The sequence below is a fragment of the Chiroxiphia lanceolata genome, chromosome 3 (assembly GCF_009829145.1).
Source record: "Chiroxiphia lanceolata isolate bChiLan1 chromosome 3, bChiLan1.pri, whole genome shotgun sequence".
NCBI lineage: Eukaryota > Metazoa > Chordata > Aves > Passeriformes > Pipridae > Chiroxiphia > Chiroxiphia lanceolata.
Window position 1 is genome coordinate 101,933,998 of NC_045639.1, and position 143,744 is coordinate 102,077,741.

The 143,744-nt window shown below is 43.8% G+C and overlaps 2 protein-coding genes across 4 annotated transcripts; one reads left to right on the top strand and one right to left on the bottom strand.

The window, feature by feature from the left end:
• The first annotated feature begins 17,494 nt into the window (after positions 1-17,494).
• Positions 17,495-98,733, top strand: HPCAL1 (hippocalcin like 1). 2 transcript variants are annotated; one of them, XM_032683708.1, is made up of 5 exons: positions 17,495-17,595; positions 49,016-49,062; positions 93,056-93,458; positions 94,619-94,724; positions 97,533-98,733. In XM_032683708.1, the coding sequence occupies exons 3-5, from the start codon at positions 93,081-93,083 to the stop codon at positions 97,628-97,630; spliced, it is 582 nt and encodes a 193-aa protein (XP_032539599.1). In that variant the 5' UTR covers positions 17,495-17,595; positions 49,016-49,062; positions 93,056-93,080; the 3' UTR covers positions 97,631-98,733. The 2 variants fall into 2 exon arrangements, with proteins under 2 accessions (XP_032539599.1, XP_032539598.1); XM_032683707.1 differs by lacking the exon at positions 17,495-17,595 and adding an exon at positions 33,548-33,733.
• A 17,648-nt stretch (positions 98,734-116,381) lies between these two features.
• On the bottom strand, positions 116,382-126,890 carry ODC1 (ornithine decarboxylase 1). 2 transcript variants are annotated; one of them, XM_032683809.1, is made up of 11 exons: positions 126,722-126,890; positions 123,596-123,741; positions 123,256-123,429; positions 122,915-123,087; positions 122,491-122,625; positions 122,260-122,341; positions 121,844-121,927; positions 120,429-120,591; positions 120,230-120,342; positions 119,731-119,945; positions 116,382-116,859 (listed from the first exon to the last, which is right to left on the bottom strand). In XM_032683809.1, the coding sequence occupies exons 2-11, from the start codon at positions 123,695-123,697 to the stop codon at positions 116,718-116,720; spliced, it is 1,383 nt and encodes a 460-aa protein (XP_032539700.1). In that variant the 5' UTR covers positions 123,698-123,741; positions 126,722-126,890; the 3' UTR covers positions 116,382-116,717. The 2 variants fall into 2 exon arrangements, with proteins under 2 accessions (XP_032539700.1, XP_032539701.1); XM_032683810.1 differs by having other exon boundaries at positions 123,596-123,744; positions 126,722-126,867.
• Positions 126,891-143,744: the final 16,854 nt, after the last annotated feature.

The following is a 143,744-nucleotide window of genomic DNA, read 5'->3' on the forward strand; positions in this document are numbered from 1 at the left end:
AGTGGCATTATGGAGAAACTTTTCCCCCTAGATCCTTCCACATTATTTCTCCATGCCAAGCACAATACACGCTCAAGCATCTCAACTTCTCCTTCACCCTAAGGGTGTCCTTTGGACTCCTGACCAGATGCATGTGCTGGGTCACTAAGCAGAGCGACAGTGATTATCTGTTGAAGGTGCAGGTCGTCAATTCAGTGGACAAGACTCTACCTGGGTCTGCAAGAAAGGTATTTTCTGAAAAACCTGTGGAGGGTCTTCCCTGAGCTATTTGATAATGAGGAAAGAGGGAAACAAAACCCAGGAAAAATCTCCGAATGAAACACCACATTTTAGGCTTTCTCCACTGCTTTTGCTGAATATCCATTTCCATGCAGTTACTAAAACCTTCTGGGACCACATCCTGTTCAATAAACCTCCTCTTTCCAACATCTTCAGCAGGATTTCAGCCCTTAAATGTACTGCACTTAATATAAGTTGGCATTCCTGTACAAATCTGAGCTGACATTCCTGCATATGAATGGTTACTGTAGTCATCTGGGCTCCTTTTGAAAACATTGTTCTTAAAGAACAGAGCAACTGAAGCCTTGGAAATATGGAAAAGAGATACAGAAGAATAATTAAAATGATAATTGGAAATCATACTAACCCAGTTCATGGCTTGAGGTGACTCCTGTTCTGATTTTGACAGTTCGATTCTGTTATAAATGTTCGTTTTTTCTTTCACATTGGTATGATGTTACAGTCTGGTGATGATCCAAGCTGGCAGGGTTGAAATGCCAGCCATTTCTACTCTCCCTATATGCAATATTGCATCAAAGATGATGAAAAGTCTTCTGAATATGTATATATAGCTGTGACTGCGGGGTGAGCAGTTAGCGTTCCACTAAAGGCCTGATAATGCTAAGCCAATTAAAGATAATTCAGGATACTTAGGTTCTGATTCAGTAACTGCAGGCTGAAAACTGTTTTTGTAGAAAACGAATAAATTTTCTTCCTCAACTATTTGGAGTTGTCAGGGAATTTTAAATTATTTTTTAAACAACTCTTTAAAGCATTGATCATTTTTTTCCATCATGTCAGGTGAATCTGATAACTGCAGATTTGTTTGTGTAAGGCAATTTCTTGCTTCCTTACACCGAAGTTCTTGTAACATGTTCTATCGGTCTCTTGGATATTCCGAGGTTTTTTGTGACCAGCCTAAACTTGAAGAACTGATAAAGACAACAAATTTAAATTTTCTTAGAGAAGAATGCGGTCAAAAGTTTTGGCCTAAAATGTGCTGCTCCTTTTTTTAGCTCATTTTCCCTTTGTTAAATTGTCTAAAACAATTTAGAATGGAAATCTTCAGACTTTCAGAATGACATTTTAAATGCATAATGCTGTCTTAATGTCAACAGTTGTTTGTGGGTGTAGCTCACAGTTTTTGGAAAAGTAGCTCCCTCTCTTCCACAAAAAAATGTCTTTATTTTACTCATGTAATGAAATGTGAGGCAAATATTGGAGAGGAAACTCTTGCACAAGGAGATGAAGTGAGTCACTTGTGGCTGTGCTATCAGTCAGTTGCAGGGCTGGGATGAGTGCTCGCCTCTGGAGGGTCTCACCAATGCAGCTCAGTCCTGCTCCCAGCTTGAATTGATGGATTTTAACTATAACTTGAAGATGGAAGAAAGTGGTTTGTTATATCCTGTTCTGCTTCTGAGGATGGTGGCAGCTTGGCGGGGCTGAGGGCAGTGTCATTCTAATGCAAAAGTTCGGGGGTGTCATCCTTTGGTGGCTTACAGTCATTTTCCTGTTACGGGGTGTGCTGTGCCATCCATGCATTTCTGGCTGAATGTAGTCAGAGACCCATCTTATTAGCATTTCTATCCACCAACGTTTACTCAGAAGTAGGAACTATTTTAAAAACAGGCTGAGAATACAGATTCAATGATGTTGGTGTAATTACAGTACCAGACAAGATGGCTCATTTCAGGAAGGGGAAAGTAGTTACAAATACAGCATCTCATAAAAGAGACTTTAATTAAGTTGAGAGGCAAAATATAATAACAGTCTTTTTAACACAGACATGCTCTATCAAAGATCCCCAGACTGACAGGAAGATGAAGCTGGTTATGGTTTCTACATCAGCATAACTGTTGAATTCAGCATTTGCCAAAATAAAGCCTGGATCATAAAATAAGCAAGTTCCCATATAGCAAACTATGAAAGGTTTTCAAGATTTTATTTTTTATTTTTCATTTGAATTAAATAAGTTTTATTCAGAATGAATGTTTTACTACTATGTGCATTTGTATAACAAGAGGTAGAATATCCTTAATCTAATGAAAATTATCCAGATTTGACCTCAGTTCTTCCCAATACAGCTAAATCCTGGGCATATCTATTCATATATACACTGCTATTCATACGTGCAGCACTCCCACTAAAGCACTGTCGGTCATCATAGCAACTTCAATGGCTTTTCCCATGCCCTGTAGGAGTCCTTCAGTGGTGGTCCTGTGATGCTCCCCACTAAAACTCTCACTGACCTTCTCAGAGTTCTCCAGCCCTTGGGCCTCCCTGGAGGTGTTTTTACTTCCTACCCCAGCTTGTCCATGCTGGGGTATGGAGAGGCACTCCTCTCTGTTACTCTCTCTGTTGCTATTTATTCTCCATCCCTTCAAAGTGACAGGGTTTCTCTTTAGGTTGGACCTGGCATACAAGAATAATCTCAGTGCAAGTAAATCAGACTTTTCCCATATCCTTATTCTCTGGATAAGTAACAGCTTCCTTGTGTTATTTAGAAAGTCAGGCTATGTTGGCTTGATCCTTAGCACTGCCTTTGGAGTGAATGGCCAAGCTGGGATGGCTCCTGGACATCCCATCTTCTTATATGATGTGGTTAAAGCTCCTGGGCTTGGCTGCTCTAGCAGCAGGTGGGACCATCAGGGAGTAACACTGAGGCTTCTAACCCAGAAACAAAAGGGTGAGTTTGTCTGATCAAATAAGAATTAAGTGCCTCTTGCACTGTGGATTTGTGCTGTCAGGTCCTTACAACCTTGGACTGAAATCAGAGGAATCAGTTTGGACCTTTGCCATAGGCTTTTTTTTTTTCTTAGTCAGGTCACTAAAGATAACTTTATAAGCCTGACTCCACTTGGAATGTTATTTATTTCTGGTTAACTTCATAGATTTTCTCTATTTAAGAGATGTGGATCCTTTGCTTCTCATTTGCCAAAGCTGGTAAGTCTGTTCCTCCCTGAATGTGAAATAGTTTGTACAATAGGACGCTGCTACAGTAATACTATTAATTGCTAGTGAAATTTTGGCACAGAAGTAGTAAATGAGAGTTGAGAATCACTATCTGCTTCAACAACTTCATCGGAGCTTTAAAGTGGGGAGCAAAACAAGACTGCAGTGCTATAGGCTAGACTGTCACTTCATGGTAATTTTAATTATAATGGTCCTTTTGGATGAAAGATACTTTGTGAATGTTATTTGTAATCATTCAATACTTCAGAGCTACCCTGCTATTGCTGACTCTCATTACCAGGAAGAAGCAGGCTTTTGGAATTCAAATGAGATGCAGAGAACATCGTTTTCTGGGCTGACTCCACTTCTGTTGTCAATCTATCAAATATGTTGTCAGTGGGAGTCAGATTCTGCAAGATGAAGAACAGTCAAATCCACTGGCTCTGCAACACCCCACACTGCTTTTCAGCCAGGTTTGAAGCTGGGTCACTAAACATCCATTCTCATCCATGGCTGGTGATAAGGTTGATCTTGGCTGCTTGAAATTCTTTCAAAGGTGGGAATGTTTCACTGGCAACACTAAAGATGCTGAAGGCTTATGGACCAGGGTGTTGTTACTACAGCATCAGCGTTTTCATCAAAAAGATCCCCAGAAAAACATTGCCTCTACCTGTAATATTTTAGTCGCTTGGGGTTTTTTGCTCATCAAGTTTGTTGATAGTTTTTAATAATGATGTAAACAGCATCTGTTTTCACTAGTAGTATGTGCACAGCACCCTTGGGACACAAGTGACTTTTATCTGATTAGGGGTTTGGTTTGATGTATTCTTCCATCCAACTCAGCTTTCATTTAACTAAGAAATTATAGTGGGTATTGTCTTGGTCTGGAGCCAGGAAGCAGTTTCCCTGGTCTGTGGTTATCTGTCTGTGTGTTTGGATCAGCTCTCCTGGCATGGTCCCATGGATGGGGACTCTCTAGGGCCATCTGGTTTCATGCAAATGTTTCTCTAAATGACTCTTTCCTGGGCTACATGGGAAATCCCCTCTCATTTTGGCTACTCTGCCACTTTCAGGGGTATCCTTCAGCTGCTTGACTTCTGCTCTGGGACTGGGCATGCCATGAACATCCCTTCCCTGCCTTCCTTGGGGGGCCACATAGTCCAGCTCACTCACATCCCAACTGTTCCAGGCCCCCTTTCAGCCTGTGCTTCATCGCAAACACAATTCCTATCAACAACTGAAAATTTCAACCCAGAAGAGGAAAAGAACAGGTTAGAAGGTAGCTCTACAGTTAAGAGCTTATCCTTACTTTCACTTTTAAGATAAAGCAATGTGAGGACCATGATGAATGGATGAGGTATTTGGAGGTCCAGGAGCATGCAGGTGTACTGGAGAGAAAGTGAGAGAAAAGACACACAAATGAGTCAGCTGAAGGTACCACCTTCCTACATGAAAGCAGGTGAAACAATGGTCTGTTGGACAGCACCTGGAACAACCAAGTGAGACAGGTATCAGCAAATACAAACCAGCCTCTCAAATTCCCACTCATTTTCTCTTTCAAGTTAGATAAAAGCCAATGTGCTCAAGGGAGAAACAGGTATCAGAAATTGTGTCCTCAGACTTTGGAGGTTACATGTGAATGGCCCATCTGACAAGAAAGGGGAACATAGTCTGACTGAACCTACTGCAACATATGTGGGTGATTAGTTGATAACTGTGTATGAAATGTGGAATGGTTAATTTCAAACAAGATTTGGTTGCCCTTGGGCATTGTTGCATCTGTCCTGGATGCACTTTTGCTCTGTGTTTGTCAAGGATTACCTAGATGATGGACCAAGGCAGTCTAAGCATGTTAATCTGCAGACAACATGCAACCAGGAGCATCTGCAAGTGCACTGGTGGGCAGAGTGAGAACTCAAAATAACCTTAAAGAAATGTAGGAGGTGAGCCAGTGATAGCAAACACAAGGTGCTGACATGTTGGGGGAAAAGATAGAGAAGATGAGGGTGGGTGGCAGACCCTCTCTGTGGGAGGGATGACAGAGGTGGCAAGCTCATGGTGACCCCCACATGGGGCTACTGGGTGAGACAGAGAGGAAAGCAGAAGTAAGTTCTTTTTGCCTTTGGTAGATAGGATAAGAAATGAGAAGCAGGAGAAAAAAAAATCAGAAAAATGGTTTTATGGTATCCAGGAATTCCCATACCACCAGGAAAGCAAGGTCATGGCAAAGAAGGGGGAGGAAATGCTTTATTTTGTTATGTCTCCTGTCTATCAACTGCCACATTGCTAACAGCTGAACTGTGTCTAGTGGTGAACAGTCTAGTTAATCTGAATTGGTTTCAGGCAAGCGCTTCTTAATTTTCAGACCAAGGTATTTCCATGATGGCAAAACACTAATTTTGTGGGGAGGGGTACACTTGGGCAGATTTAAACCAGGAACATTTTGGCTCTGGAAACCTGATGGATAAACTCTGTTTTTTTCCTGGCAGATGTAATTAGCACAACTCTTGAAGAAAGTGAGATGTGAAGTTGGGCTTCCAGATACTTGGGTGGTGCTGGGTGGTGCAGTGCACTGGCAAAAAATGGGCTGGAGGAGAGGCAGCTCTGCCTCTCTTCACCAAGTGCTTGAGAATTGCTGAAATGAAGGGCTAAATATGAGCTTGGTGATGATAAAATTATGAATGAGATTCTAAGCCAGAAAAATGGAGAGACCAAAGCACTGCTTTTTGTCCCTTATCCTCTCTATTTGCCATCTTTAGCTTGCCTCTGCTCATCATGCCTTCATCTCACAGGCAGCAATCAGCTGCAGGCTTTAGCAGGTTTCCCAACCCTCCTCCACAATCCGGCCACCACAGCTGGAGACAGCAAGTTCTGTTGCCAGCCACGCTATCCCAAGAGGCTGAGTGAAGACGCTTTCATCAATCAAGGATAAGGTCATAACAATCTTTGAGAATAATGGGATTTTGCAAAGATCTTATTATGTCTCCAGCTGCACTTATATCCCTACAAATCCTTAAGCAGCAAAGTGTCCCAGTGCTTGCTGTGGTAAGGTGTAGAAGTAGTTCACTAATTTGAAGATGCAAACCAGTGATAACCTTGCTGGGTTATACTCCTGTGTCTGAACACTCTTCTTATGCACCATTGCCCATTCGGTTTCTATGAATGCCTGGGTAGGTGAAAGGTAGTCTTGGATTTCTGCTGTTTTATGTTCCTTCTAAGTTGCTGTCAATTTGGAAACTTAAATAACATATGTGAGTAGAGTTCCAGTCAAGCTGTAGAGGTCACATTTGGGTGCTGAGCGTCACAATTATATTCTGATTCGTACAGATGTTAAAATGCATTTTGTGCAATGGAAGCAGGTAGTGGTCAAGAACACTTGAATCTTTTATGATTTGTTTGATAACTGAATCCTTTTTTCCTATTGCAGCAATCAGCCTAATAGATTGAGTTTTCTGATTGCTTTCTGATATCATTCAGCAATTCTGAATGCTCAAGCACCTTCATAAGTTTTGTTACCTGCAATACCAGAATTAAATGTATTAAATAGAAATGAAAGTAAACATTGTTTCCTTCTCCACTGGAAGTATTTCCTATTTAATTTCTGAGATGTTAATAGTATCTGCATGGTATCATACTTAGAGAATGAATTTACCTGGTAAAGCATGACAACTATCAGCACATTTTAGGTATGGTTTTAGACACAAGGAATTGCTCAAGTGCATAATCCTGTCTAGATGGTGATGGTGATCCAGTCCTTCCCAGAAACATGGTGATTTTCAAAGTTGCAGAAGAGTGAAGGAACAGAGTGAGCATGTGGCAACATGTTCACACTTTCTTTCCACCTGCATCTCCCATCTGTTTGGGAGGCACAGGTGGTATTTCACCAGGTTGATACTCTTCAGATTTGTGTAGCTCCATTTTGCACCCACAAGCTTTTTGTAACTCTGGAGATATTTCATAATCAGGTATTTTCTGAATGGTCTCAATTTTGTCCAGTTGGAAAGCATTAAAAAAACCTGATACGAGCCAGGTTGAGTAATTAGTGTCCTGCTTGCCCTCACTTGGTCTTTGGAGCTCTCTGTGGTGCCTCTGATCTATTGTTTCTCCTTATTTTTATGCTCCCTGCTTCTAACAGTGTCTGTGTTGAATTTTTCAAAAGCTATCCTATCCATTAACCATATGGAAAAAATTAATTCAAAATTCATCTTTGGCAGGATTAGAATATTTTACCATGTGTGTCACTTGGTATTTATCCATAAATTACCTACCAGCTTGCTGCTCAAGTGTTGCCCAGTGAGGTCCTTCTGAAATTCTTTGGGATTTTTTTGTTCTAAATAACTCTGTATCATCAGCAACATTTTTTGGTATCATTATTCAAGCTCTTTACAGCTCATTACATCTATTCTAACTTCAGCATCCTTTTCCTGAGTGGTAAGGGTTTCCATTATAGAAACCACTATAATGGAAGTAAAGCAAGAACTGTTTTTCTCTTGTTTATTTATCCAGAGTGAATTTAATTTGCCATTATAGAAAATTATGTTGCTTTAAAAACCAGAAGATATTTATTTAAACCAGATTTCAGTAAGAAGCAAATAATGAAACAGATGATCTGGTTTTAGACATGAAATTATGACAAGTGTATTCTACAATATCTGAGAATCTAAGCTGATATAAATGAAATAGGCTATTTAAGAATGACATTGCTTATTTCTAAAGCTAGAAAAAGAAAGAGCATAAAGCTCATAAAAGTCACCACACAAACATCTTAAACAAGGGGTTTTTTGTCAAAATAATAAGACAGTTTTACAGCTATTTCATCTCAGTATGAATTCAGTGGGGTTTTTGTTTCAGTATGTTTATCTAGTTCAGCTTAGACATGAGTTAATTGAACGCTGAAAACTGTTTCAAAATAGGAAAAGTCAAGTGTGATTTTTCTGCACTATCATAGAAGAAGAAGTGGGATGTGAGGAGACCAGTTCTAATGTTTTCAATGTCTTGAAAGACCTTGTGGTCACTAGTGGGCAGTTCAATTCATTTGCCATAGAAAATGTGTGTTTATAAATAAGAAACTTTTTCAATAGCAACCATATTTTGTTAAGAATTTAAAAACTATACAACCAAAGTAATTGTTTCTGTTTTTTTAAAGTTGCTATTGTGCTTTGTACCTGTATTTTTAGACAAACAAATCTTGACACCAATTAACTAGTGAAAAAAGTCACACGCAAATAACAAATCTTTAACATTTATTTTAAAATAGGAAATTATGAACTACAACAAAAATTTATGAGCCAGATGTACAGATACAGTTTATCTCCCTATCCTCATATAGTACCTCATGTCTCTCAATCTTTTACTAAGTTTTAAAATGTTGCATCCTTGTGGATGCCAGGAAATAATGATTTTTTTTTTTTTTAGTTAAAGTATACAAGGTATGAATAAAATTGATTTACTTCTATCTGCAGTTGGCAGAACTTGCTGAAACTGGTGAATATTGCAAGTGGTCAGAGTCCACTTTTTAGGTGAGAGCTGCTACTCTATATGTCCTTCAGCATCCTCTGATCACCTCAGCGACCAATGGCACAAAAACAACCTTGTAATCTTGTTTCCAAGTCTGTAAGCAAGATACCACTAGAGCTAGAGAGTCACACATGATATTGATGTATGGCAATAGGTTAAAATAAAGGTGAATGTCTGGATTATCTGAGTAACATATTCTGGCTTAATCTTAATGCAATTTAGTGGTATTTCAGCTAAACCTTGACATTCATAACAGAGGCCTCCTGATTTGGAACAAACCGTGTATTCCCTTCTTGGTAATACCTCTGACACCCTGAACTTCGGTGAGTTTTTATTTTCAGAGACCTTGGTAGTGACACAGGAGTGGCCATAGAATGCTGCAGCTTCCTCTGGGTGAGATCTGGCACTAAGAGCTTCCTTAATTTCCATAGGCTGCTCCCAGATTCTTTCAGCACTGACCTGAGTCCCAACCAGCACAAACCCATGAAGCCCCATTGACTGAAAAGGAGGTCCATTGACAGAAACCATGGACTGAGCCTGGTATATGCATATGTGTGTGTATTACATCTAATATAAAAGAAATATGGTAATTGTTTGGTAATGACTGCCCTTCTTCATCTACCCACTCTGAGGTATGAATTAGCTCTCTTGCTTCTTCTCTGATGAGCTAAACAGGGTGGCCTTCTCAGAGGAGGTTTCAATTAACATGCAAATATCAGATTGTATGGAGAATAGCTGACACCTCTGTCTCGACCTTCATGAACTTAATTCATAAAGCATTGTAAGCAAAATAAATTGCTTCTCTTCTGAGGCTGTAATTGCCAAGTACATTATACTCGGTATTCAGGAAGAAATTATCACTGTGCTATCAGATAAAGATCTGGAACTAATAGAAACACACAATTTCTTGTCAGGGAAATACAAAACAAGGTCATGTAATTTCTGCACATAATCGTGATAATGTAAGGCCTAATTCTGCAAGACCATGAAATTCACGCACTGAACAGGAGTCCTGTTCACACCGGTAATTCAGGGGTGGGTTCCTATTAAAATAACAATTGTGAATAACATTCCTAACTAGATTTGTTAGGGTAACAAGGCACTATGGCACAGAAAAGCACTTATCTTTGGATAAGACATATTAGATTTGATCATAGGATGCACATATAAATAATCACATTTAAAAGTTTCAGGGAGTCAGCTGACTTGTTTTTATCACATGTAGCTTTTGAAAGCAAATTGTAACAGTCCACCTGATTGGGGAGATAGTATCTCAGTTTTGAGGCAGTATCTCTGATTTGAGCCAGAAATGGAGCATGGATACTCTCACTCCAAATTAGTATTCTAGTTCGATCAGGCACATTTCTTTTGACTGTGGTATTTTTGTAGATGGACCAGATTAAGGAGATGCAGCTTCTCTTAAAAAGCAGATTAAATATGTATAAAGAGGAAAAAAACACTTTTTAGCAAAGAAAATATGAATACAACTATAATGGGAAGGGAGGGCATTAAATGCTGAAATCTCATGTACTAAACTTGCCTAAGCAAAATACCTGTAATGGGGTTACCAGCTTCAAAACAAGGCTCATATTGGTAACTTTGCTCCCTGAGCTAATGTAGGGCTCTTGGCACAGCTCAGGCAGCTAGAACACTGACAAAGCTGATTTTTTAAAACTCAAAATGAGGAGGAGAAAGAAAATATCTCTTAATTTAGAGCAGGAACAAGTAATGGTATTGGGTAAAATAAGAGGAAAGGACTAGACTTCTGCCTAGGTTCTGCCAGCCTAGGGTGACTTGGAACAGTTCAGAAAGGACCATACCTTCCCTGGGAAACAACCCCCACCAGACACTAGGAAAGGATAATTGCAGATGCATGAGGGCGTGTAAATGCAGGTGAGGATGGGTGGAATCCCAGCTGCAGTGGGGAGACTGCTGGAAACACCTCCCGTGCCCAGCTCCCCCAGCCCTGGCAGTTGGTGGCAGGAAGGGGATGACTGCCAGCACAGGGGCTGGGCTGGCCAGATTGCACTTGGTCCTTGGTGATGACAAGGTGAAGTGCTTCACAAGGGTGGATAAAGCCCTCAGGTGTCCCTGTCCACACCAAAGAAGACAATCTGCCACAGCAGCTGGGAGCCAGTAACTAAGACAACTTGGTGCCCAGTACTGAACTCACCTGTCTTAGTGCAAAAACATGCTCTGTCTTTCCAGGTACAATGCCTTGATGTGCCATAGTTGCACTCATTTTGAAAGAAGACAGTAACTCCTCTTTTACTATGCTTTTATTGCCACTCGATACAGTTCATGGAAGTGTGCGTCGTCTTGCCTTGGATTAGGCAAGGGAGTAAGCAAGCTCTGACAAAACTGTTGCATATTGAGAGTAAGACTATCCCTTGGAGACAGATTTTCATTGCCACTAGATAAATCTGGTTAGGCTTCCTCATGCCTGCATTTATGAGTATGTTTGAATGGAGAAAACACATGCTCCTTTTTCAGGGTTCGCTTGCTGCCTGGGAACTGGGTGCCTCTCCCTGCCCTTCACCCACAGCAGGAGCAGCCACAGCCTTTGCCAGCTGAAACTGCAGCTTCCCACACAACAAGACCCCAAGTCAGGGCATCTGGATGCTACTGTAAGGTCAACAGCAGCTTATGAGGGGAGGTGCATTACATGAAATTTGGGAAAAAGAGATGCTCACATGATTATGAGACATTTACCATTGCACTCCTGAATTTCAGAAATTGATACCTTCTTCATACACAAACCACTCTGTAATTGGGATTATTGACTGAACTGACAATGCACTCATAGTATTGGGAGTGACATTGCAGCAATCTTTGTCTCTTTCAATACCAGCTCCAGAAATAAAGAATTTCTTATGCTGGTATCTGCATTATTTGTAAGATGTTCTGCCTATTCATCACAATAATTCTACTTGTTCTCTCCTTCTGTGTGTATATGCAACATATTACCAAGACTCCACCATTTTCTTTCTTTATTTTCAAGATTAAATTTCTCAGAATTGTATTTTCTCTTCCAAGTAAGACTGACCATGCAGTCTGATATTGTTTCCTTTCTGACAGTATTAGATTTCTCAACAGATGAAATATGGACACTATTAGATGGCATTGACTTTTTTAAAGCTGTAAGTACTGACTGATAAAATCAGTAACACAGATCATTTTAAGTGACCTTTCATCCTAATAATTCTTTGGCTTTGTCTGATACGGAAATTAATTTTACATAATGTGAGAAGATATATTTTTGGAGTCTTGAAAGGGCATATCTTCTTCTGAGTTACTGAGACTAGCAGTTGTATTTTCTTTTTGAAGTTTGTGTCATTCTTTGTGGTAAATGACTGAAGATGTTTTTTGGCTCACTGTGTTAAAATTTTGTGCAGCGGAGGGTCTGTCTAATCTGCCATATAGTTATTACAGTCACGCTGTGTGAGTTTTATAACACTATGAGGGTCTGCAAGAGGCAATCTGTAGCTGAGCCTGCTTGGCTGTTTGAAGGTGGGTGTTTGCAGGGGTTTATTCTCAGAGAGAGTAACACCCTGACTTGCCACAGTGAGGTCGGTAAAGATGAAGTCTTGGAGGTGGAGTGGCAAAGGGGTCTCTGCAGTGCTGGAGTCCTCTCCTAGGGCTGTGACAGTATCTGGAGAAAGTGCATGTGGCTCAGGATGTGGGGGGTGGGATAAAGTCGCCTTGCCTAGGGGCTGTGTTGTGCAGAAAGGTTCAGAGCTAGCTTAGGCACATGCATTTAGGGATGCAACTTGTGATCTGCAAGGAGAAAGGTTTGCATGAAAAGCTGAAACAAAGTCTAATAGATCCCTAACCCAGAGGCATTGGTTTTTTTTCTCATTTTACCATAGATGGGTGGGGGAGATTCCCAAATACAGAAAAACTAGTGTCCCAGGCCCCTCTGAAAAGGAGCTGCAGGTACTCACTAAGTGGAAGACAGAGCTCCCACTCTTGTCCATAGACCAGTACCTCTGTTCAAACAGAAAGAGGACTGGTGTGGAAGGGCAGCCTGTGGCATTGGGGTTGGGATGGGAACGGAGCCAGAGACTGCAGCTATTGCTGCTACTGAAGTGAGACTAATGGCACCTGCTTCTGTGAACCGTGGAGATTGAAAGAAAGAGCTGGGTAAAAGTTGTGCTGGTAATAGAGCAGTAATATTGTTTATTCATATTGTTGTAACACTCAGAGGGCAAATTTTGGGTATCTGCTGCATTGAGTGCTGGGTAAACGTAATTGCCATCAACAAATGAGAACAAAATTTGTCTTCGATTTGGGGTGAGAACCCCCTTCTAATTGAGGGTAAACTAAAGACATGACAGGCCTAAATTACTTAGAAATGTCATGTTTTGAAGCATGGTGCAAGATAACACAGAGAACTACTTTTTTGGGGTAACTGAGCATAGGATTTTGGAGCTATAATACATGACCATGAAAGGTCTTCCATCAGCTTCTAATTCAATCTTGTATTTTTTGTCTTTCAGAAGCTTAAACTGGGTGTTTAGGAGGGGCTTAAAATGACTGCTGGCAACAAAACTTGACTTTTTCCTGGCACTTAATGAGATAAACCTTGTTTTGTTTCTAATTTTTTATGGTACTAAATATGAAGATTATTAGTGGTAACTTGGATTTTGTTACCTTTTCTCTGTGTTTCCAGACTCTTGGAGGAGCAGAACATTTAAAGTTGCACAGCATTGTAGACTTAGAATTACTAAACAATTTCCATTCTCAAGTCCTGTTCTCAGTTGATTCTGACTTGTCAAGCAAGATTGGATACAAGTGGATTACATATTATACTGCCTTTCCCAGGGCTGGTGTCTTTGCAAGCTTCAGCAAATCTGATCTGGCAAATTTGGAAAAAGTCTGACACAAAGCAATTTAATTTCCTTATGTCAGGATTCTTGGAGCTCTTTAACCTGAACTGCAGTGCCTCAGTTTGGAGCAGGAAATGAAGCTCAGTTGGAGGGTTTGATTTGCCATTGGGTCAGTTTTCAGTTTTCCCTCTCACCTAAATCTAGCCAAGACATAAACCTCTGAAAAAAAAAAAATACCACTATTTCACATATTCTTTAGACATATGATGCTGAGGGTAAGTTCTTGGATGATTTCATCTCCAGACCTAAGGCTCCAGCCCAGCATAGTCTCAGGAGCTCTCGCTTTGTAATTGGGCATTGGAGCCAAGGATGAAGAAATGCTACAGTTGCAGTTTAAGCATATGGATGCATAAGGCAAAGCTGCGAAAAACAGATGAAGATGCTGCAGACTAGTGAGTGAGGAACAGATGTAAAGATAGACAGGGTTATCTGGATAGTAGGAATAGGAGCAGGGTAAAAAGCACAGTGAAGAGCTGAGATATGAAGCAAGAGAAGATGGTGGGGAGGAAGGTGGATCTGTAATGAACAGAACATATGATCTTCTAAGATCAAATTCAGGATGGGGGACTTTCTTTAGCATCTTTCCCAGCAAATGGGCTAGAAATAATGTCAAGTAAAATGTAAAAGTCTTCCTACACAGAAGGTAAGGGTTTGCTCTCTGCTCCACTAGCTGAGTTTGAAGGGATTAATAGATCGAAGCAGCCTAGTTGGGGTAAGGACTGTTTTGGAGCGGAGCATAGAGGCAAGTGAGGTGCCCCATACACACAAGAGACAATGGGCCAGTGCATCAGAGGGAAGCAGAAAAGTGCTTTTCCCTTTCAGTGGAAAGCCTCCTCAATCACTGTGTGGGACAAGCCACCCCTGAGGAACACTGCTGTGACATTTAGCAGAAAAGTCTCTACTGATAATGTTTGAACAATACTCTCAAAATACTGGCAGACATGTTTCAGAACACTTTAATATCTTATATAATATCAGCCAAGGATTGAATTGCTTTGCCAAGCTTCATCAAGAAAACTGGGACAGATTAGCAGAGCACATCATACCGCAGGATGCATGACACTTCAAGGGACAGAAGTACAAGAGAGAGGAGATACTGAGCTTAATATGTTTTGTATTAACATCAATAGCAGAAAATAGAGCTCTGTGTGTTTCTATGACAAACCTGGAGTGATCCATTCACCTTTGTATGGTGAACTCTTGCATTTATTGACATCTGGGTTAAGGGACTGCTAATCTCCTCAAGGAAAGGACTGCGAAGGGTTGACAGCATTTGAGCAGGATCGAGGTAGAGATGCAATGAAAGGACCAAGCAGGTAACAAACTTAGCAGGTAGCCAAGGGCATTGATCACAGCAAAGTGACAGTCCTGCAGCTGGAGCACAGACTGAGTGTGATACCTTGGCTGGGAGCAGAAAAAGGGAAAGGTTGTTGAAAAGTGAGGGATGCAGCCAAGTTATGAAGGAAGGAGGCTCTGTGTATGTGTGTGTGTGTGTGTGTGTGTGTGTGTGTTGCCTTGAGCTTCCATTCAGTGCCAGGGAGATGTGAGCAGCAGTATTTCAGTTGTGAATGACTGATGCAGGCTTGGTTTGAACAAGCAGCCTTGAATTTCCACAAAATATTTGTTGGAGGTAACGTTTGCAAGAGGAATGCATTTCCAATATGAGATCAGTGCTTTTGAATCCAACTGAGGAGGCTGTTGCAAAAGATGATTTGTCTTACAGGGAGATCAGGTGCACCCTTGTTGGGGCACAGGGGCCAGGAGACCACTCAGCAGTCTCAATAGGCCCCCTGAGCAGGGGGCTGCTGGCTCCCAGAGATCTCTTGAGTGCAGTCATGACGTTAGTACAGGGAAGGGACCTTCCCCTGTGCTTCCTATTACATCCCAAGTTTGATCACCTTGATGGGATCCAATATGAACCATCCTGTGGTCACTGAATGCTTGTTTGTAGAGTTGCTAGAAAAAAATTAATGAATTTGCAAGAGCAAACTCAATTAATTGAATTTACTCATTTGGAAATTTTTCCCGAAGCTTTGTTTGAGATCTGCATCCCTTTAGCATATGTATATCCTGTAAGTGCCAGGAAAAAATCAATATGCAGGTCATGAAGCAGACCTTTGGGTGGCCTCTCAGGGAAATGCAGGGATATGTCAAACAAGACTGAAAAGCGCTGCTCTAGGGCAATGGTTTTCTGGCAGAGATGGCCTAAGATGCCCTTTTTGATCACAACATCAACATAAAGAAATGTGTTAGGGTTTTACTTTTAAAACTGGGTAGGTTTCAAAACTCTCAAATACTGGATTTAGCAGAAACATGTAATATAACAATCCAATGTTAACAATATATAATCGTAAATTTCATATTGAGTGCTGCTTCACCTGCACTTGGACTGATACTAAAATGAGGCACATGTCTTTGGCCCTGTTCCCTGCAGCCTCAGTCCTCAGGCTGGGACCAAGCTAAGGGTTTCCTTCCTGCAGAGTAAATGGAGGAACTGGCTTGTACCCGGGTCCTAACATGAGCTTGGGCAATGTCTTGGTCCCTCGACATCCAGCAGAGCCTAACAGATATTGTGTGTAGCACAGCAGGCTTTTTCTTGTCTTGCAAAGGTCTGCACAAGAGAAATTAGCTTTGAAACATACTTTCAGTGCTTAACATAGCCAAAGAACTTAGAATTCATGCCTAAGTAACACTTTCCTGAAGACACAGTTTCCATGGGACAGACTTTTCTGCAACTATTAATGATCTACCTTGAAAATATGATTCTATAACTCAGCTCAGGTTCTTCATATAAGTGAAAGAACATAAGTTATGAGCTTCAAAGTCTGAGTTAGGGCAGATAGGTAATACTTGAGAGGGTTTGCAAACTGGTTCTGCTGGTGGCTGCATCATATTTCTATAAATACAGGTTTCAGTGCTGATAGCATCAACATAGGCCTATGAAGCAGCACTGTGTCTCCAGAAGGGAAAAAAAGAAGAAAAAAAAAACACTTCAGTTTGGAGTTGAAATTTACTTTTCTCTCTTCTTTTAGGTTCATGGTTTTTGTATTACTCATTTAATTCTGTGGTCATTTTTCAGGAGCTCCTGCAGGGGATTTTGCCTCCTCCTCTTCCCTGGGAAGAAGGTTATACAGGGATTTTCCAGTTCTGTTCAAGCACTGAGCAAATATGAACTTTAAAAATTAAAAATCTTGTCTTTTTAAAAGGTAAGAGCCCAACATCTCTGCACAGAGTTGCAGGAAATGATGGATGAAGTTTGAAAGCTTGTTATGAACATGAGTGGTGCTGCTGCCTGATCTATTTGTTTTGTACTTAATTGTGGTTTAGCTTTAAATGAAGCTTAATGCCAGAGCTGTCAATCTAGCTCAGAAATGGTACAAAATCTGGAAATCTGGCTGCAAAGCTCATGTTGCTCAAGGCAACCTGCATTCACAGTCAAAGATAAAGGTAGCCCATCTTGCTTTTCCTACAACACACAGTCAGCCATTTGGGTGATGTATACGCTGATTTCTACTGTAAGTGTTGATGATACTTTCCATGTAGAAAATGCCATTAGTGTGACAGATATTCACTGCCAACACGTTGAAATGGAAAGCCAGCTACAATTCAAATAGAAATATCCTGGGAGATTCTCAGCTGTGTTGAATTAAGGAGGGAAGAATAGATCAAATGTTTTTCCTAAGCCCTGTTAACTCCATGAGAACAGAACACAGCTGTGAGTCCCTTAGAGGCAATACACATTCTTTGCCAAGTAAGAAGGCAATTATTCTTCATAAATCTGTCTTTTTAAATCCAAGCAGATCGATTGTCTCGTCTATCCTTTCCCTATGCAAGCACCCAGAAAGGCTCTTTTAGCACCACCTACAACTAAGTACCCCTCTTATCGGGAGAGTCACACTATGGAAGGGATGGAAGCCCTGTCAGCCTTGCATATCCCTTTATAATGGTGGATGTAAAGGTATGTTCAGATTTTTAATATTTTAACCAAGAAGTTTCTGTGCTGATTTTAAACATTGTCTTGGCTTTAGATATCTGAAATAGAACACTCCTGAAAATTTATTTTCTAGCTAATAAGTGGAGAATTGTTGCAAGAATATAGGATAGTTTCCTTATGTATACTGTCATGGTTGCATCAGCATAGAGCTTCCAGAGCTGTATTAAAATTGGCTTGGTTACAAGACAGTCATCTCTCAATAGCCCTGTTTTGCCAAATCACCCTGGCTCTGAAAGTCAAAACGGCTTCTGTCCTTCCTGGTGACCTGTAATCACAGCTAGACATCCAGCAGATACAGAGAAGACAAATACTGTTTGGTGCAGTTGTGAGCAAAGCCTGTGTAAAAATATGTGTGAGACGGGAAGAGCAGTTACCTTCAGGTCTTTAAGATATTCATTGTGATCTGAGTAACACATTAGTCTTGATGATTTTCACTTTTTTTTTTCTTCTCCAGATAGCGAGAATGCTTTGCAGTACTTGTAAAGTGCATTTTGAGATTGTGCTGATTATAGCCATTACTGCTATGGTGTGTCTTCTCTGGCTGACATTTAGTGGATTTACTAAGGCCCTAAAAACCCAACAAATGCCAGGAGAAAGGGAAAAGAGTTAGCATAAATTGTTGTTTCCGATGTTGCTGTGGCACAGCAATGAAAGAAAGGGTGTTCATTTTTCTTTTTTTTTAATTTTATTTTAAAGACCATATTGGTGTATTTACCTATTCTGTTATAATGAAACAAAGCGAGCAAATGAGGTGTTTGTCCTTATCAACCAGTCTCCAGACAGAGTCCACCAGGAGAAATGATCCAAGGAGAGATGAGAGGTGAGATGTGGTGTGGAACAGACTCAGCAGCAAGTCCTGGGTCAGCTGGCTGGTGGCACTAGGCATGACTGGGGCAGTGTGGAGACACACCTTCATCACTGACAAATATAGGTGAAAAGTGTGTTCTAGGTATGAAGAAGAATGGGAAATTCTACTGTCACTTAGGAAATTTCTGGTTTACCTCTGTGGGTATCATGGGACAGCCCTCTGGGATCTTAGTCTCACTTCTGATCACAGTATGGTCAACTTCAAAATTAGGTGAGATTGTCTGTGGCCTCATTCCATTGAGTTTTGAAACTCCAAGATGGAGAAACCACCGCTTCCTTGGGCAACTTTTCCTCTGCTTGACTATCTACCCTCACAATGGAAATGTCTTCCATAATTCCCTTGCTGCATCTCTGAACACTGTCCCTTGTTCTTTTCTGGTGTCTATTGGTGAAGAGTCAGGCTTTGTCCTCTCTGTAACTCACCATTCTATTAGTCAGTGGGCAGCATTACTGATTCCCTCAAAAACAGCAAATGAAGAAACCAGAACTGAGCCAACACTTTCATAGTAGCTTCTGGGTGCCTGAAAGGCCATGTGAATTTCAATTTGTGAATAATTTCTGCTACAAAAGCAGAAGGAATTGAGAAAAGTCAACAGCTTGGCATTGGATCGACAAGGGATGATGGGAGAGAAAAAGGTTAAACAACCTGGAAGCTGGACTGAAACACTGCTGTTATTTTGACCCATCTGTAATTTGTTGCTGATGTTTTAGCTCCACAAAAACAGAGAGGAAAGCTATGAGCATTACTTTCTCAGCTCCAGAGGAGACCAGAGCACAGCTTGTTGGAGACTTCACAAGTGCTCTGCTCCAAAACTGGTGAGGTGTCACTGGGCTTAGACAAGAGGGCTTCCACTTTCGCCCATCTCCTCCTCTGTGGTGTTAGCCAGTAGAGCTACATTTTTAAACACTGAAAACGTGGGAAACTGCAGCTGTGAATCCTCTGATAAATCACAGAAAACCAGGGCTAGAAAGATTCACAACGGCTCATTTAATTTTTTCTCCAGCCTCAAGGCAGGTTTTACCACTTTATCATCTCTAACCTGTCTGATCTGTTTTGACAGAAATTTCAATCCCCCTAACTGCTACCCTTACCTGCAGGACTTTTTTCTCCCATGCATACTCTGACTTTCACTTGCTTTAATTTAAGCTCATTGCTCCTGTTTACTGTGGACATCCCCATCCATTTATGACAACATTTTACATAGATGGAGGATTATGTTTCTCTTCAGGCTGCACATATTTAGGCTAAATCCCAATTTAGTCAGCCTCTGCTCTCAGGATGTTTTCCACCCCTGCTTGGCAGCTAGGCTCCCTGCAAGCTCCACTCCTTGAGCCAGAGCACATTATTCTGGTTAGTGTGGAAGGGTAATTTCCCATTGTATGGACTCTGTTCCTCCTATATTCAGACTAAAAACGTCTATCTTCTCCACAACAACATGACACTGTAGATTCATGTTCACTCTGCAATCCGCAACCACCCTCTCAGCTCTTTTTTTGGCAGAGCTGCTGCAGCTGAACCCAGTCTGTTTGCACAGCTGATTGTTCCTGCCTACCTCACACGTGTCTCTACTGAACCACATCCTTTTCCCAGGCCTATTCCCCAGCTTGTCATCATTGCTTTGAATTATCATCCTGCCCTGGTCCAGCCTGCAGCTCCCACTTGCTTCGCTTTGTCTGTAGGCTAATAGGCATACACTCCATCACCTGCACCCTTACCAGATGCTCTTCTCTTCAATTGACCCTAATATTTCTGGACACAAGAGAAATATGTGATCCTTTACTTGCCACCCACTTAAGAGCTTTAAAGAACTGAGTCTTGGAGAAATGGTCTTTTGTTCCCCTTGCAGCAAAGAACCCTCCCAGCAGACTGGATGCGTTTTCAACCGATACAGTAATGATTGCTTCCTCTCTCCAATTGCTTCCTTTCATGTCAAACAGCTCCTGCACTTGCAAATGAAGGAGAGGATATCTGCTTGTAACACATACTTCCTTTCACACACATTTTAAGTTCAGGGAATGGCAATGGCATATAGGAGAGCCTTTTGCTTTGAAGGATGCCAATGCTCTTAATAAATGAAGTCTGTAGAAAATCATAGCTCACTATTATAAAAAGAGCACTTGTTTGATAGCATGCTATGGTTGTACCCAGTAATTTCATATTGGTAATGAATGATTCCATAACAGGGAGCTTGTGCAAACATAAGCTGATACAAGACAGATCCCTCTGCCATTTCACATGTGCTTTTGGGCAGCAAAAATGTCTGGAAGTGCCTGGTCCCGTGCCACTGAGAGTCACACTGAAACGGGATATCGGACATTAAAACAGCTCCTCTGAAGTAGTGATAATCTCCCTGTTGGTCTGTGAGTAACCTGCCACTTGTGACTTGCATAAAACTGAATTCTCAGGTGATCTGTTATTGTTACTAAAAAAAGGTAATGAACTTCTGCCTCTCCATAGGTATGTTCTTTCACCAGAAAGACACAAGTAAAGGCAGAGTCTGTGTGTGGGAGTCCTGTGCTGAGCGTTGTGGAGCCCACTGAGATGCCAAGGGCACTAGGATTGCCTGATGTTTTCCATAAACCAGCAACAACATTGGCTCCTCTAGCACTCAATTAAAACATGCCCAGTATACAGCCTGACTACATGTGTTAATAGGCAAACTATAAAAATCTCACACCTCCCTATCTGAGAGCGGCAAGTTAAATGGGCAGTCCCAAGGATTCAATATCTTACTGGACACAGTAACGACTGGCTTAAAACTTGGGAAAATGGAATAAAACTTCTCTGTTTGCTTGCTGGTGACTCAGGGCTCAGGGTATATGTTTTCAAACCTGCCATGAAAAATATGGACTAGAACTACAATTGATTAGGAAAATGAAGGTCTCTCTCTGCAACCAACACGTGAATTGCAACATCTGGAACTTTGAAAAAAGCCTGAATGTGATAAGGTCTGCAAACAAACTGGAATTTTATAGAACCAGTGGTAACACAGTAGACATGGCAGTGGAGGCAGAGTGTGAGGAAAGCACGTTAAACCAGCATTATAACAAAACATTTCAGAAAATATCACTCTCTATTTACACCTGGGGCACTGTCAGAGACTGAAATGGTTAATGATTTATGTATTCTATGAGACTTTTGCAGGCTTTTGACTTGCATTATACCTCGGATGGACAGTTGGGCCCATCCCTCCCTCCAGTAAAGAGCCAAGTTTGCAGGCTTTTGACTTGCATTATACCTCTGATGAGCAATTGGGCCCCTCCCTCCCTCTGCTAATCTTGAAAGGTGGGAACCAGGCCAGACACAAAAAACTCTGCGCAGGCCCAAGAAGAGGTTGGAGGCTCGAGGCATGGCCCGTGACACTGACCATGGATATAATAACTCATAACTTCTTGGAGTGTGGGGGTTTTCCCAGCAGATCAAGGCCACCACTTCAACTGACAGACATGGAAGCTGCAACTACTAAGTTTCATTGCTGGACCCCGTGGGCGGTGACTATACACATCTGTCCACTCTCAGCTTTTCTTTCCCTTACTCTCCCTTACTCTTATCCTGCCTTTCTCTCCCCTATGCATTTTCTTCCCCCCCCCCCCAAAGGTTATCTCTATGTCACGTTGTTATATGACAGCACCCAGAATGCTAGCATACCTGTTGATACAGAATTGTTAAAATAAACCTTATCCATATATGTTTTCAGACACCGATTACTCAGTGCCGTTTCGCTCTAATCCACCCCAAGGGAATTATTGATAAAAACCTGGGTTACCCCCCTCCCTTTTTCTGGGGCGAGTCGTAACAGGCATGAATGCTAACCTGAAACAATTTTACTTCTTTCCTTTTTGTTTTCTCTACTAAGAAGTGCTATTTTAGATTTCTACTCACTTCATCAAATTATCTGCACGGGCTGCTTTCTCTCCCTGGGCTGAATCCACCTTGAGAGGAGCTCTTTAGAAGACTATGCAGTTCTGTCGAGTCTGAATTTGATCCACTATGCTCAATTGTCCTACTAATGCATCTGTCTTGGGTCCAAGTGTTCTCCTGATTTGACCTATAATTATCCTAAAACTAGATTTTTCTAAATTTCATTCCCTTGTAGCTTTTTATAGTTCTGTGAATTAATTATTCAGAGCTGTGGAAGTTCTCGGCAGTGCTTTTCCACAGCTTTTATGGACACGGATGCATTTCGCTCATATAGGGCAGAGCGTGCACTAGAACTCTAGTTCTAGTGGGGGACAAGGGAAAGACTTAGTCTAAATGTTAAACACGCTGAGTTCAGCGTGTCCTCCTCTGACACCATCTTGAATCTTTTGAGACAGACAATTTCTGAGACTAATAGTGTCTCTATTCCCTCCCTGGCATTCATAGGCTTTAAAGTCTCCCTTTACAGGTTGATGCCACCTGCAACATTGTGGAGCAGCTGGGGCTGCTGGGAGCACAGGGACCAGTGTGGCTGCAGAGCTGAGCACTGCCAAAAACACCTCCACGTTTTGGCTGGAGTAGGGGTGAAGTGTAGCAAGTGTGCAGTGGGGAGACTGAAAAGGACGGACTTCTAGCCTGGAATCAGAAGCTGGGGAGAAGTCAGCAATCTCATTTTGTTGCTGAGAGCAAGTGGATGTGCATTTGGGAATGGCCGGGCGCTGTGGGACATGTGAGAGGGGTGTCTCTCTGGGATGCAGGCTGGGGAAGATGTGTTCAAATAAAGCTGTAAGGCTTTGTTTGAATTTCACTTGAGTTGGAGGCATATGTGGAAGGCATGGAGGCACCAAAACACAGACCTGTGAGGCTGCTGCTGGCACAGCTCCTCTGGCTTCCTCAGCTGGAGCCTGAGCAGTCTCCAGAGCAGGTGTGTAGGGAGAAGCACTCACATTGGGGTGTCACTCCTGCCCTCACTATTCTCAGCCCATCTGCTCAGGGAGTCACAGCCCCTTCTTTCTCTGAACCCTTTCCCATGGAGGCTGCCATTCACATACTGGGGATTTTCCTTCACCACAGAGGAGGAAAAGGTCTGTGCTGCAGCCACCAGGCTCTGAGCAGGACCCCCGTTCCCCCGTGTTTGGCTCTGCAGAGTCAATACAGCAGCAGAAGATGAGATTGAGCCTCTTCTGCCTCCCACATCCTCCTTTGGGTAAGTGCAGAGTGTGTACTTTAATTAGTGATGATACATGAAGGAGACAGGAGACGAAGCAACATTCAAATTAAGTATCTGCAGGGCTGGTGAGAAGGTAAATATGAGCTCCCAGACTTCAGGGTTTTTTTTCAGTCCCTTCTGCAGCAATAGTTTGAGATTTAATTTAAAAAGCAAAGAAATCATTGTTGCAGATTTTTTTTTCACAAAACCCACCTTTGAGGTCCACTTTCACAGGCCTCTGAGCTTTATGACGCTGCAAAGCCCAGGGTGGGTTAGCTGGGCTCCCGTTACAGCTGGGGCCCAGGTCCTTCCCAAGCATGGTATTTCATCAGGCAAAAGGCTATTGCTTCCTAGCTGGAAACCCACGAAGAGTGGTGGACTGATGCCTTCATGACCCTCCTGCAGCGGATCACCCACAATAGAAACTACAAACCTGATTCCACAGGTTTGGAATCTTTCCTCAAGAGCAGAGGCTTCAGTGACCTGCTAGCCAGCCTCTCTCCCATCATGTTGCACTGTTGGGGGACTGTGGGGGCATCTCTGCCCCCACCCCTGCATACATTTCTGCTCCCATGATCTGGAATCAAAGCTCACAGCCATGTGCTTTGTACCACTGCTCATCCTGGGACATCTGAACAACTCATACTTCACAATGAGCATCCTCCTTCCTGCTGGCATGGACAGGGTCTTCAGACTGAAAGTGGGTGGGATGCTGAACACAAATATTACATGTCTCAGAAGGATAAATGAAAGTTTATTGAACAATAAATTAACCTTATATTTAAAATGTGCTGTTTCTTCTGAGCTTAACTTCCTCTATGCCCTATATGACAGATTTTTGGTTTGCTTTTGTAAATAATACTGTATTTAATTATTGGACAAAGCATGCTTCATAGCAAAATATGGTTTTTAAAGCATTTTGAACTGATAAATAACATGTATTCACACCCCCTTTGCTATGATTCCACTTAATTAATGATTTTGGTGTTTCAGTATGAGTCAGGCAACAACAGAGGAATTGCTGAAAAATTTTTGCTAAAAACCTCTCTGAAAAACCAGTTATGAGTCAGAGGAAACACAGCTGAATTTTACTGGTTCAGGTCTGGCTTGGGTGAGTCTGTAATTTTAGAAACCAAATTCCACATCTGGAATTGTCTACAGTTTGGCTATTAATAGGATGTCTGTGTTTTTATTTCAATGCCACCACCAGGAGATAGGACCTGCCTTGGAGAAGGCGTGGCTGCCAGTGGCCACTGCTGCCTGGCAGATAGAGCCCCACTACAGAAGATTCCCTGCAGAGATGACTCAAAAGAAACAGCCTTTTTTCCAGTGGAAAAATGCATTGCTGATATGAAAGAAAAACATAATGAGGAGGAGCCAGGAGATAAAGACATTGGAAGATCCGAAATGCTCCCGAGTCCCTACTTTTGCTTTCCACCCCTACTACTGTAACTTGTTTACCTACCTTTTTGTTACCAAAAATTAAATTCTATATGCCAATAAAGGGTGGTTGCTCCTGACAGAAACCCAAAGCAAAGCAGCAGTTGTGTCACTCTGGGGAGTTCATGTGTACAAGGGCAGAAACATGCTCTTCGCATGGTTGAAGCCAACCTGTACATTAATTATTAAGTGCTGAAAACTCTTACATAAAAGGTGACCCAATCTAGTGGTTTTTTAGGAATTCATCTGGTTTAGGGAATCATCGTGTGCCCTTTATTATTTCTCAGTCTCTGTCAGTGTGAAGGGATGCCTCTAAAGTCTCTGTCAGGTACAGTAAATGTTGTTCAGATACCCTCAGCTTGAAGTAAATAACTCGGTTTCTCTTACTCGCCTGGATATCATTTTGTATAGAACAGGATACTTGGTATCATGATAATACCAAGAATCTGGTGGTATTTACATGGCAATCTGAGCTCAGAGGAGCTTCTGTGGCTTCACTAAGCTGTGCCTTTGGATGCTGTCAGGCAGAACAGCTGGGTGCAGCCACACTGGTGGGTCCTTCCAGCACCAGGTACCTCACCAGAACACCCGCGGGATGCTGATGAGAACACAGTGTCACATGTTGTCCAGGATCCTGCTAGTGGGCTCTTTTATTGGACTACTGTCTGTTTGGAGGGAAAAATCCTCTGCTTGAAGCAAAATGCCTCATGGTTTGTGTTGTGAAAACTGTGAGACTTTTTAGTTGCAGAGTTGCTGCCCCTCTCTCCATTGATTTTATAAAAATAATGCATGTTTTGATAGTGCTGTAGCAAAGATAGCACAGGATGCTTAGCAAAGCTAGAAAGTAGCCTGCCCACGGAATAAGTCATGCCATTTCAGCTGATGGGGAATACACATGGATTTTCCAGGCCAGTGAGTGAAATGTAGTTGTCTGAATGCTTGGAATTAAGTGTGGTTTTCACTACTTGAAATCAAAGCTTGAGGCAGGAGAACTGGGACATTCCTGCAACAGCATGGATGATCTGGTGATTATTTAAATGTGTAATCAATATCCCCATTTACTTATTAGTGTGCATCTGTCAAATGCTCAACAACGTGATTACCCTATTTAAGTATTTTCTTCAGGCATAAACCAACATTTTCAAAATTACTAATTTTTTTCTCATTGAAAGTGTTGTTAATTAATACTTTCAGTGTCCTCCCCCAAGATTTGCTTTCTCTTAATTACTAACAGGAGCAATATAAGAGTGCTCCACCACCAGTGCCAAAATTAAACTGACTTTCTCCAAATTGCACTGAATGATCCACATGGCTGTGCCTTCAGGTACTAAGAGGGAGACCTTGATCCCACGAGAAATGCTGCTTTATGAGGCCGTCTGTTTTCACAGAAGCACAGAATGGTTTGGATTTGAAGGGACCTTTGAAAGTCACGTAGTCAAACCCCCTGCAATGAGCAGGGACATCTTCAACTAGATCAGGTTGCTCAGAGCCCCATTCAACCTGATCTTGAAAGTTTCCAGGGATGGGGCATCCACCACCTCCCTGAGAAACCTGTTCCAGTGTCTCACCACCCTCACTATAAAACATTTCTTCCTTATATCTAGTCTGGATATGCCCTCTTTTAGTTTAAAATCATTACCCCATGTCCTATCACAACAGGCTCTGCTAAAAAGTCTGTCCCCATCTTTCTATAAGTTCACTTTAAGTATGGAAATGAATTTCAGTATTAAGTATTTCAGGGTGGATTTATGCAGATGGGAGCAGCATGAAGACATGGATGTCCCAGCAGGAAGGTTTGAGCCCTGGATGAGAAGTGCAAATATGATGCAAGGACCATTAACCCCAGTGTGCTGGGGTAGTGGCATCCTGATGCTTGTGTGTGGAATCCTCTGGCTTTTGCAGGGCTCTGGAAGGCATCCCAGAGCATGCAGGCTAGAAGAGCACTACATTAGCATCTTGTTGGCTCCAACATCCCAGAAAGCATTGTCAAGTTTCTTTTTTTTCCTCTTTTGTTTAGCCATATGAAAAAAAGCAGTCTCAGCTGATGCCTTAGCTGATGCCTCAGCTGATGCCTCATGCAAAACTGAAAGTTGCTGTGGGGAAATACCAGGTTTAGTGTATTATTTTTCATTACCCTGATTGAACAAAAATACTTTGTTTTGTTTTGCCTTTTAAAGCTTTTGTAATACCAAGCTCAAACATTGATTTTCATTTAGACACACCAGTATGTTTTCATACTTAATTTCTGACTTTTCCATTCTCCTGTTGTGGTTCAGAATAGCAACAAGTAACAGCATTGATATTTTCTGCTCCATAGAAACACTTGAGTTTTCTTACTCTATTCCAGCTCTCTCAGCATAAATTTGCCATGTTGGACCACAAAACCAGAGTTCACTCTGTTAGATCTCATAGATATGACAGTTTTTCAATGGCTACTTTACTCTGTGGGACCTCATCCATTTCAAGAGCTCCCCGTTATTTTCTGCTCAGACAAATTAAACATGTCATTTTCTGTTTTGAAATTGCTGAGGCTGCCAGCATGAGGAAATAGCCTGAGTGGGAATGCCAAGCCCAGGTGGGAATGCCACAGGATCACTGGCAGACACTCAAGGCCCTGCTGCTCTACCCTGTAGGTGGGTATCCTTGTGTGGAGACCCTGCGGGAGAACAGGATTGTTGGTAAATGCAACTGGAAATAAGCGTGTGCAGGCTATGGAGTGTAGGAAATTCCATTTTTTTTTGTTACTAGATACAGCTAAAATGCCCTGGCACCAAACTTTGTTTGATAATAAATCTCAGCAAACACTGTGGCAAATCTCAGAGCGAAAAACTGCAGTAAAGCACCATAGAGAGAAATGAGGCTTTTAAATTTTCCCTATTTGGCAAGATTTTTCCCTTTTTGTGTAAGAAACTTCCATATAAAAATCTTATCTAAACAATCTAACTTTAGCATCTGATACAGCAACTGCAGCCTGGGAGGTCCTTTTTAAATTTCCATGTAATAAACTGGTACTCAACAGCAAATGAAATGAAAATGTGCCAGTTTAATTCATAAATTCTTCACCTCTGTCAAACCTAATTTTTTTAAATATTTCCACCCTCAGTCTTTCTATTACAGGAGAGAAAAACCACGCAGCCAATTTTCCTTTATGTTACTCTAATTGTTGCTCTCTTTGACTTTGAAAAGAACACCAAGTGTTCTCATATATGTAAATATGCCTGATGGCTTTGACTGTTCATATGCTAAGGTCCCCTAGGCACTGGGGCGTCCCTGGGGCAACCTTAATAAAAATGTAGGTAGAAAGTGCATTTTTTATTTGTCCAGCTGTGCAGGCTCACATCTGCTGTTCTCAGGCTTGCTGCCAATCATCACAGCTCTTACCATTTATTTTTCCTCTCAGGGGAAGAAAGCACCCAAGACAATCTCCCGCTAAGAGAAAGAAGAGCAATCATGCAAAGATGGATTATTGACACAATTTTTGTTACTTTTTTTTTAATCTATCTGATGTTACTGGCACAGTAGCAGGCATAGCATGTAGGTTGGAGATGAAAAAGCATGCAAAAAGTTACAGTATTATTGTGTTGTAGCTAAATTCTCTGAGCACTCATTTGCCCTTGCTCCACATTATATTATTCAAACTAGACAAAGATACTTCGGAGGTAACTAGCAGATTTTCCCCCTCCCATTTCTCCCCATCCTACAAGGTCATTTAAAACAGGCCAGGGAATTACACTAGAAAAGACTGCAGGGAACAATCCTGCTTTGGCAGGAAAATGCATTGTAAAAACCTATCTGCTCTTTTCCACTTCCAGTCTCTGTGATCCGGATGACTGGCAAAACTACTTGGCACATTTGTTTTGGTACTACATTCCATACTAGGTCTGTCTGTTCAGGCCATGCTGCTTGTCCACACTGCAGGCAAGAGCCATGTGTGTAGCTGGCATTTCCCAAGTTATGTTTGCCTGTTAAGTGCAACCTGGAAATGCAAAGGAGCACAAAGAGGGGTTAAACTGATGCAGGCAAAGATTCAAGGCCCAGCAAGTGGTAGCAAAAAATAGGAGGCTTTATAGATGAGCATCTAGAGGTTTATTACTGGAATACAAAATTTATCAAAGAAAATAGAAACAATTTTCCCTCTTATTTCCCCAAGCACCTGTCAACCAGTTTTATCACAGGTAAATAACACTGGCTCATTTCTCCATTACTGTTCTCATTCGAATTTCTCTAAAGTGATTCCTGACACTTGAAGGATTTCCAAAAGCAAGATTAAAAGAGGATTTAAAAAGTATAATTACATTGTCTTTCAAAAAATTGCTTTCTTCTGTCAAATGTACATTGTGAGGAAGCTCAATGGTGGAACAGGGCTGTTCCTCCAACCCCTCCTTCAAGGTTGTTCTGCAAATGGCCCAGCCAGGCCAGGCCAGAGCTCTTTTCCAGGCTAAACTGCTGACCAGCAGCTTCCCCTGGGGAAGTGTGTGCCTTCCACCTCCAGGATGACAGTGTGACCAGGATGACCATGTCCCCAGCTCAAAGACAGAAGACATGCTTTTGCTGTCACTGTTTGCAGTGGAGGCAAGTCCTGGTTCTTCTGGGAGAGGCAGATAGGAACCTGTCTGACCCACACAGTCTTTCTGCCAGACTCCCAGTCTGAACACATCTGGAGCAATTGGCTGCTGTCAAGGACACCACCAGCATTTCCATCTCAGCAATCATGACAGACATCAGAAGACCAACAGGGAAAAATTGGGCTGAATCCTTAATCCTTGCCAGCAGTATCTTCCTTTGCTTTTTGGTGCTGGGCTGCCCAGGTCAAGTTGATAAGCTTCTCAAAAAAGGTAAATATTGCTTTAATCTCTTCCTCAAGTTAATCATGGCAAACCACAGGAAGGCAGATAATAATTCAAGATTAGCAATAGCCTTATGAAGCTTACATTATTATGGAAGAAATTTTAAAACTAGCAGCATGCCACATACCTCAAACACTTTAGTTTCTGTCTAATCCTTTGATGATTAAACCTCAGACAGCCAAAGGAATTTCACACATTATCTTCAAATTCAGCATAGTTGGAATGATGCAGATGAATCTAATTTAATCCATCTTTGTTTCTCACTCCTGACTGTGGAAACAGAATGAAAGGCACAAAGAAAAATCAAACAAAAGGTGAGATGCCAGAGCAGCTATGGATTTAAGTTTGTGAAAGTCCACACTAGGTCAGCATGGGATTATTACAGATGGACTTAACAAACACGTCATCAAAAGAAGAACTTCAAAAAAGCCAGACACACCCAGAGGGACCAGTTTTGCAAATGCCTTCATAGAATCATAGAATCATTTAGGTTGGAAAAGACCTCTAAGATCATTGAATCAAACAATTAATCTAACAGTGCCAAGTCCACCACTAATTCATGTCCCTAAGTGCCACATTTACATGTCTTTTAATACCTCCAGGGACAGTGACTCCACCACTTCCCATGGCAGCCTGTTCCAATGCTTGACAAAGCTTTTCGTGAAGAAATTTTTCCTAATATCCAATCTAAACCTTCCCTAGCACAACTTGAAGCCATTTCTTCTTGCCCACTTGTTACCTGTGTGAAGAGACTGAGCCCCACCTAGCTACAACCTCCTTTCAGGTAGTTGTAGAAAGCAAAAAGGTCCCCTGCAAGCCTCCTTTTCTCCAGGCTAAACAACATCACCTCCTTCAACTGCTCCTCATAAGACATATTTTCCAGATTGTTTGCCAGCTCTGTTGCCCTTCTGGGAGGGGAGCAGCAGTCCTCACAAACTCATTGCAGGAATGAATCTGCAGCTTCTTTTCATCTCAGATTTTTTGTGAGCAGTTGACAACTTTCTAAAGCTGTTCTTCCTCATTTCCTAAGGGATTTCTGTAACTCAAGAATTGTTCATAATCAAGCATTAGGACTCTAAATCATCTGAAATCTTGGTGGCATTTCTCTGGTTGGCTACCTGGATTGCACCATCCTGTATGTAGTTGCAGCTGGAAGGGTGCAATTCTTGACAAAAGAAGTTGGGTATAAATGATAGCAACACTTCATTTGGTTCTTGTTGTGTGTTCCCAATAATTGTTGAATCCAGAATTATTTTCAGTATTTATTCAATTTCTTATGGGACAATACACAGAATACTAGAGAGATCAAAGAACGCAGTAGCCATGGGCACTTCTCAGGGAAGTACCCACTGACATAAAATGTCACTGACTCTCCCAAAATAGGCAGCTCCTGACGGACATGTTTGAGTGCTATGCTGAGCAGGGTGCAGAGCAGCAAAAAGAAACCTGCCAGAGGATCATCCCAAACCAAGCAGGGCACTTGCAGCCGCCAATCCCCATCAAACCAGGGCATCCTGGAGAGGAGCCATTGCAGCCTCAGAAATGGCTGCAGGTCTCATCTCACAGCCTGCCCATCACAGGACGTGGGGCAGCGCCATGCAGAGGAAAACCTGCTGCTGTTAGGGCTATGGAGTGACAACCGTGTCAAAAATGAAAGTGGGGTTGAGTGCCATAAACTGTTTTCTCTCATCAGACATCAGCCCTGAGGGTTGTAAATCTTGGAGGAGGCCTCAAATAGGTACTTGCTCTGTTGCCACATATTCCTGGGCAGAGTGGTGTATGCCACTACCCTCCCTGGCAGAGCAACAGGAGAGGTGTGGCAGGAGCCACAGCCCCATCCTTGCATCCAGCCATGCTTACGTTTGCAAAATGCTTGCACAGGGAAGGGTTTGCCCGGAAATCAAGGGGATTACTCACATGTAATCATGTTGTGCGAGGAAAACTCAACTTCAAGCAGGTGAAGTCGGCAGCAATGGTGGTTGCACAGAGTTTCCCATTATATGTTTCTGGTCAAGTTGCTTCTAGTTTTAACTGTTCAGGTTCTTTATTTTCCAAGCTTGTTCTTTGCCTTGGGCTAATGTTTCTATTTTTGTCTTTTTAAGGTGGTAAAACTGTTCACCTATTTTTGAAAGGTCTTGGAGAAAGTGGCTATTGTTGAGAAACATTTTAATCTCTGTAATATTTTCTTCTCTTTGCATCGATGTATCCAGTTTCAATGTATTCAAGCCTTGGAGTACATGTATTCAAGGTTTGGGTGGTTTGGTTTTTTTCTTTTTTTTTTTAATGTAGTTTTGGTTTAGTTTTTTGTTTGTTGTTCTGGGTTTGTTTGTTTTATGTTTGTTTGGGGGGTTTTGTGTGGGTTTTTTTTCCCTGTCACATGAAAATCTGTTCGACTTAGTGCAGAGATAAGCTTTGAAAAACTGCTGCTTTGGTGGTGGTGGAGTTTTTCTGTTTGTTCACCCCTACCACCACACTCCCTTGCTTCCCAGGTTTTGTCGCTAAAATCTTTTAGTATCTTTTTCCTGGTGTGTCCTTGATTTCAGCTCTATTCAGTTCTTATCTCACGACAGCACTGAATGTGCTCACAGGAGTCTCCTATAAGGGGAGGCAGAGTGAAAGCTACCGATAAGGCACAGTGGCAACTACATTGAATTCTCCATATATTTTTGACTTGAAAATGTTCTGGGCAGGAGCTGGGGGATGGGGAGGAATACCCTAAGAGGAAGATTCACTTCTTTGTGCTGCAGGCCATATTTCTGAGCAATGCTTACAATTACCTCCCTCAGGAAGCAGAATAACATCAATCCCTAAATACCCTCCATTTTGTGGTGGGGTATGCGGAGAGGCTCTGCAAGTTCACGTCTTGCACAGAACGGTGAGCGAACGGTGAGAACCTGTCTCCAGCCAGTGGGACGGCACCCGTCCACAAACTCAGCCGACGGCACCTGTACCGCGACTTTCGGCGGAGGATGGGGGCACTGTGGGTGGCAGGGGTCTTGTCCCACCGCCCCGCTGAGAAGGAAGGGCGGGGTGGAGGTGCCGGGAGGCGGCTGCGCTCGCTTCCAGCGGCCGCTCCAAGCGATCTCCGCTGCCGCCGTCCCCCCTTCCACCCCGCGCACCCGGCACTGGGCACCTCCAGCCGCGCTGGGGCTGCGCGCAGAGCCCGGGGCGAACTGGTACCGCGGAAGGGTGTTCTGCCCCCGCGTTTCCTTCTTTGTTTTGGGGTAAAAATACAAAAAGGAAAAAAACCACCGCAAGATCAAAAACCAGAACTTTTCTGCCCCTTTGCCCATGCCCACCGTGTCGGGCGGGGCGGGCGCAGCCCCCCGCGGGCGCGCAGCCCCGCGGAGCCGCCTCTCCGCGCTGCCCCCGCCAGCCCTGCACTTCCTGCCCGCGGCGGCGGCGGCGGCGGCGGCCCGGGGGGGGCCGGGCAGGGCGATACCAAGTGTCCGGGCGCGGCGGGAGCGGCGGCGGCGGCGGCCCCTGCGCGGGGCTCGGCGCTGCGAACGCCGCGGGGCGGCCGCGGAGCGGCGGCGCGGAGCGCTCCGCCCCCCCGCCTCGCCCGCTGCCCCGCCGGGGAAGTTGCGCTCCGTCCCTCTCTTTCCCCGGTCCCTCGGCGACGGCTCCTTCCTCCCCCTCCCTCCCCTCCAATGCGCCTCCCGCTCATTTCCTCTTTTCCTCCCCGCTCGCCGCCGCTCCGCAGGCGCGCGGCTCGCCCGGGCGCCGCCGCGGAGTTGTAGCTCCCAGGAAGCCGCCGCGCCCTCGCGCAGCCGCCGCCGCCGCTCCCAGGCCGTCGCGGGACCCCACTCGCACAGCCGGGTAAGGAGCCGGGGCTGCCCCGGCGCCGCCCGCGGAGCCGCGCGGAAACTTCGGCAGGGCTGCGGGAGATCCGCGCACCCCCTCCTGCCGCGGAGACTGTCGGAGAGCGGAGCTGGAGGGAGGGGGGACCTTCCTCGCTTTTTGGGGGGTATTTTTGGGGAGCGAGGGTTGGAAATGTCCCGTCTGGATTGCGGGCGCGGGGAGCTTCGCGCATCTCTTGCAGCCCCGCGGGGTGCGGAGCGGGGCGGGTGCCCCCTTCGCCGCCAGGGGATGCGGAGCGGATCCGAATGCCGTCTTCGCGTCCGGGAGATGTGGAGCAGATCCCTTCGCTCTGCCGCCGCGGGGCTGTGGTGTCAGCGCTCGCCTCGCCCCGAGCAGAGGGGACTGCCGGCGTTCCCCCTGCCCTCAAAAAACCCCAAACATATGGGTGTATCTGTGTGTCTTCCTGTATATGTTGGTGCATGTATGGATATCTCTGCATATGTGTGTGCATGTACACATGCAGCCCGCGTGTGTGTTCGGGTGTGTGTGAACCTCCCTTATGGCGAGGGGCGTTTCGCAGCTCTGCTTTATGGTGGTTAATGGTTTACCCGGCGAAGTTCCCGCCGCATGAATGTTGCAGGGACCTTTGAGTCAACTCCTACAGACCCAGACTTCCTATTGCCACCTTCCTAAACTGCCTCTAAAAAATGCTGACGTTTGCCTCTGGTCAGTTGAATTTTTCGGCTGTCCTACGTCCCCGGGAGATATATGAGGCTGTGCTGGAGGCAGGATGGCTGCCGCCAAGGTCACCCCTGTCCCCTGAACCGGGGGCAAGGGGAGACACCCTGCTCCTGGGAGGTTGTGGCAGCAAAGGCATCTGCCAGCCGGGGTTTGCATCAGGCTGCTGGGGGACCTGCTGGAGCACAGGGCTCCAGCATGCAGTAGCTGCTGGAGTACAGGAAATTGCAAGAAATAGGGAATAAAGCAAGGCAAGTGTGTTTACACATAAGTTTCCATGCAAATAAGTTTCTGCTTAGTTTGGAAAAAGGTCATGTAATGCATCATCGGGAATGAAAGGTTTGCTGAGAAAAACAGTTCGGTGTTCAGTAGGTTTGTGTCTCCTGTTCACAGATGGGTGATTTATACCTTTGTGACAAAATCCTGAACTTTTTCACAGGAATACTTGTAGGCAGGCACTGGAGCTGAGTGTTGTCCTGTAATTCCATTCATAAGTGAAAGTCTACTTGGAAGATCAGATTTTCTCTGTGGGAGGAAGAAAGGAGGAAACAATTGCTCCCTCCCCAAAATATTCCACGTTTTTCCCAATGAGAACCATTTGTCATGGCTTCAGATTCAAAAGCTCTTCTTGCCTGAGATGAAATTTGAGCAAAGACTGGGGGGCTATTGCAGCAGCCGCTGATATCACTGGCATAATATGCTGTCCTGCATGGGGTCCACCAGCATCATCGAGTACTGGCTAGAGAGCAGAGCCAGGAGGAGCCTGTGCTGGGCACTGCCCGTTCCAGGGCCGAATATCTACCTCGCATCTGCTAATTCCTCAGCTCTTTTCATGTGCTTGGATTGGGAACCCTTTGATTCAGGCAACAGGATCTTGCAACTATGTGTGTTTGATTTCATCTAGTTTGGTGGGGCTCAGATAAGAACGCACGTTATCTCCTCACATTTCCCTTAGTTTAGGTGTGGAGATGCCGGACAGCCAGCAGGACAAGCATCACCTCATCCTGACATCTATTTTCTGCTTTTCTTTGTTTCTTGCCTTATATTTAGGGTTTCTCTGTGTAGAGTTGGAAGTATAGAAACTGGGAGGAAAAAAGTGTGTGCCGCTATAGAGTGGCTGTCTCAACGCTGGCAGCAGCTCTGCTGAGGAGTCAGCTCTGCTAGCAGAAAAAGTGCTTTTGTTGGCATAGCTTAGTACGTTCAGGGAATTGCAACGGTGAGAAGAGTTCTACCAGCTGCTGGAGTGGGGTTTGCTCTTGCTGCTGTCTGCTTGCACCGGCAGGAACTTGTGCAGACAAACCTTTTGAGTTCTCAGATGAGTCTGTCACTGTGTTGGTGCAGGCGGTGCTTTGCTCGCTGTGTGTTGCAGCTGGCAGTGTGGTGCCCCCATTCTACCACCCGAGCTCATGGGCATGGCAGTAACATGGGCCAGTTGTTGGGAGCTGGGCATAGATATTAATCTGTAGCCTAAGCAACATTAAAGTTGGATTATGACTCTACAAAAAAAAAAAAAAAAAAAGAAAAGGGAAAAAACCCCACATATTATCTGGGTTTAGAAATCGTTGCAATTAAAAATATTCATGCAACATGATTTTATTCTTTTTTATAAGCAAGACAACATTCTTTTGAGTGTTGATCACTTTGACATGGATGAGACAAGAATGCTGGTAGACTAAGGGGGCAATGTGAATTAAAATTCTTTATCACTGGGTTTTTCTCTTGCTTTTAGTGGTGTGAAACTGTGAGCAATAAGGTTGCACTGTATGCTTGTGCAAGATGCACTGATACTCATGGAAAGAGGATCTCACACTTTTCCAAAGAACTGCTGGTATTTCCTTCAAGCGTGACTTTTAGGTCAGATTCAGGAACAAATGCAATATGTTTTCCAGTTAATGGAAGAAAAACAGACCTTTTTTTTTTTTTTTGATGTGTTTTTCTTCATGTTCCTAGGATGTTTTCCATAATGTCTATATGTTGGATCAGTTTCTTTGCTCATTGACTGTATTAGAAAATTGTTTATGTCCAAATTCTGCATATTCATTGAGCTTAACTCAGACTGAAGTTAAATTTTTTTTTGGCAAGGAGTTTATCTTAGGTTGTGTTAGCTGTATTATTGTGTTGTGTGGGATCCTACCCATGGATAGTAGAAGAATTTACTCTTGCAAAATTTTTGGACTTTAGTATCAGAAAATGTTTTGAATCAATGCCTGAAATTTCCATTGTTCCAATAATCCTCTACCATCCTGAGAGTATAAAGAATGCAAACAATTATCTTCATTTCATCAGCCTTTTGCTGTATAAAAGCTTTCACAAGTCAGTTGTGTTTTGCTAATCTGCAAATTAACCCATTGATTTCTGCATTTCTTGACTTCCCCAGATAAATATCCTCTGTCTATTGTCATGCTCTGATAGCAAAGTAGATGTGAATCCATGAACAATGCAGACAAATACTCCATGAGGAGCTTCTTACTTAACCTCTCAGTCTTTCAGTGGATAGGAGAGAACCTTTAGCTGAACCTTCTGGAAATGTGACCTTTCTGGAAGTTCGGTGTTATGTTGCTTAATGACTAAGACCTGCAGGGTCGATTGCAGGACGAATTATGCATTCTCCTGCTCTGATTGTGCTGGAATTAGTAGGCAGGAGGTGGGGGGGTGGGGAGCAGATCAGTCTTGTAATGTAAGAAACACTGTGGTTCTTCTGGATTGCACTGCTTCAAATATGCCTTTATTTTTATTAAAAAATGCTGCTCATCATTTGCACAGTAGGTTTGTAGATACCCGTCAGTAACCAGTGTGAAAGACATGGCAATGGTGCTTTTGCTATTTCAGCGTTTCTTGTTCCGTAGGTGTGTATCTTTTTAAAATCAAAGAAAGCAGCAAGTAGTTTAAGGAATTCTCCTCAATGATCTGTTAGTCAAGATATTTGGAAACTCATGCCAGCAACATTCTGTTCAAAAGATGCCAGCTACAACCTGGCCAGCTTCTTTCTTCTCTTACATGCAGCATATTCCCCAGTGATTGAGCTGCCTGTCTCAAGTGGCACAATGTACTTGGAATCTGGCTGGGGAGAAAAAACAGCAAGAAAACTTAGACATAGCTGTAGTTACATACAGTTCATGCATCAGCCTTTGAGACTTTATGCCAATGTTTTTGGTGACTTCTTCAAATGTGTTTAACCTTATTTTCTTTTTCTGCCCTCTGTTTTCAAAGGAAAGCAGGCTGCCTAAAGGGGGAAGGATAAATGCTGGATAAATGCACGTTTGACAGCTGGGGAAAAAAAGAATGCTTGCTAGTATTTCAGTTACTGTTATCTTAATGTATTCAAGGAGGTGTTTGAGCTGATGATATCCCTTTAAATATCCGCTTGCGTTGGAAAACACTGGATTTGGGTGACGGGGACACTTGGAGACTTGAAAGGCAGAAGGCATGGCTTGCACCTACAGAGATGTTTGCTGAAAACCAGTCGTACTGAGATCCTGACAGGTTTGCCAAGAGCAACAGCTAAACTTGGGCAGCTGGTTTAGCGATTAAATTATGTTTTTGTTTTGGACAATGGGTTTATCGTAATGAATTAACCGGTGGACTAGTCAGAGTGGCAAAGGGGTTTGTTTTTGATTTCCCAACCATGCAGCACACCAGGATCAAGAACCTCTGGGCAATGGAAGTGCAAGAGCATTTCACACTGAGTACCGTGGGGAATGGGACCATGTATGCTTGTGTGTCCTTTAGTGTGCAAGCCCCAGTTTCTTGTAATCTCTTGAAAATACCAATGTGATAGATGGTATAGCTTGGGCACAGGGTAAGGAAATACATGGTGCTGGTGCTAGGAAATTGGCACGTGGCTCATTTTAGAATAGTCAGGGGCGGTGGTAGGAGGAGGGAGGAAAAGAAATGCCTTCAGGGGGCTGGGAGCCAGCGTGTGGGCGTGCTGCAAGTCTTCCTCACCAGCCTTCCATGCCGTGCTTTTCATTCACCTCTGCTCCGCACAGAATAGCCTGTCTCTGCAGAAGGAAGCTTTTCCTTGTTTGGAGGTAGCAGGAATTTTTTTCATGTTTCTTTTTTTCTTTCTAAAGGGCATTGTGCGCAGGATGCTCTATTCTTGGCAGCTTGCCCACCATGTAAAGGGAGAAAGCTCGTTGATTTTGGTCACGATGCAGATAGCCACCGTCAAAGCCAGTTAGCATTTGCAGGGCATCCTTTCCATTTTCTCTTTAATGAAGCTTTTTTTTTAGTAGGTAAATTTTGTTTCTCCAGACATATCACTTTCTCTTTCTTAAAACTTACCTAGAGAGAAACAGATTTTCCTTTGGAGAGCAGTTTGGGGCTTGTTGATGAGAGCGGCTTATGCGTGAGAGGGGAGTGGGAGTTACAAGGGAGGACATTGTGGATGCATAACCTTTTGCACCAACTTCAATTATGAAATGTGTGTTCAAAAAAAAAAAGCAAGTGTACTTTGCAGTACTTAGGAAAGGGCCTAAGAACAACATCTGTTCAGTAGAAGGCGCTTGAAAGCCCTGTATCCCCTTCGCCAGAGCTGAAGGGAAGGCAGCAGCTTGAAACTTAGGCTTGGGACCATGGGCCTGGCAGGAGCCGTCTGGCAGGTGGGTATTGCAGGCAGCTACCTTTTGTCATCCTCTGCAGAGTGATCAAAGCATCGTCCTGGAACAAGCCAGGGTTTCTGCTCTTCCTTCCGGTTTCCTATTCAAGTTTCTTCTTCAACCATCAGTACACCTGTGTCTTGAGTCACCTCTCTCATCTCCTCTCCCTGGTGTCCATCCTCCTAAAGCTCTTGTACCGAGAGAGCTGGAGTTGCTGTACAGAGGAGGGGGGAGAAAAAAACAGGCTCAGCATAAAAGGCCCTCTTTGGTTAGACACCATGATTTTTGCCACGCTGAGTTTTATTGCTCTCGAGCTCAAGCATGTCAGCTTTGCTTCAGAGAGATGCTGGGGGGCTTTCCAGAAAGTGGGTACTCCTGTGTAAAGGAGGCACTTTAATAAAATAAAACAGGGGTTGGAAATGCAGATATTTGACAGTCATGGAATCATATGTGTCTCTGAAAGCCAGAACCATTTAAGTGGGAATGAGCATATGCCTGTGTCCAGCCTCTCTTGTGGCTTTGTGCAATGAAGCCTGGATGGTTGCATCTGGTGAATGGTGGCAAACCAAGCCTGTCCCTGGTGTAAGCAGCCTGATTCCCCCAAAGCCTATGGCAAGTGTTTTCCTTTGGCTTAGGTTTGATGTGGAGCAAACTGACTGAAATCAGTTGTGGGAGACCTTTTCAATTCAGTTGGTTCCCTTCCGCATCAGCTGGTGGTGGTTCACTGCATCCTCAGTGATGGCTGAGGCCCCTTCTCTGTCGGGACAAGGATTTGGTCACATGTGCTTGCCCTCCCTGGGGAGCACAGTGTGAACCTGGGGGTGCTGCACTCCTCTGTGCCAGGCTCATCCGAGGAGCAGCAACTCTGCCAGGACCAGTTAGCATTTCCTCCAGGGTTGTCAGAAGATGTATCAAAAGATAAATTTTTTTAGTGGAAATTAGATTTCATTCCAGCTGAAGATAATTGAAGCTGTGGTAATGGTCTGAAAGCAAATGAGATTCAGCTCTGTAGACTGCAGCCACAACTTTCTGTACTGCTCGGGTCAGGCTACTTAAAATGGCATTCATTCCTAAATCTGACCCTAAAGCACTGTTACAAAGAGCTGTGTTTTTCTCAGGAGATAGACAAAGTGAGGGAAGATCACCATTTTTAATTCATCCTCTAGCCTCCTCTCCCATCTCCTTAAGAATTCCCTTAATCTGCAGGCTGACTTGCCTAGCCAGGCTTGTCCCCATGGGAAACCTCCTGTCTTTCATCACCCCTGCTAAGGGCTGTTGGCAGGCTGTTCACGAGGTGTGTGCTGCAGCTTTCCAGAAGTCCTGTCCCTTAAGTGAGGCAAGCTGTTCTGAACTGATAGCACCAGAAACAGCTGAATTTACTGAGTGCTCATTTTTATGGGTGTAATTCAGAAGGCAGAGTTCGGAAGTGAAGGTGCACTTGCTGGCTGTTTCCAGAGCTCTGACTTGTAACAGGACACGTTCAAGGATGATCTTCCTCGGAAGTTGGCTGAGCCATTGTCTTCTGAGCACCAGGGCCTTGACAGCCAGGTGTTGGCTAGTCCCATTTGTGTTGGGACATTTTGAATTAGTTGCATCTTGGTGCCAGCCTTTGTTTTCAGATGCTTGATGCCTGTTGCTGGTGCTGAGGTCTTGTCTGCATCAGTAGTGGGTTTGATGGCTTTTTACACTTTGTAGGGAGGCATGTTTCTAACAAAAATGCTCCACATTGCTTGCTCAGTTTCAGGAAAACATTGCAACAACATTTTGGGATAAAGTTTTGATATTCTTGAGCTATATGCGTGCAAAAGGCCGGGCTGACTACTGCATGGCTGCCCGGGGGCTTGTAGCAAGGATGCCTTTTGGTGGAGCAGTCCTTAGATGGAAAGATGAACTGTCTTTGCCTTTTAAGTATCATGAGGGGTATAATGTTGTGCCTTCTGGTTTCCATGTGAGCGCACTCATTGTCCATGCCCAGTGTTTGAATGCAGTATGACCTGAGGAAGGTGTGCAGGTGCTGGGGCAGAGCAGTGCTGCAGGCTAAGCTACTTGAGGCCAGCCACCACTGGCATCTCTGTCTGTGACTGTGTGACATCCCCATGCCAGGTTCTGCCTCTCTGGCTGCAGCCTGTGGCTGATGTGACGTGCGGTTTGCAGGATGCCAATTTGCCACTGGTTGTCTCCTCTCCTCCCTCAGCTCACCCTCTTGTCCACATCAAGCTGTGGAAATGCCAGGCTCTTGCTTCCCAATATCAGCCTCTTTTAAACCCATTTCTTAATTGTTGGTCAGAAGTGGGTGGAAGGAGAGGGAACAATGCCTAACTGGAGCAATAACAGTGACAAGGCGTAGACTTAGCGGTGGTCACCCATCAGTCTTCTCCAGGTGCTTGGCTTCACATGGGTTGTGGCTCCCACCAACTACGAAGAGTAGGTGCCTTCCAGCGTTGTCACCCAAGTGTCCCTGTGGCTCCTGAGGAGGGGGTTGCCCATCTGTGTTCCAGACAGCCCTGCTGCTGGCTGAACCCATCTGCACGTCCCCTGGTTGTGCTGGGACAGCCAGTGCCAAGGTAAGCTGCGGGCTGCAGGAGGGCTGCCTGTGAGGAAGCAGCAGCCTGTCCTGGTGGAGCAGGAAAGACCTATCAGCTTGGAAAAATCTCTGTCACCTGAGCTTTATATTTTACAGCCTTGGAAGCTATGATTGATGTGTGCAGGAAGTTTTGCACTTAACATTGCTTTTCCTGCTCTCTGGAGGTTAAGAAGACACCGGTGCATCTGTTTTTTGCTTTGCTTTCAAGGTGATTTTCCCCTTATAATTATAAAGATGACAATGTGTAGATTTTTTTAAATGAATAAGTGATCTGCCTAGGAGCACTAGTTTGTGATAAACTTAGTTTAAATGCATCTGCATATTCGGTAGCTGGAGTGTGGTTTTATGTAGCATAAAAACCTCAATATACAGAGAGGGTTAAGGTTATAGGAGGCACCTTGGCTGTGCCATAACAGCATTTATCACTGTAATTTGGTTTTTGAATTAATTCAGGCTTCATTCAGTCCTTGGAAAGCTTTTGAACTATTTCAAATATTGCTCTGTTATGTCCCTCCACCTGGTAGATTAGCTAATACAAACAACAGTCTCCTTTAATAAAAGGCAGTTGACACTAGGTCCGACGTAGCTGCTTAGCAAATTTTATTTTAGCAGATACCTCCCTTCCTGTGACCTTCCTCGTTCACTCCATCCCTCCCAAATCTTTATTGTGTAACTTGAATGTAATGTTTAGTTTAGAGCATCCTGTGAAGCAGGGAAATGCAACTGAAAAGGAGGCTAAAAAGGGGAAGAGAGAAACTTCCTGGACAATGAATGTGTAATGCCACAATTTAGTTAATTGTATTGGAAAAAAGTTTTAAGAGGAAATAGAGTAAGTAACTGGCACTGTTCTATCCCCAACTGTGTAACTGTAGGCTGATTGCTTGTGTGGAAGTCAGACCAGGCAGTATGTGGCATTTGTCAGTAGTCTTTTTTGGAAAAAAATCCAGCATCTAAACAAGGCTGCAATTCAGTAAGGGAAGTCAGGAGGGAATGGAAGCCAAAACTGACATATAATGCAGAAATGCAATCTGGAACTTTGGATTGAAGTGAGCAAAACTCTTCCAAAGCCAGGGGAATTGTTTCTACCTCCACCATGCATCTGTGGTGGTGTAGCCCATGATGTATTTCATGAGAGGCCTTGTTGGCATGCAGGTTTCTCCTTTGCATTGCTTCTTTTGGTTTCTGTTGATTTCCCTCTTGTTTCCCTGAATCTGGCAGGGATGACTGCTTGTTACAATAGCATCAGTCAGAGATAAGATTCTTGTTCTGAAGACTTCAGGCTGTTCTTTTGTCAATGGTTTAACCACTAAATTGCATCCGTGTTCAGTAAATGAACCTTTGGGAATACTCAGAATGGTGTTTTTGAAGGTGTAGAACAACAGTTACTGTAGACCTAACCTACTAAAGTAGATCTTACCTTTTTGGATTGTACTCCAAGTGTTTCTGTGCTGTAAGGAGAGCTCCAACATGGCAGATGTGCAGTGAACATGTACAGGGCAGCATGGAGCATTTTCTAAAATCCCACAGGAAAAATCAAGGTGATAGATGTGTTCATTTGGTAGGATTTCTGTGAGCCCAACTCTGACGTCCCACAGCTAAGGTGGGATGTTCCTGCTTGAGCAGGACCATAAGTCACAGCCTTATAGACAGAAACACTGGTTCTGTTACTCACTTGGAGAGTTTACTTTTAAGCACCCAGGTGAATATCTTGTGCTCTCAGGACTTGTTGACTTACGTGATAGACCTGAGTGCCAAGGGAAACTGAAAGAAAACAGGGCAGGGATTATATCACCATCCCTGCAACACCCAGCAGCCCCACTCTTCTCGGGTTTTGGCTGGTTTTTTTGTAAATTTTGGTTTTTTGTTTTGTTTTTAATGGTACAATACGGAGTAATTGTTTTAAACTGAAGGAGGGTTAATTTAGATTAGATATAAGGAAGAAGTTTTTTACAGTGAGAGTGGTGAAACACTGGCAGAGGTTGCCCAGAGATGGTAGATGCCCTATCCCTGGAAACATTCGAGGTCAGATTGGACCGGGCTCTGAGCAACCTGATCTACTTGAAGATATCCCTGCTCATTGCAGAGGTCTTGGACTGTATCACCTTTAAAAGTCCCTTCCAACCCAAACTATATCCATATGATATATATGACAAACTACATGATTCTATATCCACCATTCTTTTTTCCTTCTTCTCTGCTGAGAGCTGGACCTGGCTTTGCATTTAGCACCTCAGTATTACAGGTTAAATTCACCAAGCAGTGTCAGGGTGGATTTGTGAGCAGATGTAAGTACCAGTGTTACTGCAACAGGCTTTAGGTTGCAAAAATTTATGTTGGAATGTTGTCTAAATAAACTGCAGAAGGGAAACCCTGAAGGCAGAGAGCTGGCAGGAGTTGGATGGCTTCTGAAAATGCAGGCTGCTTTACAGCATGTGAAATTAAAGTAGCCTGGGAGCCTGTTCAGTCAATAGGTGCAGGAGATGCTCCTAATAAGCATACAGAGCCTCTGAGCAATGTTTTGAACTCCTCCCTGTTGCCATTTCCTGCTACTGTCAGTGCTCGGTGTTTCCTTCATGCTCTGGCATTATTACTATTATTATAATTACTGGGGGTGTTGCAAGCATATTGCTTAGGCAAAATGATAATGGAAGAGGTGCCACTAGAGGTATTGGAGGCAAAGAAAGGAGGGGCAGCAGTTTATGCTGAGGGTACAACAAAAATCTCTCTCAGTGGTACCAGCCTCTCAGTGGACGCACAGTCTGAGATGTATTTGCACTGCAGCCACAGCAGGACATTTAGAAGAAGACTTGAATTAGCATTTACATTAGCCAGTGTCTAATTCTCTAGTTATAGCACCATGGAGCTCAGTATGGGGTGGAAAACCTGCCCAGTGGCCTCTAGGCTCTCTTGAGTCCCACTGAGTAGGGTGATTCCTGGTGAGGTTGGCAGTGTGCTTGAGTAGTGATTGTCCTTTGATTGCCAGGGTGAACTGACTGATGCCCTTTCTGGAAAGTAGGGGCCTAGAGCCCTCTAGGACTTTCCTTGCATTGTGGGTTGAATTCTATGTCCAGGTGGGCTCAGAGCATGGTGGCTTATGGGCCTGGTGGGAAAGATAAGAAGGGGTTGAGATGTGAGTGGGAAGAGATTGTGCATTGGAGGAAGGGGTTGGGTGGACACACTCCAGAGCAGTTGGACAGCCAGTATGAGTGCTGGCATGGCTGTACATGCTGTCTGGATGCATCCACAGTATATGTAGAAGTGAACAGCCAAAATTCAGGTACTGTGGTTGGTGATGAGTGGGCTGGCTAGGGGTGACTGGAGTAAAGTTAGAGTAGAATAGAATAGTTCAGTTGGAAGGGTCCTACAATGAACATTGAGCCCAACTGCAAACCAAGTGACAGGACAATTAGTTTTGTGGCTGTCCGTGGACTGTTGCTATCCACATGTGAAGAGGACTGCAAAATGTCCAACAAGCCTTCATCAGTTTGCATTTGCAAGAAAAAGAGAAACCCCCCCTCCCCCATTTTTATAAAATAGCAGTCTAGTTGAAAAAGAAATTGCGAATAAGGGAGCGCAGAGACTTCATATAGTGCTGGGAATATCTCCCCTGCTGCATATGCATTTGCAGGCAAGTAACACCATCCACACATGTGGCCAGGTTAATAACAGTATTGATTTGTCTTAATGCAGTTATTAAAGATGAACCTCGGAGGTGTGGGAGGGCCCTGTGGGTAATTAGCATCGAGATTGATCAAGGATAGTATCAACCAAAGGGGGGCAAATGGAGGCAGGGTGAAATAGTGACCATTAAAGGGAGAAAAGTGCCCAAAACACTTGAGGCTTCTTCATCAAGTAGAAAGAAATCTACTTAAAATATAATGTCTATGACTCAAAGAAAATGAATGGGGTTAAAAACACCTTGAAAAACAAAAGAAAAATAAAGGCGTCTGCAATGGTTTTGGTGCAAGCCAAGGCAGGTCTGAGGACTGTACAGGACATGGCAGAGCTGCAGTGCATTCAGGGAAGGTAGAGGTGGGTAATGTCTGACCATTGAGAGGGAGTTTTACCCCTACCAGATAGGGCAAAGCATGGTCTGAAAGAAAAATCTGTCACTTTTGTTTCTCTGGTCTGTCAATGAGGCCTTTTTTATAAGGAGGATATTTACAAATTATTATTTGGAGCAGTCTCCTCCTTAAGCTTTTTGCTAGCTGCTCTGAAAATAGTAGATTGATGCACCTCTTCCTGCCCAGCCTCCAAAAGTTTCTGACATCTCTTCCTTTAATTCTGCTTTGTAATTGAATTTCTCTCATAAGTTGCTTCTGCTAATTCAATTATACTGACCTTTTAATTGGCAGTGAATTTGAATACTGCACGGACTGTAAACATAGAAATTAACCTATGCTGTCCAGTTACCCTCTACTCCTTCAGGTTGGAACAAAGGTTTTGTATGATTATGAGAATTTATGTAGCCATTTTTCTTGCTGAAAGTCTTTTGAGATGCCAAAATCTAGCATCTGGACCGTGAAATTACATTTATTGTGAGCATATGAATATGGTCAAAAAATCTTACACTATTCTGTAAGGTTTATTGGATGGGGAAGGCACAATGATTTTGTAGCAGCAACACAGAAGAGAAATTAAAAGAGTTTGTGGGTTGTGTTTCCTATTTTGCCAGTGACCAAGTTCAGTCCTTACCTTGCCTTTCCATTGGGTTTTATTTGGTTTGCAACTTGGAGAGATAATATCCCTCCCTGTATGAGATGAGGATCCTAAGATTTCTTCATAAAAAGATATTGAATCTAAAATGATTTGCTTAAATGGTTGTGTTGCTGCCAGGTTGCCACATCTGTGAGTACCTATCCAGGCATCTCAAGAGTAATAGAAAATTTCATGGAGTCTTGGAACTTCCTTTCTGTAAGCAGAAGACTGATGTAGTTGAAATCTGCACTGATGAGGGAAGATACCAAGATAAAATAACACAGTCATTTAGAGGGCACACACTTTAAGGGTTTTCTCTTTTTCTTTATTTTTAATTCCAGGTTCTCTGGGCCTTAGGGAAGGGTTTCTTTAAAACAACCCTTCAGATGCTGGGAAGCTGCATATGGGAAGGTTGGTCTTCAGTAAAAGCTGTTCAACGAGCATCACCAGTGATCAGGGGAGAGGGCACCTTCAAGGGGTGACTGGGGACTCCACATCAGGGCAGGATACCCTGACCTCACTTCTGTGACACTTGTCTTGTTCTTGTGATTTGTAGAGGGAGCTGCATTTCAGCTGGCTGCTTGACTTCTTTTCAATTTCTTCGTAGTGCTTACTTCAGAAAAGCAAGCGGTGGAGAATTTGTGATGTTACCATAACAATCAAAAAGCAAAAGATATAGTGCTAAATTTTTTGAAAGGAGGAGACGAAATTGCAGTACAGTCACTCTGACTTACTGCAGTGTTTTTCTGGAAGTTAATAAATTATTTCCCACTTAGGCATCTTCTGGAGCAGAGTAACAGGTGGATGGAAAAAGAGCAGATGATATAATGTACTTCAATCCTAGTTAGGTTTTTGGCACTGTTTTGATATTCATAGAAGAAAACTAAGGAAAAGAAATTTTGGTGAAACTTTTGTGATTGTGCTGACCATGATCCAGACCTAGTTTCCATGTGTCATCAAGCTCAGAAGTATTGGGTGAGGATTTCCAAAGGTGGACCCTGTGGCTTGGATCATTGTAATTGATGCATTTGAGAAAATGGTGGTTCAGACTCAATAGGTAGCACTGAACTAGGGGATGTTACAAGCGCTTGGGAAAGTCATTGGATTTTCTTATAGCTTTGGACAGAATCAGATAATGATTTTGGAGGGTCCATCATTTGCACCCAAAGGCTTTAATGTGGGCTCCCAGTTCTCCCTAGTGAATGGGTTGACTGTACAGCCTACTCAGGGGTGGTTGGAGGGGCTCCACTGAAAAACATCTTTCTTGGGATTGTGGTGGGTCATACACTGCTTTGCCAGGATCATCCTGCCCCAAAGCAATAGACACGTCCTTTCATGAATAGGAGGATGGACTTTTTGTCCTGTGTTGCATGTCCTGGTGCTTTGGCATTGCTGGAGTACTAGAGCCTTCATGGGGCACTGCACTACTGCACCTGAGCAAAGCTGTAGAGAAAATGAGGAAGGCCAGCTGAAGAACAGGACTCAAGAGGAAAGATGGGAAGGAATAGGGTGTTTGGTCTGGAGAGAAGGTGAAAGATTGGCACAAGGAGTTTGCAGTGTCAGGTAGCCTGCTCTGAGGGAAGAAACAGGAAACCTCAGTGCCATGTCTGGAGGGGTTAGGGCCAGTGGAAATGAGTGTGAGGGATGTCACAAAAGGAAGGAACTCCTGGTTGTAGGGATGGTGAAGTGTTGAAGAAGATTGTTGGGAGGCTTTGGCTATGTCTGGAATGTCTGTGGCTGGGGTTTGGCACTGGGCAGACCGAATGTGTGTGTTGGGAGGGGCTGGAGGCACTTGGGAGCTAAACCCAGTGGGATTTCATTCGCAGAAGTTAGAGGATTACTGGGTCAGACAGGGATCTGGCAGGAAAGAAGTTGGTGTGTTGGGCTGGAGGAGATGAGTGCTTCCCAGCTGTGCCTGGCATAGGTGGTGGAGGAAAATCATGGTCAGCTCTGTGAGAGAGTGGAAATCAGAGCAAGTAACTTGTTTTCAATTTTCTGATCCACAGATTTTGAGAGATTAGGAATTGCAGGAGCAGGTGAGCTTGATCCTGGTGCTCTTATCTGTGACTCCTTAAGGGCTGATGAACTCTCAGCATTCACAGATGACAGATGCTGAAGGAATGCAAATTATTATACTCTGCTTCCTTGAGAAACATGCTCAACTGAAAGAAGGTGATTTCTAACCTTTCAGAGCAATGCTTAATGGCTTCAAGAAAACTTGAAACTGGCTCTTTCATATTTTTCTTTTATTTTTCTCTAGTTTTTAGGTCTTGGTATGGCAATATTGTGTCAAGCAAATATTGGTATGGCAATATTGTGTCAAGCAAACCTGACTCTGAACTTGATACATGTTTATTTCAAAAGATGAGTTTTACAGAAAAAGATTTAAAGCAAGAAGAGTGTTTTCAACAGATTATTGAATGTCAGAAGAATTTGCTGTTTGAATTCAAGACAAATCTGTGCATTTTTCAACATGGAAATGTTTTCTATTTCGGGACAAATAATAAAATGCAAATTCACAACAAAGTTGTTTGTCAGTGTAGGGTAAGAACTGGAGCAGGGTTTTTGCATGTTTAGACTATTCTGATTTCTTTTGCTTGTAGGAGGAGGCTGAGTGTGAAGATTGTCACTTTTAAGAAAGCTGTAATGTAAAGCATGTTTGGTTTGTGTCGTCTTTTCCAGGTACTTGAGCTCTGTGGACTTTCTCTGAAGAGATTCCAAGATAGGTGGTGAGTACTTTTCAGATCCTGCTCCTTTCAAGGCACTCTTTAATTTAGTAATTGAAAAAATAAATGAGGAATAGAAACCACAAACATTGTTTTTGTTCTGCATTGGGTGCAGAAGTTTGCATTTGCTGAGGTAGTGGCATGCTTTAATTTTAAAGCTCTCAGGGCTAATCTTTGAGCAGGAGTTTGGCATCAAAATGTTAAGCTTCACCTTTGGACCAAAAAGAATTTCTTGAGACTTGAAAAGTGAACTAAAACATTACATTTTCAAAGATATTTGAATTTAGGGAAAACCTGTACAAATTACACTGTATTTTTTGCTAAAAGCCTACACATTCCAGTGGGACAGTGTTTTCTATGTCAGAAAGCAACCTTAGGGGTTTTTTTCCCCTTCTGTTCTGTATGTGTTAATCTAAAGGAATGCAACTTCCAGAAGGTTAAATGAGCTGCATAACCCATGCTAATCTCTGCCACATGTGACTGATTTTGTCCTGCCTGCACCAAAGACTTCCATGTATTTCATCTGTATGCACTTCATTAGGTTCTTATTTGTAAGTAAGCGAAACATGAAATCAGTCAAGAGCTACAGGAGAACGAGATTGCTGAAAAAAACCTGCCAGTGTGGTGGCATTGCAGGTGCAAAGTCACCTCTTACATTGATTTTAATCAGTGCAATTTCTTTTCTTCTGGTGGAGCTGATCTCTCTGACAGCTGCTAGCCAGTACTCTGCTGAGTAATTTGTTTTTGTTTTTTCTAGAGAAATACATACTCTGTTTCCTCTTTCACTTCTAGATTTCTTTCCAATGAGATTAACCAAATTATATCATTACCCATTAATTCCTCAGGAAGTTCATCCTTGCATTGCATTTCCCTAGTGCACAGGATACAAGCTATTAGAGCTCTTGTGTTCAGACTGACTAATGAACTATGTCGGAATGCCCCAAACCTCTAATCGACTTCTCCATCTTCCAAATCTCTGTATTTCCCATTGATCAGATGCCTTTTGATACATATGGTCCCAGTTTGATTTGAATTGTTTGTGCAGTTGAAATGTAGCTGTCTGCACTGGTTACTTCTCAGGGCAGGGGAAGATGATGGGGTTTGGTGTGTTGTGCAATGCTTCTGTCCACCCTAAATACATGTTCATTTTGGCCAGAAAATTGTTTTTATTTATAAGGGGCTTACTTAATGCCCCATAAATGTATTTGTTATACATTACATCTTCCATCAGTGAAAGCATCCCTTACTTAGTAAGCTGTATTATCCTTATTTTCTGTGTAAGGGAAAGCTAATTTAACCCTTAGATGGTTTTTCTGACTGAGGCTTATGTCTTACAAGGCCAAATCATGAATTCCATGTGCCTTTTGTCAAAATGGTCTTGTGAACAATAGCTTATGAACCCCTCCTCTTCCCTGTCCCCACAACTGTGATGGGATCTGTATTGTAGACCTGCACGGTTTGTACTTCTAACTGCTGAATTGGGACCTGAATATTCAGTGGATCATTCAGAATATTCAGAGATGTTGAAAAATAAAATAAACTCTCTTCTAAGGACAGCAGAGAGTATGAGATTGATGACTGTAAAACCATGTGTGTAAAGCCCAGACAGTTTTAAACTGTCTGTTTAAATTGTACTTAAAATTGGATTTTCTTTTCTTCTTGTTTCAGGTAATACCCAAACAGGGTATAAGTAAAAACCCACTTGTTGATACTCCAGACTGTGCTTGCCGTAGTTCATGTTTCTTTCTCCTGGGCAGAACCTTTGGGTAGGGCTTTCAAAAGCATGAAGCTCTGTGGTCTTTTGGGGCAGCTTGGGCTCCTGATGCACTTTTGCAAACAGTTTAGAGGTGTTGAGTGTTTATACGTCACATTTTTTGCTGCTTTAATGGTCTGTATTCCTCCTTGTCATTTCAAATTCAGGTATGTCCATGATTTCAGTCTCAGAATTTACATAATCCATAGCAGTATGAAGGTACATCTACAGAGCATAGCAATTCTTGTATGGAACCTTACAGTGGTCTGGCTGTGTCAGTTCATATTTAACACACAGTAAGAGACAGCCTTGAAGACAGACCAGTGCTGAGCCAGGTGGGCATTTTCCAAAATGTAATGTGTGGCCAGTGGCACATGTGTGGCTTCAGAGCAACGTGTAGCATCATGGAAACAAAATGTGTATGGAAGTGCCTGAAAGTAGCTTGAATTTTGCCCCAGCTGAGCACATCTGGAGGTGCGGGTGCTGACCAGGGAAGGGGGGAATAGGCACGCGGGTGCTCTCCTGTTGGGATACCACAGACTCTGAGTGAACAAGCTGCTTACCTGCATTTTTGCCTGTAAGCGCATAAGCAGCTCTGGGCAGGGAAGACCAGGGAGCCAGACACACGATGAGAGTTGCACCCGTGTCAGGGCCACCCTGGGCAGGATGGCCAAATCGACAGCTGCGCTGGGAGGTCTTGTTTCAGGGTGCTGCCGGGGTGACTGTGCTGCAGGTTTGGAGATGTGATGTGGGCATGAGGGTTGTCTCCATTCCAGGTGTGATGCAGTGGGGCCACAGCAGTGACATTGCTCTGGCCTCTGTGTTGTTTTGGAGGAGCACGAGGGCCTGTGACCCATGGCCAGGGAAGGCAGAGGGTGGGGCATGAAATGGTGTGATCCACAGCAGAAACTGCCTGTTGCTTGCATGGACATGGAAACAGGGCTCCTGTCTTCTCTGGTCCAGAGATGGTGTGCATTGATGGAACATGAAAGTAAAACATTTTGCAGCCAAAGACTGACAGATCTACCCTATCAAACTGGCTGTGAGAAACATTCTGTTTTTAAACTGAAAGCTGAGTTGAAACCTCTGCGGTGTTTGTTTTTGAGGAAAGGAGGGTCCCCTTGAATGGGAGATTGCATGCAGTACTGGCAGGTTGAGCTTCTGGTGATATCTCAGTACCACCTATGCCAAGGCATGGAAATTGAGGAATGTTCTTGCCATTGGTGCTGGGATGTTTTTTGGAAATATACTCTATGTCCTGTGCGTAGAGCAGGGCATCTCCCCATGACTTGGCTCTGGAACCCTCTCCATTTCTAGAACATTTCTCCTCACCAGGATGTCCTCATCCCTGAGTCCCAATGCCTTCTAGCATCTCCTCCTCTGCTGCCCCTGCCAGCATCTCCCTGCCTTCTCTATAGCCCACCTGTGTCCTCATATCCAGGGTCCCATGGGATCACCCCTCCTGTGAGCGTTCAGGCTCTGCAGGAAGAAAAAAGCAGCAGCAGTGCTGAGCTGAGCACCAGGGCAGAGCAGGAGATGGGAGCAGGCAAGACAAATGGGTATTGGAGGCTGTTTTCTCCTTCCCTTCAGCATCATCTGTGCTACAGCCTTGGAAAACTCCCTTGTCTCAGGATTCAAATTCAAGTCCTGTTGGGGAAAGGAAGACCTTTCAGTGTTGTTAACTTTTCCTATTACCTTTCCATGCTGTCTGATCTGCAAGGGCCAGATGTCTGCCATACATAAAACTATGCTGCTGAGTGGAAGGGGGAAGTGCAATTAATTGGAAAATGTGTCTTAAAAAAGAACAAATGGGGAGCACAATAGCAAACGAAGTACCTTGTGTGAGTGGCTTATGTAACAAAGTAATTGAGAAGAATGTATTATGATTTAATGTGTCATTAAGCAAAGCTTGCATTTTTCTTCTTAACCACCTTTAAAAGTTGCTATTTGAGTCTTTGTCTTTTACATTTTAATTATAAATAGGTGTGCTGTTATTTTCACTGTTGAGGCTTTTTGTGTTGTATTGCACATTTGCTTTCCATATACACTGTTTGCTCATTCAAGGATATTAAGAAAAAAACCCAGAATGAATATGCAGCACTGCTGTTCATCTGTGTTTGTTTTTATGAATGAATGTTCTGCATGAGTGCACACAGGCTTGCTCACTTCTCAAAAACTTCTAAAATTCAGACTTTTTCATTAATTCTTTACTGGGAAGGGGATAATTTAAAAGCTGTCTTTCCTTTTTGAAAAGTAAGTTATTAGCCAGCATTTCCAATCTGGAAGATAGTGCGGTTCTATGTTTGCCCTGTTTTCCCCACTGTGTACTGTGCCTCCCACAAACACCGCCTGCCTTCTACATTTTGTAGAGATGCTGCTATATAACATGGAAAAAGGAGTGTCTCTTAATGCAAGTATCTCGTGTTGATTCACTGCTATACAACTGTTCATCCCCTAAGAGTGTGGGATTACAAAGCATTATCATGCTCAGATTGACTCAGGTAGTGCTATTTTTATTTAAGCTGTATTAAGGTATCATTGCGAATCTTTGGTCTTGCAGCATGGTGTAATACGATTTACTATTTTTACAAAAAATCAACATGGCTGTACAAATCCTGTCCATGGCTAGAGCTGCAAAGATTAGTAATGAACTCATCACTTCTTTTTTTCCCCTTTCCTCTATGGTAAGTTGTTACACTTCTAATTTTTGTGTGACCTCCATCGTCTTGGTCGGGCTTGGAATAAAAGAAGAGGGTGCCTTGGCTTATGGTGTCAGAGACTTGGTACTTGCTTAGAACAGCTTTGATATAAGCAGGGGGCTTTGGTGTAAGAGGGAGGCAGGTTTGGGGATGCTCAGTGGAGTTATCTGAGCAGCCACCAAGAGAGTGCAGTGGGTTTCATCCACCTGAGCCCTTGTGGAGCCATCTAGTTCACGCAAATGAGACCTTCCCTGGACATCATAGGAACACTCCTGTCCCTCCACCTCGCTGGCTTTTACATCAGGCCCCACCCCTCTTAGTCAAAAAACAGTGGTAATTTGAAGTGGATCCATATCTTGCTCTGCTCTTCCTCATTACCCTGTAGCAGCTTGGAACCCTGGTAATGCAAAAATAAACATACATCCTAAATGTGGGGTTGGCTGAGGGATGCAGTCAGAAATATCTACAGACAGCATGTCTGTCTGTCTGTCTGGATCCCAGCAGTTTGGACAGGCTGCCAACTATTGTGTTTCCAGAGGGACAGGAAAAAAAATAATCATGGCCTTTCTTCAAAAGGGAATGCAATGAGAAGAGGTGTGATTTTCCTCAATTGGGACAAATATGAAGTTGATCAAAATGAGATTCCAATGGGTCTGAGAGGAGTTACCACTAATAGTCAGCATGATTTGCAGAGATGGTGGGTGCAAAAATGACTTCACAACATTGCTTTGGTGCTTTAGGAATCACCTAGCAGAGTTACAGTAGCCCAGGGAGTGTTTCCTATAAGTGGCTGGGATGCAGCTCCCTTCCTGGGGAGCTCAGCAGGAAGGACATTGCCAGCCCTAAACTTCCCACCTGTGGGATTCGCTAGGATGGGAGGCTGTCTCCTGAGGGAGAGTTTCTGGGCATCTTTCTGGCCTTCGTTGGCATTTGGAACAAGAGGTGATGGTTGACAGGAGGAGTGGTGATGGAGAGAGAGGCTGAATGTGGACATCCTCCTGGGCTCTGGATCCCAGGACAGCCTGGCTGGCTAGCAGCTTAATTGCTGTAATTGGCTTGTGGCACCCAAAAGTGCCAGAATCCTGATGGGAATGTGGCCACGAGCAGCCACAGTTGTTTTGAGTGTGGTCTGCAGTTGTGTGACTGTGAACATTCAGAGAGACAGAACGAGCATTTCAATTCCCATCAAACCTTCCTTTGAAATGAAATAGACGTTTAATGATGGGAATTTTTCCAGCCTTCTCCTTAATTACCAGGAACTCAGAAAAACTTTCAATAACTAGTTGACTACTACCTTTCACAGAAAAAAAGCCAGTGCCAGTGGCAGGATGCTCCACAGTTCAGTATGGGCAGCACAGCATGTCCACTGAAGGGGTGAGAAGATGCTGTAGGTTTACCAGTGCTGCTCCACAGCCAGCTTCTTGCACAGTCTTGCTGACCATGAACTGTTGCATTAGGTGTGGAAATCAGCTAATGATGTCTGATCTCCATTGTGCCATTTAGGGCAGAGGAACATAAACTGTCAATTTTGCCATAATAAAATGAATGGATAATTTTTTATGTGGGATGCACATTGGGTTTGAGCATAGGCAGGCTGGAAGGCAGAAAAAAATTTCTTTATGGTAGTTAAAAGGTGTTTTGAAGTGAAGGCTGAAAAAACACATTCTATTTTGAGGGTTTTGACCTATCTAATATGTTTGGTTCTTTGTCCTTTTTATACTTAACATCTATTTTAAACTATATTTAAGTGTTTCAATAGCAAAGTTAACCATTTAACTGGCTAACCCCTTGCAGACTTACAGGTCTGAGCATTTTACTGCAGCTGTCTTGCTGCATCCCTGCTGGGGCCCGGGGCTTGGGCTCCATGGCTTTGGTAATGGTTTTGTTCAGGGGGCTTGGTTTGGGGCTTTTTTTTGTGAGGGGGCAGTTCCCCCCAGCACAACTAAGTGTTGCATGTACATCTGCTGTTATATCCAGACATTGCCCTCCTCCTGCACAGTGACCTGGTGAAGTTCCAGTGGAGCATTGGTGGGGTACACACTGATTTTTATGTGAACAAAGAGTGTCTCAGTTAAGCCAGGCAGTTTTGTTTCCTTCTCCTTATGTGTTTGGTATTTATAAATATCACCCTTGAGCTACCAGCAAATCTGGTCACTTATCAGTCAAAATCCCAATCCCTTCCAGAGAGCTGACATGCATTCCTGGGCAAAGCAGATGTGTTTGTCAGTCCCTTGTCTAGATTTCGCTGTTGTCCGGAATGAAGCATCAAGATCTGCAGCTGAACTAGATGATCATTGTAGGTCCTTTCCTCCTGAACTACTCTGTTCTGTTCAAGTGCAGGCAGGATTGGAGAGCTGGAAGAGGACTGGGCTGTAGATCCCAGCTGTACCTGTGTTACTGCTTTGGTGCAGGAGGGGTGGGAGAGATCTCTGATAAATGCTTGCTGACTGGCTGTCTTACCCCCTAAAGCCTGGGAATTAATTGTCTTCATATTGATTTCATCAGCAAATGGAGTGTGGTCACAAAATGTAGTAAATCTGCTACAGTAAAAATGAAATGGATTCAGCTACAGAATTTTTCATTCCACAAAATATGATGTTTGGTCTTCATTGAATTTAAAAGGGAATGTAATTTGACATTTTATTCAATGAAATGCCAGTGGAAAAATAATTTAGGAAAAATATTAGTCTTTTGTAATTTGGGGAGGAAACTTCATTTTAAGGATTTACCATCAAAAAATTATTTTGTGGCCTGTCAGTATTAAGGCATGTGTCCTTATGGGTATATATCATGTCTCATTGTTTGTTATGTACCATTACTACCTATATGTTAGGATGGTTAGTTATCTAGTTCTGATCATTTGTATTGAAATCACTGAGGCAGGTTGTTTTTAAGTATTTTTTTGTTTGTTGGGTTTTTTTTCCTAGGTTAAAATACCTTCACTCTGAATTATAATTAAATATTTTAACACTGTAACAAGGAGCACAATAGATATGTCAATTTAAGTGTCTCAAAATAGAAACTTTGGGATGTAAAACCTTGTGCTGATTGGTTTCAGAATATACTAGGAGTACCTTCCTTGAGTTTTCCTGTGTCTTCTAAATGTTTTGAATCTGAAGAAAAGAGCTTTTTTTCTTTTGTTTTACTTGGGTTTTAGTTGTTTTTTTTGTTTTGAGTTTGACCAAGTATATTTGACAGACTCTACTCCTCAGTTACAGAGTGAGGTAAGAGGATTGAATGATCCCTGTTCATCACTATAAAGATAGTGAAAGATGAATTTACCAGCAAAGTGGCAGCTGAATGTAGGACTGATAGAAGATAGCACGTGCAAAAGGCATTTCAAAGCAGTCAGGTACTAAATGACGTATTTTTTGGAGTACCTGGGAAATTACTTCAGGTTGTCCTCTTGAATTGGTGACCTTTTAAAGATCATAGGCTGGGTGTCTAAGGAAAGAGGTTTGGTTTTGCAGGTTATCTAGTTTTTTGGTTGATTCCAGATGTTTAACAACTCTGTGGTAGTGTTCACCTCCAGCCATATGTTTTCTCTGCACCCTGAATAAAGTGTGACTTAGTAGGAGAGTGGGCCCTGTCATGCTCCAAATCCTTCCCATGATGGTAAGGGAGTTGTCTACCTAAACAAATGTAAATTTTATTTTTTATTTCTCATTGCATCTCAAGCATCTTTATCCCTCCAGCTCTGCAGGATGCTCTGGTTGAGGGTGATGATGTCTCTGCCTGGACATCCTGGCATCCTGGGAGAATGGAGCAGCATCCACCTCCCATGACAGCACCCATGCAGAATACAGGATTTGTTGCACCTAAATTCAAGTCAAAATTTGTAAGAAGTGGTTTAATAATGGGAATATCAGCAGACCCCTGAGTACAATGCTGCTGCTGTATGCTTTCATAAATCTGAGGTTTAGGGATGACAGTTATGATGCATGGCTTTGGGAGTATGTGAAACTGCAGTCATTAAACAAAAATGGGCTTTTAAACTAATGACAGCTGCCTAAGTGGTTTTGCAGTGAAACAGATTCCCTTAGGCTACCATTCTTCAAATAAAACAGGTCCTATTAACTTTAAAAAAACAGGAAAATATTTTGTTTTGGTGCTGTAGCACTGCTTTACATTCTTCCCAAAGGTCAGGCTGCTAAGTGTTTGCTAGGCTTTAAGCCGGAGGTGTTAGAAAATAATGAATGGCAATGTTTCCAGTAATTCATACACTGTTATTCCCCTGAAATAACTCACGTGCAATACCAAGGATTCACACGTGTTCCAAGATGGGTTTCCAAGTTAGTTTGGGGACACTTTTCTCCGTGTAAACTCAGCTGTGTTTAACTGAGTAGGTAGTTCTGCGCAATGTCTCTGTTATACGGAATTTTATCCAAAGTTCTTCATCAAAACTTATTCCAACTCCTGCTCGTTTAAAATGATACACAATAAAGCAATGTATTTCCTTGTTTCCTTTGAAATCATTATTGCCAGCCTAAAGCTGAAGATGTAAAGATGCCTTTTTGCCTTTTCCCTTGTGCCAGAGGTCCTGGTGGACAATGATTTAAGATGCGTTGGTTGGTTTCCTTGAAGACATGTTTTAAGAGGGTTGACGTTTGCAAAAAACCAACCCATTCTCAGTCAACCACTTTCACATCTTTTTAACTTTTACTTTTCCCCTGCCCAGGCTTGATTTCTTCTGAAAATAGCTTGTTTTGTTTCTGTCTCCCTGTCCCCCTCATTCTTCATCTTTATCAGAACTCATCAGGGATTTTGTTCTGTCTCTTGTTGCCAGGAATAGAGGAGAGGACAGGGCAACCCAGACTGTGAAAGGATGCCAAACAGCAGAATTCGGTGGTTTTGCATCATCTCTCTTCATACCATACTCAACTTAAAGCTCACTTCTCTCCTTATAAACTCAGTTTCAGCCTGGGGCTGGCCTTGCTTGCTGAATAACTCCAGATAACTCTGATTTTTTTTATAAAGCAAGCAGTTCTATTAGAAATGTATGTGAAATCTGTTGAGAGCAGCCATATTTCTCTTTCTCCATGTCATGACGTGACAGTTTAGAGCTGGATGTTGCAATACTGTGTAGTGTTTCTAGGAGCCCTGCAAGACTGAGCAGAGTCTGGGAATGATGGGATGGAGGTCCAGAGGTCTCCTCCCAAGTCAGAGGTGTTGAGTGCAGCTTTCAGAACCTGATGAATTCTCTTCTGAATGTCACCTGCAGTCCTGGCTCTCTGCAGGCTTTGGCTATCCTGCAAGACCCGAATAACTTACCTTTCCACCACTTTTCTTGTTTGCTTTCGTAGTCTGTCCTAACCATAAACGTATTTTTTGTGGGCAGTTCTTTGTGGAAGAGGAAGGCTGTCTAGTTGTGGTGACTTCAGCCATATTCTCTTCTTCCTAGGGAGTATGCTTGAGTCAGGAGAGAAGAGTGGAAGAAGAAGCGTTAAATTAACTATAACATGAACTTGAACAGATGGCTGACCTCTGTAACACCAAGAACTGTTTAATTTTAGAAATTTGCAGGCTGTTTCAAGTTTGTCATGCTCCTTACAACCATCTGAGCATAGATACACAGCACGATTTATTAGCTTACTGCAAAACTTTGTTTAATTTCCCTGCTGTTTGAAACAGTGAGCTTTAGATGGAATAAGTGGGATCCTGGAGTATTGATGGGATCGGCTCCCTTTGTGCCAACGTCCATTCAACCACTGAAGGCTGAGGGAGAAGGGGTGCTACTGGTCATGCTGGAAGGAGCTCAGCTCCTCTGCTTCAGTAGCTTCCCCAGCATGCTCAGCCTTTGCACAGACAAGGGCCATGGAACAGTTAATTATGGGCAGGGAGGAGACAGATGATCATCCTGCCCCAAATCACTTAAACGTCTTAAGAGTCTACCCTTGCCTGTCTGAACGAGCCAACTAATCTTTCAGTGAGCTGCACAAGTGAGCACTGAGCTATATGTGGTACGAAGACAGAGACGACAAAAAGTGATCAATTTCCCTTTTCCTACCTCTACCACAGCAAAAAGCTGTGCACTGTTTGCCTGCTTAATGGTGGAAGAACATCACTGTTTGAAGTAAATTTTTACTGGCTATGGTGGGTTCTTGTCCTTTTGGAGGCTTTTAGGTCAGGGGTGCATCACTTGAAAATGGATGATATAGGCCAAATGGGTGGTGGTTGGATGCCAAAATTCTTGGAGAAATTATTTGAACAAAGAGGTATTGGACTAGGTCAGTGGTTCTCAGTGCTTTTAGTGAGATCACAGCAAATTCCCAGGAACTGTGCTTCACACACTTGCATTATGATTTGAAGGAGCAATGTCTGCATGGTGACCACACATGAAGTCTTTGGTGCTGTCCTGGAGACCCAGTGGGATGAGTGTTGCCAAGGGTCCCATCTGGGATTCAGTGAGTCAGAGGTGGAGGAACAACTGTGAAGTGCTTGAAAAATGTCTTTATAAGGAATGTGCCATGTCAGTCCACTAAAAAGTGAAAGAAAAAAAGATCTATATCAGTATTGCATGTATGTCTTCTATAGAGATCTGGCTTATCACTACAGTTGGCTTTTCTTAATTACTGCTAATACTTCTGCAGGCTATGCAGAAGATGGAATATTGCTGGCCTGAAGTCAGGGCACAGAGGGTTCTATGGAGGCCACTCGGAGACAGGCCATCTGCAAGTTGTATTTAATTTTTTTCTTGGTTGTCTTCTCTAAATAAAAACGTGATGCTGTGAGAATGTCCATTCCATCCTATTGCTTCACTCCACCAAAGCTGCGGTTTTCTGACAAAATGTTTTTGAAAGTTATATTTGGCAAATGGCTGTTGACTTAATTCCTCTCCTGTCATTGCTGCTTGTCTGTGAAACCCAGATCTCTTTGCGTGCAAGCTCAGCTGTAGCTCAGTTCAGAGCATTCTTTAAACCATAGTTGCTTTCTGCTCTTGTTTGCTTTTTTTGACTCCCTTTCTCTGATGATGGGGGAACATATTGATGTACTTCATATGTGATGAAGGTAAATCCAGTACCTGCAGAGCCAAGGGCTGTTAGGAGCTGCGACAGCTGTGTGGTCAGGTTTCCTTGCTTACCCCGAGCGTTGGAGCTTCAGCACTCTTGGCATCCTGTAGCTGTAACACAGGGAGTATATCGAGGATTAGCTTTGCAGCAGTGTGTGTCTTCTGCCTGCTGAAAACCATGTGAAGCTCCATGAAGGAGCAGAGACCCATGTTGATTCCCCAAATCCTTAGCCAACAAGGGAGACTTCTTCATCATTACCTTCAACAAAACTGACTTGTCAAGAGGAGACTTTTTTTTTGGTTTGGTTTGGGGTTTTTTGGTTGGTTTTTTTTGTTTAAGAACAGTAACTTGGGCTTGGTGCTCTCTATGAAGTGAACTTTTCTGCTTGGGATGTTGGAATTTGTTTTAGAAATAAAGTAGTTCTTCATCATGGAACTCTGTGGAAAACTATGCTGTTTAAATCGCTGGGGGAAAAGGAACAGTCCCTTCATGACACTGGTTGTTGTCATGTTTTTCTTAAACTGATACATTTAAGACTGTCTCTGAGGAAAAGTAGCTTAAGCAAGGCATAACATGCTTTGCCCATAGTTATAGTAATGTAACCGAGCTTTGATCACCCTTGCCTAGCAGTGGATGTTTCTGAAGAAAGCACAGGGACTGTAGTTAGAAAGGGAAATGCAATTGCAAGAGCAAAAGAGCAAACAGTTGTTTATATTCTATAAAATTGGTACTCATTGCTCTCTTGTTCACCTTCTTTCCTTAAGGTTTTCTCATTAGAAGCAGTTTCTGTAAATACTATCTCTTCCTTTACCCTTGGAGAGATCTCAAATAGCTGGCCTGGAATTAGTGTCTGGGTAATCAGTAAATTTTAATCTACATGATGGGTTTTTTCCTCGAAGTTCATTCTTTCTGTGTTGGAGAAAATACATCTAAAGCAAATGTTAAATGAAGAAAGGTTGGATTCTACTTAATTCACTGTTACTATATGCTATTACAATTTTGCAATATGGATGTCTTCCAAAACAATTACAGTTATTGCTAGATTGACACTAAATGATTAATCTACTAGCAGACAGCCGGTGCAGTAGTACCTTTGAAAGAATTTTTAAGCCTCTTCCCTGCTGTTCTTTCCCTGCAAGCCTGGTTGAAAGATAAGACCATAAAATAAATTGTGATATGTAGCCTGGTTCTCTTTCAGTCTACTCTGCTTGAGTGTTGGGCTTCTGTCTTGCACTGAAAAGTGTGTAATGAAAGGGTTTAAAGTCTGCCCTCATTCAGAACATTCAGTCTTGTGTTTCATTTGAGCCATATGCTTAAATTATCATGAGGCTCACTGAATTTGTTCATGGGCTTAGATGCATTCTTAATCTGGGTGTATAACAATGCTTGAAAGATTTTGATGATGGGAGATACAAGTATTTTTATTTGTGTTAGTGGCATCAGGTGCAGAGCATGAGAAAATATTCATTGATCATCTCATTGTCTGGAGCAGTCCTTGTAGTGGGAATACCTACTTATATCCTGGTTTTCTTCTCAGAAGATCTCTGCCTTTGCTATGTTATGCAGAGGGAGAACTTCTCAGTGCTTAGTTAAGGAGCTGAGCCTGCAGCTGAATTTGGGGAGGTGACTAAACACTGTAAAATGCAATGTTTTGTGAGAGAAAAGGGAAAACTGGAGAGAAGATTCCACTTTGGTTCCTCATCCATTCTGTAAACTTGTACATTTTTATACTTTTACAGCTACAAGTTATAACACTGTGTACCACGTTGCATCAAGACAACTGACTCAGAATCCTCCAACACCTGTTGACGCCATGGACCTGCCTATGTGCTAGTTCTGGTTTTAATTGTCTTTCTGTTTAAAGTGATGTCTTCAAATCTGATCTGAGGTTAGAGGCTAAGCTGTTCCTCATTACTCTGAATAGCAATGATATGTTTGGTTGTACATCCAGTTGAGTTGGCTTGGAGATGATGAGCAGCCCTGGAGCTGGGCATAAGTCGTGGAGTTACTCATAGCTTCTTACCTTTTCCTTAAGTTGTCTTGGTTAATAATACAACATAATAATAATTCTGGACAATAATAGGTTTGCTTCCCTGGCTTGTGTGATGTCAATTCTGTTGTGGCAGAGGTTTTGAGTTTAACTCTCAATAAACGGCAGGAACAAAACCAGCTGCTGGGTGCATGATTGAATATGACTCGATGGAGCTACAGCTTATTTTCTCTGCACTTGGGAATATTTTCTCATCCCTTAAAGGCAACTGTGTGCTCTGACAGCAGTGCTTTATTGGAGGATGAGAAAACTTAAACACTAGCTCATACTGCCCACTTTTGTAGTCCCAGCTTTCTCAGCTTTTCTTAATTACATGTGGTGGAAGAAACAGTCCTGCAGTGCTTATAAATGATGTAATTTGCATTTGCTCAGGATGCTGAAGTTTGGGAGTGAACTCCAGGGATATCTCTGTTATGTTAAGGTTGTTCAGAGCAAAGCTTGGTTTTTGTCTCAATGTATTTGCTACCAAATTTTAATAGGTAAACATGAGACAGACTGCTTTCATCCAGAAACAGATTATTATTGTTTTGATGATGTATCTTTGGTTCCTCTTCAAAAAAGACTCAAATGACCAGTGCTTATAAATAACCACCTTCCCCTCCTGTAAACCTCCAAGTGTGGAAGAGCTTTGCTGATGTCAGAAAAGGGATGTGAAGATGCTGGAGGAGAGCACCAAGAGCACCCTTGCCTCTGGATGCTGTGGGATGAGGATACAGGTGGCAATTAATCCCATTTAATCTTATTTTTAAGATATTTTTCTAAACACATCGTGAGAATCTCTCATCATCCTGTTTTTGAGGTTACTCTGTGAGCTGGTTGTGGTGAGCATATTTCAAAACAGCAGATTTCACGAGGCCGTGTTGATTGCAAAGCCCAATCTCGGGTTGTTGCAGCAAGGAGAGAGTAGGCTTCCAACCCGAGTAAATTGGTCCCCTCTCAGGTGCTTGACCTGTGGACAGGCTGTTCACCTCCCTCCCTGACTAGAAACTGCCCTATTTTCAGTTTTAACTTGCTAATGGGCTATTTAATAGTTTGAATGGGTTTTTTGTCAGTGCTGTGGGTTTATTTTTTTCCGTCTTCTGTTCACCATCCTGATGCGGTTACAGCAAAAGCTCCTCTCCCTTCATGTTTTGTTTTAAGATACAAAGCCAAGTGCTGCTAGTCTGCCACTTTCCTTACTCCTTTTTTTTGTTTTTAATTTGTATCCCTGAAGAACATTTTGGTCTTTGCTTTTTATTTTTATTTGCGTGATCTAATTCAACTTGACTTTGGCAATTTCTCTTTACCCTTTTGCTTCCTGACCTCTGACACAGCTGTCTTTGCTGAGCAGCCCTTCTTTTCCATTCCTCACATTCACTTTTGCTTAGTCCTAAAAATCCCTTTTTTGGTGATATTTTTTTTTCTCGACTTGACTCAGAATCATTCCCTAGATGATTCTCAATCCCGCTTTGTTTGGGGTTGATCAGTACCACCTTTTTTTTTTTTTTCATTTCTACCATACAGATATTCTAAGCTTTTTACAAGTGTGTTCTTGAAGACTATTGTCCAGTTGACTTCCATTCTGAGTTCCTTTGATTCCTCAAAGCTTATGGGAAATTGAAAAGATTAATTTTTGTGCTTCCCTTTATAGTATTCTACCTAAATCACCTCTCCTTGATTACGGTCGCCTCCAGAGTTACTTTCATTGAGCACTTACAGCTACTTACAGCGTCTAAATTAGAATTGCCCTTTTCCAGTTCAGCATCTGGAGGATTACAGTTGCTGTCTGCTGCTTCCAGGAATATATGTGGTCAGCTCGTTATGTTAATAGTGGGTTCTTCAGTTGAGTATTTTGGGAAGTTACAGTCCCAGAGTAAGATAAGCCCTGTTAGCACTTTTATCTTGCTGTGGACTTTGCAAACTACACTGCTCTGCCATGCAAACTCTGTAGAATGTAGGATAATCTGTGCTGTTGTCCCTCCTTCTCCCAGACAGTGTTGACCCCATACCACTGCAGTCCTCTGGAATTGCTTTTTCTGCTACCTGACTTTTCTGTTGCATTGCTCTTACTCCCGGTATCAGTATGATAATCGTTGATCTTGTTTCTTACTCATCATCTGTGAATTTCTGATTGATTATCTACCATCCTATGTGACTGCTGCTGTTGATGTTAATATGGTCTTTGTTCTCCTATGTTTGGATATTCTGTGCTTTTTTGTCCATGCTTAACAATCCCCCCATCTGTTTATTAAAACCAGATGTGGGAATTAACTTATCTTCCTGATTATGCTGTCTCTAGAGGTGTTTTTTTTCTCTAGTTTAAAACTCGTGCCTGCTGTGATCACAGAAGGACATCTCTCATCCACAGAGAAGCATCCTTTTTCCATGATTGCCTTCTGGTGGTGGAACATCCTAAAACTTTCCTTTCAGTGTCAGCTCTTAAGCCATATGGATGACATTAACTTGTAATAGCTTTTCCTTCCTTTTATAGCATTGGAAGAAAGTCCTCAGGGATGAGGCTCCGAATCTAAGCCTGGTCTCCTCAGGCTCTCTCTGTAGCCTAGAGGGAGGTAGGCACCACCAGGGAGCATCTAAAATAGGTTCCTGCTCCAAATTGCCTTCCTAGTCTACCAGCAGAGAGACTGTCCTCTTCTGGGCTAAATTTAGTCCTGAGCCTGGTTCATGCCTGTGGTTGAGTTCTCCATCTGCACACTGAGAGCAAGAGCACTTCATCTTTTACTGAAAGGCCAGAGATAAACCTCTGGGGGAAAAAGGAATTAGAGTACTCTTAGTAATAAGAATCAAATAAAGTGGTGTAAATAAACAGGGAGCTGAGGACAGTCAGTGGAGCAGCTGGGGACACAGGATGGAGGAGATAGGGAAGCAGAGTACGATGGAGAAGAGTCAGGCCTCCAACATGCGAGCTGTGGCCTTGCAATCAGAAACAGCTGAAAGACCTTCCTGGTGCAAAGACAACTTGCAGCATCTCTGCAAGCAGGAAGAATCAGTTCAGATTGCTGTGTCTACAGAATTATTGTTTTATTCCCCATTAAGGGAGTAGACACAAAATCAGATTTCCACTCCAAGTTGTCTTATATTTTTAGCCTGTGATTGGATTGCAAATGCACACTGGATATTTACATTTCTGGAAACAGGCTCTGGTGCTGTCATCTTAACCAGGATCCAAGTTAATTTGCTGAGCTTCCAGATGGGAACCGTTCATTTCTTTATTACAAATTTGCAGGAATGCTTAATTTAATCTAGATTTTCTAGCTCAGTAGTTTGCCTATTCTGACATTCAAGCATTTTCCTTACCTCCTTCTGCTCTTTTTTTTCTTTACCCTTGAGCTGAATTATCCACTGTGCAGAATAAAGAAAATGGGGTTTGGAAAAGGAGCCACCTGTCCATCATCTATCTTCTGTGGAAGCTCTTGGGGAGCTGATTGTCCTTCCATCTCCTACAGAACATTTCCTAAGAGATTACTAAATTAAAGACATAGCTGGTAGAGCCTCTTAGCCCTGTTTCACTTGGTTTGTTGAGGCTCATTACATTTTGCTAGCTTCTTTGTTTTAAACTATTTAATGATCACCTTATTCTGGTCTAGTGCATGTGCTGAATATAGATGTTGTTAAACTGTTGGCTCTTTCTCTGTTGTGGGTAGATAAGGATATTTGCAGGAGGAGGTTCATAATTTTCCTTGGCAACATTCTGCCTCCAGTGCATTGAGTGGCTTGTGATTGTGTTATAGCCATTTCTTTAATGAAATTTTAAACTACATATCTCTCTGCAATCACTTCTGCCTGGGGTTCTTAAATAGCCATGCAAACACTATGTATATCCGTGCTGTGGTGTACAGTGCATACTTAAGAAGCAGATGAGGTGCAGACAGGTAAGGTTAGCTCGTGAGCCAGCTCTTTTCTTCATTGCTGCAGTTTACATAACAGCTAAGACTGTGGTAGGAAAAAGTGATGCACTGTGTTTTAGCTACTTCAGATTCAGAATGAGTGTATTGAACCAGCTTGAGGTCAACTTTATTATTTCTACTTCTTGTATTACGAGTTTCCAGTGCTCCAAATAGCCAAACGTCGTTCCAGAAAAACACAGAAGTGCTGCGCAGGGAGTTTGCATCCCTAAGCCCTGGAGACACAGCATGCCCAGAGTGACAGGCACAATTGAGAGCTCGTCTTGGGCAAGTCAGGTTGGCCACCAGAAATACGGAGCCCATGGGTGGCAGTGTACAAGTGCCTTGCATGGTTCCTGTGTTGCTTGTGGCGATGTAGCAGTTGAAGAAGCTGGAGTTAGTAAGGAATGTGCAATAGGAAACTGTCCTGCATCATTCCTTGCTGAGGATTGTGCCTGTGAGGCAGTGATGATGGGAATGACATGATAAGGTACCAGAAGACATCTTTTTGTTCTGTCTGTACAACATAAAGTCTTGCTGCCTCCTCATCTGGGGCTCTGGCCCCAGGGTGCTGGGGTGATGCTTTCGGCCAGGTGGTGCTCAACCCTTGCAACACTGGGGCCAAGTGGGGCAGTTGGCTAGTGGGGTAGTAGTCAGGAGACTGGCTGCTCCCTTCTGGTGTAAACAGCCCTTGCTACTTGCACATTTTGGGCATGAAAGTGTCAATATTGGTTTTATCCACAGCAGATGGGTGAACAGGCTTTAGAGTATTTTATCAGGTGGTGAAAGTGATGTGGCAGGGCCAGGTGAAGTGATACTGTGGTTGTGTCTGGGAAGACAGGCACAGGCTCAGCAGTGCAGCCCATCCTCAGGAGCAAGGACAGGGGGATACATGCTCAAAGAGTCAAGGCAAAACTTGCACATTCCTAGCACCACTGGCAGGCTGTGAAGCACCACAAAGGCAAAGGTGATGTGATGGAAATGATACAGTAAAAGATTATTTGGTTAACAGTTCTCAGGTCAGCATCGCAGGTTAACAGACAGTAACCCAAACAGGGTGGGATTTCTTTAGGAGGAATATAGTAATATAAGAGATGTGTAAAATCTTACGTATTTGTTTGAATACAAAAAAAAGTTATTACTGGGAGAGTTTATTAACTTACAGGAAGTGAAATGACATGATAAACGTGAGTAGGAAAATAATATTTTACATTATTTGACATAAAAATGGTATTATAATATATTTTTTATTAGAGTATTGTTTTTTATCTTACTCTACCACTATGAAATAGGATGAATATAAAGGAGAAAGAAACTGCATTTGTAATAAGAACAGAAGCTTCTGAAATAAGAGATAAGCTTGTTGTGTTGAAAAGGTCAGCCTGGAAGTTTTCTTCCTGTTATGCTGTGCATGCAAACTCATTACGACCCTTTAGGAGTTTCTCACAGTCTCCTCCTGCCTTAGGACGACCAGGGCACTGAAAACATAGGATTATACCTATGCTCCCCCCAGCCACAGCACCATCCGGTATGCGTGTGTTGTGAGAACAGCTCAGCAAGGCTGCCCTGCAGCAGCCCGAGCTGGTTTGGGCTACCTAGAAAATCCTATTAAGTCAGGGGTGTCAGTACAGTGTGCACAACTTTGGTGCAGTGGTGGCTATTTATAGTTGCAGTAAGAGTATTGTGTGCACAGGACTTTTTTTTCACACCTAATCAGGGACCTTGACAGATTCGCTGTCCCCTTTGCCTGCTCAGCAGCTCAGGTGCCAGACCTCTGAGAGCACCAGTGTTTTAGTTGGAAATCCTGGTCATCTTCTAAAACCATCTGAGGGCTATTGTGGAGGAGGAAGTCATGATTTTCCACCTGCATCTCTGCACATCATTTCCTCCTCTCCTGACTCACTGGGTTCAGCTGTTTGGCTCCTGGGGCATGCAGTGCCCTGCTGTCACCATGATCCTTGCTGTGGGAAGAAGGAGAGACACCATGTATATGTCAGAGATGTCATTAAACTTCTGAAGCTCTTCTTAGTGATGAGTGAGCTTTTTGGGGTAAAGTGCATAGGATCCAGAGTTTGGAGGGACAGAGTGTGGCAGAGCCGCTGGGTCAGGGTAACAAGGCGAAGTGCTTGGTGTTCATGGGAAAGATTTACGCACCCCATCAGCAACGTCAGTTAATGTTTTTTTCAGGTCTGGCTGAGGAGATAGGAAGGACTTGTCTGTAAGAAGTCTCCAGCCTGGGATAATCCAGTGGCAGAGCGAGGAACTCCTTTGTGTGTGCGTTCACGGTCTGTTTTTAAGCTTTGGCTTTTGGCAGGCACACTAATGGTATGTCAAGGAATTGCCACAAATTTAGTTTCAAAATAACATAGCATTAGTGGAACACAAAGAGCAAAGACATGGTCCTTCCAGCAGCTGGTCCAGGCTGGGGTCCCCCCACCTCTGACAGCCCCTTCAGATCCTGCCACAAAGTATGATCAAATGTGTTAACAAGGCATATGAGATTTCTGCATTCTTACTGCAGTGCATCAAGCAAGTTGATTATAGAGACTGTTGATTTTACTGGGTTTTTGTATTCTTATTGGGAGCCATTTGTCAGTCTGCATGGAAATCTGATTACCTGAGAGTTGCTGGCTTTCTGGTATATGTTGGCCTGTAAAGTGAATGGTGCAGCAATAAACACAGTCAGTTGGGCTGTTGGAGAAGTCTGTAGGTTTCTTTAGAGATTGGGGAGGAGAGGTCTTGACACATAAATGCCTTTCCTTTGGGAACTTGATGGTGTTTGCCACAGGGGTTCTGCGCCAGTGTCCCTTGAGGGGCTGGCACCCTGTTTCAGCCCAGTGTGCTGCTCTGCAGGGTGTCTGTGTCCACCCCTGTGATGAGACAAGAGGGAGCATAACAACCCCCTCTTGTTATGGGTGGTCTTGTGTGGGAAGGGAGCAGGAGGCTGATGTCACTGCAGTTTCAAATCCACCCTGTTGGCAAAGGGGTGAGACAAAGCCTCAGGCAGTGGAAGAGGGAAGATGCTGCTTCTGCAGAGCAAGGCAATAGGAAATTTTAGCTGACTGGTGCTTCTGCAATGCTTCCTCGCAGTAAGCACACTGCTCCTTGCAGAGCATGGTCTTTGTTAGTTAAGTAGGTTTAAATTCAAGTCTCCTTCAGGATTTGGGACACAATATAAGGCTTTCCCTTCACCCAGCAAATACACCTCAAATACACCTCTCCATCGCTCTTCATAAAATAACTCGCAGTTCTTAAGCAAGGGAATACTTAAACTTGGCACCAGGTGCCTCGTGACGTTGCTGGAGGGTGTTGAATGGGCGCTGTACACAATTGGATAAAGCATGGACAAGGTGGCTAATGACACCTGCAACCTTGCTGCAGTATTTTGGTGAAATGTCTCCAGTGAAGCAAAAGCCTACGGCTTTTCTCAGCAATATCCTCTTCTTTTATCTTAGTTACAACAAAAGACTTAATTTTTAGTTAACAGTGTAGGAAAAACTTTTGGCAATAAGAGAAGCAGAGCCTGTGGAAAGCTTTCCTCTCTGTGGTGAGGCATTCAGGGTGAGGCTACCAGCATCACACAGGGTGAGGTGGTTTGGAGCAACAGAGCAGTGCTGCTCAAATCGCCATCCTGGCATTCATGAAGAAGGCCAAGCCTCTATCCAGGACAGGATAAAGATATATTTTTAACACTGTTTTGACAGGGCAAGTTCAGCTGCTTGGTCAAGGTGAATCTGGGCTGCATTATGTCTGAATGGCATGTCAGCCTGTAGCCTCCTGGTCCCTTCTGGGAGTCCTAATACATTGACCTGTTTTGAAAACCCAGTTTGGCTGGTTGAGGTGGGCCGAGAAGGCTGAGTGAGACTGAAGCAGGTGGTGACTGTTAGCTGATGTAATCTGCTGTCCTAAAGCCAGCAGCTTACTGTGTGTTTGTTGGGTTGGACTGGGAAAAGATGTTCCACTTCAACTCTGCTTCCTAAAATGCACAAAAATATTTGCCAGCTTTTTCAAAAGATTTTTGAATTAATTATCTGCAAGGCTGCATTGAATCTAGTTTTTATCCTAGCATAGAAGAACACTTAGTGGTTGGAGTGACCCAGCTGTCTTAGCTTCCATATTTTTCATATTCACAAACATCTCATTATTGTTGAGGTTGTGGAGCAAAGCTTATGTCTTCAAGTCTCGTAATGCTTGAAGCTGTCCAGTCCATCCTTGAGCTGTTGTGCAATGGTATACCCACCAAATTTTTCTTGTCTTGGAGGTAAAAGTCAGTGGTGAGATACTAAAGTTGAGGCAGATGCCCTCTTATGATTTCAAGTTTTATCTCTCAAGTTTGCTTTCATCAAAACGATGGCTTACACTTGCTGTCCAAGCAGTATAGTATCCAGCAAGTAGTGAGGCATTTTTCTGCCTGGGATGAGGCATTGCCAGCATTGTCAGGGTGGTGTGGAGCTGGCGTGGCGTTTGCAAATGATCACTTATAAAACCAGTGCTGTGATTAATTAGTGTTTTCAGAGCTCTGAAGCAGTCATTTCTATATTAACAATGTTCATGTCTAAGTGGTACTCTGCTGGCATGAGGTTTCTCTTTGAACAGAAGTTGAAAACAGGTAATTTTGCCATTAAAGACTGAATGTGTAGCCACATCAGGCTGTGGGCACAAACTGGGTCTTGGTTAATGTATTTGCTCCTTGAAAGTTTTTGTCTCTTTGATGCAGAAGTCTTGCTGCTCAAGGCATGTGTATGCTGACCTAGTGCTCCCCTTCTTTTTAAAGAACTTCTGTGAAGTTTCAATAGACACATTTTGGAAAAAGCAGGATTTTTCAACTTTCACCTTTGAGGAGTCTGAGTTCTGTACCAAAAGTTGCTGTGGTGAATGGGCAACCAGCTGGGTGGTCTCCTCCTAACACCAAAAATTCAACCTGAGGAGCTGTAGACTGCAAAACTATCAGCTACTTGGAAACCCTCAACTCTTCCTATACCTGCCTGCACCTCTGAAACTAAAGTTTGAGGTGTCGCTTGAGATCCTGTAACTTACGTGAGCACTCAAAGATATTGCAAGTAATGACATCTGAGGAGGGGTAGAAGAAAAGCAACAGCCAACTCCTGGTTAGTAGAGATTCAAACCTGTGGTTGAATTTATGGGGAGGGATACATAATCCCACACTAACTCTTCTTTCTCTGAAACGTCTGCAACAAAGCTTTGGAGGTGTGAGCTGCAACTTTTGCCAGTGCTCCTGGATGTCCTGGATGGTTTTTGGGGAGGAGTGAAAGGGGGAGACAAGCTGAGAACAGAGCCACTTTCTCTCTCTTCAGGCTTTGCTTGCTTCACGGAGAGACTCAGTTCAGAGTTTCAGAGACTCTTATTTTGCCAGTGTAGGAACAGGGATACTGAGGGGCATAATGGAAATGTGTGGGGTGATACAGTGACATCTGCTCTCCATCGTTGTCCAGGAATGTTTGACTGTTAGAAGGATGTAAAATGTAAAACCCATCACTGGGTGGAGTGAGAGTGAGCGTGTGGTTTATGCATGTGGTTTTGCTTTTTATTTAAGGGGGGGGAAAAAAACCTAAAAATAAACTGCTGGCTCGCCTCCACTTCCTGGTTCACACAGGGCTGCAGAGGAGTAGCCGAAGGGATGTGGTGGCCAGCCCAGCCCAGAGACCCTCCTGTCTGAGCCCAGGATGTCTGGAGGGACAAGGTGAGGGGGAAAGCGGGGGCAGCCAGCATCCTCTTAGGCAACCAGTGGGGAGTGGGGCTGGTGGCACGGGGGAGACACTGGCGTCAGTTGGTATGGAGGCACCCTGTGGGTGTCTGTCCTGCGTGGGGTGGCTGCATGAAGTCCCTCTATGCCCATAAATACTTGTTGTGGGTAAACGTTTAGGTCCTCCATCAGTCCCAAGTATATGTTTTGGCAGTGAGGGAAGGGGTTGGCTTTAAACCCTAAATCCCAGAGAGTAGTTTGAGTAGCTTAGAGCTCTAGGTGAAATTGAGTGAGGAAGCAGAGCAAAAACCTTTAATTGCAGCCTCTCGTTCTGATGCAGCAGTGTGGTGTTAGGGTGGTGTAACTGGCATCAAAACTTGACCTGAGAGCCATCAGGACACCATCCGACAGCAGCCGTGCTGGGAGGGATTTGCTCTGCAGGTCGAGAGGAGCAGTGGATACTCGGGTGGTTTGCTGAACCGGTGCTGGGAGAGCTGCAGATGGGAAGCGAGAAATGCTGAAGTGACAGGGCAGCTGTGTTCACCAAGAGTTGCCCTGGGAGTTTATTTTTTCATGAAGGACACTACAGCATTTTTTGTTTGTTTGTTTTTTAAGAACGTCTAATGAGACTGTGTAGGCAATGTGCGGGTGATTAAAATGTTCATAATACTAAAGTGTTGATGAATAAATTGACAAAAGCAATAGGAAGTTGCATCATTTTCTCTGCGCTTTACAGGCAGGATTGAAACTCCTCCAGCTTGTGTCAGTAAGTCATTGCAGAGCTGGTCCTGGCCCAGACTGCCAGCAGGGACCTTTATGTTCTCCATGTGAGCTAAATTTGAACTTTATTTGAACCTCCATGAACCCACCCCCCTTGTCTTAAATCCAGAAGCTGATGATTTGGAAAGATTTGTCTGAAAATTCTCCTGAATTTTATCAGTGATTTTGTGTCATTAGTCCCACGGACATACGTATCATCTGTGTATTTACATTGGGTATTTATACTTCACAGCTTGGTAGTTCTCAGAGGTTTAGAAACCTCCTGGAAAAATTTGCACTGAGCACTGAAGCAGCCTGATGGAGGACTCAGTGGCTTTGGTCCATTGTGATCTCAGCTTTCTGGCCTGTATTAATGTATTTTTCCCCCAGCCAGAAGGAGATGGTTCTTGCAGGTTCAGCAGTGGGCTGCTGGAATGGCACCATGGAGGTACAGGCTTGCCAAGCAGTGGGTTGCACATCTGAGGTGGCTGGTGAGAAGCATCTGACATTTTAAAAGCATTAGAGGATGATGGATATTATACCTGTACGTAAAAAGTACTTTAAAAAGTGCCCGGAGGAGTTTCAGGATGCACATCTAGCTGGCAAAGCATCTCAATGGCAGAGGTGCATGGTGAAGCATCTTGCCATACTTGGGACTTTTCTGAGCAAGGATGAAGTTGGCGGATACAATTTAGTTTCTGGAAGACTGTAGTTAGTTTTGTGTGAGTAATGGTGAAGGGATTGACCATGGGTGGAAGGAGAAGCATGGCTGGTGTGGTACAACAGGGCAATCTGGATTTCTTTCCACCTATTTTTTCCCTAAAGAAAGTCCCAGCCCTGGAGGCTTTGTCTCTACTGCATGGCCCTGTGGGGATGCTCGGAGCTGTGGCCACTCAGTACCAAAGCATCCAGGGAAGAGATGCTCCTGCACTGACTGGAGTGGTGGCACGAGGGCTGGGTGTTTGTTTAACAAGGGCTGCCGTCATCTTATCCTTGCTGCTGTTGCAGCCCAGGGATATCTAAGGGATGCTTTTTATTAACTGCAGATTATTCATCTCCTTGGTTTGCCTCTGTGGGGTAAGAACTGGTTATAGCATGGGGATTCCCTTTGGTGTATCCAGCAGTTTCAACTCACCTTGAATTTTGTGACCTAATTACTTGCAGCAGTTGAATTTGGTGTCTGAAGAGAGCACTGCAGTCATGCATGATGGGAGGGGACAAAAGTAATTTTTCTATTTAACTCCTTTGAAGACTTCATTTAATCTGGCTAGTTTAACCAGTTTGGTTGGTTGGTTGGGGTTTTGATATTTGACATGTGTATGTGTTTGGGGCTTTTTTGTTATTAAAGAAAAGAAAAAATAATAGCTCCTTGCCTCTTTAATGTAATGTAATTAGACAGGGGAGCAAGCTATTGAATGGCTCTGGCTAAAGCTGTGAAGAAGTATTTTTAACTTCATGCTGTTTGTATGAAGGATTTTCCTTTTTCTGCCTTTATGATGCTGACTGCCCATTTATATTTTAGCATCTGTTCCTGCAAGAATGTGGAAGGAAATGAGCTGGTTCAGCAGAAACTGAAACCCAAACTAATCTCATGCTGTAGTAAATTCTCAATAGTCTCATTGTCTTTAGGCACTTCAGCAGCAAACCGAGGGGAAAAGAAAACCCAAACCAGTATTAAACCCCCAAGTAGATGGCAGAGAAAACACCAAAGCCCTTTTATTGTTTTCCTTGGCATCCTGCAGGCTCCATGCTTGTGCCCCCGAGCACAAAGCTCAGCAGCAAGCCACCGGGAGCTTTGTGCTGCAGCTCAGGGTGCCGGGCATGGGGTCCTGCAGCCGATAGTGCCGGAGCCTGGATTCGCTGTCACCTGGATTCACTGTCACCGGCAGGGCAGCCGGTTCCTGCCAAAGCTCTTTATGAGCTTTCCGCGGCTGGCTGCCATGCATCCCACAGAGTCCTCCCGTCCTTTCACCCTGTGCTTCCCCACTTACATAACTGACTTAGGCATTATCCTCCCTGCTCTCCTTGCCTGCCTTCATCACTCCTGCATCACTTGGCCTCTTTGTTTCAACAAATAACTTTTCAGCCAAGTCACTCCTTGGGTGAGGCTGGAAGTATTTCAAAGCAGAGGCACCAAGTTTACATTCTTACCCGTTTAATTTTGCAGATCTGTTTCATACCTAAACTCACTGGGATTATTTACTGAAAGTATATGGAGAATAATATTTCTGATTAAAAAAAATTCTGGTAGCTCGTGAACCCACGGTGCTTTCTCTGGTCAGAAACTGAAAGTGGAATGATTTTTTTTTAATTGCTTTATCAGACTGAGAGAAGTGTAGAGATTAGTAGAGCATAAACAGAAGGAAACAAAGCAACTCTCAAGTGTTTTAATGATCTGAGGAGCTAATTTGTTTAGTATGAGTTATCATTGAGCCTTCAGTTTGGCACTTAAGGTTTTAGTTTGTTAAATACAAATAAATAAACCATGGAAGTGGAGTTTCTAGCTATTGTGGTCCAGCGTATCTGTGCATACATTCTTCAGTCCCACATGCAGGATTCCTCAGTCCATGCTGGTATTCCCCAGCTGGGCTTTTCCTTGCAAGGTGTTGTCATGTATGAAGGAAGTGATCCTGTCCCTCTACTCTTGTGAGGCCCCACCAGGAGTATGGCATCCAGCTCTGGGGTCCTCAGCGCAGGAAGTACATGGACCTGTTGAAGCGAGTCCAGAGCAGGCCATGAAGATGACCAGAGGGATGGATCACCTCTCCTGTGAAGACGAGCTGAGAGATATGGATTTGTCAACCTCGAGAAGGCTCCAAGGAGACCTCATTGCAGCCTTTCATTATAAAAGGGGCTTATAAAAAAGGTGGAGAAAAGCTTTTTTGGGGGGCCAGAAGTGATAGGACGACAGGCAATGGTTTTAGACTGAAAGAGGATAAGTTTAGATTGGACATACGGAAGAAATTTACTGTGAGAGTGATGAGAACCAGGAATAGGTTGCCCAAAGAAGTTGTGGATACCCCGTTCCTGGAAGTGTTCAAGGCCAGGTTGGATGGATCTTTGAGCAACCTGGTCTAGTGTAAGGTGTCCCTACCCATAGAAGGGGGATTGAACTGGATGATCATTAAAGGGTCTCTTCTGGCTCCAACCATTCTTTGATTATGTGATTATTCCAATGAGATCTGGTACCAAAATCTGCGTTTCTTTACTGGCAAAGGTTAATATTTATATTGTACTTTAACAGCTGTTGGCACTACTACTTGGTGAAGGTAAGCAAAATTCCTCTGTCTGAGTGGAAAAAATGTTCTTCAAGTTTAAGTCATGAGACCTCTAATATGTTCGGTCAGGGTAAATTTAATGATGTTTTATGGGCAGGAAGGCAACAGTAGGAAAAAGGACCGTAACCTTTTGAAGGAAAGTAAGCATGTATTTTTTTTTAGGCTTGCCAAGTGTTGTCATTTATCAGGCAGCTTCTCTTTATCCCTAGCCCCTGTCCTTGGACCTGCTCAGGACTGATTTAAAAGGACTTTGCACCTCATCAGTGCACGGTGATGTTTGCTGCTGCAAGATGTGTTTCTGCAGACAGCTGCCTGGCAAAGCAGGGAAGTCCCATCAGCTGCCTTACAGCTTAAATTATCCTCTTTTTGGCACAACAACAGGCTCTTTTTGGCCCGGTGCATGATGCCTGGCACAGCAGAAGCCAGATCTCTGCTGCCACTTCTCTGCATCGCAGCAGGAGCGCTCCAGCATCCTGCTTTTGTGTTGGGGCAGCCACCAGCAGGTGTGATCCCCCTTGCAAAGCCAGAGCAGCAGGTTTTGCCACTGGTTAACTTTAACCTGTACCAGCCTGAGATGTGCTCTTAGCAAAGAAATAGGAAGTCCAGCTGCTTGAAACCAGGCTACTCGTGTCAAACGTAGCATGGGCTGGAGTGTGTGCATGCCATGGATTTCTCCAGGAAAGCAGCAGGCTTGGAAATGCTGCCAGCAACAGCAGCGTCAAGAAATTGAATGTGTTTTAGTGGGGTTATTTGTGGGTAGAGAGTGGTGCTCTGTTTATGAGAAGCTCTGTAAGCTCTGCCTCAGGTGCTCCCAGCAGCCTCTGCGGCTTCGTAGTGCAGCCTGGAGGAACGTGCTGCCACAGCTCCCCTCCCTGCTGGAAAGAGCAGTTTCTGTGGAGAAGCAGTCACTTCACTTAGGAAAAGTCGATTTGGGAGTTTTGTGCATACACAAATTTTATTCAGTGGCGTGCCAAGACATGTAGGGGCTTGACACTTTTTCATGACTCGCATGTCAGCAGTGATGGGCCATCAAAGTGAGCGCCTGGCTGAGCAGACTTGTGCCTGGCCAAAGCTACCTTCATGTCCCAGTGTACATCCAAATGCCACTATGGCACTGCCCAAAGTTTTGGAAGACTTGTGATATTTTTGCACAGTTTCTCCCCATCTGTTTGCTTGCACAGCGACCCAATCCAGAGAGCCTTTCTGGTTTGCAGAAGGTGATGTTGTGTTGCTCTGGTGTGAGTGCTGCTTGGAGCTATGGGAGAAGTTGTGTCAGACCCCCGTGGTCCCACTGATGGGTTAGAGCAGCAAAGGACACGCTTCTCTTGATGTAAAATTTTTTAAAAAGTGGGAAAAAAGTGCTTTTCTCAGTGGCAAATCTCTCATTGACTACAGGCACAATGTGTCTATAAGTGTGCATGAACCCATTTGCTGAACTGCTTCCCCTGCCCCTGCGGTGGATCCTGAGGCTCCTCACGCTCTAAGGGGGCTACAACCTGCTTATAGGATTCAGGGGTATTTTCAGTCACCTTTTTCACTGCTCTAGTAAAGGCGGATTTTTTTATTGTATTTTCAGAGCAAACTGCCTGATGGCCTTTCTGTTTGTTATAGCTGTTCCTCTGATGTGCCAGATCTGAATCTCATCCTTTAGGAGGAAAAAACCCCAACTTTATTTTGAATAAATAGAAATATGTGTGTGAGAAGCTTCACTTGCTGAAAATGTTTTCTAGTACACAGATCCTATTGAATAGCAAATAGAGAGTTATTGTGGTTTCCCCTAGTTGAGGATGTAGTTAGAATTGGTTGGTTGGTTTTGTACAACCCTCCTGTTTTGTTTATAAAACAAATACACTGTTTACACTGTTATTTTCTGTTCATGCACTGGATCAGTGGTAGAAGCAGTCCTTCTTGGTCACTAGACATTTAGAGCTGGAGGAGAAACTGGAATATCCTTGTGTGACTTGCACCACTAGGTTTTACATGTGGAGATGTTCCAGAAACATGTTGGATCACTTATTTCTTGACATTATTTTCCTGCTGAGCTTTATATATTTTCCATTAGACCTTCTCAGCAGATGGGTTTTGAAGCTCCACATTTGGGGATGCACAGACCAGGTATCTGGTGCCATGACACTGCCATTTGCCATCAAAATGAAAGAAGATTAGGACATCATTCTGAGAGAGCAGTGTACCCCTGAGGATGGCAGGCACAGAAAAGGCATGAAATGCAGGGGGAGTCCATCTCTGAACAGGAGAGAAGCTGCTCATCTGGAAGCACAGAGAAGAGCCCAGGCAGAGCTGAACACAGATTGACCCAAGACACTAAGGTCAAAAGGCAAATCCCCTTCTTGGATGAGTTCCCAGCGCATATAAGGAAACTTGATGTCGAGGTGAGACCTTGTCCAAGATGGTGCATGTGCTACCAGTGGCCAGGAGTCAGGAGACTGTCACTGCACCAAGTGCAGGGGAGGATTTCTGTGACAGGGGGAAAGGAAAATGAGTGTCTGAGAGGAGGTAAGAAGAGCCTGGTTAGTTAAACCAGGAAAGCCAAGACTGATGTGGGACTGATGGCTGTCTATTGGTGTGTGTAGCAGAGGGGAAGTTCTAGGGAAGTTGATGTTAGGACCAGAGCAAATGCAGTCACCAGCACTGAATACATTTGGGCTGGAAGTTAGAAGATGATTTTGAGCCGGTAGGAGAGAGGCCATGACTGGGGTGGTGGGAGCAAAGCCTGTCCAGCTTTTGGGATAAAGCTCAGGAATATGAGGGATAGTACATCTGCCATATCAAGGCCTGAACATGATATTTCCAAGAGGAGCAGCTCATCTTTGGGAATATTGAAAATAATGAGTATTGACTGCATTAAAGTACAAGTGTATTGAGACATATTCACTTCTGCACTAAAGCCATTAAGACAAAGCTGAGTAACGGAAGCTTATAGGACATTAAGACAGCTTGGAAACAAGAAACAGGGAAATAAACTGTAATAGCTAAGTTGAATTTGCAGGCACAGTGGCACTCAACATCTTTGCTTCACTGCATGCCTGCGGTGGATATACCACCTCTCCAGGGCTGGCACTCAAGCAGGTCTGCCCCCTCACTCTTGACCATGAGTTTGGTGTTGTCCTGGGCTGTTTCTTACTGTGCTTTGCCTTATTTCAACCCAACAGAGTCACGTCCTCAGCTGAGTGCTCACCGTATTGCTGTGGTGTGAATTACTAGAGAAAATCCAGGAGTTTTATAAGAACTGTACATTTACTGAAGGCAGTTTGCTGTCACAAGAGTTCACAGAATATTCTGAGTTGAAAGGGACCCACAAGGATCATTGAGTCCAACTCTTAAATGAATGACCCCTCTGGGAATTGAACCCCCAACCTTGGCTTTATTAGCACCATGCTTTAGCCAGCGGAACTAATCTCAGGGTCCAGTGATGTGGCAGATAATTTCTACAAGAAATAGTTTTGACACTTTCAGTCCTTTGTAAGATGGGGCAGGAGTTGATAACTTTCTCTCCCAAATTTGGACCAAGTGCAGTTTTGATGGCTGTCTCAACAGGTCAAAATCACAGATGTCTGTTCCAAACTGGTGGGTAATTTGTGCAAAGCCAGTCATGAAATAATTTTTCCCCCACGAATGTGAAGTTTGTTTATTCAATCCCGTTTCAGAGCAGTGCTATTTCTTGCTGTAGCAGAAATATGTGCACAACTCATTTCTTTCTGACTTGCCTATAGCTCTGTTTTTGTTTTGCGAATATAATTTGGAATATATTTTTTCCACATTGCTTCCTAATCTGTCTAGCCTTATATTTCCCAAACCTGTGGTTTCTTTCCCACTCTCCCTTATTTTCTCTTACTAAATCTTCCAGCCCATGGAAAATATCTGAGATGTAGATTTAAGATATTTTGACACAGAACAAGTTGTCTTCTACTGGGTTAATAAGCAGTGGGTGCTCTAGCAGACTAAGGATGTGTTGAAAAATGACAAACCGGCTTCGTGCTGTGGGGCTGATGCTCAGGGTGGATAACGGACCAGGTGAGGGTTGTTATAACTGAATATGTACACTGAAATGGACAGATAAGATCATTGATATGGTAATGTACAGAGGTAAGATCTGCGTGTTTTGCAAATATGTATTACTGTGTTTAGGGTCTGATTCTGTTACAACCAAGCAAAGTAAATATTCCATTGGTATTCATTAGGAGTGAAGTGGGTTTTTTATCAGTTGCCCAACCTATGGGTTACCCTGGCTGCAGTGTTCATGGTCTGCATGTGGGACTGTGGAAGAGGCTGGAGGGAGGCAAGAGGGGAAGGTCCGGTGTGGCTGCAGAGGTGGGGAGGGAGGAAGGGAGATGGGAGGGGTGGGTGGATCAGGTTGAATGTCTCAGTCCATCAAAATAAAGGCACTGTTGCAGCCCTATAGGCCATAGAAGAAAGAGCTAAAAGGTAGATGGGTCTGAGAAATAGTGTGATGTTGCAAAGTCTACATGTACATTTTGATTTTCCTTTTTCAGCAAAATCTGGCTCTACACCTTTGGTGGCAGAGCTGAGGGCCCTGTCCTGGGCTTTTACAGGCTTTTTTGTGTAGATGGTGCCAGTCAAAATAGGACTGTGGGCAGCCCAGCCTTCCTCTTCTCATATGGGGAACTGCAGCAGGGTGGCCACATTCCCTGGGAGAGCTCCATCAGCCTTCAGCCAGGTCCCAGCCAGATAGGATTTTGTTCCAGCAGCAATCCTTTTGGTCTTCAGCAGAGCTTGGGAGGAGGTTTATTTAAAGCCCTGGTCCTTTCTGTGGAGTATAGGAAGTAGGAAGCGCTTCCTCCCCGTAGATCACTATCCAAAGCTTTTGTCCACTTTTTTACAGTCCCACCCTGCTTGGAGTCACTCCAAAAAACAGCACGCCAGGGCTGTGCAGTATTGTTCAATGGGGTCATCCTTAACTGCAGCTCCTCTTCTTTTCCAAAACGGAAAGTTTTGGCACCAGAACACTGAAGAGCTCTGCCCTGGGCTATGGGATGTATAAATGCCTGTCTGTCCACCCTGCCCCACCATCCTTCCTGCAGTTGGAAATGTTGGTGTTGCAGAGAAAATACAGGGGTCAACCTTTCTTTGGGAGTCTGTTTGATGCTTGCTGCTGAGTTTTAGTTGTGAAGCTTGAAGGAGGTCTCACAGTAGGTCTGATAAGTCATCTCTGCAATAGAGGGTCAAGAAGCTAAAAAAATAATGCTAACCACAAGAACGCAAGGGTCTGAAATGCTTTTAAGGTACTGCTTTAATACTTTTAGTACTTTTAAGGTACTGCCTACTCTCTTCAGGGGCGGGGAAATGTGGGATTATTTCTGTTGTACTGGGTTTAGGAAAGTCCAGCAACAGGATCATGCCTGTGTTTGCAGAGGGGAGAAAGAAGAGACTGAATGACAGTCTCAGTCAGAGCAGTGTCAGCTGGAGGATCTACCTAGTGCTTCCATGGTCCAGACTGCCTTCAGCTGAGCAGACAAAGCTTCACCTTCTGGCAGGAACCTCTTCTCCAATGTCCGTGTGACTCCAAATGTCTGTATCGGTTGTGGAATTGACTCCTTTGACCCTAAAGGTGGTACCTTTGCAGGCCTTCCCTTTTCAACATACATACTGCCAACACAAAGCTGTTAGCAGGCTTCAAGGCAAAGGGAAGTGGCCTCGCTGTTGTGTGCTGCAATGTGATGTGTGCACGCCCCAGGAGAAGGCATCACTTCAGAAACTTTCAATTAGTGCACCATCCTCCACCATCGGAGCCCTCCTTTTAACCACTGCCGTGGCCTTTAAACACTTTTTTCCTGTTCCTTTGAAGAGGAAAAAATAAATGATAAATTATTGTGTTGATCTTGCACAGATGTTGCATTTACGGAAAGGTCTTGTTGATGTGGTTTCTCACACAGGATACCTTCTGCTCCTGCAGAAAAGTTGCAGAAAAATTCCAGGAAAATAGATAATGTCATCCTTGGGGAAGGGAAATTTAAAAAAAAAAAGACAAAAAACCCCCCAAAACCCAGTATGATTTGGATCTAGTGTGGATCTTGGTTAGCAAAAGATGCAGAATTTGGTCAAGGTGTTTGGTTTAGTAGGATTTTCTTTAGCACTGTTAGAATTCAAGCAGACTAGTAGTTGATAACTGTTGTAGCTTAGTGTCTTGTCAGAGACAGAGTTATAAATTAAAAGGTCACAAAGTGGCTGAGGTCAGTATCCTGGTGTGACCATACCCAGGAGGGCTTATCTGTCCATGGCCTGATATGTTAAAACCTTACGGATTAGGTGCTTTTTTTTTTTGTCTTTGCTAAAATGAAGTTCATGAAGATTGTGCCATCTGAGAGAGAGACCTTAAGGGGGTATCAGGAGTAGGTTTTCTCCCTCATCCCCTTCTCCTCACATGAACATGAATGTCCATCTTCGACATTAATATTGAGAGAAGGCACATTTCCTGTTTTTCCAGTCAGGACCTTCACTGATGTGGCACCAAGGTGGTGGGACAGGATGTGCCCCATATGTGGTCTCAGGTGGAGGTCAGCTCTTCACATCCCACGCCTATTGGGATGCTTCCTGCTTCAAAACCATCAGATCTTCTTCCTGTTACTGTACCCAGTTAGAGAAGAAGATACACCCATTTGGCCACTACTGGCACCATTTAGATATAAATATGAAATTCAACATGATTTGATTTTCCATTTGCTGTCTTACCCAGCCTGGTAACAGAGGCTCAGCTCCAGGCAGCCCTCACCCGCAGCGCTCGGAAAAGCACATTTGGTGTGGATATTGCTGGGGATGGAGCCCTGTGGTGGAGGTTAATGAGAAAAGTGATGTCTTGAGTGCAGATTGCATGGTTTGCTTCCAAGATAATTTGCATTGGAGTGTTAAATGCTACACAGAAATGCCAGAAGAGAGAAAGTATTTTCATAGGGCTGCTCTTGGTGCCCCTAAAAATACCAGTCTACTCTGTCTCCTCTGAAATGGAGCACTCCCTTTCTTGGAGACAGTTATATTGCTCTTCTGCATAATTTATAGTGAACGCACTTAAGAGGAAATCATACTGTTGAGTGTTCAGGATTAATGGAAGTTGCAACTACTTAATGTGTGGGCTGGGACTGGAGGTGTCCTGCTGTGCTGCTGCACCAGCCTCCTCTTGCCTTGGTCTTGACTGCTAGGAGAGTCCAGTCAGCACAGTCTCTGACAGCTCAGTGAAGGGGTGGTGCCCGTTTTTTATGGATTTTTTAAGAACTAGTCACAAAATGATATGGTTTGCTGTATTCTGGAGCTACTCTCCCATTTTTAAGGATGGAAACTGAAGAGGTGAGAGAAGGTATTACTTGTGTCACTGAGCATCATGCAGGGCCAGAGAGATGGTGTGTCGTATCGCTGCTGGTCAGAAGGGCACATTGTGTTGAGGGTCCACCTAACAGGAACACCAACACTCTGCTCATCCCTGTGAACAGCCGGGCTGGAGTTTGTACCATCAAGGCACTGCCTTGGGCACAGTGTCCTCGCACACGTTGCCTGTGGGGAGCCACCAACCTGGATGTGCCTTGGCATGGGCAGACCTTGCCACCTGGGGAGGACAGCAGGACGTTGCCCAGATGGGTGTCCACATCCCAGCATAAATGTTTCTGGAGTTCAGTGCAAGGTGATTGCCATTGTATTCTCAAGGCACAAAGGCTTATGGTTCCCCTGAGACTAACCTACATACAAACCTTTCATCATGTTCCTGATGTGGTGCTCTGGTCCAGGATGTGTACTGGGGACATGTCTTTCCTGCTCAGGATAGTAGTTGCTGCACTTTTGGCTCCTTGATTTTAAAAATGAATTTTAAAAAATCCCTGGAAGGTTGGTACAGTTACCTGCACCAACTTGAGTAATATCCTTAGCTAATGTAGAGCTTGGACCAGAAGATTTGGTCTTCTGCTTGAATTGCTGCAGCCAGGAGAACCAGGTTCCTTCCTTACAGGTGGGATAATGTTCTTATGTAGTTATTTTACAGAGATTCTGTTTCACAAGCTGTTAATATCTCTGCAAGGAAAAAAAAAAACCAAACCAAAAAAGTTAAACTCTAGATTTGCTATTAGATTTTAAACGTCAGTGGTTTTTTTTTATTCAGCAAACAGGAAAATAAAGGTGTGAAACAATTTGATTACTGTTATTAGTGGTTACTACTGAAGGGGAAAGAGAATACTGTTTTGAGAAGAATTTTGGTTTAGTGGAGTGCATTTTTACAAGGAATTCAACCAGTGGCTTTTGTACTATTTTAAAGTGATAACTGATGTTAAAAAAAAAAAAAAAGGTACTTTAGAAAGCTAGATTGATAAAATAAATGGATGCATTTATCTTAGATTTAAGATTTTTGGAACAAAAAGCCCCAGGTAGTAGTAGAAATTGTTAGCAGTAGCTGTGCATTTGGTGGTTGAAAATGTTAGTGACAAAGAGTCTTTATCTTTTGGTTGATATTTTTTCTGCTTAGTGTTTCAGTACTTTCAGTTAATAAGTGTTGGTTGAATTTTCATTAAAGATGGTAGCTAGCTGGCATATCTCCAAAGCCACATTTTGGAGCATCTTTTCCCTAAGCTTACCCGTGCTAAATAATGCTTTAATTATAAAAAAAAAGGTTTCTTTTTACTCTTTCAAAGCAAACCCAACCCTCTTACCTGCTCTGTTTCAGATTAGCTACCCTGAAATGCCCTTGATTCCTCCAAGACCTGTATCAGCACGGTATCTGCAGCTGGGGAAGGGAAGGCTCTCAGATCTCTTGTTTTTCATTTAGGCATCATTATCAGTGAGGATGGTCTCACAGACTTGCCCTCTGAGGGCTGGTTATCATCTGTCACTGTCTCGTTAGCTAGTGTCATTGTCCCAAACTCTCCATCTTTTCCACATGAATGTCTCTGATGCTGCAGGATTTGCTCAGATGCCATTGGTTGGCTCTTGTTACTTGCCAGAATTTGGCTAATTCTTCTGAAATTTAATCCAGGTTCTTTTCTCCCAGGGCTGTGATTATTTTCTGTAGAAAATTTTTCTGTGATTTACCTTTATCAATTAAATAAATTCACCGTATGAAATTTTTAAAATCTATTGAAAAAAACAGCCCAACCATGCTACTTCTGTGGGTTTAATTATATTAAAAATATAGTGCTCTGTGCTAATTTTTGTCACTTTTCTTCCCTTTTTCTAAAAATGTTCTCTCTTATTTCCCAGTTTCCATCAGACACCTTCTCCTATCCTGCAGGCCAGTATTCACAGAGCTTTATTTAAAATTATGTATCACAATGAATTCAGTGAACATGACATGGGTTTTTTCTCATGCAACCCAACCTTTTCAGAAAAAGACCTTGTGCACTAAGAAAGACATTGAGCTGACATGTTTATTACCTTGCTCTGCAATATTGTGTAAACAAACTAATTTTCTTTTGAGCCTTGCCAGCTTTGCACAGTGTCTGAAAAAAAAGGGCTGGCTGCTTCTCCCTTGGTTTTGTTTAAAAAAAAAGGACAAAGGGAGGAGACGAGGAAAATCCACTCATGATTTTCTTTTCCTGTCTGCAATCACAAGCTGCCCAATCTGCTCCCACCCAAATTAACCCAATTTCCTAATTTACTCAAAATATTTCTGTGCTTTTCTTACTGCATTGGGAATATTTGCCCTTTATAATAATAAACTCTCCTCCCTGAGCTGGAGAACTTTATGGAGAGCTCCTCGAGGAACTGCCACTTTTCTGGTCCCAGTACAGGTCTCATTTTTTTCCCCATTAGCAGCAATTCATTAATGTTGGGGGTGGTTTGTGTTTCTTTTGTTTCTTTTCAGTGAGTTTGTAATCATGCCCTCAATGGCAAACTCATCTCCTGGTGATGGGGGTCAGTATTGGTGGGTGCAGGTTTCAGTGTGCCTCAGCACTTTGCTGTGACTCCAGCAACTGGGAAGCTCCTGCCACTATGATCTGCAGCTGCCTCTTCACCACACCCTGATGATTCAAATGTAAAACGGTTCTCAGGTTAATGCACTGATGCTCAAATGTAATCCTGAGTAAAGTGACTTCAGTAGATGGGAGCAATCCAGAGACCTGTGAGTGAGTATCTCAGCCCTTGCAGCTGACTCCATGAAATGAACATGCCAGCCTGGAAATAGTTCCCTCGCATAGCTATTTTGAGGATTGGAGTCTTTGTAATTATGTCTTTCTTTGGCAAGCTGGAGGTAGTAGGTGGTTATTTATAATGGGTTTTCATCCCAGACATGGAATCAGGTTTTCAAGACCACACAATTCCTGGGTATGTGTTTATGGATAAACTTACCCTGTAAGGTGGCTTGAGGTCTCTTACCAGTTCACTCCACCTTTTGGAAGGACATTCAGTGTACATACCTGAACTGTTACTGAGTTTTCTGGAACTGAAATGTGGTCCTTCCTCTTCAGCCACTCTTTTCACTATACTTCTGAAAAGGGTTGAACTTGAAAATAATTAGCAAATAAGCAACGTTCTTTATTTAAATAAAAACACGATAAGTCATTGAAAGTGAAAAATTTTAAAAGCCCGTTTATTTATTTAGTATGGTCTCTTCTTTGCTTGATGGGTTCTGTTTCTCTTTGTGTTTCCCCAAAGGCAGCAGCAGAAGCAACTTCAGCCCCTCTTGACACTAGCCTTTCACATCTCAAACCTGCAGTGTTTCTGCAGGGTTTAATTTTTTTGTGGCATTATTGATTGAGGTTTCTCTTTCATCTTGCTGCTTCTATTATTTAGCTTTTCACACTTCAGACTTTATCAAAAGGTGTTACTTTTGGCCCCACATCTGCAGCCTGGGAAGACGAAACAGGTGCTGCAGTGGCTGGTATGTGGGTGTCAGCATTTGCTGCAGGGCAGGAAAGAAGTTCACATGGGTTTACCAGGCAGGACCAGATATCTATAGCAACGTATTTGTATATCCTGTGCCTTCTCTGTTGCAACGCTCGTTGCTTAGGATACTGGCATTAAAACATGTAACAAAATCTGCTCTTTACTTCGGAGTTCATTATCTGTCCCAGCCCATGTAACTGCGCATTTCCTCTCCCAGTTCAGATCAGAACCACTGACTAGCCCTGGGCAAAGCATGGTCCAGAGGATGTCATTATAATCCTGTTTTGCGTCCTGTTGCTACATGATCTTTTTTTACCACTAAACATTTTCACTAGCTGAGGTGCCCAAGAACCTGTCTCCCTCTTGCAGCTTGGACCTCAGGAACTGGAGGCTTCTTAAACACATCTGTGCATTGGCTGAATTGTTGAGCTCTGGTGCTACCAGAGCATGAAACATTTTCCCAGAGGGTGTGTTCCTGAAGTGTGGCAGCACGGATCTTTAGTGAGTGAGGCTTTCATTTGGGCTACCTGTGGAGGTTTTTTTGGCTTTTGGGGGCCTTTTTTTTTTGAGGGGGGGAGGGAAGAGGGTGGAGTGTTGTGGGGGTTTTTTTGTTTGTTTTATTTTGTGGGGATTTCTTAATACAAGGATCAAGCTTTTAAAAATAGAACCTCAGAACAAGGCACCATGGTTTCTGAATTGCAGGACCTTCTTATGGCTCTCATCTTCACCTGGCCATAGAAAAAGGATATTGGGGCTATTTCACAGCATGATTGAGGTTGGCAGGGACCTCTTGAAATCATCCAGTCCAGCCCTCCCTGCTCAGGACCATGCCCAGTTGGGTTTTCAGTGTCTCCAAGGTTGGGGACTTCACAGTTTCTCTGGGCAATCTACACCAGTGTTTGACCACCATTGCTGTAAAATAGTTCTTCCATGGAAAGCCTTTCTTAACATGATGATCAGAGGGTCACTGTGGGCTAAATCCTTTTGTCTTTTCTTCTGCACCCCAATGAAGAAGGCATCAGTGATGGATCCAGTGCTTTAGGTCTTTTAATTAAAAAATCTTCCACCCCTGTTGAAATGGTTCTAGCATTTCAGACCAACCCAGACCAGCGTTTGCTGCCCAGCTTATGCTGTTCATTTTCTTTGTGCTCCTACAGTCCTGGAGGCACTGTGCTGCAGCCTCTTGACTGTAACAGATCTGACATGCTTGTTCTGCTTTATAAGTGAGCACTGTGAGAGAAATGGTGCCACACTTTCCCCCACAAAGCAGATAGCTCAGATAATATAAAGAGTACTTATTCTGTTTCTCTGTGCACTGTCTTTCTCAGCTGGAGAGCACCTCTATCCTACAGACAGGCATTTCATCATTTTTCCTCTTTTTATTAACACTAGATTAGTATCCAAGGGGGTTTGCACAAGGAAATACATCTCTAAGGAGTCATTCCTGCTTTTGCAGCCATAACTGATTCACTAAGAGGAACCCATCGGGGCTCAGTTCAAGGGGATTTTGTCTTCAGAAGGTTTGCCGTAAAAAGCTGTGTTCGTCTCCAGCTTTCTGGGTTACATTTTCTAAACACAATTTCACCTGTGGTAACTGGTGGTTGTCAGAGAGTTTGTGTGAAAGTGAGATGCACTGAGCTTTCCAATAAGAGTATTTCAGCCAGTCCATCTGTTGGTAAAAACCCAGAATTGCTACTTTAGCTGTTTCAAGAGTTTGCTACAGTTACCGTAGTGCAGCATTAACTGGGTGTCATGGTTTACAGCTACTCACTCACTGTGTGCCCCCCGTGGGATGGGGAGGAGAATTGAGAAAAAAAAGGTAAAACCCATGGGTTGAGATAAGAAAAGTTTAATAACTGAAATAAATAAAATATAGTTATGATAATGATGACAATAATTGTAATGAAAAGGGAGATGATAAAAAGAGAGAGCACAATAACACCCAAGAGAAACAAGTGATGCACAGTACAACTACTCACTACCCAATGACCAGTGCCTAGCCCTTACTCAGCAGTGATCAGCCCCCCTCCCCAGCCAACTCCCCCAGGTTTATATACTGACCATGATGATGTTCTGTGGCATGGAATATCACTTTGGTCAGTTTGGGTCACCTCTTCTGGCTGTGCTCTCTCCCAGCTTCTTGTACACCTCCTCACTGGCAGAGCATCAGAAAATGAAGAGTCCTTGACTTGGGGTAAACGCTGCCTAGCAACAACTAAAACTTCAGCGTGTTATCAATATTATTCTCATTAAATCCAAAACATAGCTACTGTCTCAGCTGAAACCACAACACCAATTGTGTCTCAGCTTCAGTAAAAGACCTCTTTACTCATTGCTAGGCTTTTGCAATGAGATTATTACTTGATTATTGCTGACCCTAGAAGGACAGAGATTACATTCTTCAGGTAGGAGTTCTCTGGCAGCTCAGTTTTGAGCCTGGCTAGAATTGCAGGCAGGCAGCAGCACCACATATTTTTAACAAAACTTTTTATGTGAAACTGGAGCAAAAGTGCATCTTCATTTCCTCCTGTTTGAGCCTTACGTGGCTGAGCATTGCTTTCATGATTAGTGATAGACTTGTGAAGTCCTCTGGTCTGTATTTATACTACCAAGCTTTTCCTTGTCTGATCACATCAAGGGCATTCTTATGATTGTTTTTCTTATTGCCATGATAGTGCCAGATGCTCTGAGGGCTTTTGCTAATCAAAGTAAGCAGAATCAGACTTAGCTGCAGTATATGTGGCATCACTTTCCTGGATTTCACCCTGGTGTGATGGGAAATAAGGGAAGGGCAGGCTGTGCTGGAGTTAGATCTCTGCTGACTGCCCAAGGCAACATTGAGTGCAAGGATGTCTCTCCTGTCTCACCTTCTACACCCACTGCAGAAAGTGATTTCACTGGTAAGGCTTATTAAAAAAACCCAAAAAAACCAAACCAAAACAAAAAAACCCAACAAAACAAAACAAACAAACAAAAAAACCCCATAACCCTAATCACAGGACTGACATGACATCCCAGTCTCGCTCCCTGTGATTTCCATTAGCAGCCATCCTCTGAGTGGTCTCGTGGCTAAATCAGCTGCTGAGCCTCTGGAAAGTGATTTAATGAAAGCATTTTATAGCAATCGAATGAAATGTCGGTTGGATGCCAGCAGCAGGGTTTGCTGTCATGATTAATGAGATATTTAGGCATTTCATTTTGAAGGAGCTACCTGCAACACAATTTACATCAAAGCTGTTTTTTTCAGATAGGCTTTAATAAATTAATGTTAATGTTGGTTATTTGATTATTCACAACAAATTCATTACAACTGCAGGGTTGCATTTGGGATGAACACATTACGAAGGCTTTCAGAAAGCTCATATGCAGAAAGGATTGTGTTCAGAGCATTGCACATTTTCTGATATAAAATGATATAAAAGACGAGGAAGGGTTGAAATAGCCTATAATCTTTTGAATGCAAAGATGGCTTGCATACAAAGCTTTTGAAGCTGATATTAAATTATCATCTCTTCAAATAACGGGATATATCTTACCACTAGTAGAAATAATGAAATCTAATAAATGGAATTATCATCTTACCTCTTTTTTGTCTAGGGGGTCTCTATTTTTAAGGGAACAGGAATAATAAAGGTGTTATAGGAACGGGGAGAAATGGCATTAAACCTTTTCAAACCTCTTGTAGCTATTAGTTGGAAGTTTTACAGTCCTTAACCCTGTGTGTCATTAAAGCTGAGGTTATTTCTGCTTAAAGCCCAGCTCCTGCATTAAGTGGGCTCTGCTGTTCCTTCTGCCCCTCTCCCAGGAAATTCCAAGGCAGTGGCTGGTGAGGCAGGTACTACTTTTTGACCTGGATACTAGTTCTTACAAAGTATCTGGGAATCATTAAGTGAAACATTTGCTGAAGGGTGGAAACTGAAGGCAACTCCTCACCCAAGGACAGGAACTTAATGTTACAATTTCTGCTCCTAAAGAAAAAGGACCACGTCTGATCCATTATTTGCTCCAAGCCGCTGTTTTCTGCAAATTGACTGCAGCAGAGTAGAATATTGTGTTTTCTGCTTTCGGCAGTACAAGGATGAATAGCTGGAGCATTGGAGATTCAAAGATGGAAAGGCAGTGGCAGCAGCTGAGAGCTAGTAGTTTAACTGGAGGGCAGCCTAGTGCTTTCCTAGGGGTAGTGCTGGCAGGGACTGGGAGCTGTAGCATCCCTGCATGTGGGGAAAGCAGAGGTATGTCAGGTGTGTTGAGAAAACTGCAATATAATGGACAAAAATAAAGCTTTGGCACTGAAACATTGGCAGATTTTCTAGAAAACAGAAGTGCTAATGATAACACATTTTCGGTTAAGCCTGATGCATTGAACTAATGAGTGGCTGGCTGGGTTTTGTCTCTGAGCTTTAAGCCGCAGAGCGGGATGTGGATTTTTTACATATCTGAGACAATGCAGAGACTAAATGGACAGATAGTACAAGCTTAAATTCACCTGTTGAAAATCTGTCTACTGTAGAGCAACTTATTTTTTACTGACCTTTAATATTTTAATTTTTTTAGGGTTCTTATGTATGCCTGGGATTTTTATTCTCTGGGAAGTACTTAGCCCCTGTTTTTCCTGGTCTCTGTATGCTTTGCTGCTCAGCTCTTGTGATTTCCAAGTAGTCATGCGATGTTGACCTGTTACTAACCTGTCTTCTGCATTGGCTGTGAGTGAGCCTAACGGACATAACAGGCTGTGCAGAGAATTGTCATTTATGTGGGACCAGTCACAAGGGTTTGGGTGTGACTTTGTGCAAACTTGTGAATAAACTTTTTGAGTTTGGGGAAGGAGATGCTGCTAAATCTCTAGCCTGGCAATACAGTTTCATATTGCTGAGAAGCCATGAAAAGCTGCAAGGGATAAAAGCAAAAAAATTAACAAGGTTTTGTTTTTTTCCTGTTGTTACCTAAGTGCAGATTGACCATCTTTCATTTTGTTGAAGGAGCTTTCCTGTTGCTGGGCAGTCTCACCTGTGTGGCAAAACATTGTCAAGGGAGAGGACAGACCCAGCCCATTCCTGACATCCTGATGAAATCCTGAATTTAAATGCGCTTTGGCCCCTTTTGGGGAATATTGAACCTAATGAATAAGGTTATGTAAAAGTATAAACCCTAGTAAACCTGAAAAGAGTTGCTCTGCAAAACATTAGGCTTTAAAAAGCCCTTTTCTCTGATTGTCTGGTAGGGCTGGAAAGGATGAAGTCCTTTGTGGCAGTGATGCTGTCACAGCGACCCGTCTGCTCATGCTACCTCCACAGTTGAGAGAAAGAGGGAGGAGGCTTCTAGTGTGTTGCTGTTGAGTGTAGGCTGTGCTGAGGTTATCCTTGCTGCACCCTCCTCTGACCCCCGGGGTGCCACAAGGAGCATCAACCAAGCACCACTGCACTGAGGGGCTGCTGTGGGGTGAGTGATGCAGGGAGGGAGGAGAGGCTCTGTAAGCCAAGGGCTTTCAAAGAGCATCTGGACAATGCAAACATGACTGGCACAGAGCCACCTGCCCTTCCTCTCCTTATTCAGCCCCACTTACTTTCACTTTTGAATAGACAGATTTTACTTTTCATCACTGCTGCTGTCCCTGTACACTCCTGCTCGATCATCGCAGCAGATCAGCCTGTTGGAGTGGGTCAAGTGTAGGAATCTGGAGCTGGGCATCACAAACCGTATGATGGAGGAGTGGGATTGAAGCAGAGAAATAAAATAATGAGGATTATTATTTCCCAAATAATTAGGAGTAATAATAAGGACTAATATTTCCCAAATATTTGCTCCCAAACTATCTTCTGTTCCACAGCATATTAGTAACTGGGAGACCCTAGAGAAGAAAGGAGGCTAAATGAAATGAGATCTTTTCCTGGTGATTTATAGTACCCTTTTTCTCCTCTTTCCCTCTTGCCTCATGCAGGGTCTGTTTCTCACAGGGTTCTACCAGCCCCTGGCCCCTCTCTGCCTGGTGGGGCTGGACCTCAGGCAGATATTCTCTTGCTTTGCAGCTGCTGAACCCAGACCCAGAAGAGGATGGGGAAGCAGAACAGCAAGCTGCGCCCTGAGGTGCTCCAGGACCTGCGTGAGAACACCGAGTTCACGGACCATGAGCTGCAGGAGTGGTACAAGGGCTTCCTAAAAGATTGCCCAACGGGACATTTGACTGTAGAAGAGTTCAAAAAAATATATGCAAATTTTTTTCCCTATGGCGACGCGTCGAAGTTTGCGGAACATGTCTTCCGCACCTTTGACACCAACGGTGACGGGACGATTGACTTTAGGGAATTCATCATTGCCCTGAGCGTCACCTCTCGGGGCAAGCTGGAACAGAAGCTGAAGTGGGCGTTTAGTATGTACGACCTGGATGGCAACGGGTACATCAGCCGCGGGGAAATGCTAGAAATAGTGCAGGTGAGGCACGATTGCTATTGTGTATCTTATTTATGTTGCTGTAACCTCTTCACCCTGAGACATCGGGACCTGGAGATGAAGACTGTGCTGAGCTGGGTCAGTCCTGCCTCAAGGAGGTTCCTGAGCCCATGGTCCTCAAAGGGACACTGGAGTCCATGGTGGGACCTGTGACATGCAGATGAGGAAGGGGCTTGAGACATGAGCAGGGCACTTGTGAAGCTGGCCTGCAACCAAAATCCTGCAGCTCTCCCTGGGGATTTCTTAGTGGGGTGTTAATGGGATCAAAAAAACCTAAATTCAAATTCTACTGACCTGATAAATCTCAAAATTAATACTTTGAAACTTCAAATCTGAGTCAATGTGAACTCTGGATGAAAGACTGTGGCATGTCTTTGTCTCCAGAAGGCAGAGGACACGTAGACCACAGGCTCTAGCAGGGGGTGTGCAAGGCAGAACACCCTGTGACCCTACCCCACGTGCCTGGCAGGGCTCAGCCTCAGCAGTGGGCTGCTTGGCATCTGCTCTGCAGCTGAGATGTGTTTCCTGTGTACTGCAAGGAGGTAATGCGTCAGGAAGTGCTGTGACATTTGGTCCTCATGGCTGAGGTGGGATAATTTAGGTGGAAGGCTAGGACTGCAGACACCCTGAAGAGGTCTTATCTTTATTTATCTTTATTCACATTTTTGTAAGTCTGAAAATGCATTTCCTTACCCATCCACAAAGAAAAACAACCCCTAGTCCCATAGATACATATTCACCATAATCCATATAGCACCCCTCATGCATACATGTAACTGAGTGTGTGATGAGGGCCAGCCAAAGAGGTGATGGCTTAGCCCGGTTGCAGAAGAGAGAATTATACACCATTGCCTCCTGTATTTTAGCTCAGTTCTGCTCACACATTAATCTAGACCCTGACTTTCAGTTAAACTGATCCGGCATTTCTTTTGAAGTGCTAATGAATACAGGAAAGAAAAATAAAAAAGCTGCAGTCAGATATTCCCATTTGTTTTGGTTTATAAAGTAAAGTCCTGCAGCTGCCTGCCAGGGTCAGCTGCCTTTTTTTGTTGCTACAGGCTTAAATTCTTTTTCTCTATCCTGGTGTTTTATCATTTGGGTCGTGTTTTTCCTATATCTTTTTTTTTCTTTTAAATACTCAGGCAATTTACAAAATGGTTTCATCAGTAATGAAAATGCCAGAGGATGAATCCACTCCTGAGAAGCGAACAGACAAGATCTTCAGACAAATGGACACAAACAATGATGGTAGGATCACTGACACCCCTTCCTTGGCTCTAGAAATAGAGGTTTTCTAGCCCAGTCTTGGTAGATTATGGTATTTGGGGAGAGGGGGTAGAGGACAGGGGTGTCTCTGGTCTCTTACTGGCCTCAGTGAGCATATCTGTCCATGACAAATAGGACGAATAAGTGGGCAGTGAGCAGCAGGTGAGAGACTTTCCCTGCTGGGGGGCTGAGAAGAGAGCAGTCCTTCCCTGATATTTCATGGTTGAATCCCATTCTGTAAAGGCTCTTCTGAAATTCCTGAGTCCATTGTCTTTGGATTATTTTCTCTGGGTGTAGCACAAACTAGGCATGAGGGTTTGCTCCCATTGCCCTTGATAGGTTTGCACTCCAGGGCTTGTCATCCATAATGCATGTCCTCAAATCAAAAATTCCCTAGGTCTATAGTATTTATTTTCTGTGCATATTCATGGCATGTATACATCTGTATACACATGAAAAAATACCATCTTATTTGTAGAGAGGTTTTTATTTAAGAGAATTTTGTGGCTGCATTTTGGTGTCTGCTGCTGTAACCCCAAGGCAAATTTCTGGCCTTGCTGAAGTCCTCAAGTATTTTACCTTTGACTTCATCAAAACTAGCACTTCATCCCCTGACTTGATATTCAGGGGGCCCTAAAATAACATGATTAAAGTCTTTTCATTCTGTTGAAAATAGCAGTGCGTGCAGATGTGCAACAGAGTAGTGGTCACAAAACCTGCTGTATATAAACATCCTCCATCTGTTGCACGTTGTTGCTGAAATAAAATCATGCTATTCTCAGTAAAATACCAGCCCTGCAAGCCATGCAGTGTCAAGCAATAACATCTACACGTGTGCTCTGGTGGCTGGAAATGTTTCTTCTTCCTCATCTGACTGTTGGGCATTGCAAATAGGTTTTGATTTGTGCTTCGCTTAAGAAATACAGGGAGAGGGGGAAACTAATAAATGTCTTAATAGTTAAGAGTACTCTTTTTCAAGCTGATAAAATCACTTGGTTTGGGAACATTAGCCAGAAATTAGGATAGAAGTGTGCCACAGGTTTTTGAACTTCTGTAATTTTTGTAAAAGGAAGGCTTGCTCATTAATGGAATTGTAAGATCATTTAGGTTGGAAAAGACCTCTAAAACCATCAAGTCTAGTCATTAACCCAAAATGACCAAGCCCACCACTGAACCATGTCCCTAAGTGCCACATCTACATGTCTTTTAAATGCCTTCAGGGATGGTAACTCTACCACGTCCCTGTGCAGTCTGTTCCAATTGTTAACAACCCTTTCGGTGAAGAAACTTTTCCTAATATCCAATCGAAACCTTCCCTGGTGCAACTTGAGGCCATTTCCTCTTGTCCTATTGCCTGTTACTTGGGAGAAGAGTTCCTCCCTGTTCAACCTGATTCGAGTGCTGACCACCAAGGTCATTCCTCTTCCATCCCCATGGCAGGCTGGCAGCATCCTGGGGCTGGTGAAAACTGGCACAATGAGCTGGTGCATCCCTCCCTTTGCATTTGGCCAAAAGTGACAGCAGGCAACTGCTAAGTGCAAGATGTTTGTGCATGGGTCCTATCTTGAGCTTAGCAGTTTGGGTTAAGTAAGGATGGCCCTGGGGTGTTGTGTGAGGGTAGGGGTAGATTGTGCTGAGTGCATGAGGTAAATGAGAGATCGCTGGACACAGTGTTAGGAATGCAACAAATGCTTGTCTCCTCCAGTTCATAGGGAACTAGTTTCATTTCTCATTAATATTGCTACATCTTATTTCTGCCGCTTTTCAGAGTGCTGAAGCAGGAGAGTATTGGTGATAACAAGCAAGGCAGAGGCTGCTCACAGGCTCCTTATGCTATCTGTGCAGGGGAGTAGTCCTGAGATCAGGAAAAACCCCAGGATGAGGTCTGAAAAACCAGATCTTTACTCCTTGGCATACCATGCTGTGCTGTGCCATAGCATGGGATTGTTGGAGCCAGGGGATGTCAGGGTGGTTGTTTCTTGTAGTTGCCTCTCATGGTTGCTCCTCCAGAGATCACTTTTTCAGACCCTCAGACTGTTACAGGGTCCATCCAGTTCAGTGCCTCTGGCCTAAACTGAAGATATGTAAACCAGAAGAGCTCAGGTGGCTCCCTCAAGGATGGCTTTTCTTGCTGCCCCATGAAACCCATCCTGTTCTTGTACACCCAGCAGGGCACGGCAAATGGCTTACAGAATCATAGAATAGTTTGAGTTGAAAGGAACCTTTAAAGGTCACCTGGCCCAACCCCACTCCAATGAGCAGGGACATCGTCAGCTGGATCAGGTTGCTCAGAGTCCTGCCCCACCTGACCTTGTAGGTTCTGGAGATGCTCAGCCCTACATGTCACAGCAAACAAGGGGGCAAAGTGTGAATATTTGGAATATTTAGGTTTAAAATGTTGTAGTAACACAAGCATCATTTCAAAGTGTACATGTGTTCAGGTACCATACCTTGGGTTCATGTGTCATGTTATTTGTATGGTCTGGTTCTGAGCAAAAAGCTGCCAAATGATATTAGAACAGTTGTTTTTATTTGGGACTGTCTTTTTAAATAAAAAAATAACAATTATTATTGTGGATTGTTTTGCAGAAGAAAAATGTATTTGGACTTAAAGGCTTGAGTAGGATTTAGCTGCTGTGCATTGCGCTAAATTCCCTTAGATGCCTTTGTGATAGATTAGATAGATGTATGTTGCTCTGGTGAGGAGGGATTCTTTTAAGCTGCAGTAATGGTGGTGGCAACAACTGAAGTTTTAAGAATTACTTCCATTTGGGTTTTTCTCCCTTTCAGGTAAGCTGTCCCTGGAAGAGTTCATCAAAGGTGCCAAGAGCGATCCCTCCATCGTGCGGTTGTTACAGTGTGACCCCAGTAGCGCGAGTCAATTCTGATTAAAGCGGACAGTGTGCTCAGAGAATCTCGGCTTGTGTCCTTCAAGCTTTGCTCGCAAACGGATGCCTTCTCAACCATTCCTCCACACTTCGCGGATAAGATCCCGTTGCCAGATCGTGTGTGTGTGTCCGAGCGAACCAGCCCTCGCTCCCCCCAATAACACCAGTGCAGTTCTCCTTCGGCAGCTCCGTTTCTGCTTCCCTGTAATGTTACAATTCACTCTACACATTTTAAACATTAATCGAAAGGTATGTTTACATGCAGCTACGAGAGAGTTCAATCACTGGTGAGATACCATTTCACTTAGTCTGTAAGAAAGGTGATGTTCTAGTAGTTCCCGAGAAGATGCTAAGTAGGACTTTTACCCAACATAGCAGATGGTAGATAATTTATTTTGCTTCAGAAATTACTATGTTTAAAAAAAAAAAAGACAGCGGACTGAAATGGAGTAGAAAGTTTAAAAAAAAAAAAGAAAAAGAAAAAAGGAAAAAAAAAAAAGCAGCTTTCCTGGGCATGGTTCCAATTTTCTTTTTGAGGAAAATTGCTTGCACTTATCTAATGGTCTTTACTTTCTTTTAATATATATATAAATTATATATATATGGTGAAGTAAAATTTTAAATATTTAGGTCATCTATTTAAGGCATAAAATAGAATTTGAGCTTTGTTTCTTCTAGTTGTCTGTGATTTATTCAAATCTTGGAGATTGTTTTTTTGTGATATTTATGCATTAGCAAATTGCTGTTCCAAAAGAAATGCATGACTAGCAGTTTGTGGATATTTCACTCTGTTTAATTCCTGAATGCAATTATTTGTTCATTTTTACTGTCAGTCATTCCAATGTTACTGTATGAACAAAAGACCTGAAAGGAGTTCATCCTCATTTTGTATTTCTCAGTGGAGTCCTACTTTCTGGTGGTTGCTGCGTTAAATGGCTTTTGAGTGCCCCGAGGTGATGTGACTGGCACTGCTGTTCTCAACTTGGCTACACCTCCTCCCTTTTGCTGTTGATATGTTAATAGTCTTGTGCATTCCAGTGTTATTTAATATCTGCCTAATGCCAAGAAATATTAATTGAAATAAAAGACTACTTTTCTTGTCACTGCCTGTCTTGGTCTAACCCATGCAACAAGTTCCTAGAGTCAGGTATTTGGGGAAGGACGAGGCTGGTTTCCTGCCCGACATGTCCCCGTCTTATCTGGGACATGTTGCTTTGTAAGTAGGGGTTTGGGGAACCAGCTCTTGTCACTGGGTTAATGCAGTGGTGTTAGTGCCTGTAGGTGCTGCCTGTGGGATCCTGCTCCATTCTGACTGAATCCATGTGAAGACTGCAGGAAGGTGACAGCTCAATTTCTGCTGGATGCATAGCTGCTCACGTCAGTGTAGGAAAAGCTGCTGACCCTGCTGGCTGGGCTACTGTGACCATGGTTTTACAAAATAAAACTCTGTTCAGATACCAGGTATGTGTTGTTGGAATAATTTTTGACACCGGTAGCATGGAAAACAGTTTTCCCCACGTTCATCAGATCTGCAGTTAGCTGTATAAGACTGTCCTCTCTGCAAAGTAAAGGATCAACAAATTATTTGGCCTGAGGTTAATGTTGAGTATGCAATTAAGGGATTTTTACTGAGTATAATGTTCTAGTAGTAGTTAGATGATAATACTTTAACATTAAAAGAAGGAGAGAGAAATGGTTGCAATATCCAAATGGAAATACATTGTTAGATCAGACTTGGTCTAGAACAAAGACTTGTGTCAGTGCTGCCAAGCAGAAGAGTGTGTTCATTTTCTTCCCTGGAAATTCAAATTTGAGCTGTTAAACTGACAGTGCTTTCAACCACAACAGTCTGCTGATGAGGCAACCCTGAAAAGGAGGTTAATCAGAAGTCTGCCTGCTTTCCCTGGGTGAGCCCAGCAAAAAAAAAGGAAACTATTGAAAAAAATGTAATTCTATGATTGCTGATAGTCTGTCTCTAGCCTTTTTGTGTTCATGCTGGCTGTTTACCAGAAGGTGCTGGGGTGTTAGAGATGCTGGAGATGTTTTTACTCTAATGGCTCTTCTTGCATGGGCTGGGTAGCAATTGTTTAGATGTGAGTTTGCCACCATGGACTTTATCATCTCTGCATTCAGGAGAGAGTGGAAACATCTCTGCCCTTGTCCCAGGGTGGTGCCTCTGAGGGGGACTGCAGCATTTGAATCTTGTTTGTGCCATCTTAAAATGAGTCAGGCATATTTTCAGTCAAGCATTGCACAATATCCTTTTCTTGGGTACCAAAGATGTAAAAACTGTTTTGCGGTGGGACTTTTGTTGCCTTTTCCACATTTTCCTGACATCTCACCTCTTCTGGTTTCCACTGCTGTCTGTAGTGAATAGCAAGTTTAAGTAGCTGTTTAACAAAGCCCAAACTCTTCTCATTTGAAAAAAAAAATTATCTCCTTACAGTAGCTCATTTTGACCTTGTTTTTGCAGAGAGAAAGTGAATGAGTCTGAATTTTAGAGGTCAAAAATTTCCCATTTTTTTTGATGTTACAGTTTTTGCTCTGAAATGGGCCGAGGTATCCACAATGGAGTTTTCTGCAGGCTGTGGTCTGACAAGCCCCTGTGCAGTTGCATACAGACACTGGGATTTTGTCCTGCTTCACCTGACCCGATTTCTTCTGCCTTTCTCTTTGCCTCTTTACACTTTCCAGTCCCACCCCAAGTTTGTGGATTTTTTTCATTGTCCCTCACTGCTTTCACAGGTTTTAAGGAGTTTCTTCTTTTCAGGGTGCAGTGGGTCAACCCCATTTCAGACCAGGGCTGGCACAGAGAAAGCATGTAAGGTGCTCCCAGCTGGCCTTTCAGGAAGCAAGTGAAGGAAGATGCTCAGGAAAGGTGGTCATGCATGGCATCCTGGGGTGACTGGGAGATGCTCTGAAGCCTAACCAGGCTGAGCTGTTCAAAGGTGGCTTCTGATATCGGGAACCTTTTAATTGCAGACTAGCCAAGTACTGGAAAGGGGTTTATCTGCTACTGCCAAGCAGCTCTCTTAAATTCAGATCTGCTTCAGAGGCTGAAGTTGTGCATCCACAGTCACTGGGTAACTTTGATCATCTTGACTGTGCTTGAACAGCTCCTCGGAGGATGTCTCTGCTTTCCTGTCTGGTAACAAGGACTCAGAGGGGAAAGCAATTTCCAGGCTCCTTCTCCAGGATGTCATTTGAGTGTTGATACAGGCAGGGTTCAAAACCAATAAAGACATCAATGAAAAGCTAAGAGAGCTTTACTGCTCCTTGAGCTCCCAGGGGTGTCTTTCATGGAGGGATTGGTGTGTAGAGGGGTTAATCACTTGGGAAATAAAGTCCAAGTGATTAATAGAAAACTTCAACTTGTTAAGAGACTCTGGTGTTTTGGCAAATTGTATGATTAATCAAAAATAGAGTCAACTTAGCATAAGTAGAGTTTGGCACAAAAAGCCATCACCAGTGGGTCCATTTTTACCTTGCTTTATTAAGCTATGTAATTATTTTCTCACCATGGAGATATCTAGCACTCTGAAAGCCCTGGCTAATTACTACATAAATTCAGGCTTTTCTGTATGAATTGCAGGTCTTGTTAAGCTAATTCAGAATTATGTCATTGCCTTCCAAATTAAGTTAAATCCTGTGTCTGGTTGCACCCTAACTCTGGGTGATGGAGGTGCTTTGCTTCTGTCTTGTGTTTCTCCCTTGCCAAATTTTCATTGGCCCTTTGTTTTTAAATAAGGCCCTTTGCAATGTATTTTTAGCATAAGCCTCTGAGTAATAAACTCCTGTTCTTCCTGTGAAGAACAACGTGAGCATTTCTGGAGCCACAGGGCAGATGGTCTCCATGGATAGTCCCCGATCCATTATGCAGGGCACCCTTTATTCATATTCGAAGGTTAAGAACAGCCATCGACTTTAATGGTCCAGTGGGCAGACTGGCATTTTGAGCTCCCTGGGTTGCACTGTGGCAAATACATTGCTGATGAACCCGATAATTGCTGTTATCTCTTTTGGGAGGAGAGATGCTTTATTGAAAAGTAGGAATAGAGTGGGAGAAAGAGAGCAGAGCATCTCTCTGTGTAGAAGCTTTGGAGACGCTGGCGTCACTGGGAGCATTGTCCCTTGCAAGCAGACCTTACCTGTTGCCCACCTGTATCAAGTGTGATGGTTTGGATGCAGACACACTTCTGAACACTCTTCCATGGTCACTGTGGTTAAAGGGCAACCACTGTGTCTCCGGAGGCTCGTGTTAATCCCATGTCACACAAGTCAGAAACCACTGGCCCAAAGGTGGCACGGAGCTGTCCCAGTAGCAGCCTGGTGTCTTCAGGGATGGGGGGGCAAGGCCGTAACCACCAGTTGGGCAGGTTATTTTAAGAGGTAAACAGCAGGCTGGCTCTTCCTGATGGAGGAACAATTTATCCCAAACAAGATCTTTACTGGTTGGGCTGTCACTAGAGGGAATTGTCCCTCACCTGAAGGTGAGAAGCAGGGTCCCCTCCTTGCTCCTCTCCACATGCTTTCCCACACCTTGGTGTTTGTTGCTGCTAGGGCTTGGGTGGGTCAAGACTGACACCATGGATCATCCTCAGCTCCTTCAAACCCACCCTACCTGTAAGGCTGTAGCTCTGAACTCATCTTTGGTGTCTTCTCTACCTTGTACCTGGCACTGGGAGCTGCATCACTAAATCTTTGGGCACTGTCAGCTCACAGCTGTGCTCCCAGGGCTCCCACCCCATCACATTTTTACCTTTCCAACCAGTGCAACTGTTTTGCCTGGTACCTTGGCAGCTTCTTTTGCCTTAACTTTTTTTTCTTTTGCCTAAAATATTCCATGCAGCAGTATGGAACTTGGTGCAGAAGGCAAGTCATAACTTGACACAGTCGATCTCAGATATATTATAGCAAATATGACAAATTACATCCTGGGTTGTTTGCCTCTGCATTCCTGCTCCTGTCACCCAGGCCATTCTGCAGGTAATGAGGTGTAAGATATTTAGAAGGTATGTAGATGGTGGCCTTGGCAGTGTTGGGCTAATGGTTGGACTCTATGATCCTAAAAGTCTTTTCTAACCTCATGATTGCATGATTCTGTGAGTCTGAAATCCCAGCCCTGTGGACTTGCATGGTTCTGCTCTAGCCTGTCCTCACTAACAAGAGCAGCCATGTATTTTTTCTAGGTATTAAAGTACCTCTAATGCCTTCCTTGACTTGTTTGCTCAAAAAGATGCAAACTGCCATGTCTCTCTGGTATCTTCATTTTGGGTTCATGCAAGAAGAAACACCTTCTTCCTCTGTGGGGTTTGGGTTATAGCCAGTCCTGTGCTGAGCCTGTACCCGTGGTTGAGAACTCCAGAAGAGGTATCTGGCAGGCAGTCTCTCCTTGTCATGTCTGCAGGACCCTCATTGCTTCTGAGAACTTTTCTACTGCATCTTTGCTTTGGCAATGCCTGCAGGGACAGCCACCCCTGCATGTGACCATGAGATCCGGTGCTGTGGATCTGTGGAGCAGGGCTGGGACATTCCTCACCCAGGTCTTAAACCAAACATTTGAATAACAGGCAAGCATCCAACAAGAGAAGTTGAGCTTGTTTGTAGAAATGCTGAGGTGCCCAGGCTCAGAGGAGAGTGTCAGCTAACTCATATCATTAGGATATTGGCCCATCCCCTCTTAAGGAGAAACAGAAATGGTACAGACAATCCTCTGCCCAAAGTTGGAATTTGTCTTCCATTTGGGCTGTTTCTTCATGAACAAGATGTCTTTTTGACAAATTTTTAGTGTTTTGGGAGCAGCGAGGGAAAATGACGTTCTAAGCATCACAGCATGGAGCTGGGGAGTGTCATCCTCTCAGGGACACTGTGAGCCCTCATTTGCTGCAGCTGGCAGCTTCCCATCTCCAGCTCCCTCAGGATTGCTGTGGGGACCACTGCTCTCCTCTCTAGTGCAAAAGTGCAGTGGCAAAACGGTGGTGGGAGAAGAGACCCTCTCTCCTCCCACCAGACCCAGCTGGTGTGAGTAAACACCCTTCTCCTGGGGCTGCAGCAATGACTGAACACATATATTTTTCCTCTTTATTCTTTTTTTCAATATTTTTCTGGACCATTTTCAGGGCAAATTTCACTGCTGAGCAGATGCCATGGGCAGCAGGTGCAATGCTGGCAGCTGGTTCCTCAGGGAAGAGGTGAGTGCAATGACTGCCTTAATATGCCATTGATGATGAGGAACAAAACATGAACATTGCACACACTTTTCCTTGGTGAATATAAAATAAAGTCAGCTAATTTCGATGTTAGTGTTGCACAGCCATTGTTATTCCTTTGCTGCTTTCCTGATGAATTATTAATACTTGCATGGCCCACGATAAGCAGGCTCAATGCCTGCTGGAGGAGAGGGTGTCACCACTGTGTGAGTCTGGTGACACCGAGGAGCAAGGCTGCCTGCACGTTGTGGATAGTGCTGATGGCCTAGAAAAGGGTTGCAGGTACCAGAGTCCCCCCACACTGTGCCATCCTCCATCTCGCCAGCATCATGTGCGGTGACGCCCAAGTGATCTCCTGCTGCCAGACACCCTGCCCACACTGGGGAGATGTGGTCTTTGGGGAAACCGGCTTTGGTAGCCCCCTGTGCCCCACCTGGGGAGCCTTATGGGCTAAAGATAATCGTGTAAGAAAAGAGCTTCATTTTTAAGCAGGAGTGGCTTAAGTCAGCTTAAAAGCAGCTGTTGAACCCTTCTGAGCTACTTGGCAGGGGATTCCACATCCACTTCTCACCGAGCTGCTGGTGCTATCGGCCACCCTTCAGGCATGCCACCGCTAGTCCTCTGTGGGACCTGCTGACAGCTGCATTGAATAGCATGGCTATTCAGGCAGGCCCCTGTGAGGCTCAAGCTCTCCCATGAGGATCTCCAAGTCCTTTGGGACCAAGACATCAAGGGCCACATTGGTGAAACCTGGAGGACAGCTTGCCAACTCCAAGTCTGCCCAGACCTTTAATAACTGCCACCACTGCTGCTGGAAACTATGTAAAAAAAAAAAAAAAAGAATAAGGAAAAAAAATGGTTTTTCCTTTTTTTCCTTCAGTATGATGCTTTGCTGTGATGCCTGTGAAGGGAGATGCTGGCCACCCTGACTGCACCTCCATGCGGCCCTTCCTGTGCCCACCTCATGGTACTCAGGTGATGCTTTCCAGACAGCAGAGATCAGAGCCGCCTCAGTTGCTGTGACAACACACAAAAAGGAGCCAGGAGTTTAATTTTTTTTTTTTTGGTGACTTTGCAGCCCCTCCATGTTCACCTTCTCTGCACAGTTCACAGCATTCGTGATGGACAGGATACTTGAATGGGACAAAATATCCCTGCCAGCAGCATGAGTGAAACCAACCATACATGGGATGGCCCAGTGAGGAGGCAATGGAAGGGACCAAAGTCCTCTTTTTCTCTACTCTGTTCTAGCAATAAGTTTTTCTCAAGGCACTTATGCTTTGCACTGCCCTGCATTTTTTGGTGGAGTTTGACCCAGAATACAGGGAAAGGGACAAAAGGGACTGTGAAGGACAATTATAATCGATTTTCATATTCTGGTAGCTGATTCTCAAGGCTCACAGACCATTATTCTTCCATCAGCCAGCAAGGTGTGTGCTGTTTCTTGCATTTTCGCCATCATTCTTCTAGTTTTAATTTCTTCTGTGCCAGCTGCTTTTGTTAAACTTCTTCCACCCAGCTACAAGTTTCAGTGCTTTTATGTGGTATGTGTTTTTAAACTTCCTTTTCACGCTTGAGCCAGCACCAATTGACGGTGACTCCTCCAGCAGCCCATGCTTGCTTGGTTTGGGTGTCCCACAAATCTCAGCAAGTCTTCTCGCAGCTGAACCTGTGGGCAGGCAGCAGGAACTGGCGGCAGCCACATGTTTTGCCAGAAAGATCTCCTGCTCCTGGGTTTCCTGAAGAAGATTTTGCAACCAGAACCTTTCGCGCAAATGCGAAGTTCAGCAGCAGCATTTAGAAACAAGGGAGGGGTGAGTAGGCATGAGAAAAAGGATGGGACTGGCAGTGGGAGCTGAGCCTGTGGTGGAGTGTGTGGACGTGCTGGCAGATCAATCATAGAGGATTTAACACCATTAAGCAAGGGGGCTTTCTTGAAAGTGTCCACCCATCAGCTGATGCCACAAGCAGAGCATGAAGCTGATAGCACTGGCAATGTGGTTCCTTTCTGTATTGCTTTATACTCACAAGCACTTTCCTAATGATAAAGCTAAATATCCTGCCTCTGAGTTTTCCTTGTTCTTCCCTGGGATGAACAATTCCTATCTCTGTCCTAAAGCATGAATCACCTCAAAATCTTCACCTCCGTCAGCACCACAGCTCTGTCTTAAAGAACTTTTCTGAAGCAAGACTTCTAGTCGATTCCCTCCTCAGTAATGTGATTTACATAACCCTTCAATCACTAGTCATTTCCACACCTTGTGGCAATAAAGACAAATTAGCACCTTAAATGAGAGAAAGGTCCTTCTAGGAAATGGATTTAATTTCTAATGGGTTTTTGAGAAGCTTCAATCAGTCGGTTCCTCTGCTGCGGATGTGTGAAGGAAAAGGGCACAAAGAGGAAAAAATGGCGCATCCCTGTGTTGTGCATGACATTCATATAGAAAAGCAGTTTCTGAGTGCTGGAGGAGGTAGCTGGGGGGCTACCTGGGTGTTGAAGTCATCCCTGTCTGCATCCTACCTTCACCTGCACCAGAAGCTCACAGCCACAGTGGGTGGGTTTTTCTGGATTGCCCAGCATCCTCTGAAACTCTGAGATTTCAGTGCTTAATCAAAAGGTAGTTGGAAACAAGCCCCAAAGGGTGAGGTATACTGCTGGTGTGTAGCCAACTGCATCACTGGACAGTGGTGAGATTTACCCTCCACCTTGCCTTCAGGTCATGCCTTTTCCTTAAAAATATGGGGAAATTATTTTTAATGTAAAAAAGAGTGATGCTGGGAGGTGTTAACCTAGCTGCAGAGCCTGGAATGGTGGGCTTGCCCATTTCTGGAAGCAAAGCTCAAAGTTCACTTGCTCTGCCCAGAGGATTGAGAGGATTTTTATACTTCAGCAAACTGACCACAGCCTTACCAGGCTGGACAAACATCTTGGATGACTAAGTAGTGATTTACAATGAGTTGGAGCCCACAGGCATACCCTGTCATGTCCTGGAAGAGAGAATGGAGTTGTTCAGTGAGGACCTGGGTATGCTGGAGTCTCATACAGATGACAAGAGCTGAAGTGAATGTATTTGACCCAGGCAAGTTTTCACCTTTATCCATGTATCTTAGAGTAGCTAGCATTTTTTTTTTTTATCCCAGAGTAGTAATGTTTTACTATTTATGCCACCAGCATGGCAGTGAGAAGCCAAGCTTCAATATTTCATTTCCTTAATCAAAAGTTGCAACCTCAGTCCCCTACAGTTACAGTCTCCTCATTGCTGTTAAAATTATAAATTCTGCTGCCTCACTTCCTTTTTTTTTTTCCCCTTTTTTCCTCTGTTTTCATCTTGACTGTAGGCATTATGGCAACTAAGTAAATTTTTTTTTGTTTGTGACAGTGACCCAAGATGAGGAGCTGCCGCCACCAGAAATGCTACAGGGAAGGTTTTCCAACACCCTGCTAAGATGAACAGAAATAAATTGCTTGGATCGGGTGATACCCGCCTGAGTGCACCCGAAGAGCAGAAGGATGAAAGCATAACATTTAGATCAGCCTCTGGCAAACACAACACCGAATTATTATTAGTTATTTTTTTTAATGACTCCAGGGCATAATTTGAGGAACTCCAAACCAGTAAGCCCGATGTCTGAACTAGAAAAAAAAAAATTGATAGAAGCTATAGCAAAGCTACAAGTTATTGCAGATGCTAGGATAAGTGTGATGTATAAAGGGAAGAGATAAAATAAGCTTTTACAAGTGGAAGTTGTGCCTGATAAATCTGTGGTCTCTGCAGGAATGAAGAGGTGACACATTCTTAAATGGTCTGAAAAGGGATGGATAGATAGACAAATAGGTAGAGTGAGATGAAGTTTGCTGGTGATACAGGATTGTTTAGGATAATTAGAGATTATGCTAAGTATTGCAGAATTTTTTCTCCCTATTGATAATGAATGAGGTAATAAAGCTACCCATTATCTAAAGTTTAGTTAAGTTACCTTATACTAACTTCAAGAAAAAAAAGGAGTCTAAAAACACTACTTTTAACTACTCATACACTTTGAGGTCCAAATTAATATGGTGTTGGGATTACTTTGGGCAGAAGTCTAAAAATATCAGCTCAGTGCTCACCTTACAAGACAAATAAGCTTTTGGGCAGTCTTATGGTTAAGGATGTTACTGACTGGGTAAATGGTTCCCCAAGCACCACACACATCATGTCTGGTTACAATAGCCTCCAAAACCTCCCTCTCTGCTCTGGCACAATGTGTCCTCCCTGTGCAGTCTGTGTGACTGTGTGTGCCCTTAGCCCCTTGCTAGACAATTTAAACTTTGAAGCTGTTTGCATGGCAGCTGGTACCCAGCTAAATCATGTACAGTGTCAGCCATACCTGTGTAGACCAACGGCAAATGGCTTCACAGCTGCCTAATGTGGGCAGGGAACATTATGATCAGCTCCTCTTGACCCTGCAGCTAATGCAGGCCAGTGAATCTGCCTTGGTAATTTGTGTACCAGGATTGTACCTTTGGCCTGAGACTGGAGATGATGCTGAACATCTGCCACTGGACTCCTGAGAGTGACGTCAGTACTCTTTTGTCCTGAGTCTGGTACCAGTTCAGCTGCATCCATCTCTCCCAAAGATAAATTATGCTTTATTGCATGATATTGCTCAGGACAGAAAAAACCTCTCATTAGGCAGCAGCAATTCAGCACTTAAAACTCATAGTAATAAGAGCTTGATCAGGGCAGCTTTTTGTCCCTTTCCACTTTGTCTTTCCTTTTCCCCTTTCTGCCTGTGCAGGCTCTCAGAAAGCACAGAGGGATTGGCAGAATGGCAGAGGATGTTTGCAAAGTGTCCTTGGGCATTACTGGGGACAGTAGTGGGAAGCCAGGCCAGCAGAGATGTGCTCTGCCTTGCTGCTTCCCCACTGATATCCTCTGCCAAAGCAGGGTGGTTTTCTCAGGAGACAACATCAGCGGGAGAAACTCAGGGCCTCTCCTAGGGCATGTCTTGGGGTGCCTCCAAGCCTCAGTTTACACCCAGACTAAGCTGTCCATCCCTGGGTATGGGGTGACCTCCACTTCCCACATGCAATGCAAGGCACTGTAAGACTTTTTTCTCCAGCCCTCCTTGCGCCATGAGGTGCTTGCGTGGTCTTGAAAATGGGCATGGGCAGGAGTGCAGGGAGCTGGGCACAGCTGAGCTCATCTCCTGCAGAGGTTTTTAGGGAGCCCTCACTGTACCAGCCTGTCCTCATCTCTCATCAGCTGTAGACACTCCAGGGAGTCTCTCTGCTGTGTCCCACAAACCCCAGGACTTGCTGGCAATGGGCAGAAGGACGTCGAGAGCTGCTGGCAACCCACCTGGAGGGAGGGCATCCTGGGCAGGGTACACTGGGCCTTTCTGCTCTGACCTCTTCCCTTCCTACTATCTTCCCCCCAGCTCAAAAGCCCAAGTTTTAAGGAATTATGTTTTCCCTGCAAGCCCTGTTTCCTTCTCAGCTTGCCCCAGTGACGGTCAATTTATTTGCTGATAATACAGAAATTTCCTTTCTCCTCCCAAAAATGAAGTGTGCGGGCAGTAACCAGAGCCTTGGGAAGGCCTTGGAGCTGAAGGCCTTAGGCTGCTGAGGAGCAGCTGGCTGCAGACACGACTTGCAGTTTGGGGATGCAGGAGGGTGCGGGAGAAACAAGGCCGTAGCGCGGGGTGCTGCTGCCATCTAGCCGTGCCCTGCGCTGCTCAGCCCTCACCCAGACGACCTTCTTCGGTTGTTTTCTGTGCAAGTTTCTACTCCTCTGCATCTTTCTTCTTCTGATCCACCAAGGAGAAGGTATCTTTTAAGGTCTCTTTGTTTAACCTACCCTTTCCAAGACTGCTGCCACAGCTGCTGCAGCTCTGAGGTCTCATGAGAGCAGGACATGCTGGTTGTTCTCCCCTGCTCCCCATGGGTGTCCATCCAGCTTGCTTGGTTCCTTCCACTGAGTAAGAATCACCTCTCCTAGGGGAAGACACCTTTCATGCCCTGATGCTGGCATGGATGTTGGATTCAGCAGCTCTCCCACCACCCTGCCCAGTGTCCTAAACCTGAGGCTGAGAGTGGGTCTCTGCTTTTGATGCCATTTGCTCCCTGCAACGTCTGTAGCTCTTGACTGACCCAGGAGGAGAAGCAAATGGCAATCAGCACATTGAGCTGGGGACACACGAAAACTGCTTTAAGAACATGAGAGGCCACCTTAAAAGGGTCAGAGCTCCCAGGTAAGGAACCTTCTTCACCCCGTGGAGAAGGATGAGGCTCATTCCTGTGCTCCAACAGCCTCACTGTGGCTTTGGTTTAGCATCCATCACCAGTTCTTCCCCCCTACTTTTTCACTTTTTTGAGGCAGGAGCAGCTCCTCAGAGGCTGCTGCCCAGTTTAGATCCATTTTAGCACTGGCGAACAGGCCCCTCACCAAGCAGAGCCCCATGAGAGGGAAGGCAGCCAAGGAGCTGGTAAGTATTGGCAAAACCCATTGCTGGATTGAGGGGCCTGTGCTGCAAGGCTCAGCCCCACTAATGGCACTGCCAGACCCACTGGGGAGCAGGATGAGGACAAGAGCACTGGGATTGGAAGTGACTTCAGGAGATCTGTAGGCCAAGCTCCTGCTCCAAGCAGGATCAGTTGCAACATCAGCCCATGGTTGCTCAAGACTTTGACCCATCAGGTTTCAAAAGCCTCCAGAGATGGAGCCTGGCCAACCCCACCAGTCCTGGCTGTCCCCATGAGGCAGGTTTCTCCTTGCACCCTGTCTGACACCCTGGTTCCAGCTTGTGTCCACTGGCACTTGACATCAGCAGTCCTGCAAAGCTGCTCTATAGAAGATGGCATAAATTGGTTCCATGCACTTACTCCAATAAAAAAACCCTGACAACAGCAAACCTAAATTAACCCCAGGAGCGAGAGAGGAGAATAAAAAACATCACAGAAATAGCTACTGAAAGAGCCAAGACTCAGACTGGGCTCCAAGCAGGAAGCTGGAAGCTGACAGGACATTTGAGGTAACAGCCTTAATAAATAATTTTAAAAACTCTAACTCTTTTTGAAGTTTTCTGTGTATTAAAAACCTCAAACCCTCTGTTTTCCATCTCTGTGAATGGATGGGATGAGAGCTTTGTTTGGTTGGGGTTTCTTTGAGCTGTGCAATAGCTTAATTATTACTTTGTACATACTTTCCCCTTGTACTTTCTTATTTGCATTTGTTCTCTCTAATAACATCTCACTCATACTGCGGTCTAACATTGGGAGTGTGGGATTCATTTGAAAGCTTTCCATTTTGCTCCTTTCTTCCACCCTCCCTTGCTCTGAGACAGGGTTTCTTTGATGCTTTTTTTTTAGCTGAGCTCCATCTTGTGGGCATTCTCTTGTCCTTAGAGGATCTCCTTTGGCCTGGGTCAGAGAAACATCACCCACTTTGCTTGCAATCAAGGATAACCATAGAATCAATCACAGAATATAAAATGGTTTGGGTAGGAAGGGACCTTAAAACTCTTTCCAGCCCCCCTACCCTGGGCAGAGACACCTCCCACTAGACCAGGCTGTTCAAATTCCCCACTGGAGGGTGAAACACAAATGGCAGAAGCGGATGAGTGCTTCCGCATAGCACTTGCTTTCTGGAGGGTTTGGGAGCCATCCTGGCAGGGTACAGGAGGAATGTCCCTCCCCCGAATGAGCAGTCTTTGGCAAGTTGGATTTTCTTTTGCTTTTCACTTCAGTAAGATGCTTTAATGGTTTAATGCAAGTTTTGACTGCAGGAAAGTGGGAAAATCATTGCTGAGAAATATTTATTGAACTGTTATGGTGAAATATGCTGTTGCTTCTGATGAACTCTAGTTAGCAGCAAGTGACTGGACTTCTTAAACAGGCTTTTTTTTTTCTTTAATTTATGAACATAATAGATGATTCTATTCTTATCCTCACAGTAAGGGCAGCAGCACCTCTGTTTTCTTACTGAAAACTGCATCCACGTTATCCCATTCAAGCACTGCAATCCTCTTCTTTGCGAGATTGTCTGTATCTTTTCCTTCGCAGCTAGTGAGCTTAGTAGCCAAACATAAAAGGGTGATGCTTAAGCCCACTGAATGTCCAGATCCTGTTCTTCTCACAAGGTAGAGAACAGCCATTTAAGGACAGATGAAATAATACTTGTGATTGCAAAATACTTTGGGAATTCTTTGTACTGAGTTACTGCAGTTACCCTTCCTCAGCTTGTATGCAGTGCTTGCTGAGTTCTCAAGCTACATATTCTGACTCTCCACTTCCCTAGCAATGATAAGGTGTTGGTGGACACCCAGCTGGAAGCACTGGTCTGAAAGTGTCTCTGCCTTTCCTTCCTTCCTTGAATTGCTGCACAGCCTGTCTTTGGCTGCTTTCTAGACTGGAACATGGCAGTTGGCTCAGTACCACAAAAGCAGGGTGAACCAATTAGTCCTTTGCAAAGTACTCTGAGAGCATGAATTGAAGAGACTATAACTGGAAGGCATTTCTCTTTTGTGGGAATACTGTGGGTGAGACTGGGACCAGCTCCCTAAAGTGAGAAGAAAAGGAAGGGTTGAATTCAGCATGCTAGTACTTTTGTCTTTAGGCACAGACTAACAAATGGAGGCAAATTTTTGATGCAGTATAAGCATAAAGAAACACATGCAAATAAGGGCCTAATATTTATTGGACTGTAGGGATATTTGCAAGACTACATGGACACACGCAAGACTGCAGTGTGCTCCCCTGAGGGAGCTCCCATCCTTTGCCAGTAATACTCATGGCTTCTCCTTACTGAAATGGAGGGATCTCAGGGGCCAGTGTTGTTCATACACAATGCACTCACCTTCACATTAGCCCTTGGACTAACTCTACAAAGGGCAACATCTGGGTGGTCATGCCCCTCTGGATGCTCCTCATCACCCTTCCAAAAGTGGCACCACTGTGGTTTAACTGCTCTAAACAACTTCTGTACTGAGGACTACAAACCAGCTCAATAGCAACAGCAATAGCTTGCCAAAATGTAAGTCCCAGCCCCATATATGCTCCCTGTTCTCAATGTACTTTCAGGGTAGTCAAATACAGTGTTTTAACTACTAAAGACAAATTTGAACTGGAGGCATTTGTGACATGGGTACTGAAACTGCCTTCAAACTGTAAAGAAAACCAGGTGACACATGTCAAAACCAGGGACACTTCTACAAAGCAGGTTACTCTCATTTCTTTTGTTACTGATCAGTGCTTCTTCCAAGAGAAAATGAAAAATAATTATTCCAATGATTGATGATCCTTTACTTTTTGTCAATTAAATAACATTTAAATTCATCAATTAAATAACAATTCATCTAAGTTCCTCTTGCAATACTTGTGGATAATGATTTTTTAATTTTTTTGTGGAAGAGGGTTGTTTTTTCTCTAGAAAGCAAGCTGTCCACTTCAATCTTACTACAAATTGGTGCTGTGTTTAGCTATTTAAATGATAATACTTTCTGGGGATGAGGTCTATGACAGAAGAGCTCTCTCCAGCCTCAGGCTCGTTCCTGAAGCTCCTGCTCCTGAAGGTGGAGCTGTGGGGTCTTGGCTCAGCGCTGCTCACAGCTCTTTGTTTCTCTGCTGGTGAAAGTGAGGCAGACTTGACTCTTCCAAGGGGAATCCTTCACTAACACTTTTTCTGCAAGGCCTGCGTTGTAGCCTACAAGTTAGCAGCTTAAAAATTAAAATGTGAATGAAATGCTTATTCAACGAGACAAGGAAAACCTGCCCCAGAGTACACTGCCATCAGCAACTTCTCCCCTCATCCCTTAGTTTCTCTCAGTCTGTTTCAGTATTCTTCAATCTCTCCTTAAAACATTCTCACCTTTGATTTTCCATGTGGTGTAATTTCAGAGGATCAGTGTTTCTCAACTTTTTTGGTGTATGAAACTACCTTTGCACCAAAGGATGTCAGCTGAATGTATAGCCACATGGGGACTCACATAAGGTCTCAGCTTGATCTGTTTTAGAGCTCAAGTTGCTTCACTGCTCAGAAAAGACGAATGTGGTGATGAGAAGCCACCTCAGGCAAAGGTATTTCCCTTAGATATCACTCCTTTTTTGAGTGATCCCAAGAAAACCAACACCATCATCAACGGTGCCAGGGAGTGGAATGAGTTCCAGCCTCAGCAGGAGCAGGAACTCCACAGTCCCTGCAAATGGGCCAGCAAAGCCCAGAGTGAGACAGACAGCAGCATACAGAGCAAGGTTAGCATGGAGTGAACTGAAAGGCTATTCTTGGCTCCAGCTTTAATATTTGTTAAGCTAATTATACCAGACAGATGCAGCTGATCTCAATTTTTCTGGCATACAGCTCCTCCCTTCCTCCTTATCAGACAAGCTTGCCCCAGGGAGGAATAATTAAGATGTGCAGTTAGAACAACTGGAGCAAAGGCTTTAATGGCCCAAAGGGCCATCAAAGGGAGGTCAAACTAAACCATGAGCTCATTGCTTACTTTTGTTTCATCTTTGCTGTCCTATATGGCGCTTGCTCCAGCTTCCAGTAGGAAACATATTTCCCTAGTGGGGAGCATAGGGAATTCCCACAGTCACCCTATGACCAATACCTGTCACTCAGGGTATTTTAAAATCAATTAACAAAGTGGAAATGAACAACTAAGATTCTATGGAAGCCAGGAGCAGGGCAGCTATGAGATGAACGATATATACTTGGTATCTCAAAGCCCAGAACATCTGCTCAGCATAACCCAATTTGAGAAAGTCATCTTTCTTAAAAACACACCACCATTACTGCAAATATTAATTATTCCCTCAAGTACTAAAAGTCTGTTAGCAAAACCCATTGCTTTTTTTCCACACAGAAGATGCTTCAGATTAACAGTTTTTAAACACTTGTTAGACATGTCTTACAGAGCATAAGCCAAGTTTACAGCACACCTGCCACAGAAGAGAAAGGTAAAGAACTATGGTCAGCTCAACCAGCCCCAGCCTTCAAACAGGCACACTGACAAAGCAACTACATCTCCTTTGGACAACTACAGGTTCTCAAAGAGTACTTTTTATGCATCCCTGTTAGGTGCATTTTCCACAGTTAAATGCACTTGGCTTTTCTAGGGCAAGATTTAGATGTGGAATTTTTACAGTATTAGCATTTGGTTACCATTCACTACTTTTGCTTTCATGTTAAGAATCATTAAGTTTCTAGATGAATTTGGACAAGCTAAAGGAAACCCTGATTTGGATGCAGGGACTTTCTTTGAGATTAAAGCTATGGCTCCACTGTGTATGTACTGAAGTTTGCTGTATACATGAGAATAAAGGTGAGTGCCATTTCAACTGCAAGCTTGAAGCTAAAAGCAAAAAAAAAAGTCACTTGGGAAGCTTCAAGAGACTCAGGAATGAGCTATCATCACTTCTGTTTAAATCCTACTAATTCAGCTAGTGAAGTGTACAGTCTCAGCTAAAAGCAGAGTGGAGGTTAAACATTGTCTTTCACAGTTGCTGGTAAGAAAACAGCTTTATTTCTCATCTTGCTAGAGCCACTGTTTCTATCAGCAATGCCAATCTTTGGACAACCCTTTAAATTTTAACACTTAGTCTACGTTAGCTTAAGCTTAACACATTTACACATTAAGGTTTTCTTCTTTAAACATCAGGCATTTGCTATGCCATGCTTGGAGTCCAGGACCTTCTGGCAAATGGATCAGATCCAGCTCTAGGACCAATTAATTTGTCAGGAGCATTTTTCAGTTTTAGTGCAACAAGTGGCAGCAGACTAGCATCAGGTTAAACAGAAGTCAGAATGTTCTACTTCAATAAGCAGACGCTATTTTTTCATCAACAAACCCTGTATTAGCTCCCAGCACTTACTACTTAGTGCCATCTACCACATTTAATCCAAAGTCAGAAGGGTAGCATGTATTTTCATAACATTAAATAAGAGCTTCTAATTGTATTGCATGTACCAAAGATGTCAAGTCCCATTTCTTATCTGTTTTATACTAAAGCCCTAGGCTACATGGGTCAGAGAGCTAGTCAGCCACAGAGTTTCAGCTTCTTAAGTTTTCCCATAACATATTTTAGTTCTTGCACGCATTAACAAGCAGCTTGTCAGTGGCAGTCCTGGAGCGTTGTGCTGTATTCTCTCATTAATGACTAGATGTGTTTAAACAGGCATCAGTCCTGGCCACAGCACTTATAGACTAACTTACCTAAAACCAGCACTGCACTGAACTTGCAATAGGCAACTGTGTTAAGTCCATGTTCAGTAGTGAAAAACGAATGCAAATCCACATGAATTCACACAGTATTCAATTCATTGACAGTCAACCTTTTTCTAATCATATATGAAAAAGACACAATTTAGTTTCCCTACCCACTGAGGGTTTCCTTCACTTCTGAGAAAGTTGGGAGGGCAATGGTAGGGGAAATAGCAAATGTGTTACTCATTTATTAAGAAGTTCTGGGCTCACAGCATCTGGTCTGCCTTCATACATGGTATAAGAGCCAGCCATGACACATTAATTTTTTACAGATTAACCAAACACAGGACCAGTTATTTCAATATACTTTATTTTAAAACAGGTAGGTCACAAAGCACTAAGCTTAGCCCGTTCTGCCATACACAAGCTACAAATACTTGTTTGACAGTTGAGGGTCAGTCTTTAGTAGCATACATGAAAAGTGAATAAAAATCCATATAAAACAATATTCAAATAGTTTCCATAGGAACACAGATAATTGTGACCCATCTCCTAGTTATTTTTTGTTGCATTTATGCCAAACCTAAACTTTAAAAAACCACTTAAAAATCCTAGCAAGAATTAAGTTAATGGTCCCCCAAATGCCCTAAATTCAATGACTAACCTTGCAGTTAATTACTAAATATTACCTATACATTAATACTAGCTGAAGCACAAGTTGCTGGATATTCAATTCCACTTTCCCAGGCACAAGAGAGTGGCAGACTAGCAACATCCTGCTCCTCCACTTCAGCTAGGAACCCTTGCTCCTTGATCTGCTGCATTAGTTGCCTAGAAAGAAAAAAAGAAGAGAAAGTCAAAAAGTGTTTCACTTTAATCTGCCTAAAATAGTAAGCAAGGTACTTTTTTTTTACTGCCATGGAGTATGAAATGAACTTTTTATTCATCACCTACAATTCAGACATTATTACCATAGGGGGAAAAATAAAAATAATAAAAGCAGAATCCACGCAGGTCACTTGTGGCTGCGTAGGCTTTAGGTTAAATGTCAATACCAAGCTGGTTTCACCACTTCTGTGTAGGATTTATATCTGAAAAGATGCATCTATACACCTGTAGCTACATCTGTATACCTCATTCTACGCAATTTTACTGACTTAGTTCTCAATAGTTCAAAATTTCTGTCCTGAAAATCCCTGACAACTTGACTATCTCTTATCCCACACCCTCACATTCCTAGGTAACTTGAATCAAGTAGAAGTATGGATGACAGACTAGGAATGTAAACGAGCTGACCAGTGAGAACGTTTCAACTCCTTCCATACTCAGATGAGTGTTGTACTAAAAGACAACATCAGAAGAACCTCAATTGACTGAGTTTTTGGACTTAGCTCATAGATTCATAGAATGGTTTGGGTTGGAAGGGTACCTTGAAGATCTAGTTCCAACTTGCTGCCATGGGCAGGGACACCTTCAATTAGACCAGGTTGCTCAGAGAACCATCCAGCCTGGCCTTGAATACCTCCAGGGATGGGGCATCCACAACTTCCCTGGGCAACCTGCTCCAGTGCCCCACCACCTTCATAGTAAAGAATTTTTTCCTAATATCTAGTCTAAATCTACTCTCTTTCAGTTTGAAGCCATTCCCCCTTGTCCTGTCACTACATGCTCCTGTAAATAGCCTTGTCCCATTTTTCCTGTAAGTTCCTACAGGTACTGGAAGGCCACAATTAGGTCACCCTTAAGCCTTCTCTTTTCCAGGCTGAACAATTCCAATTCTCTCAGTCTTTCCTCACAGGAGAGGTGCTCCACCCCTCTAATGAACTTGGTGACCCTCCTCTGGACTCGCTCCAACAGGTCCATGTCCTTCCTGTGCTGGAGACCCCAGAGTTAGATGCAGCACTCCAGGTGGGGTCTCACCAGAGCAGAATCCCCTCCCTCGATCTGCTGCCCACACTGCTTTTGATCCAGCCCAAGACACATTTTGCTTTCTGGGCTGCAAGTGCACATTGCAGAGTCATGTCCAGCCTCTCATCCACCAGCATCCCCAGGTCCTTCTTGACAGGGCTGCTTTCAATCTGTTCATCCCCCAGCCTGGATTGACACTGGGGGTTGTCCCAACCCAGGAGCAGCACCTTGCACGTGGTCTCATCAGACTGCGTGAGGTTCTCATGCACCCAGTTCTTGAGCCTGTCAAGGTCCCTCTGGATAGTATCCCAACCTTCAGGTGTGTCAAAAGCACCTCTCAGCTTGGTGTCATCTTATAGTTCTAGTTATTTTAGATATGCATGGCAAAGAGTTGTGCTACTACCTGACTCTTCATGTACTACAAGCTTTTACTTAAACATATGTAATCATCTCGTCCTTTATCCTTCAGTTTCTAGCCACAAATTTAGTTGTACACCTCTATAACATTAGATTACATGCCAAAAGACTTTCACCTGGCCTAGAAAGATCTGCACCGTAATCTCATTGATGCATCCCCCTCAGTTAAGGGCCAGCTTATATCACAGAATTCTCTTGCCAAAAGAGAAAACACAGGCAGTGACATAGAGCTGAAAGAGGGCTGTGGCCTTGGATGACAGTTATGTCTGCACAGTTAAGCTCAGCATGCCTCAGACCAAGTATTAAATTTTAACAGAAACCTAATGCTACAGAGAAAAAGCTAATTATTCCCCTGCAGAGCAATTTTTAGTTCAATTCTGGAGTCTCATAGGAAATCTAAAAGCTTCATTTGGTTAAAAAAATGCTTCAATTGACAGCAGATTTCACTAAGGGAAAGCAACAATACAAGCCTTGCTTATAAAGGCAAGGCTAGTAAAAGAATGGAGAAAGCATCCCCTTATTTTCATGGCAGGAAGTTCCCCTGAACTTAAGGACTTTCAATAAATTTGAAAGTAACCCAACGGCAGAGCTAATAATGCTTTAGGGTAACACTGCTGCCCAGATGCCCTCTGGCAGTGTAGTAGGCAGATGTCAATACAGAGGTAAGGGCTTCCTCTTACAGGAAACCCCGCTTTTATAGAAGGTGCAATCCATTAACTTGTCTTTCACAGAGGAGCACCCAGGTTACTTTAAACTACTGTTCAAGGTGCAGTTGCACAGTATCCCTGCACTTAAGAGGTGTTCCTGCTTTCTTTGGTTACCTGTTTAGTAACTTCCTGTGGAGATCTAGCACTCTGCACTGAGCAATGAGCCAGAGCTCAACCTAAACCAAGGAACAGTTCTCAAATAAACAGACAGATCATACTGTGAAGCAGCACTGTTAAGTGTCCTGCAGTTAGGATTTAGCAAGCTACCAACTTATCAAGACAACATATTATTAGAACTGTGATCGACTGGTCACAGAAGCTAACTGTAAAGAATTCATAATGATTCTGTATGTTGTGCCAAAGTGAAAACACTAGATAGAAGCCCAAATTAATGAAAACTTCTAACATTACCCCTTTAAAAGCACCTCTCCTGGAAGGGTGTACATCAGAGAAAAGAGTAAATTAACAGCGTCAGCATCGTTCTAAGCACACAGCAAAAACCTTCAAAGGCACTGCCTTCTTCCACACCAGCAGGTTTTGGCACCAGAGAGCTATGGCACCAAAACTATGGCTCTGCTTGTTGACGGGTAGCCAGCTGACATGGACTACTCACTACAGTCATCTATCTGTATCAAAAGCACTGATGGATCAAGATACTTAAGTTACTAACCATGCAGGTCTTGACATCACATAGTGTATTGTTGGTCTCTGGAATCCATTGAAAGTAGAAGCTGCTGCAACAGTATAGGCACCCATGTTTTCAAACAGGATCCAGTCACCAACTTGCAACTCTGGCATATTGAAACGTTCAACAATACGATCTAAGCCATCACAGGTTGGTCCCCATATGCTGCAGGAGTAGCAGCTGTCATCTGGCTTCGGCCGCTGAAGGAAAAGTGGAGTATAATTATTTGACTATCAAAACAGAGCTTCCAGAAGTAGTGTCGTGATTAGTATAATATTCCACCTTGTAGAGAGGAGGAGGAAGAGCTGTTTGCAAATCCTTCTTCACCCTCAGCTTTGAATTAATGCTACTGCATGCTTCATAAGTTAAATACCAAACTCTGGCAACATGAAGGGAGCAGTGAACTGAGAAGTGACTGCTGTGACAAGGATTCTCCTACATTCATGATACACAGTTAGTATGTGGTACTTCTGAATGGCCATACCTTTTGCAGAACTGGTTTAACATGTGCATGATCATACAAGATGCAGTTGAATGAACCATAGACTCCATCATTCACATAGTACATAAGAGTTTTGTCATTTGTATCATCTTCATCTGAAAGAATTTGAGATACCATTAGGAGAATGCTTAGGCAGAAACACATAGTCGGCTAGAACTAAGACTAGTCTAGATTTACATACCATCAGAACCTGTTTGCTCCTTTAATACAATTTTCTTTGCAATGATGTTGACTGCCAGCGTGAATGCTGATGCAACATAGTATCTTCCTGGCTCTGCAATAATATTTATTCCAGAATCTGAAGGGAAGTATTTATCCAGTGCTGGGTTGATTACACTTGTTATCTAGGGAAGAATTAGATGCCAATATTAGAATTTCAGCAGTTACTCAGCTGCTATTTTAGAAGCCTGAAATGAAGTCAGACTCTTAGGTACACAATGATGTACTGGCCAAACATGTAGCATCTATTAACACCTGTTATAATCTCTAGTGATTACTTTTGCTTTATTTTCCCATTCAAAGTCTTGTTTGTGATTAAATTTACACAAAGCAACAAAAGCAAACATCAATTGCAGCTTAATATTTAAGTGACAAAACAACTCATGTTTGAGTCTAAAGAAAATCACCATTCCTAGACTCATTAAACCAACATTAATGCCCTGCAAGTTCCCACTCTTCAAAATTTGATTTCTAGTCCCCTTGTAGTTCTCCTAATTATGCAATATTCCCCATCTTACTGCATCCTAAAGAAGTCATGTCACTGGATTTGAAATTCAGTTGCCTTTATCAACAGTTATTTCCAAGTTCTGAAGTTACCATTAAGCTGCCTCCAATGGCAGCATGGCTGTATATTGCCATGGAGCCCAAAGACAACATCATTTGCACTTAATGGCAATACTGCACTATGAGAAGCCAGAGTTCATTAGGAAGTATCACAAGTGCAACAATGTTAGCCCACACTATTAGCAGAAAACTCATTTTGTATAACTTACTGTCTCCTTGTGTTAATATGTAACAACATTTAACACTGCCTTGGGTTAGAGGGGCAGGTGCTGAGACAACACTGCTTTAAAGTAGAAGTCCTATAAATATCCAGGCCCCTTGTTCTTCTGAAAGCAGAACTATTTCTGTATGAAAGTAGACTGGAGAACACTGGAGATCAATTTAAAAATTATCCAAAAGCTAGTTCTAAATCAAATCAGACACTGATCTAATTTGCTGCAACCCATAAGGGGAGTGGGGGTTCAGGACTACCTTTTCACCCTATTTGGGAGCAGTGCCAATCCAGACAGTTTGAAGTACAGTATCAACTTGAAGAAGTTTATGCCAGTAAGAATTAAGCCTGCAATTAAACCCTGCTTTCCAAGTTTGAGATCTCTGCATGTTTATGCAGTCATTTAGCTAAGTATCTAATGAGTTCATCTAATTTTTAGTTTTCAGATTAACTCCTCTTTTCCTCTAAATTACATTTCTGACCAAGTAGACACATTCTTGCAAATGTGTCTGCATACAAACAGAAAAAGCAAGATTTTGTTTAATCCAGATCAACATTCGAAAAGACTCCACAACCTGAGAATTCTTTTAGAAATGCTATACCTCTTCAAATTTAAGCTTGACATCTTCAGAGCCAGGGAAGCCACCACCAATATCAAGCAGATACATATTGAAGCCAAGTTCAGCCTAAAATGAGATTATTGGCAACACGGTCAAGAAATCAGTTGTTAATTTATCATTTTAGCTTAAAAGGTAATGTGAAGTCATTTCATTAATATTTGGAACAGAGATAACTCATCATATTCAAGTAATAGTCACTTCAGTATGAGCTGCCAATTTTAGTGCATCTGTAGATGAGTTTTGCCAAACTGGTCAAAGTAAGCCATCAAGCCCTCAAAAATTCCAACATGAAATCAGTGACTTAGCCAGCTTTTTTAACCCCATAACACATCCACACTTGATTAACTTTTGCCACAACAGTTGATCAGTAGTTCCAGAGAAAGCAGAATTAGACTTACTCCCATATCAAACACACAGCGGGCATCAGAAATGGCTTGAACAAAGGTCTCTGGGTCTGTACATCCACTTCCAACATGGAAACTGTGAAGAGATACAAAATATCAGTTGCTACCTGGCAAATTAGTCAAGAAGTCTTGTATAAACTCATGTCACCACATGCATCTCTGTCCTTAGGTAGATTATTTAAAGAAAACTTATTTAATATGACTATTTTGACATTATCAACTCACCTAACTCCAACAATGGCAAGCTCAAGTTCTTTTGCACGTTCCAGAAGAAGCCTGCTAGTCTTCAATGTAGCTCCAAATTTAACACTCAGACGACAAACTGCTTTGGAGTCATCAGTTGTAATGCGCAAGACTAACCTAGAAATAGGAAAAAATGAGGAGTTAAGTTTCAGTAGAACAGACATCATTATCAGGCAGCTATGACCTCAGAGTGAGACTGAGCTTAAAGATACAAGCTTCCCTGCCTATCTCTTCCTAATGTGTCACTAAGCTATACAGGATTAGATCTCACTGTTTAGAAGTATGTTTATTTTCTCATAATTTTGCAGCCTATCTTATCTAAGAAAGAACAAGTTTCAGGTAACAGCAGATGTTTCTGTAACTTGGGAACCCAAGGAAGAATTATAGAACAATTAGCATGACTTACTTGGCTTTTGGATGGGCCCTTGCAACTTTCATTAGTTCTACTTCACTGTCAAATGTCATCATCTGTACACCACTGCTGGCAGCATGTTTGATTTGAGATACTTGTTTGCAGGGATTTGCATATATTATTCTCTCAGATGGTACACCAAGGCTCTGTACCAGCTGTATTTCCGTCTGAAGAAAGAAGAGATTATACTTGTAAAACATATTTCTAGATGGATGATTAAAGTAATCAGAACAATAAAAGCGGCATCACCTGGTTATGCTTAATCTTATATAAGCACATCTTGTAAAGCTGAACATATACTAACATCACAGATGAGAACATAGTCAAGATCTTACCTTACTGGCACAATCAAATCCTGCACCAAGCACAGCAAGTGTCTTCACAACAGCTTTGCTGTCGTTACATTTTACGGCATAGAAGGGGGTTACCCGAGGAAGGGCCTTATGCCATCGCATGTGCTTCTTCACAATATCCCCGAGGTCAGCAACATAAAAGGCATCTTTATCATCCTAGAGCAAACACACATCTCAACGTTACAAACAACAGATAACAGGACAAGCCTAGAGGTCATCATTTGAGAAGGCTGCCTTGCAGATCATTTGCAAAGACAATTTGTTCCATTAGTTTATAAGTTTGTAGCATCGTGAAATGCAGTGGTTTTCCCATCATACTTACAGAAGATGACACTTCATTTATCTTTTGGTCAAGGATGTCCTTGGCAGTAAAGCCTTCATCAAGGAAGGTCAACTCAAATTCTTCTTTGCTGAAGTTACTCATGATTTCCAAGATTTCAGATTTACGTGAAAGGATTTAAGTATGACCTGCTGAGAAAAAAACCACCCAACATTAGTTACTTCATTTAAATTCATATGGTTTACATTCACTACTTCACTTGGATTCATATAGTCGTTATATGACCACTACATTGTGCTCCTATCATTTACAATTATACAATTCCTACAGTTATCACTAATAGCTGCATAGATTGGAAACTTGCATAATGACAGAAGAGATGTAATCAGAACCAAGGAGGCATGCCAAAATACTCTTTCTAGCTGGAAGGCAAGTTCTCCTCTGTTCAGCAACTGTTTGATGTACTCAACACATTCAAAGAAAAAAGCAATCAAATAAATACTGTCAGATATTATTAGTCTAGCTCCCTGGAAGCTTCTGTCTTTTTCTTCACCCCCCCATCAATACTATGGCTAGTGTCTATGTACCACTTTTTTTTAACAACTCTTAGCACTATTTTAGCTTGCCACTTTTGGGAGAAAGAGTTTATTTGTTTCTACACAGAGAATCCCAGAATGTTACTGACTTCTGAGTAGTAACAACTCTCATTAGGTCCAAGCCAGGTAAATATTTGGATTCTCACTACAGTTCAGACTATGCATAAAGCAGACATGAGATATGGGTTTTCCCTGAAGTTACTCTGTTGGTGGTTAGACCTTCCCTGTTCTACTCATGACCTCCAAGCTCCATGAAAATCTCAGCTGTCGGGAGTGCCAGATACACACTAGGAGACTGGTTCCTAACTCTGACCTGCAGACAAAGTCTTAACAGTGATCCCAATTAGCACTTTAGAACAGGATTTTACAGCAGTCCATTACAAACCTTCATTGCTAACAGAAATCTACCTCCCAAGCAGAAAGTCCCTTGAGAACCAGAACTAAAGAGCAAAAGCACATTCCTCTGCCATCCACGACCTATGAAGTAAGTCCGTGGCAAAGTGTATGTGCCATTCTTTTACTGGGTAGCCCAAATAGAGAATAACAGTCTACTCCATTAAGCCGCTTAAGCAGCGTGTGTGCTACCTTTTAAAGATCTCGGCATTGCAAGTGACTCATAAGGAAGATATGGTTTCATGTAATGGGATCCAACCCTCTTCCTTGCCTTAGCATTTTTTACACTCAAACCAGTTATACAGATTTTGACTGAAAATTATGCAAACTCTGAACTATTCACTAATCTTTAGTTACATCACTATTCACTCAATTTGCAAAAAGTCTGGCTATAAATCAATTGAAAAATAACATTTTAGAGCTGTTACAGACTAACAAGGTTCTAAGACCTATAGAATCATTCACTCCATACACTGTGTATAAGAAAATTCACTGAATTTTATTTAGTGATAACTTCGAAAGATGAGCAATCATACTTCATTTCAACCTTCAGAAACATATGGCACCTGAACTGCCAGTGTCAAGAATTCCTTTGCATCTTTTGATCATTTCTTACTTAGAGATAAATCAAATTTAAGATTCAAGCTAGATTAAGCTTTGACTCTAATAAATCCAACAATCCATTGAGCCTCATTCCCCCCCGCTCTCATTCACGTGCAGTGATAATTCTCCCACAAGCTGGATTAAAGTCTTCTCTCAAAAGCCTCTCTGGAACCCTAAGAAACAGCAAATTAAACACTTCTCAGGAAGGTGCTTGTTATTAAGGAGAAGATACATCTTATAGGACTTTCAGCTTCACAGAAAGGAGTTCAGGGACTTCTAGTTGTGGTTAAGAGAAATGAACACCATCAGGATGAATTTAGTTTAATCTCCCCTCTGCAAAGCACTGTATGAAAAGCACTTTTCCTATTAACATCTAAAAGGGAAATTACTTTTACTGGCCACAGTAGATTTTGTTAAGAAGTTCTTGCAAGTTTTCCATCTCCACCTCACTGCACAATTTTAACTACAGTGTAATTACACAGAATATAGGCAGAACATGATCATGTAGGTGCAAATTGTAGCCTCTCAAAGTACATTTCTATTTGGACTGCGTGCAAAGTGTCTGCAGCTCCCCAGAAGAAAGGCAATTTGTGCTCATTTAGAATTTGTTCTCCAGAACGTTCCCTTATTCAGCAGCTGTATTTAGACAGAGCTGAGTCATGCCTGCAGGCTCTGTACTCAAATAGCCAAGCTGCGTCCAGAAAAGGTGCCCGAAGTGCTCCCGACCCTGCAGACCGCTGCAGGCACGGAAGAGGCTCACTGACGATCCTTCTCCCTGCGCAGCCATATGGTCCCTGCTCGGAGCCGGCACCCGTCCGGGCTGGGGCTGCCCCAGCCTGACACTGCGGCTTCTCTGTCCCGGGGGGCACCTTCATCACAGCCCACCCACCTCACGTCGCGGCTGGGCCCCTACCCGAGACCCCGGGGGGATCAGTGCCCCGTGGGAGAAGGGCTCCCTCCCTCCCCATCCCTGAAGGGGTTAAAGGCCAGGCTGGATGAGGCTCTAAGCAGCCTGGAAGGTGTTCCTGCCCACGGCAATGGGGCTGGAACTGGATGATCCTCCAGGTCCCCTTCCAACCTAAACCATTCCATGGTTCCCCCCTGCCCCAGGCTGGGTCCCGCCGAATGTGCGGGGGGGGTAGCGCCCCGGCGCCGCCCGGCCCAAGGGCGAGCCCGGGCGCCCCAAGCCCTGTTCCTGCCACGCACCTGCCTCTCCCCACCCCGGAAACAGCCCGGCGGCCACGGTGGGGCCGTCCCTTTCCCCCGCTCTGGGGACGCGCCGCCAACACTCTCCAGGCGAGCGGGCGAGCCCGCCTGGCGCGTTCGCAGGCGCCCGGAGCCTCCCGGCGGCCCTGGGGATTCCCCGTGCCCGGCGGCAGCGCCGGCGCCGGGCCCGGGCCGCGCCGCTTTGGCAGCGACCCCGCAGACACGTGGCTCTGCGCCGGCCGCTTCCTCCGCTCGCTCCGCTCCCGGCACAGCCCCGCACATCCCGTTGCCCGCTCCCAGCACAGCCCCGCACATTCCGGCGCCTACTTCGCTCCCGGCACAGCCCCGCACATCCTGCCGCCCGCCTCACCTCGGGCAGCGCTGGCAGAGCTGCTGTCAAGCCTCGGCGGCGGCCGATCCCCTCGCTCCGAGCCGCCTCCTGCTCCTCCTGCGAGCCGGACGCGGTGCGCGGAGCCGGGCGGGAGCGCCGGGCCGGCTGAGGAGGAGCGGGGCCGGCAGGGGCGAGCGGGGCGCCGCGGCTGACAAAGCTTCGCCACGGCCGCCGCGCTCTTATTTATAGCGCAGCGGCGTCGCTGTGGCAACGCACCAGCTCAAACCAGCCGCGATCGGCTGGGACCGGGTGCGCTCCCACCGCCGCTATTGTGACGTGTGGCCGAACATGCGCAGGGCGCCGCCCGCCCCGCCCGGGCCCTGCTGTGCCGTGAGGGTGTCGGGGCTCTGCGGTGCTCCCCCCGGGCCCGGCCCCCGCGTCCCATGTCCCCGTGGGCCCGCCCAGTGTGGGATCCACCTGCGGAGTGATGTGCGCGACCCCCCCAGCCCTGCCCGCCGCCAGCAGGTGCACGGCCGGCGCCGCCCCCGCCCCCGGCTCGGTACCCCCGGCTCGGTACCGCTGCCTTAGCGTGAAAAAGCGGCCGCAAGCGATGTTTTTAGCAGATGCTGGAGGAAGGCACCGCTGAATCGGGGGACCCCGAGTGTCACACCCGGAGTGTCGGGGGGGTGGCACTCTGGACGCGTTTGCCCCCCTCAGAGCCATCCTGTTTGTGCGGCTCTCGCAGCCCCTGTAGGCACTGGCTGCTGCCCGCAGCGGTGCTGCCCCTGCCTCCATCCCTGCACAACGAGGTTGTTATCTAAAACACTTCCCTTAACACTGATCAATTCTTTTTTTTCACCTCTGCTTTTGCTCTGACACTGAGAGCTGTTTCCATTGTAAAGTTACTTTGTATTACTGGTTTGTTTTTAAAACGCCCTTTGGTGGAAGTTGTAAACAGGTGTTAAGTTCCACGATTCTTTTAACCCGTTTCTGGTTTAGCCCTGGAATGATCACGCTGTCTGCCCTTGCTGGACAGGCACTTTCGGCCGCTCTTCCCCTCTCTTTAAAAAGTTTGAGCTTTATCCCACGGTGGGAGCAACCCCCTGTGGACTGAGTCCCTGCCCTGTTGTGGGAGCTCTGAAGGATGGGGTTGCCCTTGACATGCTGAAAAGGGGATTTTTACACCCTGCCGTCCCTAGGGCATTTATAAGTGAGGCAGGGAACCTTTCTGCAGCCCACACTGCAGGACAGAGCTCAGGGTGCTCCTGCTCCCTATCTCCAAGTCACTGGTGGCTATTTTAATGGCAGAGACATCTAGCCAGCCCTTGCCCTTCTGCAGAGCTGGTGGGTGAGCACTGAGACGTGGGGAAAACCCTCAGTCCTGCATAGGGAAAAGCAATGGGAAATGCTGGCTGCCATGGAGTGCGAGATGCTCTCGTGGAATTACCAAAAAGGCTGTGCTCACCAGCCTCAGAGGTCCTATCCTCCCACCTCTCCCCTGGAGCTCAGCTGGAAACCCCCCTGTATTTCAGGCAGAAGCAGATCAATGGGATGTCCTTGTCCACCCCACACACTTCAGATGCTGGAGCTGGATTGGGGGAAGGAGGGTGTGGCAGGGGGCTATACAAGAATCCCTTGAAGAATTAAAATAAAGGAAAACACCAAGATCAAGCACATAATAAACAAAAGGCAAGTGGGGACACAGCCAAAAGAAATGCCAGGGGACAGAGCTGCTGGTTGTGGTTAAACTTAATGGAAGACAGAATAAAACCTCCTAAAATATTTTTTTAAAGCATATATTTGGTGTATATGTGGCCACACATCCACACATGAATTACAGAAAGTTTTTTAAATAGCAAACAGGCACTAGGGAAAACTGTCCCAGTGTGCAGCACCCACATCAGCTGGTCCTCAGGACACTACCTGCCCTCAACAGCTATTGCTGTCACTGCACAAGCACTGTCTGTGCTGAAGTAACGCGTCAAAAACCCAGACCAATTTCACGCCACTTCCCCTGCCAGTTAACAGGGCAAGTAATGGGGCTCACGAACCTCTAGATTTGGCTCCATGGGCAGCAGATGTAATTTAGGTGTTGGAAAATCAGCCCGAAAGGGAAGTGAAGGGCTGTGCCACCACTGCAGGAGCCAGATGCTCACTGAGCTGGCAGAAAAGCAAGGGCTGTGGTCCATATAGGGATGATGGCCATCACCTGGTCCCAGCACTCCACCACTTCCCTGATACCCTATGTTGTTCCCTCTTCACTTTCTACCCTCTGGCTGGGGTTGGAGGGCAGTGGCCAGTGGGTAGGAGGCACGTCCTTTGCTGCCTGTTTTCTGGCTAGTGCCCTGGGTGTCTGGCCAAGCTGCTCTGAAGGGCACGAGGAGCTGCACAGGTCCCCCAGTGACAGGAGCAGAGCAGATCCTGTGTGTGAAGAGCCAGAGAATGCTCCTGCAACTCCTCACAAGTCACCACCAGTCTCAAACTATCTTTCCTGAAGCAGTTGCTTGGGCCAAAAATGTTTTCCAGAAGAGGGCACTGGAAAAGCATTTGTTGGCAGGAGACTGTGACCACATCTTCCTGATGTTTCCCCTCCTTGCTTTCTCTCCAAGCAGGGTCCTCGCTGCTGTGGAGGAACAGGGGATGGGGAGGCTCCCCCACAGCTGTCAGTGTCTCCTACATCTTGCAGCAGCAGCAACCTGATGGTTGGTCCCTGGTCCTGCAGAATGATGGGTCTCCTGTCTCTTGTGGACCCCTGAATTTGGGAGGAGCTGGAGCCAAACCCCAGGCTCCTTCAGCTTTGGCCTGTGACGAGAGCTACCCAATGGGAGAAGAATGAACTCCCTGGCCATCACCATCACGGCAGATGGAGGAAACCTCAAGGTAATGCCCTGCATTTCTCATCTGCTTTCCTTTCCCCTGAGTCTATTCAGAGACTTGGCACTTCTTAAGAAATTAAGCCTCATGACAGCTCACGGTGGTTAGCAAACAGTACCTCCACTTTATAGATGAAAAAGTGACTCAGAGGAAGATTCAGTGATTTGCCCAGCATTACAGAGAATAAAATCCAAATAGGGGTATGCTGAGCTGTGGGCCTGTGCAAGGTGGAGATCCTCTGTGGGCAGTGGGATGGAGGATATGTGCATGGGAGAATTTTGGGGGGGTATCTCCAGCTCTCCCAGGGCAGCAGCTACTTGTTCCCTTTGAGTCTGTTGACCACTGCACAGGAAAAAAAAGCTACCGGTTGTCCCCATCATCCAACAAAGACCATTAGAAAAAATGATATGTTTCCAGGATACATTTTTATCATCTTTTATTACACATTTTCTAGGTGTTTGAATGCAGTTTCTTGCTACTCAGTGCTGCAAATGGGATGTTGCATGCTTTTGAGTCAGAGCAATGAACTAAAATAACTCCAGCAGCTAAACTAATGGAAATGAAGCAACCAAAATTCTTGTGAAGCGACTGGAAAGCTTTGCTTTGCAGCTCAACTGCAGAAATGCTTATGGATCTGCTTTCTGAATTGCCTTTTTTAGGCCTAGTAGTCCCAGTATCTTCAAAACAAGTTCAAAACCTCACATACCATGAGATGAAGCACATAACTCTGATATTACAGCACGATTTTTGTGTCTGAGGCTTTTACAATCCTTCTTAGTTACAGATTTGAGATATAAAAAAAAAAAGAACTTGAAAAAGTCAGTGCTCTCATATGCATACTGTTAAATATACTTGATACATCAGAGTGTTTGAGCACTATCATCCTCTATATGAGCTCAGCACCCACCAGAGGTGAGCCAGATAATATTTGGCTCTAGCATTGTTATGGGTAATACATGGATTCTGTAGGCACTATATGATGGTATAGCAGAGTTTTTAAAAGCTTTGTATTTCAGTAGACTTCTCATTTTGCTCTCAACAAAGACAATTTCAAAATTCTTTGAGTCAAGAAGAGTGAGAAGAGCTCTTGCAAGCTCTTGAGCATTAGCTTTAAAAGCAGAGGTCAGCCTGTTCTGTGACATCAGTGTGGGAAAGGGAGCCATGGAAGTGACAGACTGATTCTGTATGTACAACCAGCAAATGGGGAAGCAATGGCTGGTCCTGCTAGCACAGCACTGCTATGCTCAGCCCGGAGACTGCATCTCTCTCTCATGTGAAGGGCTGTCTTCTGCCACAGTGAAGACGTTGCTGGGACCAAGAGGCATTACTGTTATACACAATTGACAGCCAGCTTCTGAGTCAACCCTGGGCAAGACCTTGATTTACTCCAGAGGCAGTCTGAAAGTTTGAGCTGTTTTGGGAGAGGAAGCAGTTCATGCTTGTAGATGTATTGAGTGTCACATCAAATGACAACCACTGACCGTGTCGGTGCTGGATCTGACCCCTCTATGTGTCTTGTCTGGCACAGGCTGCAATTGCCACTCAGAAAGGAGAATGAGGTGTGACAAGGAGAGCAACACTCAGACCTGAAATATACCACAATTTGCAGGAATTAACACTTTGCAGATTTAAATTGTAAAATCTCTCCCACAAATCAGATCTTCAGGTGTTGTGCAAACACAGTGAGATTACAGACTGCTCCAGCAAAGCTGGAGTTGCTGGTGGGAAGTCCACTGAATGGCGTGAGGAGATAGAGGACAACAGCAGCCCGTGGCACATGTTGGTGAGCAGAGCACAGCCCTGTAGGATTTTATGTGTGCATGTTGCCCATACTGATGTTTGCCCACAAAGTTTGTCTTCTGAGTAATATATGTTGCAGTGCAGAGCTCTGGGTACAAACTAGTGCTTTACAGTAAAAGTAAGGGCAGCTGGAAAGCTTAGTATCTCAGTTTCCCCCACAGCCTTCCTCTGACTTTTGCTGTCTTCAGATAGACAAATGTCTATCTGACAAGTGTAAGACATTTTTTTTCTCTTGTGGTAGTGGAAAATATAAGAAGCCCATCAGAAGTCAGCAAAGCTTCCTGGGGTTTATGGCAATATTAGTTTTTAATTATCATCTTTGGTAGGAGGAATCGATGATGTGAATTGTAGAACGTATTGAATGGTGCATCCAACCTGTGTCAGGGCCCAGAATATTTGGAGGAAGAAAAGAGACAAGTGTAAAATTTAGAAGATTATAATTTCTGGATATGTTAAATGTAACAGGCATTCATTCTCTTTTGTGATAATTCTAGGTATACATTGTGTTGCAAACAGATTCCCAGACTGAGAACTTCTGAAGGTTTCAATGTCAGGGGAGGGGAATAGTACAGTATCTATATCATACATTTCACTGCTGGAAAGGCTTTCAATAGAAATCTTTTGAGACTACACAACAAACGGTACAAGACTTTTAATAGGTAGTGTCTTTGATTTTGGTTCATATTGAGGGGGATGTAACAGTTGCAATCTCACCTATGCAATACCCACTGCAAACAGCCATGAAGCACAACCTCATGCTGAAAACGTCACATTTTGGATTATGACAGGAGTTTAATTTGGGATTAGTTTAATCTGGTGAAGAGCAGTTTAAGAGGTGATTAGCTGAAGGGTAGCTACAAAGGTGGTGCAAAAGTCTTCTCAGTATTTTCAGATGCTATAATGAGAAGCAATGTTGTGCCATTGGCAGTTCAGGTTGGACAAGAGGAGAAACTTCTCCAGGAGAGTTGTGCAGCATTGAGACAGAGGTGGGGTGGCCATCCTTGGACGCTTTCAAGTTTAAGCTAGAGAAAACCATGTCTGGCCTAATCTGGTGCCTGATGATAGCCCTACTTTGGGTGTGAGGTTGGGTAGGAGACCTCCTTTGCAGCTGGTGTTTCTGGCACCACGTTCTGCATTCAGATAAGCCCATGGGTGATGCAAACAAACCTCACAACATTTTTCTGACCCAGTTCTTTAAGAATGTGAGTAGAGGTGTCTGCATGCCAGAGACATGGCAAGGAAAGCACAGAGGGATATTGTGATGGAAGATGGGTGACCACTTCTTCCAAGACCCTGCTTCCCAGCTTTTTCACAATCCCTGTGTTGGACCAGTGCTTCAGACAAGGATATTGACCAGAATGGTCAAATGCCCTCACAGGCAGGAGATAGGCAGTGTGGTGCTCCAAGCTTGTGCAAGGGTGAAGGAAAAGCAGAGAGCTCTCTTTGGGAGGGGGACATGGGTCTGCCAAGCTTGTGCAGCTGTGGCCTTGCTCCCTGCTGCCCTTTGGCAACTTGTGCAGCGAGCACCTGAAAACCTGTATTCCTCATTCACTTGCAAAAGCACACAGGGCAATGGGCCAAACAGGTGCAACTTGTGCATCAGGAATGGCATTCAGCCGTGCTGATGGGATCTTGCACTCGATAGTGACAGCAGCAATTGCAGCTGAGCTGGGCTTTTACTTACTCCCCTTGTTCTCTAGCAGGTTGAGTAAACCTTTGAAAACCTAAGTTTTGGGAGGGTCAAAATTCACATCCAAGTTTTGTCATCTGCTCAATTCTTTCATTAATAAGATGGACATAACTATTGGCAGCAGCAGCAGCTTTATGGAGTGATACAGAAAGTTATGTGTCTCAGTGCAAAGCCCAGAGGCTCACAGTGGTCTTTTCCTAAACACATTGAATCCTTTAATTGTCCCATGTATGGGACCTGCCAGAAGTCAGGGGGATCTCTATACATGAAGTGATAGAGCAGAAGGAAGGATCAGGCCCTCAGAGGTACATTTTCATCATAATGTTTGAAGATTTACGTGTATAACTACGCAACTCAGGGTGAGATTGTGCCTCTAAGGCAAAACATATGAGCTCATATAAAGAATTTATCATTATAATAACAATTTGCATTTCTATAGAACCTTTAATCTTAGGATCTCAAAGTGCTTAACAAACACAAATTAATTAATCCTCACAACTCTTCTGCAAGGTAGACATGTATTATGAAGAGATGCTAGCAGCTAGCTTTCCATTATAAGTCTCATTTTAACTACCTCCTAACTTTGCCAAAACTAAACCAATACACACAAAAATTTCACAAGCATGATCTTGTCCTGGGGTAGGATCTTTTTAGAAATTGTGGGGCAAACAGAATAAGATAGTTTAAGATAAGTAGGTTAAACAGGGAGACCAGAAATATATATCTGAATGAACTCATGCTCCATTAGTCCAGAGGGGAGGGAAATGCTGAATTTGGGATAGACATTCACTTCTCCATAACTTGCCAGAATGGAGATTCAAAGGTGGTAAATGGTTATTCATTATCCACTCATTTATTAAATTGGTGAGCTAGATGAGTTCAGATGACCTGCTTTTTTAAATGGAAGGATCTTTCTCCAGGAGCTGCACTCAGCCCCAGCTACAAAGAGGAAATCACCAAGAGTCATGTATTACCTCCTTTGGAGAGTTGCTCTGTAAAACCTCTCGAAAAAGGCTGGATGAGCAGACCCAGTGATGGTCTGGTGTAGTGGGTGGAATATTACCTTGAAGGAAAAGCTGCCAAAGCCAGCATCTGGCAGCACGCCCACACACGGATGGAGAGCAAGAACAAATTCTTCCTCTGCACGCAAAAAAACCCCAAGCCCAAAACAGAAGGAAGAAAACCATCCGGGGAAAAACCACCTCTGACAACTCAGAGCAGCTCAGACCTGGCACCCAGGTGTGCAGGAGAGAGCCAAAGTCTTTCCTGTTCCCTTCCTCCCAAAACAGGAGGGCGAGGTGTAGGTGGACAATGGGGTGGAGGCTTGTCCCTTGGCCTCTGGTTAGGGTTTGCTCTGGCACGAATAGCAAATTGCTGCCACTCCCAGAGGAAGGAGGAGGACAGGGGATTATGATTCAGGTGTTTGTAGAGTGGTACAGCCTCCAGGGATGTTTCCTCAGCTGGGGTGTCCCACACTTGCTCTGGGACTCCACTCAGCACCCAGTCCCCACAGAGGCAATCAGTGCAGCACCATACCTTGCATCGCTTCTCAGCTACACGCTTTGACCTCGCCTTCAGGTGTTTAGGAATGACTCAAGTGCTCAAAGTCACTCACCTTGAAGCCACTAGATGCTTCAACTCTCTGCTGGGATGCAGCATGTTTGTCCCATGGCTCACCACTGCCTGGCTCAGTGGGTGCTGTGTTTTGGTGACTCTTCTTAAGCTGCACTTAAAAATAATAAAGCAAAGTCCGAAAATAACTAAGAAAGGTTTTGTAAAATCTATTATGAGCTGGTTACTGGAGCATTTTTCAAGGTTGGTTGGTATATTCAGCAGGTAGTGTCTGTAGTGTTGAAAACATTTGATATAGAGTGATCAGGGAGATGAAGTGGTAATTTGCTATTCAAAAAAGGGATTTTACCCAAAATAGGAGGCCAGAAAGACTCTGCTCCTAATATAGAGTCCTTTGGAAGAATTCCCTTTGCAAAAGCCATCCAAGAAGGGAGAAGAGAGGTAGAAAAGAAAGTGTAGTCTGCCTTTCAGAGGCAGGTGGGTTCTAGTGGCCCAGGCAGACCTGGAACAGTGCCCGTGGCCGCGCAGGCAGCCTGCAGCAGAGCCTGCAGCAGTGTCTGCTGCCAGAGCAGAGCCTGGGCACTAAGCCAGGGTCAGACTGGGGCACCCTAGATCAGCACTGCCTCCCTTTCACCACCGGAAGATTGTATAGATCAACCGATTGATATTTAAAAGAGCTCTGGAGGTGCTGAGATAAGAATTATTTATGACTAAATACAATAGACTGATGGTATTTGCTTTGCAGCAGTTCGTAGTCCAATGCCAGGACTTGGCTGTTATCAGGCCACACAGTTAGCCAAAGCCTTGGCGTGCTTTCTACTACTAATTGTGATCGAATGGCCTTGTCCTTACCTGGGTGGGTAACATTTGGCCTTCGTTTTCATTGCACTCATAGCTGGGCAAAAGGTACAACATGTGGCCTGCTGTTATCAGCCTTGTTACAATGTTGTTATCAAGAGAGAGCAGAACTTCACTGCACTGCAGGACCAAAGTATTTTACAGGCTTCTGAGGAATGAAGACCTTGATTCCTCTGCTCTTACCCGTGTCAAATTGGACCTTGCTCTTCAGACAATCTTCTGTGTTTCAACAGGATAAGAAGATAATCTGAATATTGGATCTGGGTGAATCTTAAATATCCTTCAATAGCTACTTAATTTTTCAAATGCATGTACTCTTTCATACAAAAGGGCATAGAGTGGACAAAAACCATAATAAAAATGAAACGTGTGGGTTATTCTCTACTAGTCCTTCTGGTCAGTATTGCAGTCCTCTGCAAAGCTGCACAGAGTCTGGAAGGAACCCACAAATATGCTCCCAGGCCATGGTCTTCACTGTGTGCTTTTAACAAGTGCTTTGAATACACCCTCAAACACAGAGTGGCACAGTAAGAGAAATGCCTTGAGTTTTGATCCATGAGTACTAACCTATTGAAGCAAGAAGTATAGGAGGATTGATCAGTATAAGCAGTTCGCTTTGTACAGTTAAACCATACTACAGTTATTGTTGTTATTTTCTTGAATCTTTCCATGGGTGACAATGAATCCCCTCAAACTGATTACTGTAGTATGATGAAGGCTTGGATTTACCTTCAGTTTTTTCTTAGCCTGAGAGCATTCTGAGAGTTTTCTTCCTAATCCTGCTCAAAGTAGGATGAGTTGCGGAGTTAGAACAGTTTGCTAGAGCTTTAGTTTTCCCTGTCCCCAAACCATCAGGTGAATGCCCTGATCACAAGGCCCAAGTTAGGCTTTCTCCTTCCTACTTTCCCTGCTCTCACGTCTGGTTTGCACAATGACTCAGCCTCACTCATACCTCGGTGTTCCCAGCATCAGTCAATAACATTGATCTCTCATAGGCTGAGCACAGCATAAAAACGCTCTTTCACAACTTCTGCTCCACTTGGCTGGTGTGCAAGAGGAGGACACACTACGCTGCCACTACCCATGTGACTTTTAAGGAGTCTCCAAAATTAGCATAGCTTGGGTTCAGGCCCTCTGCACAGATCAGGACTCTTAGCGCAATTGAAAAGTTAGAGCTCTCCAAACTGGATATGGGCATCTGTATAGCTGTCAGACCAAGCGTGGATGTGCCCAGTGAATTTACCAGGCAGACAGGATTGCTGACCACAAGGCAAGTGGGTTTCACAACCCAAGTCCCAAGTCTTGGGGCCTCTCTGAGGTTGGATGCCATTCAGTGTGCATAAATGCACAGCAGCTTCAAACTCCTCTCTGCAGGTGCATTATGAGAATCCTTTGGGTATTTTTACACATACCGACCTTAACATTTGTAATAAAATATTAACACTAATGTCAGTATGTGTGGAATTAGATGAATAGTTCTACTATTTTCTCTATTGTAAGTATCATATTTCTTAAATATTTCCTTTGTGAAAGTTGAAGTATTTAAAAGATATTTATGATAGATTTTCCCAGGAGAACTAAAGCGTAATGAAGGTGCAGGAAGGAAAACCGTGCAAGAAATGCACAGGGAAAACCACCGCACCAGGTCAGCCTGTGCTGTAGATGAAATTAATGGCAATAATGCTGACACCTTCCACTGTGAAAGAAAAAAAAAGGCAATTAGGGAAACATTGACGATGTTAGAATTATTTTCACAAGGGAGGAAATTAATTCAAGGACGCTTTCATGGCCAAAGATAGTCATAGTTCATAATGATTCATGGCCAGCAGCTGGTTTGCAGTGTCCTTGGTGGAAGCAGAGTAGGCTATTGGCTGGATGAATTTCTTGTCATTGTTCTGACTGATGTGGACCTGTGACAGGAGCATGTTAGCTTTGCTCCCACCTTACTTCCCTCCCCCCACCCCTGCACATCCCAGAGTAGAGCCATGGCCAGACATAACACAGGAGTGGGAAGATCAGTTTTCTCAGATAAAGTACTTCACATAGTTTGGGTGTTTAGGAAAGCAGGGCTGTGGAGTAGGTTGAGTGAACGTTTCTTTCAGTGATTTATCTACTACACCATCAGGCATGAGCAGGAAAAAATTGCTGTGCCCCAAACCAAGCATTAAATCTTGTCTACATATGGAGCCATTTGTCATGGTTTAACCCCTGCCAGCAACCAAGCCCCATGGAGCCTCTCAGCAGCAGGATCAGGGAGAGAATTGGAAGGGTGAAAGCTGGAAAACTCATGGGCTGACAGTCTAATAGGGAAAGCAAAAGCTGTGCCCACAAGCAAAGCAAAGCAAAACAAGGGATTAATTCACTGCTTCCCATGGGCAGGCAGGTGTTCAGCCATGTCCAGGAGAGCAGGGCCTCGTCACACGTAACAGTGACTTGGGAGGACAAATATCCTCACTCCAAATGTCCCTCCCCTTCATCCTTCTTCCTCCCCTCTTTATATACTGAGCAAGATGTCACCTGGTGTGGGATATCGCTTTGGTCATTTTGGGTCACCTGTCCTGGTCGTGTCTCCTACCAACTTCCCATGCCCCCCACAGTATCCTTGCCAGCATGACAGTATGAAAATCAGAAAAGACCTTGACTCTGTGTAAGCCCTGCTCAGTAATAACAAAAACATCTCTTCATTATCACTGTGTTCAGCACAAATCCAAAATCTAGCCCCATACTAGCCACTGTGAAGAAAATTAACTCTACCCCAGCCAAAAACATCATACCATGCCAGCCTGGCAACAAGGGTGATGCTGGAAGCACACTGTCATCATTTCAGAAAGAGAGAGGACACAACACGAGGCTGGGAATCAGAAGCTGGGCTCTGTTTTGCTCTCTGTTGTTGAACGGATAGAAATCTGGCACAAATGGTCAGGCTTTAATCAACCTTGCAGACTTTAGTTGCCTGACAGAAGCCCCAGCAAGGCACCAGGCAACTCCTGGGGAGAAGGGAGTCACAAACAGGACTTGTCCCTTCCAAAACGTGACTCAGATCTCCTTGCATATACCTATTTTTCTCTCTACCTTTGCTGACGGCAGAAGGATCCTAGATGCCTAAAGCTAGAAGGAACAGCTTGGCCTTTGTATTTTCTCCCTGCCTCAAAGGGAAGATAATGATGATGACCTTTTTAAAGAGCTTCTGACATCCACAGATGAAAAAATAAAACTTGTAAGAGATTATTATTATTATTATTATTGCTATATATCTTTGGACAGAGGGAGCAATGACGTTTGTATGACATTTTATATTCCACATGAAATGCTGCCATAATAAAGGTAATGACACGTATGATGGCCGAAGTATGCTTAGTTGTGGTGTTTGGCAGTGATAATTTGGCCTATTTCTTTTCCTCTGAATTTTATACAGGGAAAAAAAAATAAAAAAATTAGCAGACATCTCTTGTAAATCTTGCTGAAATTAAAACTCTGCAGAGTTCAACATATACAGAACTTTTTCAGGTTTTAGAGAAAATACACAAGTTAAGCTTTTTTTGGAAACAGGTATTTGAAAATGGAATTGTTGGTTTATGTGGATGGCACCATTATTACACTTGTGAGAAAGCTGACGCTCCTGAAGCTGACTCTCCTGCAGGAACTGGGCATGAGAACTGTGTTCAGCTGTATGGGATGCTCATATTTGACTACAGGTGTGAGAATTTGCCATCTGCCTTTGAGTGGAGTGGAGACTGCAAAGACCTCCCAAAAATGGACTGCGCCTCGCTTTGCCTTGTGTCTCCTTTCCATGTGCACATGCAAGCAGACATTGACAGAAGGGCTAAAAGGACGTAAGGAAAGACCTGAAATGTCAGACCAGGGGTCCGCCCAGGCAGTAGCCAGGGTCTGAGGACAGCAGCAAGAGAGGTATTTAAGGAGAGCATATGAGCATGGTCACCTTCCTGGTCAATTGCCACATTCGTCCAGCAACCTCTCCCAGCCATTTTAGTATCCATCTATGGACCTCTCACCATGAGTTCATCAACCCCCTTTTTGACCCTATGCCACTGTAGCTCCCTGTAACAGTACAAGAAGTGAGTCCAGTATTAAACATGTGGTAAAACCCTGGAACAGGTTTCCCAGAGAAGTGGTAGGTGCCCCAACCCTGGAAATATTCAAGGTCAGGTTGGGCAGGGCTCTGAGCAACCAGATCTAGTTAATCATTGCAAGGGGGTTGGACTAGGTGACTTTTAAATGCCCCTTCCAACCCAAACCATTCTATGATTCTATTGTTGGTCTATGGCTACTAATAACATGATTCCATTTTTCATTCCTTTTAAAAGAGTTTTTATTGGCTATCTTCACTCCCTCGTTTTTCAGATCAAGCTTAGCCAGGCTGATTTAGGTGGCAAAGGGAACTGTGATGTAAACAGATATTGAGATACATTACAACTGACTCCACTAATGAGGCTGAATGTTGTACATGGCTACCAATTCTGTGGTTGGAGAGATGGCACTGCAAAATTGGAATGTAACATATCCCCGTTTAATAACAAAATGGAATAAGAATATTCTTTCTCCCAGACTATTTGGCAGAAACTTCTTAGGAAATAGAAGACAGAGGGAGACCAATAGATGAACCAAATATGAGATTTAATATTCATGTAACAGGCTCAGTAATCTCAATGATCTTTTGTATGTCACTGCCAGAAGGTATCAGAAAGAATTTTGAGGTTAAATTTTGCAAGAAAAGCTCTCATGAAAATCAGTGCCTTCAAATCAAAGACCAAATCTTTGATTTATCCCCTGGCCTAATCACTGAGTCTTAGCCTAAACCTAATCTAGGTTTGGATTTATGTACATAATCTCCCTCCAGCCATAGCAAGACTTGGAAAAAGGCAGCCTGCTGCTTCATGGAACAAAACATTCCAAAGGTTTGGTAAACAAGCACTTCACCACCAGACCTTCTGAAAACCGTACTAAAACATCCTCTTTCTCCTCCTCCACTCATGGAACTGGATAATTAAGAATGGGGGTAGGGGGAGCACAGAAAAATGAACCTTTCCTCTGCAGAAGCATCAGCAACGTCTGCACTGGAGAACAAATTGTCCTGTGGGTTGTTTGATCCTGCGGCCAAGAGTGGGCAAAACAACCCAGATCTCTGAAAGAGGGGGTCAGCACTGAGAGATCTGTTGTTGGTTGTCCTTGACACATACCATCCCTTGGGCTGGCCCTGGCCACTGTCTGGGAGAATACTTGAGTCTCTACCAAAACCACTCCAGGGACTGTGCCAAATACACAGGCAATTGTGTGCTTCCTTTCCTAAGATAATTGTGGCATCTTTCCCGCTTTTTGGAAACATTTCTGCCAAAAGGGAAGGCCTGTGGATGACCTAAGATGGGGCAGAACAAGAGAAAAACTGCAGTTCACAGGTGTGACTCAGGTAAAACATTTGACCCCCTCATAGCTCACCTTTCAGTGTTCAGCTGCTTGTGAAAGGAGTTGTGGAAAAAGGAGAAACAAAATTTTTGCTTCTGCCTGAAGTCTTCCTCCTGCTGGGATAGAAGCTCAGCTGATAAAAATGCACTTGCTGTTGCTCATCCCCAGAGCTTCAGGAATCCTGGGCATGAGTGCAAGCCGCCAGGAGGCAGTGGCTGCTGGAGGGAGGTTTGGGTCTAAGGCGGCTGCTCCACGTTACAGCATTTCTGGCTGCAAAGCTGCTCTGGGTAGTGCTGTCCGGCTCAAGGACATGACTCCATTGTGCTCCAGCACTGCTGCTTTCTGCCTTTTCAGATGAGTCACCATAAATGTCTACGTGGTGATCCACAGAGATTGAAAGAAAGAAACTAACTTTTCTCTGGAGGGAAAAAAGTAGCTAGTTGAAGCAACCTTTCATTGTTTGAAGATCATAGTGCAATATCTACTATAAACAAATTAATCCTCCATTCCTAGAAATGATCTAATAAATAATTTCATTTTTCAGTTTTACTATGTTCCCACAGATTGTTTTTGGTATGATATCAGTGACTGGTAGCTCACTTCAGTGCAGTTCGTGTAAGCACTACCGATGTCAGTGGCTATAAAAGCAGTAGCCACCTGACACTTGCCAATGATTTTCTTCTGAGAATAAGAAAATCATCAAGGTTGGAAGAGATCTTCAAGATCACCTAGTACTGTAGACCTGGTACCACCATAATCACCCCTAAACCATATCCCCAAATGCCACAACCAGTCACCACTTGAACACTTCCAGAGATAGTGACTCCCTCACTTCACTGGGAAACTTATTCCAATGCCTGACCACTCCTTCAGTGAAAAAAATTTTCTAATATCTAATCTGAATCTCCCCTGACACAATGTAAGGCCATTTTCTCTCATCCTTTCACTTGAGACATGGCAGAAGAGACCAATCCCAAATTCACTACAATCTCCTTTCAGGTAGTTGTAGATAAGGTCTCCCCTGAAAGTCCATTTCCCCAGACTAAACAACCCCGGTTCCCTCAACCACTCCCCATAAGACATATTTCTAGACCCATTACCATCTTCAGTGCCCTTTTTTGGACAAGAAGGCTTTCATTGAGATCCATCCTGCCCAGATATTTGGACACCAGCTCTAAAGCCATAGTCTTGGTGCAGAAAAGCACCTAAGCGGGTGTTCAACTTTAACCTAGAGTTCAAACTCCTGCAAGTGACAGTGCTTTAGCACACTTCTGAATGCTAGTTTGAACTGAGGCCTCTGGATCTAAGCCTAAGGGACACTGGAGATGGTCACCTTCATGACAGCTTCATCTATCTTTGAAACCTTCCTCCCTGCCCAGTCTGCTGAAATAATCAAATTAATCAGAGCTGATCCTTCAGAGGAGCCAGAGTAAGCACACATTGGTGGGGCTGTCCAAGGTGGATCTCTGGATGAACATCAGCAATACCTTCTTTCCACCTCTTCCCAACCGCCGTCTGACATCTTTGCTTTACAGAAGACCTAAATTCCCCTTGGTCTTGCAGCCAGAAGTTCAGGGGAGGTCCTGCACCTGTGCAAACCCTTCACAAGTCCAGGGGATCTCCCCAGAGCACAACTGTACGCGCGTATAGAGTGAGGTGCAAAATTTGGGCTATACCCAGCACTCCCCGTGGTGCAGGGACCTTGTCATTGTAGAATTCTGTTTCCTACTCAAACAGCTGCAAGATCAGGGCCTTTCAAGGGCAGAGAAGATTAGGATCTAGTTCTGTGTGGTATTGCTTGGAGGGCTGCACCCAACTCCAATTGCATCTACCGTTGGGAGCTATGCACTCACCAAAGGGAAATGCTTGTCTTGAAATGAGCTCATACTTCTGCACTGTGTTCTGTACCTGTCAGCACTTTTGTGGACTCTCATGTTTGCAGACAGTATGAATTATCCCTTGGCAGATGGCTGGTTTCACCCTCCTCTATGTACACATGTGTTGAGGTGAGTGTAAAAGCATATTCATTGTTATAAGCTTTTTGTTCATTGTCTTATTCACTTAGGTGGATAAGAAAAGAGGTTTCTATGTATGCACGTTGTCAGCCCCAACTAATCATTCTGCTGGGTAGAAGCAATGAAAATGGACTAGATGATCTTCTGAGGTTCCTCCAGCCTTATAATTCTCTGAAAAGACCAAGGGCAAAGCTGATGTAATGGTAGGTTAAATAATCACAGTCTTTCTACTATGTTGACCTCTTATTCCGTAAATCAGACATCTATTCATACTTATTTTTCACATTGTATATAAAAGAAGCGCAAATATGAACTATCCTTATAGTTGGATGCCTGCAGGTAAAGGCAAATACAATCAGTGAGTTGAAATCCTAACACTTAATCCTGCTGCTGTGTATGCCTTGAGAAAGGATAATTCACTTGTTTACTTACCACAGGCTATTAACATGTTTTTAATATTTATTTATGTATTTATTAGTGTGTATAAGGTGGGATCACTTCTGGAGCCTGGATTTGCCTCCCACTTTGGCTGTAGCCTAACTTTGTGCTACCTGAGAGTGCATAGGATCCTTGCTCTCCCCCTGTGCCCAACTCTGCTCAGGGCTGTGGGGCAACCAAGGTTTTCCCCTGCATGCAGGACCCACTACTCCACACTAGGTTGGCATCCCTTCCTGTGAACGGACAGGATTCACAGGAGCAGGACAGCCTGGCAGTGGCATGAAGTAGCAGGACAAGTGCATAGAGTCATAGAATAACAAAGGTTGGAAAAGACCTCTGAGATTATCAAGTCCAACCATTAATCTAACATTGCCAGGTCCACCACTAAACTATG

Excerpts from the sequence above, each read along its gene's own strand:
- HPCAL1 (XM_032683708.1), top strand. The coding sequence starts at position 93,081 with ATGGGGAAGCAGAACAGCAAGCTGCGCCCTGAGGTGCTCCAGGACCTG. Across the intron at positions 93,459-94,618 it reads AAATGCTAGAAATAGTGCAG|GCAATTTACAAAATGGTTTC; the intron begins GTGAGGCACGAT and ends TTAAATACTCAG. Across the intron at positions 94,725-97,532 it reads AATGGACACAAACAATGATG|GTAAGCTGTCCCTGGAAGAG; the intron begins GTAGGATCACTG and ends TCTCCCTTTCAG.
- ODC1 (XM_032683809.1), bottom strand. The coding sequence starts at position 123,697 with ATGAGTAACTTCAGCAAAGAAGAATTTGAGTTGACCTTCCTTGATGAA. Across the intron at positions 120,592-121,843 it reads TCAAGCTTAAATTTGAAGAG|ATAACAAGTGTAATCAACCC; the intron begins GTATAGCATTTC and ends ATTCTTCCCTAG. Across the intron at positions 116,860-119,730 it reads GTGATGTCAAGACCTGCATG|GCAACTAATGCAGCAGATCA; the intron begins GTTAGTAACTTA and ends TTTTCTTTCTAG.